The following is a 114883-nucleotide window of genomic DNA, read 5'->3' on the forward strand; positions in this document are numbered from 1 at the left end:
TTATTCCCATTTAAATTATTAAAAATTTGATGTTGTTGAAAAATTGCACTGCATTAAAAAATGAACAATAGGCGATAAACATGGTTACTATTGAACAACTAAGTGTTGGTTGAGTGTTTAGAATATAGGATGGGAATTTTAAAAAAACTATTGAAGAAATACAGCAGTGTATATGACAGGGTTCCAGTAGATATGGGTTTGGGCAATGGATGCCATGTACAGATATGCACACTAAGTAAGGTGACTGACAACCTCTCTTTCAGAGGAGCAAATGATATGCTTCTTACAAGGACAAAGGAACTACTTGTCATTCTAAATAATACCGCTGAATTATAGTAGGTGATACAGGAATTTTAAAAAGAGAGAGAGAGAAGAAATGTACACATTGTAGTGTAGATAACTACTACTAAGTTCTGGTCAGTAGCAAAATTTGGGGACCAAATGATGCAAACATATTAATGTGCTTAAGAATAACTTGAAGCTGGGCATTGTCAGCTCATACCTGCAATGTTAGCTACTAAGGAAACGGAGATCTGGAGGACTGTTATTTGAAGCCTGGGCAGAAAAGTCCATGAAACTCCATTTCCAAAATTACCACCAAAAAGCAGGACTGGAAATAAGGCTCAAACGGCAGAGTGCCAGCCATGAAGTATTGAGGCCCTGTCTCATATAGCCAAAAAATTTAACTTCATAATGCTGATGTTTCAATAGCACTAGGACCTTTACTGTTGGCAACCCAAGATTGAGTTTTTCATCAAAGGCTTCTCTGTTTCTGTTTCTGTCTTTCCCTCTCTCTCTCTCTCTCTCACACACACACACACACACATTCATACACATATATTACCATACCATCTCATAGCTCATACAAATGCAAATTATCAAACAAATGCAGCTCAGATCATTACCTGTTCTTTACTATGAAGTTTTCTGAAAAGCATCACCACTTTTTTCAACAAATCAATGGTCAAAATCAGCTCACTGCTTTCATTAAAGAACTCTCAAGGGCTGGGAAGGTGGCTCAGTGGTAGAGTGCTTGCCTTGCATGCATGAGGCTCTGGGTTCGATTCCTCAGCACCACATAAGCAAAAATTAAAAAGCCGGAAGTGGTGCTGTGGCTCAAGTGGTAGAGTGCTAGCCTTGAACTGAAGAGCTGAGGGACAGGGCCCAGGCCCAGAGTTCAGGCCCCACGACTGGACCCCCCCCCAAAAAAAAAGAACTCTCAAGATCTTTCTATGATCCCAGAACTCATGAGGCAAGATGACTGTGAATTTGAGTCAGCCTCAGCAAAAAGCAGGACATTATCTTTAATTTTTTTTTAAAAAAAAAAAGATTCTCTTTATGGGTGGCCTTCCAAGAACTTTCAGGGTTGAGGTTGAATTAGCATTGGCCCATGTTAGACACAGGGAGAAATGAGTTTACCCTAGGCCACACAGAGAATAGGTAAGTCATTTTAGGACCTTTACATTTGTCCCCAGATGGCACAGATAGTGTATTTAGCACAATAAGAAGTATGGTTGGTCCCTTTCATTCAATAACATCCCCTTTGCAGTACAACATACCTATCTATCTATCTATGCAAAGACAAAAACAGCTAAACTTTAAAGCTCAGTTGCTTCTAACCTCCTGTTACAACTCAAACAATAATAAAGTATATTTCTGCTAGGTCTGTGGTTTCAAAAGTATCCATTGTAAACATCCTGTATTCTTTCCTATTCTGTTAATTTCAGAACTTGAGATTGTAACTATGTCTATGTCAAATTATTTATTCTACAAAAAGCAGCACAAATACCATTAATTTTAGTTTCAGCACAAGTTCCTTTAACAAGAAAAAAAAGTTAAGGCCATTTAATGGAATCAGGGCCAAGTGAAGATTACCCTGCAAGGTCACACGATTGATGTAGAAGTTCTGGAAAGGAACCAGCAGTGGGTTATCTTGTGTTTCATTCCTCAGCAGCTTGAAGACAGTCTGTAGGATTCCTTAGTCTCCAACATCTCCATCTCGGTCTCCAATAAGCCAAAGGAAGTGGAAACCCATGGCTAACAATGCTGTCCCAAGCAGGTCACCTAGTGCTGTCAGGTAGGGGATGGAGAAACTGTCCGGGTCCTTCCCTTTCCTCCAGAAGTGATGGACCATCCAGTCAGCGATCCACAGCAGGGTAAAGACCTAGGAGAGACACCAGAGATGACTCAGCCATCCAACAGCCTGACCCTGTTACACATGGCTATGAGCAGAAGCAATGATCTCTCAAAGGAAAAACATGCGCTCAAGCCAGGAGCCATGCTTGAAAAGAAATATTTAATTAACAGAGAATTTTCTATTTGCAAGAAAAAATAACATGTGTTTGTAGTTCTTAACATTTTTCTTCAGCTTTTCACCTTCAGGGTCTCATTCCATCCAGCCTCCTCAACAGCCATAATGGTTCTTATATTTTAATAGCACTACAGGCTTTCCCCAAAGCACTGTGCAGCTACAGCTTTTCCTATGTGAAAGGTTTGTGATGAAGGAATAAGACCTACAAAGAAAGGACTGGAAATTAAAATGAGGAATTATTTAACAGACTCTTATTTCAGGTACATCAAAGGAAACAGGGACATGAGTTATATTCATTTACTAAAGAAAAATTAAGCATTATTTCATTAGGAAGCTGAATGCTGGAAACAAGACTTGAGGGTAGATTCACAATATCACAACTAAAAGTCAATGGATAATTCCCTAAATTGATCATGCAAAATCATCCAACAAATAAAACATGGTGATAAAATAAGAAAAACTAAAGAAGTATGGAGAAACAGTAGCTGCTGTTTTACAGGCATGTACATTTACATGCACATATCCATTTACATCTATGAAACTGCTATTCAAAAACTGAAATTGGACAAAATAGAATTGTCTACATGAGAAAATAGAGCACACACAAGGTACACACAAAGAATATTTCATAAGCCTTTTTTTTTGTTGTTAGTCATGGGGCCTGAACTCAGGGCCTGGGCGCTCTCCCTGAGCTCTTCAGCTCAAGGCTAGTGCTCTTCCACCTGAGCCACAGTGCCACTTCCAGTTTTCTGAGTGGTTTACTGGAGATAAGAGTCTCACGGACAGAAGTGGTGTTGTGGCTCAAGTGGTAGAGCGCTTGCCTTGAGCTGAAGAGCTGAGGGATGGTCCTCAGGCCCAGAGTTCAAGCCCCACGACTGACAAAAAGAAAAAGAAAAGAAAGAAAGAGTCTCACGGACTTTCCTGCCCAGGCTGGCTTTGAACCATGATCCTCAATCTCAGACTCCTGAGAAGCTGGGATTACATGTATGAGCCACTGGCACCCGGCACCTTTGTTTTTATTTATGCATATATATATATATATATACTATATTTTATAGCTATATATATATAGCTATATGCTTTAATTAAAAAGTTTTTTATTGAGTGTTATTGTCAAAATAATTTTGGAGCTAGCTGTGGTGGTGTACAGCTATAATCCCAGCATTTGGAAGGAAAAGGCAGGAGAACTGTGAGTTCAAGGCCAGCCTGGACTATATATTGAGGTTCTGTATCATAAAAACTGAAAAATCAAAAGTAAAATAAAAATAAACACTCATCCGGAAGTGGCACTGTGGCTCAAGTGATGGAGTGCTATCCGTGAGCAGAGAGGCTCAGGGACAGAGCCCAGGCCCTGAGTTCAAGCCCCAGGACCAGAAAAATAAAAAAGTTGCTCATCTATGGCAGGGTGTGAGCCGCTCACACTTGTAATCCTAAGTACTCAGGAAGCTGAGATCTGGTGATCATGGTTCAAAGACAGCCTAAGTAAGAAAGTCTGTGAGACTATTATCTCCAATTAACCATCAGAAAACTGGAAGTGGAGCTATGGCTTAAAGTGTTACCCCTGAGTGAAAAGTTCAGAGACAGTGCCTAGGCCTTGAGGTCAAGCCCCACAACCAACAACAAGAACAAAAAGTTAGTCATTTAACCAATAGCAGGTTAGGTTCCAAGATTTAATAGGTAAATTCTGGGTAGGGGAAAACTGTGTCTTGTTTTTACTTGATCCTCTGGATTCTAGAAAAATACTTACAAATGATAAACCTAAAACAGTTATTGTGAAAAAGGGTCTCTGTCTTTGAGTAACCGTGCTACAGTCAATATGAAAAAAATCTCCATGTCTGACTTTCCTCATGAGCCTTCCATACCTACCACACATGGGCTGGCTACAGCAATGGAGGGGATTGTATATGGAAAGGGCCACGCCCATGCCAGTTTCTAGTACCAGACTCACTATATTACATCAGTTACTACACTGGCTCAGAAAGTGTGTGGCCTTTATTTAAAAGGTTAACAGCACAGAAGCATGAACACTGGTTTCTAACATCAAGGGGCTCCATGACTCCTGGACCTTGGATCTTTAAAATTAATGAGTGTTTTCACAGCCTGTTTTAGCTCTAAACTAGAAAGGTAAGTGATCGTTGCCATAAACTAGAATGATCACTCTACTCAGCTTTGTTTTCCCCTTCCTCTCTCCCTCCTTTCTCCCTTCACTTTGTACATTTACATAATATGCTGCAGACTCAAGTTCCCTCCCTATACAATTCCTCTCTTAAAGCTATTATGATGACTTCAGGTTCAAGCAGGTTTGAATTTTATTTTTCAAAACGCCTTTGCAAACCTCCTTTTTCCTCAGAATGCTGTGTGTAATAAATTATTAACAATAATATCAGCTCTTTCTCAGTGGAACATACTTTGTTTCAAATTGGAACGATCATTGAAGGAATGCAGACTTTCCACTGGGACAGCCATGCATGTCAGCTATCAGACCAACGGGAGACTGCTGTGTTTTTATATTGTCTGTTTTTTTAAATTAAATATGCATAACCTCTCTAGGTAAATATTCCTCTACCATGGCAACTTTGTAACTCTGGCTAATTATGCAAGTTACAGATGTACTGCTTGGATTTAAATAAATATGTAAGCACCAGAATATATATTTGCTTTGGATGATCTTGCTTTTCTAGGCCGGCTCCTTCTCTGAGCTAGAATGAGCCTTCTCATGTATTAGCATCCTCCTAATGCTGCCATCACAGCCTGCGGGACAGAAATGCTAAGAAACATGGGACAAATAAACCCCAGAAGTATCAAGTTAGTACAGTTCTTCCCAACCCCTAACTTTACAGAGGTTGAATTCATGCCCTCAACAAATATCCACACTTGTTAAAAATCTAATATTTAAATGACTTCTAGGAATTATTTAGAATTTCCATTCCTCAGGAATTCAGTCTGCTTTCCACAGCTGCTTTGTGTGAGGTGGCAGGTGGGGGCGAGGAGGGATGAATGTTCTGCAGGGAAGCAAAGTCTTCCTAACCTTTTCCTTCCTAGACACTGTGGCAGGGTTAGCACCTCTGTCTTCTGAGCACAACATTTAGGTCACTAAGGTTAAGTGGCTTGTCCAGTTAGACCACTAGCTAAGATCTGTTTACCCCCGAAGCCCCCATGGCTTCCCCTGGTATCACTTTACTCCTGTGGAGCAGTGAAAGTATTTCTATCTGTAGATTAATATCCCCCAATAAACGCATACTTTATAAAAAATATGCACACACACACACACACACACACACACACACCATAGTCCATTTGAAGCTTCTATTTTTAGCAGCACTGCCAACAGCCTGCCCAGTGAAGACAAGTTAAAATGTTCCATATACTATAAGTAAACAAATGTCTTTAAAAAAATGCTCCACTGAGTTGCATGGAGTAAAGAAGGCTTAGAGGGAAACTGGTGTGCAGAAGGTATGGAGCACTGAAGCCCTTGGTCCTGAAGGCATCTCCAGTTAACCAGAAAGATGCTGGACCAGAGGTGCAGCTCAAGTAGGAAAATGCGAGAGCCCAAGCTCTGGTATTTGCTCTCTTTCTCTCCCTCTCCTTCTCTCTCCTTCCCTCCCCCCTCTCTGTTTGTACATTTGTCTGTCCTTCTGTCTATCTCTCTCTTTCCCCCCCCCCACCCCCCTAAAGAGTGAATTTTAAACACTGCCATCACAAATTAACCATTAGGAGATTGTATTTTATTATATGACTTAAAAACTTTTGAGCCAGACACGGTGGCTCATGCCTGTAATCCTAGCTACTCAGGAGGCTGAGATCTGAGGATCACAGTTCAAAGCCAGCTAGGGCAGGAACGTCCCTGAGACTCTTATCTCCAATTAACCACCAGAAAACCAGAAGTGGCGCTGTGGCTCAAGTGGTAGAGCGCTAGCCTTGAGCTGAAGAGCTGAGGGACAGCACCGAGGCCCAGAGCTCAAGCCCCACAACTGACAAAAAAAAGTTAGGGGTATATCTCAGTGACTGAGTGAACTTAGTCTATACAAAGCCCTGGATTTAATTTCCAGCACCAAGGAAAAAATTCCTCATTTTGAGAAGGAGCCCATAATATATTTTTTTTTAACTTAACTTTCCAAGGAGGGAAGCATGGTTCTATATAGAGTGCCTGCCTGCCTAGCAAACAGAGTCCTAAGATCAAACCTCCAATACCACCAAAAAAGAAAAAAAAGAAAAAAAAAGAAAGTGTATATAAAGGATTAATATCCAGAATACATAAAGAGCTTCAAAAATCAAACAGAAAAGAACAAATAATTCAGTTGGCAAATGAACAAATTAATGGAACAGATAGTTCTCAAAAGAAATACAAATGACGGGCTGGGAAGGTGGCTCAGTGGTAGAGAGCTTGCCTTGCATGCATGAGGCCCTGGGTTCGATTCCTCAGCACCACATAAGCAAAAAGAAAAAAGCCGGAAGTGGCATTGTGGCTCAAGTGATAGAGCGCTAGCCTTGAGCTGAAGAGCTGAGGGACAGCGCCCAGGCCCCACGACCGGACCCCCCCCCCCCAAAAAAAAGACATACAAATGACTAATATAAAAATATGAAGAAATTTGCTGGGCACTGGTGGCCCACGCCCATAATCCTAGCTACTCAGGAGGCTGAGATCTGAAGACTGTGGTTCAAAGCCAGCCTAGGCACAAAAGTCCATGAGACTCTTATCTCCAATAAACCACTCAGAAAACTGGAAGTGGTGCTGTAGCTCAAGTGGTAAAGCGCTAGCCTTGAGCTGAAGAGCTGAGGGACAATGCCCAGGCCCAGAGTTCAAGCCCCATGGCTAACAACAAAAAAGAAAAAGAAAAAAGAAAAAAAATTCAGAACCCTTTTCCATAAAGAAAATACACTGAGATTCCTTCTCATCCTAGTCAGAAAAACTAGTACTGGTGAGGATGTGGGGGTGGGGGTGGGGAAGCTTAGATACACTATTGGTAGAAAGTAAATCAGTGCAGCCCTATGGAAATCAATATGATGCTTCTCAGAAAAATGAAAAATATGATCCTGATATACCACTCTTGTTATAGTATATATCCAAAGGAGTAAATCTGAAAACAATAGAGACATATGCATTTTTTAAATTAATAAGTATTTTATTGTGAAAATACTGTACACAGGGGTTACAATTACATGAGTAAATTACATGAGTACTTTTCTTAACAAGCATTGTTGCCTGCTCCTTTGTTTCCCCTTACCATCCCTGCTCTCCCATCTATTCCCCTCGGCCCACTCAACACCACCCCCCCCAGCCAAAGTTGTAAAGTTCATTTTTCGACATAATGTCTTATACATATCATTGTTGCAATGGGTTTACTTAATCTGTTTTTTCCCTTCCCCTCCACAAATTATACTGACATCAAATACCGTGAAAACAGGGGTTATACTGTAGGGGACATGTGCATGTTTATAAGATCATTACTTGGATAGCCAGACTATGGAATCAGGCTAGATGGCCATCAACTGATGACTGGATAGAGAAAATTACACATACATACATACACACACACACACACACACACACACACACACACACACACACATATTATTTAGCCATAAAGAAATAAAATTATGTCCTTTGCAGAAAAAAAATGGAACTGGACCTTATTATATTAAGTGAAATAAGCCAGTCTCAGAGAGACAAATAGTACATGTTCTCTCCCATATATATATATATATATGTATACAGATACACATATATATGGAATATATAATCATATATAAATATACAGACATATAAACTGAAAGCCACAAATGTAAAATAGAGGGACAGTTTGGCAGTAGAAACCAGTAGGAAGAGAAATGGTGAAAAGGAGTAGGCCATGTAGAGGTGAAAACAATCAAAATACTTCATATGCTTGTATGTAATAGAAAAATAAAACCTAGCAAAATTATTTTAAATTTAAGATAAGAACCACCAGATGTTTTTTAAGCCACCAGATGGTTTAAAATTCATCCAATCAATAAACAACTTGTCTCCAAGAAGACCACCAATCCTTATTTCTGCAGTAGTCCATTAGGAACTAATCTATTCTAATAAACGTACCAATGAGGGCCACATCAACAGTGACACCCAAGTAACCATACTTACTCAGATGATACAAACGCACTTAAGCCTGAATGTCTGCCAGTTCCTGAAGTCATCTTCCCTAAATCCCTACATAAGATCAATAGTGTCTTCTGCTGTCCTGATCCTGATTAGTTTCCTTACAACAGAAAGTTAAAGCTGACATTTGTCTTTTTAAGTCAGACACCAAGCAATGGTTTCTTCATGCCGTGATATCCTTTCAATAATTGTAAAAAAAAATCTTTAAAACCTTGGTCCAAAGCTTATTAGGTTACTTTCTTATGCTGAATTAGTATGGACATTAAGCTTTAAGATTAGACATTGGTATGGGTTAGGCATTTAATTCTAAAAATAGCTGCAAATGTTTAAGTCATGAAGGTCAGTATTTTTAGAGTAAAAGACCTAAGGTCAAAATCAGCTTATTAGACTTTATTCTAATAAATATCCTGGGTATTATTTTTAATGTTTTAAGGATTATTCATGTATTTTAATAGTACAAAGTGGTTTTACTAATGCTTATGTATGTTAAACATACATTATTTGTATATATATATATATATATATATACATATATACACATATGTACTTTGATTGGATTCACCACCTTTATTACTCTTTGTTATCTCCCCTATTCCAGTCTTCTCGTTCAGAAATTTAATGGGTTTCATTATTTTATTTTCTCACATGCAAATCAAATACTTCAATTCATATTCAATTCCCTCATCACCGTTTTTTTTAAGCTCCTCCATCCCTCCAACTCTCCATCCCCAAACAGTTCCCTTTTATATAAATGACCTTTTGAGGGAGAGGGGGTCTAGATTCTGTCTAAAATAGAAAATGTATAATATTTGTCTGTCTAAAATAGAAAATGTATAATATTTGTCTGTGTCTGACTGACTTTGCTTAACAAGAAAATCTGCAGCTTAAAATTATTTTTAAATTAAGTGCTTTTACACAGCTATGTTATAATAATTTGGGGGGAAGATGATAGGGAAATTCCTCTAAAGTCATGTCTGCAGTCCTAGCATATTCAGAGGATGGACAGAGGTAGCCTACAGAACCTTTTAGCTTCTCTGACTCTCCCTTCATTTTCATCAAGCTTGGGAAGACTGAGAAGAGCTCTTTCTTTGGCCTCCCTCCACAGGGAGCTGGTTACTGTACCTCTAACAAGGCAGCTGATCTTCTGTGCATTACTGGTCTGGAGCCCACGCGTATCTACCTAAGGACTTATTCATAAATATTCAAAGTGTCTCAATGTTAAGACCCTACAAACTAAGCAATTATTGTATAATCATACTACTATATCACAAAAATGAATAAGGCTTCTAAAACAGAATCCCCAAAATCCACCTGCTTTGACTTTCTATCATAAGATAACCATATTAGTCAATTCTCAAAGTTAAAGTAGATATTTTTATGCATAAGGATTCTAAAAACTGCATGCCTTCCCTCACATCTCCTTTATCATCCTCTTTACACTTCCTCTCAACCCTCTCACACTTTGCTTGATTTGACAGAAATGAATCAAGAAACAGATAAAACAGTCACAGAAAGAATAAAGAGATCCTAACTTTACAGTTGGAATTTGGTGGATTTAAATTAGGAAGAATGCAAAAAAGAATGTCCCTTGGTTGTTCAGCTCTTTCCTTTGACATCCTATGCTCAAATAGGGTTTGAGTTAGTGTCATAATAATAATGATATGGGAGTGGATGTGGCCCAGTGGGAGAGGACTTACCTAGTACATGCAAGGCTCTGGGTTACATCTCTAGCACAGATAACATAAAGACACAATCACAAATATTGTAAGCACTATGTAAAGAGAAAGTATGAGCCTCATTTCACATGCAAGGACAATATTCCAAGGACATTTCCCAAGTCTAAGATAATTAACTCTCATCTATTGGGTGGCTATCCTGAGATCCCAATAACAGTTATGTTGTCACTGTATGGTGACATTACTCTACCCACTCCAAGGAATGCAACAGGGTACAAGAATTATTAAGACTGCTACTGTTAGCTACACAGGTCCTCACCTTTCACTTCTACCCAAAGTGACTTGTCCCAATAATCTATAGTTATCAATGATCACTATGGTGATAGTTATATTAAAATAATAGGACAATGATAGACATACATTATCTAATTTCATCCTCATCACAACCCACAGGTAGGCTTATTCTTAGCCTCCTTTTCCAAAAGTGAAAACACAGTCCCAGAGATGAGTTTGCCTAAGGTGATCCCTTTCATGAGCAAGGAAATTCCTTATTATTTTCCATAAATGCCCTGAGTGTTCTTATATACCGAACAATACTGTTTTGCTGAAATGGCATTTTCTATGGATTACATACAGCAAAATTTTATCTGCTATAAAACTCCCTCCCACAGAGAACCACTCTCACTGGTGAAGTCCCACTGCACTTTGACCTTCCCTCAGAACACTCAAGACATGTTTATACCACCTACCCCAGATTATTAATTGGCTTCTGTAGGCCTAGATTCTGTGTGAATTTGGGAAGTGAATATCCTGATGCCAAATGTCTATAAGGAAGAAATAGAAAGAGAATGAAACCCAGAGAAAAGAGACAGTTTTAAGCTTTGAAAGATGCCCTTCTAAAAATGTCCACATTAATTCTTACAAAATATAAAGTCCATCTTTCCATCTTGCTATGGGGATGTAGAGAAATCCTGTTGGTTATTTTCAACTTTACATATTAAGAATCTGTTGTCATGGGGCACTGGTGGCTCATACCTGTAATCTTAGCTACTCAGGAGTCTAAGATCTGAGGATCGTGCTTAAAGCCAGCCAGGGCAGGAAAGTCTATAAGACTCTTAACTCTAATTAACCACCAGAAAAGGAAGTGGACCTGTAGTTCAAAGTGTTAGGGCGCTAGCCTTGAACAAAAGGGGGCAGCACTCAGGTCCTGAGTTCAAGCCCCATCCTGAGAAAAAGAAATCATGAATCTGTTTTCATTTTACATTAAAGGAAACATTTTGTCCCTCCCATGTGAAAATACAAACATAGCCACGGCAAAGGTTGTTTTACAACTAAACTTTCACAAGAAATTTCTCATGGAATTTCATGCTGCTAGAATTTTAGTAAAGCCCTGAATAATCTAATTTTCTTTTGAAACAGCTTCTAAAACAGAATTAAAACATTCATCATGGATTATGAATTATATAAACAAATACTCTTGGAATTCAATGGGCATCAAGGACTAGAAAATTTTTGTTTTTTCTTTTCCCATTGAAATATTTCAGAGCAGAAAAATACTAATATGCTCCATATGTATCTATAATCATCACAATAAAAATTCAAATAGTAAAAAGGATTTTATTTTTATGTCTAATAAATTTAGTGAAATAAATAGAAGAATAAAATTAGTGAAATAAACAGAACAAAATTAGTGAAATAAATAGAAGACTTGAACAGTCATAACTAAATCACATTTAAGATCACCCATCTAATTACTTCCTTTTCCCTCTACTTTCAGATTTTCTAGGACAATTTTTTGCCTCTTCTAAGATGTCATCCAAATTTATGCTTTTGTCTTTTCACAGACAAAGGATGCATATTTAAGATTCTAACACAAGGAGAACTGGTAGATAAATTAAGTAGACAAATGAACCAGGATGTAATGCTGCTCCTCTTTGCACAAGAGACTGCCAAGTATGCTTATTTGATTGATAGTTGTCTTTGTACTTTGTCAGGTTTATTATGCCATCAAGGTATTATGTCGGCAGTAAGACAAACAAAGAGAAAGAAAACCTGAAGAAGAGTTAGATTTCCTTTGTCATATCTTAGAAGGTAAGCCAACAAAGTTCATTATAGCTTGGAATTCCAAATAATGCTTTTGATTTCACTAATTAACTGGCTTTGAGCAGTCAATGTAGCATTGTCAGGAGAAATCACTGTTTACAGAGAAACAATCATCTCTAAGTGTGTAGGAAAAAAATGCACTGTGGTCCTATGAAATAAAAAGTTGAATTGGGCTAGTCTGGGTTGGATGAAAATCTGTCCTAAAACCAACAGTTGTATCCTTAACCACAGTGAGGTAGTCTCATAAATGCTGACCAATGACCCAAAAGGTACAACAGGAATACAGGGTAGCCTGCTTCCTGTTGAAGCAAAACAAACTCAAACTACGCATGCGTACTGGTGAATCAAGTATGAATGACATTTAGCACATCACTCTAGCTTTGATATGTTCCAACCATTCTGATGGATCTTGAAAATGGACAAGAATTTGACTATAAGTTCAACCCCTCACAGCTACTCACTGATCCAATAACAGAAATACATTTGCTAGGTTCCTTCTAATTGCAAAATATGTAAGGATCCCCAAGCAATGGGAAACTGAGATATAAATGGGCTTTAAATTTTACCACATTTCAAAAAAAAAAAGCAAAACCCTGAAGCTACTGTATGTCATGGGGAAAATAAGAAGCAAGCTCTACTGTTCTAGATCGCCCAAAATATAAAACTAAATATGACTTTTTATTTTTCATTTGAGTTAAGAAAATAGCCACCTTACTCATGTAGCTGTAACTCCTCTGTACAGTATCTTCACAATAAAAAATATTTTTAAAAAGAAAATAGTTAGCTAGAGAATCAAACATGACATGCTTTGAAAAAAAATACTGTGTTAACCTCCCAAAGTTAAACATTTTAATTTTTAAAAACCTTACTATAGAAAAAATGTGCAAATATACACTAAATACACAAAAGCAGACAAAAAGTATAATTTAAGCCCAACCTCTCTCAAGAACCATCATATTCAGCTCCATATATTATCAACTATTACTAACTCAAGGTCAGTTTTACCCTTATTCTTCCTTTTCCCTAGATGTCATCATTTCCACTTGAAACACTTCAATATAACCTTACATTTTAACTAATCACTGTTAGAAGGTGAGTTTTTGTGTTTTCCATTTTGTCTCTTTTTATTTTGAATACCTATGTCAGTAAAAGAGGAAATTTATGAAAAGAAGGACATGAAAATTTAAGATTTTTTAGTTCTCGGGAATTTCTGGAACATAAATACAGTTCTCCTCCTACTGAAGGAGGAGGTAGAGCTGGCAGTCAGCTTTACAAACATTAATTAAGCACAGGAATGGGCTAGGTGCTGGGGATGCTGCAATGTATAAAACAAAGACCCGTTTTCTAGAATGGATGATAAAATGCAGAAAAGGATTGGTCAATGTTCACAGGGTATCATGGGAAACAGAAGATAAGGCCATTCAGATCATATGAGATTTTCAAGAAAGCCTTCCAGGAAGGGAGGGCATCTAAGCAAATGCAAACATGCTGCATATGATTTGTTACTCTGTGAGTAACAATTGGCAGCAGTCAATTCTGTGTCTTTAAAAAATTACTTCTTCATTATGCTCATCTTTGAACTGAATGAAGTATACTAGGAAAGGTCAAGATTTATTTTTCTTTACACTTTAAGAAGTGTGTGTAGGCAGGGAATATGGCTTAATAGTGGAGTGCTTGCCTAGCATGCATGAAGCCCTGGGTTCAATTCCCCAGTACCATATCAACAGAAAAAGCCAAAAGTGGCAGTTTGGCTCAAGTAAAGTGCTAGCCTTGAGCAAAAGAAACTTAGGAACAGTGCCCAGGTCCTAAGTTCAAGTCCCAGGACTGGCAAAAAAAGAAGTGTGCGTGTTTATGTACATATGTGTTTGTATATGTTAGTGTCAAGGACAAAGATATGATCTGAGAATTCACAGTCTCATTCCAATGGATTAATGTAAACATCAGCCTTCAAGTGCAGAGTTCTATTCTGACAGTCATCTGACTCTTGAAGAGGAATGAGGAAGGGAAGCAAAACTCTTTTTTAAAAAAATCTATAAAGGAAATATAAGAAAAATAATAACTACTATTCAACAACTGCTATAAATACTAAAGAGCAACTGAATAGCAACTGCTATTCAGAGCTCAATGACATGCCATCTATATTCCATATTTAATAACAATAATAGCTTCAGCCAAGGTTTATATAGCACCTACAATGTAAAGTAATCATTTAATCCTCAAAATAGCCTCTGAAGTAAATATCACTATGCCTTCCTTTTTCACAGAGGTATGAATAAGACATAGAGAGGCAAACAATTACTCTCTCCTTGACTCCATTTTTTTCAACCTTCACTGGTAAGGATTGGGACCAGACATTTTAAAAAGGCAAATAACTATACTGTAAATAGAGACTGGAATCTAATTTTTTAGTAAACTCAGAAAACGGCTTAGATTCTTCATTAACTTAAGTGAATTAACACATGATATTATGTCATCACAGAATCATGAATGTAAGTGGTGAATCTGTGAGACTGAAAGGCAGAATAGCAAACGTAAGCATGTCCTCCAAATGGCAAGCTTGCCAACAGAGGAATGCATCTTCTCCATAACGGAGAGAAGAGCATCAAATGTAAAGTGTAATCCACAACTACCTCACATAAAGCAACAAAAGTAGCCAGTGGTAAAAAGCTTTTGAAATAAACTTGTGTCTGCTGAACAGTGAAAAAATATTATTTCCCAAACCTTAAGAGCACTTTATATATAGGTATGCCCAGCATTTATACTATATTTTAATTATCTAGTCATGTAGTAGATTGCTCTTAGGACTACAAGACCTTGATGCTAGGGTCTTATTGCTCCTGGGACTTAACAGTTATCCCTGAATCTAATAAAAGAAAGGCTTATTGAACAAACAAATAAATTATTTGATAGGTGACTTTTAATAAAATCTAAAGATTAGAAAGCTTTCCAGGACAATTTAAAAACCTCAAATTGGAAAAGCTTGTTATTTATGAACAGGTTCTAACCTCCCTTTTCTGGCATTTACAGCCTTCCTACGCCAGCCTCAGTTTACCATAAGACCTTCTCTTCTACTTTGTCCTCTTACTTAAGTCCTGCATAGAATTCCTCTTTCTAGAAGTGGCACTGTGGCTCAAGCAGTAGAGTGCTCACCTTGAGCTGAAGAGCTGGGGGATAGTGCCCAGGCCCAGAGTTCAAGCCCCATGACCAACAAAAAAAAATCCTCTTTCTGGCACAAGCTCTATGCTGTCTCACATCTGTGTTTTAACTCAGTAATCCTACAAAATTTTAAACTTCTCTCATCATAAAGTATTTGAGCACACTTATTTAATACTATTCTAATACTTTGTTTACTAAGAAATCATAAAAATAGAAGAAAGTATATATACTTAGTAAACAAGACAAATTTTCATTACTTGTGTGTATTCTACATTGAAAAATTAAAGGGACAAATTGCTCATAGAATTTTGTAAGAATTAAGTGAAACAAAACAGTTCTGGGCACACAGAAAACCCTGCAAACACCAGCTAGCTCCATTACCATTCTTATCACCAACTTAGCTTCTTTGACTGGAAGCAGATCCACATGCCTACCTTCCAGCTTCATTTCTACTGCTTTAAAGCCAAACTCAAGTGTTATTTATTCAAAGAATTATTTGAATTCATGTTTTAAGGAATTAGAATTTTTCGCTATAAGAGGTACTAAGTCAAAAGTTTTAACAAGAAGTCTTGCCCGAATAAAGCTTAAACAGTTGGGAAAAACAATCAAGAATGGGTTTACATAAAATGATTAAAAAAAAAAAAAGGGCAAAGATGCAAGTATTAAAGCCAAGAAAAATAAAACACAGGGAAATAAAGCCCTAAGAGATTAATATGCCTGTATAATAATGTTTACAGCAACAGACTAACACAAATACTAAGAAAAGGTTGTGATACAGTTCTGTGGCAGCATTGTAACAGCCCATAAGCTCTCAATTTTTTTATACTTTTTATCAACATCAAGTTGTACAAGGGGTGACTTATTTTTCCTTTCCTGGGGCTTGGACTCAGGATTTGGGCACTGCTCCTGAGATTTTTTTGCTCAGAGTTAGTGCTCTACCATTTGAGCCAGAGCTCCATTTCCAGCTTTTTGGTAGCTAACTGGAGATAAGTGTCTCACAGACTTTCTTGTCTGGAATGGCTTCAAACCTCAATCCTTATAGCTCAGCCTCCCATAACTAGGATTACAGGCATGAGTCACTGGCACCCAACGAAGGGTGACATTTTGACACTTCCACATACATGTGCAATGTACCTTGTGTAGACTCAGTCCCCTTCAGCATTCTCCCTTATCCCCCCTTCCTCACTTCCCAAGTCAATCTCAACAAGTTTCACCGTTCCTTTTTTTTTTTTTTTTGGTTGGCCGTGGGGCTTGAACTCAGGGCTTGGGTGCTGTCCCTCAGCTCTTTAGCTCACGGTTAGTGCTCTACCACTTGAGCCACAGCGCTACTTCCAGTTTTCTGTTGGTTTACTGGAGATAAGAGTCTCACAGACTTTCCTGTCCGGGCTAGCTTTGAGCCGTGATCTTCAGATCTCTGCCTCCTGAGTAGCTAGGATTATACTGGCACCTGGCTCCACTGTTCCATTTTTTACATATATACATAAAGCATTTGGACCACCACATTAACCAGACTCCCAAACCTAGCTTAGTGACTGGGATAAGAACTTGCTAACTCTTTTTAATTTTATTTTATTGTTAAGGTGCTGTACAGTTACACGAGTACGGCAATGAGTACATTACTTGATCATTGCTACCCCTTCCCTTCCTTGTTGCTGTCTCACTATCCCTTCCCCACCACCCCCACCACCTGAAGTTGCAAAGTTTGTTTTCAACATCCTGTCCTGTGCAATGGTTCATCCTGGGTCCTTGTTTCAGATTAGACATATGTATATACAATACAAAATGCAGAGTTACAAAATCAAGTACATTGAGAACAGGGGATATGCCATAGGGGAAAGAACGTACAAAGGAAACAACAACAACAAAAAAATAAAATTACATGGTACATTTAAAACAATAACAATAAAGACAGACCTGTTGTGTCTACATCTTGGGTTTCATTTCACTTAGCATCATCTTATATGATCATTTGTACATGGTTTTTGAGCTTTTTGGCTCATCTGATATTATCCTATATGTTTACTGATTATTGCAAATAAGGGAAATTATGGGACCTAAATTTCTTTGGGACTGGGTAACTTCACTTAATATGATTTTTTCCAAATCTTTCCATTTCCTAACAAATGGGGCAGTGTCATTCTTTCTGATGGAGGCATAGAATTCCGTTATATTTACATATACCACATTTTCTTGATCCACTCATCTACTAAGGGGCATCTGAGTTGGTTCCATATCTTAGCTATGGTGAATATTCTTGCTAACTTTTTGACTACTGGCCTCTAACTGTGATCCTTCTGGTCTCTGATCTTTCCTCCTGAGTAGCTGGAATTACAGGTGTGAGCCACTGTGTCCAGCCAGGAATTTTAATTTAAAGCTTGTGGACAAGAAAGGGCACAGTGGCACTTCTGTAATCGCTGCACTATGAGGTTGTGGTAGAAAGATGGAGTTTAAAGACATCATGAGCTATAGAGTGAGATCTTGTCTCTAATCAATATAAATCAAACAAAACAGATAAATACTAGAATAGATAAAATATTTCATAGTAATAATTTATGAGAAATGAAATTGGGAAGGTAGAGCCTTAAGTATTATTTAATTTTAAAACACTCATATACATGTTATATTGATAACACATTTTTACAGTAATAGCAATTTTATTTCATTTTGAAGTTAGATTTTGAAGATTATCCTAAAAGTGGTCCTGAGTTTATTTGCTTTAAGGTCTAATCACTTGATCTTTGAAGTGATAAACTATGCATGTGCTGTTAGCTATACAGAATTGAGTTTCACACCAGTATGAACATCAAAAGAGATTTCAGGAGGCTTTAAGTCTTACCTGTAACACAGCAGCAAATAAGTACACAGCCACAAAAATTGCTGTCAGAGAAGTATGGCCACTTTTCATCAAATGGATCGTGTAGAGGAAGATCAAGTGGCCAGGAATCACCAAACCCAACAGAACTTGGGCAGACTTATTATTTACACCTAAAGCAAAAGGTAAAAGTCATTAACATAAAATTATATTTGGGTTACTAATAAGTCATTATTAAAATTTGAATAGTATTTTTAGATATAGTATCTCATAGCATCAGAAAAATAGTTCAATTGCTAAAAATGTCAATTACTTACAATTCTCTTAATTCTTTGATATTCCCACTTGGTGTTATCAGTGAGTAAATGAAAAGTGGTTGATAAAAATTTGCTATGAAGGCCATCTGCCAAACTTTAATATCTACCATAGAATCAGGGAAGAAAAGAAAACACAGGGCCCTTCAAGCATGGGAATGTTTAATTTTATGTTTTCCTTTAGAGTTCTATTACCCATATTACATGGGTGGTAATTTCTGATTTTCATTCAAAAGTCAATAATCAAGTGGTAGAGCACTTGCCTAGCAAGCATAAAGCCCTGAATTCAATCCCTAGTACCACCAAAAAGAAAAAAAAAACCAGAAAACTGTAAAAGCTAATAATCCTATTTATTTTCGTTAGAACAAAATGACAAGTCTTGTGAAGCTTAAACTTTTATAGAAAAGCAGAACAGGTACTACTGTTTCTGTCTTTTTTCTTTATAACAAATGAAGAAACATGGACTTGGGAAGAACAGATAACTTTTTTGAGGGTGCTGAGCAGAGGTCAGAACAAGCATCCAGTTCCTCTGATGTGAAGCGTGACTTTCTACCCCTCATAAAGCATCAAAACAAACTTACCAAGCAACAAAGCCAAGTGTTTAGTTTATCTAAACACATTTATTTCTACATTTATTCTGACTAAAGCTTGTGATGACAAAATTTATTTGGTAAATAGAAATCTTGCTTAGAAATGTTTTGAGTGGCCCTAAATGATTCACAAAAACATTAATCTCAAATGAGGAAACTGGGAATCAAGAGTTATAATACCTACAAAGTATAAGTTAGAAGGGGAGGGAGAAGAGGAATGAGGTTAGTATAACAACTGCAGAAATGATACAGATGACTGTGATCACTAAGATTAGCTCTCAGAAACAGGAAAGCTACACAACATTCACAAGCAAAATATATATTCAACAAATGTTGTCTGCCCCAAATCTCAGAGAGAAATCCACAAGCACATACCTGGGCCAAAAAAAGTCCTAAATGGGTAGTAACAACCTTTGGGTTCCTCAGGCAATTCTCCTGGGATGCTATGTAAGTGGAGGTAGGTAGAAATCCTGCTGGCCTGTATGGCCACCAAATTACCACCAATACCTGAAACATCAGGAAAACAAACAGCAGAGTTATCCTCACACTTTAAACAACAAAAGCAGCTCTCTTTGGGTCATATTTCCTGGCCAAGAAAACAAAACAAAGAGCTCTTCTGAAATTCAGGTTTGTTTATACTGTTGAGGTAAGCCAAAAGAATAAAAGAGTCACTGATTAGTTTTTCAAATCCATGAAAGTAGATCAGAGAAGACAATTTTTAAAAATCATTACCACTATTCAATATATAAAGCTAGGTAAAAATGTTGATCACTTAGTGAGAGGGGAAGGGAAACTCGATTTATTCAAATAAATGAGAGGGGAAGGGAAGCTAGATTTATTCAAATAGACAAGATTTGATATTTTTTTCTTTCCAGCTAAAGAAACTGATATAAAGTGCTGAAAATAATTATTCAAGAGGATCTGAGTTTTGAAGCTACCCTCAGCTACATAGGACTCTTTCAAAAGGAAAAAGAGAAGAAAACAAAAAGAAGGATGGGAAATAGGGGAAAGAGAGGAAGGAAGGAAGGAAGGAAGGAAGGAAGGAAGGAAGGAAGGAAGGAAGGAAGGAAGGAAGGAAGGAAGGAAGGAGGAAAGGAAGGAAGGAGGAAAGGAAGGAAGGAAGGAAGGAAGGAAGGAAGGAAGGAAGGAAGGAAGGAAGGAAGGAAAGGAAAGGAAGGTGGAAAGGAGGCAGGGAGGGAGGGAGTTTGTCAAGAAAGTCACCTTTTTAACTAGATTATCCTCTCATTAACTGAGGCAAATTGATGTCAAAATGGAAAATAAATTCTAAAGGACAGAATGCCCCTCTCCAAGGCAAGGCAGAACACCCACATTATTTCCACTGCAGAGTATGGAGGAAGAGAAAGCAAGTAGGAAGAAGACATATGCACATTTCAAACTCCAAGATGCTGAGTGTGTACTAGCATAGTATTGTAGAATGGCTGATTGTTCTAGACACAAAGAGGGTCCACATTCATCTTCTAGCTATTTACTATAAGCCCTTACACCAGGTGCTTTTGAGGCAGACTGAGTCTGGGCAGGAAGCCAAGCTCATTGGTACACAGGTAAGAAATCACATCAATCTCCAATATGGACATTTATTAGACAAATCCTTTCTCATGTACAGAAAAAGCTACCTGGGGAGATGGAGAAAACACTCCAGCTACCTGGTCCCAGGCAAAGACTGGTTTCACTGGAGAAATAATGTAGACTAAAATCTTCTTGCTCAAGAGAAATTGGTAGTTTGGTTGCCAGTAGAAGGGCAGGGTGAATGGAAATCCTACCTCTGGAAACCAGGTGTACAAGGACTATCCAAAATTGTGGATAGGCAAGAGAATCTCAAACCCCATCCACCCCACATATGGCATTGAGCAAGAAACATTAGCAAGTTACTACTGAAGAAGAGCAAGAATGAAGACAACTAAATCTGCCATGCTGAGCATATATGGCATTCCAGGCTTAACAATCAGAATGGGGTGATGGGAGCCCATCATTTTATCACTTGTGTGCTACCATGAAAGCAAACCATACTAACAACCAGTAGATGAAAAGAGCTTTGTGTTTCCAGGTATAAGCAATATTTATTTCAATCTCCAAGACCTTTTTTTTTTTTTTGGTCATGGGGCCTGAACTCTGGTGTGGGCACTGTCTCTCGGCTCTTCAGCTCAAGGCTAGCGCTCTACCACTTGAGCCATAATGCCACCTCCGGCTTTTTCTGCTTATGTGGTGCTGAGGAATCGAACTCAGGGCCTCATGCATGCAAGGCAAGCACTCTACCACTGAGTCACCTTCCCAGCCCTCCAAGATCTTTTATATACTATGCCAAACAAGCATTTAGCAGCAATTTACATTACAGTAAAAAAAAAGAAAAAGAAGAAAGAAAGAAAACAGATCATTGTAGGAGTTAAGAAGTCAGAAGAACCAAATACAGCAATGACTTATGTTAAAAATATTTTACAGGGGCTGGGAAGGTGGCTCAGTGGTAGAGCACTTGCCTTGCATGCATGAGGCCCTGGGTTTGATTCCTCAGCACCACAAAAGCAAGAAGAAAAAAGCCGGAAGTGGCGCTGTGGCTCATGTGGTACAGCGCTAGCCTTGGAGCGCTAGCTGAAGAGCTGAGGGACAGGGCCCAGGCCCAGAGTTCAGGCCCCACGACCGGACCAAAAAAAAAATTTTTTTTACAGAGAGATGTGGAAAGGAGTAGAACATACATTAAAATAGGAAGAAATGGGGGTAGGCACGGTGGTATGTTCCTGTTTTTTATCCAAGCTTCTTGAAAGGCAGAGATCAGAAGATCATGGCTCAAGGCCAACCTATATAAAAAGTTAGCAAAGTCCCATCTCAACACACAAGCTGATTACAAAGGTTCATGCCCAGAGTTCAAACCCTAGTACCACCAGTAACAATAATGATCATCATCATTTGAGGACCATTAGTGAAGTCAAAATATGAAAAAAGAAAAATCATGCCAATGCTAATGAAAAGAAAGCTAAAGTAGCTATAATATATTGGAGGCTGTGGAAGCATTGAAATAGAAAGTATTACTAAGAATAAAGATGGATAATGAATAATGTTTAACAAAGCCAGTTCATAAAAAAGGCCTAATAATACTAAATGTAGATGCACTTAAAAGTAAGCCTTCAACATACATAAAACTGATAAACCTACAAGGACAAAAATATAAAAATAAAGCCACCCACGTCTGTGCTTATACTTAAAAAATTTGACCAAACTAAAAAGTCAACAACTAAATGGGCTTTAAAAATACCACCAGCCAGCCAGGTGCTGGTAGCTCACGTCTGTAATCCTAGCTATTCAGGAGGCTGAGATCCAAGGGTCACGGTTCAAAGCCAGCCTGGGCAGGAAAGGCGTGAGACTCTTATCTCCAATAAACCATTAGAAAACCAGAAGTGGTGCTGTGGCTCACATGGTAGAGCACTCGCCTTGAGCTGAAGAGCGCAGGGACAGTGCCCAAGCCCCGAGTTCAAAACCCCACAACCGACAAAAAAAAAAACAACACCAGCCAACATGATGATATATGAGAATATTCACTCAATAATAGCAAAACACATTAGTTACAAATGTAAATGTGTAACAGTCATGAGAACAGGAATGATCACAAACCACTGTATAGGCTTAAAGCAAGGCTCCACAAATTTGAAATGAGTAAAATATGCAAATATGATATCATAGAAATGCTAGACATCTGAGAATTTCCTCTAATATCTGGAAAATATATAATATACTTTCTAATGACTTACAGATCAAATAAGAAATTACAGGAGGATATACAGTCAATTTATTGGAAATGAAAACACACTAAGGTATGGTGATGTAAAATATACAGTCCTTCTAAGATCACAGAATCAAATACTTATATTACCTGCATACTTATTACATGCAGTTTTCACCAAACATGGTCAATAAATATAAGCAAAAGGAAATTTCAAAAGCAAAAATGTAAAATTCCTGTGTGTATTATGTGGTTCAGTTGGGCCAGACAAGTTCCCAGTCAGTCCTGTATTATGGTCTGTTGTGTCTAAATTATTGTGTAATCTCCTGAGTATTTCCTGGTTTGAATTTTGTTAAAATGCAACATAACTTCCAAAAGCAAATGGTGCCAAAAAACCATAGTAAAAATTAATGTGCTTAATTTCAGAGATAAAGTGAAAATTATACATCTGTTGGAAAGCAATACTCTGTAGAAATTGGGTGACATGTTGGAAAAATGAATCAAGCATGAGCAGTACAGCACTGAACTCTATGCCTGCTAAGTATGTGCTGTTTGTCCTTAGCTGTAGTCTCCTTGAAATCAGATGCGGGCAGATACCAATGGACCAGTATTTGAAAAGAAAAGTCTTTTACCTACATACAGCTCATGGGAACAAATTAAATTAAAAGAAAGCAAAAATAACAATAAGTGTCAAAGCACAAATAAATGAAATAGAAAAGAAAAACAATGGAGAAAATAAAGGAAACCAGAGCCTGTTCTTTGACTAAAGCAAAAAGATAGAAGACACAAATTCCATCATCATGAAAAAAGAGAAGAGCTGGCTCACACTTGTAATCCTAGCTACTCAGGAGGCTAAGATCTAAGGATCACGGTTTGAAGCCAGCTCAGGCAGCAAAATCCATGAGACTCTTATCTCCAATTAAGCACCCCCAAAAAATCTGGAAGCAGAGCTGTAGTTCAAGTGGTAGAGAGCTAGCCTTGAGTAAAAAAGCTCAGGAACAGCTCCCAGGCCCAGAGTTCAAGACCCATGACTGCTTTTCCCACAAAAAAAAGAATGTAAGAGATGTCACCACTGTAGACCATCCAGGTCTTAGGAGAGCATATATCAATGTCATAAATACACTTCTAGAAAATTAAATCTAACAAAACATTAATACTATAACACATCACAACCAAATTGGATTTATCCTACAAATGCAATGCTAATTTAATACTTGGAAATATATTAGTAATTCAGTACATTAACAATTCAGTACATTAACAAAGAAAGGGAGAAAAAATAACATGATTGTATAAAGGGAAAAATGATCATTTGACATTTATGATTAAAAACTCTCAGAGGAATCAAGAGGATCTTGAGGTTTGGGCTCATTAAGGGAATGCAAATGTCTCTTCAAGAAACTGATTTCATTTCCTTTGAATATGCACCCAGTAGTGAGATTGTTGGTGGTCATTTTGTTTTTTATCTTTTTAGGAATCTCTATAGCATTTTCTATAATGGCTATAATAACTTACATCACCACTAATGGTGTGCAAAAATTCCTTTTCCCCACTCCCTCTCCAGTACTTAGCCCACATCTTTTTGATAACTGTCATGCTTGCTGAAGTAAAATGTTCTCTCATAATAGTTTTGATTTCCATTTCACTGGTGATTAGTGGTGCTGATGGCAACTTTGGGGTCTTTTAGAACTGTTTAAGTTTATTGCTAGAACTGGAAATTTGAAAATAAATTCATGCAGGATTTTACTCATTTTACATTAGAAATAAGGTTATGCATTGCCTAATAATAAGGATGTATCCTGAGACTGTTGGGTGGTTTTGTTGCTATGTAAATATCAGAGAGTGCAGAGTGTGCCCACAAATGAAGCTTGTCGATGTAACTGGCATTGCCTTCACAGGTGAGATCCACTGTTGACTAAACCATTATGCAGCACTTGACTGCTGGCAAGGGATATGTTAGCACAAGAACAGTAAGAGAACAATTCCAATGGGATACCTGAACAAGGTGCTGAGAGCCAAAAGCTCTGACCACACTAGACAGAACAGACAGCAAACCTTTGCCAGGGCTCTCACTATGCCCCCGAGTTTCTAGAAGACACAATGGAGTGATTTGTTCACGATAGAGTGTCTGATACCTACTGAAGCCAAATAAAGCTACTTTATTATCTGGTAAATGATATTTTAATACCTTTAAAACCACTGAATAAATAGAAAATTGGAAAATCATGAACATTTCCCTCTTCATAAAGTGAAGTGAGTGGTCTCCTTTTTGTGTCAATGCACCAAAAATACAGTACTATAAGTATTGTATTTTAAAACTAAATTTATGACTTGATTTTACACTACATGCAGCTTTACAATTTCCTCATCACTTGTCACTTGGCAAACATAAAATCCATTTAAAGCAAATGTTTGAGCCCAGTGTAGTGGTGCATGCCTATAATCCTAGTACTTACGATGCTGGAGCATCCTGAGCTGGTGATCATATCTCAAAACAAAAAACAGTAACAGTAGCACAAAACATGCTTAAGATAATTTAAAATACATTCCATCATAAATGTGTTTTAAAAACAAATCCTAGATCTTGCCTTGTACTTGTACTCCTAGCTATTCAGGAGGCTGAGATTTGAGGATCATGGTTCAAAGCCAGCCTAGGCAGAAAAGTCTGTGAGATTCTTATCTCAGATTATCCAGCAAAAAGCCAGAAGTAGAGCTGTGGCTCAAGTGTTAGAGCATCAGACTTGAGCAAAAAACCAAGTGAGAATACCAGACCTGAGTTCAAGCCCCAGAACTCTCCACAAAAGAAATTTTAAAATAAATTGAAACTGTCACTGAAACTGTCCTTTGTTTACTTGATGAGTTTTCTAATGTAACTTTTTTTAAAATCTGGATTTCCTAATTCTGAGTTCACACTCTAAAGTGAACAGTTAGCATGAAACATTGCATCAGTGGCATGAAGTGGCAGTCATCTGCTAATAGTACATAAGACAGTAACTTACTCCTCTCATAATGAGGAAATAATATAATAAGCAATTTAATATATCCTAAAGTTTGGAAGAGCTAACAGTGTTTGTACGACAGAGTACAAGTGTTTTCACACAGAGTTTCTGGGGAAATCAGTAAGGAAGAAAGCAATTTAAAATGACTTAGTGTTCACAACTTCTCAAAAAGGAGAAGAATCTGGACATTCAGACATATTTTTCACCACAAGGCATTTTGCAAAGGAATGGACAAGCTGCATTTCCTTCCTTTTCATCTTCATTTACGGTTGGATTCCTGTGGGAGTAATGTTCTGACTGGTGTCTCATTAGATAGGAAGCCTTCATGAGCATGTAAAAGGCATATACCATTAGGTCCCAGGGTCTTGAGCTGCCACTTTCCTTAGATTGAGTCTGAAATAAAAGCTATTAATGATTGCTGTAGCTCTTCTACAAATCTGCTGGCAGCGCTTTATAAGATACTTTTATCATTACTTTTCTGTTACTATGAAACAGAATACATATATGATAACAGCTTTTTAAAAATGCTCATAAAGAATCACACAACATCTTCTCTGTGTTCCTTGGCTGAAAGCAGACATAACTGATGCTACAACTGTGCCAAACTAAAACCAAAATGAACTGAGACTTTGAAAATGTACTGGTAGAGATCAGGGGAATACAAATTTACAGCAAACAACATAGTGAGGAGACTAATTAAAGGATTAACTTTTCATGGTCTCTGCATGATCACAGGTTATATTTTTAAGTTACTGCAGAATTATTACCTTGAAATATTTCTTTCATGTAAAAGAATGCTTTCTTCCTACCATTCTATTAAAAGCTTATTAATATTGCTTGTAAATTATTTAAATTTCCCAGAGACTAATTGCATTACTCAAGCCAGTGGAGAGCATCTAAAGATAGTTTCACAAAAAGGAAAAGCATTAGTTAAAATAACTGGTCCATATACTAATTAGTGAGACTCTTCAGTACTCACAGGACCTTACCTTTGGTGTTTTGGGCAAGGATAGTCTAAGTTGATCATGAAAACACTTGACATTAGGAAGAACTTATCATCAAGCTCATGTAAACACTGTTATAGAACTCAATTATGTTTTGTCAAATTTGGAAAAATATTTTTTAGTAAATGTTTAGTGCTTATATCATAGAATTCAAATTTTGTCAAGAATTTGTTGGTACATTTCCAAAAAACAAAATAAACAAGTTTATTTTCTCAAAAATAAACCCTCAGAATCCATCTCACATCAGACCTGGCACCTTCCAGGTACCCAGACGTTTTAGCCTCCTCCACCTTCCCCATCCTTTCATGTATACTCAGACGTTTTAGCCTCCTCCACCTTCCCCATCCTTTCATGTATACCCAGATGTTTTAGCCTCCTCCACCTTCCCCATCCTTCCATGAATACCCAGACGTTTTAGCCTCCTCCACCTTCCCCATCCTTTCATGTATACCCAGATGTTTTAGCCTCCCCCACCTTCCCCATCCTTTCACGTATACCCAGACGTTTTAGCCTCCTCCACCTTCCCCATCCTTTCATGTATACTCAGATGTTTTATCCTCCTCCACCTTCCCCATCCTTTCTTGTATACCCAGATGTTTTAGCCTCCTCCACCTTCCCCTATCCTTCCATGAATACCCAGACATTTTAGCCTCCTCCACCTTCCCCATCCTTCCATGAATACCCAGACGTTTTAGCCTCCTCCACCTTCCCCATCCTTTCTTGTATACCCAGATGTTTTAGCCTCCTCCACCTTCCCCATCCTTCCATGAATACCCAGACGTTTTAGCCTCCTCCACCTTCACTTATCCTTTCATGTATACTCAGATGTTTTAGCCTCCTCCACCTTCACTTATCCTTTCATGTATACTCAGATGTTTTAGCCTCCTCCACCTTCACTTATCCTTTCATGTATACTCAGATGTTTTAGCCTCCTCCACCTTCCCCTATCCTTCCATGAATACCCAGACGTTTTAGCCTCCTCCACCTTCACTTATCCTTTCACTTGCTTTTCTTTCAAGACACTGTTTTAGAACCCATAAACAATAATTTCTTCCACTTTGAAGAAATGTAAAGGGAATCGGAAACATGTCTTCCACATTTTCATATTTTTCAGAAGAAATACATAAATCTTCTCCTAGTGAGGATCCTTTCAGATAAATATGGGCAGGTACATTTAACTCACCAGCCCAGTCATCAGCTTTATCATTTCCTTCCTAATACTAATAACTTGTGCACAAGTTATCAAATGACTGATACGTGCTTTCCACATCCTTCACATATTCCTAATGAGGGCAAAAAATAGATCTTGGGAGAGAAAAAGATTTTACTTTTTTATGTATAAAGCATACATACATTATCAAGAAACATTGTATTCAAAACCTGACATGGAATTGTAATCCCTTTATACCATTATTTAATATTTTTATTATTAATTTACTTTATTGTTATTATAAAGGTGATCTACAGAAGGATTACAATTACATTTTGTACAGTGTCTCCTGTTCCTTCATTCTCTCCCAGTCCTTCCACCCATCTCTACCCATGAGTTATATAGTTCACTTTGATCAGTGTCCAGTGAGCTCCACTTCTGCATTTTTTCATCCTTTCTTCCCTCGAGTTCTGTACCCTCCCCGCAACACTTCCAAAGATATATAGTTGAATACACTATACTAATGTCTCTTGTTTCCATATCTTGGAGTTTGTCTCAGTATGTATATCATTCTATATAACTAAGAAGAGGTACTTAGGCATTGAGCTTTTGTGTTTCTCTCGTAAGAGTATCCTCTTTTGGTCTCACTATGTATGAATATCTAGAAAACTGCATAATTGATCATATCCCAGTGTATTTTAGATGCAATTGCTGCATACCGTAGAGAACACATACTGTTTGTCTCTGTGAGCTTGGCTTAATACTTTTTTCAAAGTATACACACTATACAGCATATGTGTGCATAGATAGTGAGTGAATAAGCAATGTATTTATGATGCTAATATTTCATGAGTTAGCAGATTTAGAATTATTTTAGATAGCTCTTTCAAAGCATGTTCTATGACAATGAAAATGTTTGAGAAACACTGCCCTGACTCAAAACTCCCCAGCCTGCATGTCTCCAATGGGTGACAGATATATGGAGGCTGATCACTTATGCTCTAAGCATGGCTACAAATAGCTACATTCTTCATCTTTTGCCATCAAAATACAGTTTTCTATGGCTGCCACAGGAAAAATCACCCCGGAAAAATGAATCTGCATGCTTTCTTGGGACAACTAGACTTATCAGTTGAACATCTCTTTATCTCAGTCTTTTCTCTGTCCTACACCTCTGTGTTGCCACTTATCTTTGTGCCTTGCTTCAGGCTCCTTTTCTCTCCACACCAAAGTTACATTTCTGTACCCTACTGAGCCCAATATGTTACACTAAATAATTTCTACTTCATTGCCTGGAAAACAAAAAGCAAATTGTGATCTTTGAGAAAGGGACAAGATTAGGTTTGTTAGGAAGATAACAGATAGATAAAAAGATAATTAAATTGGGCATGAAAAGAGGTAGAGGGGCAACTTTTCTGGAACTCTACCCAGGAAACAATCTTCCTTAAAATCTTGCTATGGCCAGATGACAGTGGCTCACACCTGTAAACCTAACTACTCAGGAATCTGAGATCAGAAGATCGAGGTTCAAAGCCAGCCCGGGAAGGAAAGTCTATGAGACTCATATCTCCAGTTAACCACCAAGAAAAAAAAAAAAAACAAAAAACAGAAGTGGCGTTGTGGCTTATCCCTGGAGCTGAAGAGCTCAGGGATAAGGCCTAGGCCCAGAGTTCAAGCCCCACGATGGACCCCCCCCAAAAAAAAGAGGTGAATTAAACAGTATGGAAAAGCTGAATGAGACAAAGTAAGAAAAAAGGTCAAGGGAAAGATTAGTACTTACCAATAGTGAGAGGGAAGGAAAATACCTTAATGAATTAGAAAAATATAGAAAGTATGTTTGTAAAGAGAAGAGAAAACCAAAGCCTGAGAGGCAGAACAGATGATTTAGAATGAAAAACATGAGCACATTTGTAAGCTAAAGGGAAACAATGGAGGAGGAGAAGACATGGGAGATAGATAAAAGGCTAAATTAACTGATGGACTGAGAATTCCACGGAGTGATAATGGAATGAACCAGGAACATGGAAGAAAACTTCTCTATGAATATTTTTAGAGTGGAACTTACCATAAGACAAATTCATCATGTTGCCCAACCAAGAGGTTTACCTCCTACCAGCCATGCTATGTGCCAGAGTACACATTCCCAAGGGAACACACTTCATGTAGCTCTACACTGGTTTGTTATGAATATGAATAACTGAAATAACTATAAAAACCTTCCTAATGAAAGGTTTATTACAATTGAGGCTTCTAACTAGAATAATGTTTGATATGGTTCTAAAATTAGTTTGTCAATTAATATTCACTGAAGAGAATTTGAACAGGTAGAAGGAAAATGGTACTGATATAGTGAAAATGAAGACAGTCTTGGTAGGGACACTACAAGAATATAGTAAGAATAATATGAAAAGTGGTGTGTGTCCTTTGGGAATAAAAACCAATGGCATATAAAGGGTTTTGAAAGTTAGATAAGGGAATTCATATTTGGTTTAATACACAGGGAAAATCAATGTTAAGTTAATCTTGTGATTAATATGATGAAAGCATTATTTATAGAAAACTACTCTTTTAGTGGCATTTAATTTATATTGAATAGGAGCAAGTCAGAAAGGTTACTTCCTTACTGAAACAGATGACCTCAGTGAAGACATTAGACTACAATACGGAGACCTGCTTATTATATAATAAGTGGATGAACAAGTGAATTATGTAAAAAAGTGAATAGACAATATTTGGCCATTTTCATGTCAATGAAAAGAGCAAGGTTGATTCAGATAGTTCCCAGATTTTAAGGATTGAATATGGGGGTACAGAAGCACCATAAATACGGGGAGACACTTGTAAGAGAAATTTCTTCACAGACATTTTAAAGGTGGAAAAAGTTTAATTGTTCAATAGAAATTTTAAATATGAAAACTTGCCTTTGTATAACATCATTGTAAACATTAAAAGTAATTTATATTTCCAGGCACTGGTGGCTCACACCTGTAATTCTAGCTACTAAGGAGGCTTAGATGTAAGGATCACGGCTCAAAGATAGCCCAGTTGGGAAAGTATCTGAGACTCTTATCTCCAATTTATTACCAGAAAAATCAGAAGTACAGCTGTGCCTCAAAGTGGTGGAGTGCTAGCTTTGAGTGAAAAAGCTCAGGGACAGTGCCCAGGCCCTAAGTTCAAACCTCACAACAACAACAACAATTTATATTAAATGTATAATAAATGCTGATATGTTTTTTCCCCAGGTAAAATTTTTTTAAATGATACCAGTCTAGGCTATACTGAAGTCTGACTTAATGACAGCCACATCCAAAACCAATTCAAACAAAGATCCCTGTGAATTTAAGTGTTGTAATTCCTATTTTATGGAAAAGAAAATTATTAGGCATATTTTAAAGGGATAGGCAGACTAGTAATAGATTCTAATAAACTGAATTGACTTAAAGAATAACTAAAAGCTTCCAATGTTAATTTATCCATGACAACCAACCAAAGCAGCAACAAAATAATGTAAGACAGCAGAAAAGGCCAAGGTAAAAGATAATGCAGATCTGAAGTATAATACTTAACCATACTAGCTTAAGTATAATACTTAACCACACTAACTTTAACCACACAGATATCTGACTGTCAAATTAATATCTAATGATAAAGCAGCTTTTTCCAAACTGTGATCTCCACATAAAAATCAAGGTATTTAATTTCTACTCTGCAAGAGGGAACAGTGGCTGATGCTTGTAATCCTAACTACTTGGGAGGCTGAGAACTGAGACTGTGGCTAGAGGCCATCCCTAAGCTAGCCCAAGCTAGCAAAACTGAGAAATTTTTACCTCCAAAAACCAGAAGTGAAGGTGTGATTCAAGTAGTACAGCCTTGAGTGAAAAAGCCAAGGACAAGAGACCTTGAGTCCTCAGTCCAAGCCCCAGCAGCATCACAAAAATAAATTGAAAAAAAGATTTTTATATCCTCATGAAACAGTGCATCTAATTCTTACCGTTAATAACTGGTGTGTAAACAACAATCCCAACCAAGTTCGGGTCAGATACTGTTGTGTCCAGAATAAGGCCCCCAATGCTGAAAGAAATAATATCATATAGTTTATGGAGGAAGAATGAAAAAGTAATTGAAGTCATTCTGTATCTATAAATACTTCGGCTTTGTAAAATAGAATATTCAATCATTTCGAAAATAAAGTAGAGCTGGGCGCTGATGGCTCATGCCTGTAATCCTAGCTACTCAGGAGGCTGAGATCTGAGGATCATGGTTCAAAGCCTGGGCAGGAAAGTCCGTGATACTCTTATTTCCAATAAACCACTAGAAAACTGGAAGTGGCGCTGTGGCTCAAGCAGTAGAGTGCTCGCCTTGAGCTGAAGAGCGCAGGGACATCGCCCAGGCCCAGAGTTCAAGCCCCACGACCAACCAAAAATAAAAATAAATAAATAAATAAAGTAGAAAGGAAAATATTAAAAGTAAAAAATCAATATTAACACTAAAAGGTTAGAAATTAAAACCTGGCATAAACTAAAGCTCCAAATTTCAGGACTCTGATCTCTAAGTCTTGCTGCTGGAAAAAAGAAAAAGCATATGCTTTTTAAGTGCATTTAAAGTTTAAATGCATTAAAATGTCCGGAAGGACTCATAAGAAATTACTAACCATGTCTGCTTCCAGGGAGTCAGACTGCCAGGGGACTGATGCACATTGTATATCTTCCTGTGCTTGTTATTTTTTAAACCATGTCATATATTATTCTTCTAATTTAAAAATAACTTTAAAAGACTACTTTCATATTTGAAGGAGTCAAAGCATTACAAGGATAGTTTTTATTGGGTTAAAAAATTATATATACAGGGGCAGCAGAAAAAAATGGGGGAAAGCAAAGGAAGGGGTGACATTGTCCAAAAAAAAGAAATGCACTCATTATTTGACTTATACAGTGGTAACTCCTCTTAATAATAAACCCCACCTTAATAATAACAATAAAGTTGTATTTTAAAAACTACATATAGCTGGGCACCCATAGCTCATGCCTCTAATCCTAATTATTCAGTGACTGAGATTTGAGGATCACAGTTCAAAGCTAGTCCAGAAAGTCTATGAGAGTCTTACCTCCAATTAACCAATAAAAGCCCAAAAGTGGAGTTGTGACTCTAGAAATAGAGTACTGGCCTTGAGCAAAGAAGCAAGGACAGCATCCAGGCCCTGAGTTCAAGCCTTAGGACCAGCACAAAAATAAACAAAAAGTTACATATAGGTAGGATGTAGCTTATCATTAGTAAATTCGAATAGTTAAGTTGTAGCCACAGAAAGAGCTGAACTTAAAAAGCCTACAAAATACTATAGATACTTTTAATACAGAGTTAGTGGCTCACTCTCAATATCTCAATGGAACTTGGAGAATTTAAGTTTACAAAGTGTTTATAATTGGTTAACTTTCATCTGTTTATAAAACACTGCCAGTGCCAGTTTTCCCTGGGATCCTGTTGCTTAAATCCTTCAGAAAATGCAATCACATTACAGTAAAATGAACCACATGCTGACACAGAATGGGACTGGTTGTCACAGTATCAGAACAAATGTGCTTACGACTACCTCATAGTAAACATCAGTAAATTGATAGTTCTCTCACACATTTTTAAATTCTTTTTTAAAAAGCAAAACTGAGTCAAGCTGTAAAAGTAGTTTTATTTTTATTAAATATTTTAAAAATATTATTTTATTATTGGAAAAGGAAGGGTACCACAAAGCTTATCATGAACCAGTAGTCCTTAGCCTCACTCCCAGATCCTTGTCAGTATTAAGAATTCTTTTCGGGCTGGGAAGGTGGCTCAGTGGTAAAGCGCTTGCCTTGCATGCCTGAGGCCCTTGGTTGGATTCCTCAGCATCACATAAGAAAAAAGAAAAAAGCCGGAAGTGGCGCTGTGGCTCAAGTGGTAGAGCGCTAGCCTTGAGCTGAAGAGCTGAGGGACAGCGCTCAAGCCCAGAGTTCAGGCCCCATGCCCGGACCCGCCCCCCCCCCCAAAAAAAAAAGAATTCTTTTCAACTTCTCTAGCTGTTTCTTCTGGTGTTTATTTCTATGTTTCTAAATAACATGCTTAAACTTCTATTTCTTTTTTTAATTTTAGACATTTTTCTAATGACCTCCTACTATAGTAGATGAGGTTTATCCTACTTTGGTTCCATCACAAATCCTTTCTTCCCTTATCCTGCCAATTGGGTTATACTTTATGGTGAAATATATAGGGTTGATTTTATGCATATATGAAAAGGGAACAAGGATTTTTATTGTAACAATGGAATCATTACTCACCACTTACATACACAGTATGTTAGATATTCTCACATGTACTTGTTTGTTTTGTCTTGAATTAATTTCACTTTTTAAAGTCTTTATTCCTAATTCATCAACTGTATAACTCAGTTACACAGACTCAATAAGTAATGAATCAATTCTGCATTTGTTCATTCTTAGACAGTCCTTTCCTTATGCTCATTGTCTTTCTGACAAATTTGATGGTGGTCTCTAGACCTTAGGTACAGCTGTCCTGTTGAATCTTCCCTGAATGTTGGATCTTGGTCTCTATATTACCAAATCCCAGGATCCTGTTGCCTGAATTCTCCCCCGAAAATGAACCATATGCTAGCACAAAATGGGATTCCTCGTTCCTGTGTCAGCCTCTTTCTTGATTTGGTCCTCACTGTGTGGTCACACTCTTTCTCCACTGTAAGTGAAATGGCACAGGGGAAGTAAATTCTAGGGGATCATATTTTTCTGATTTGATATTGTAACTGCAGTTAATATCCAAAATCATTTCCCCTTAGAATTTTGAAGAAATCAGTTTTGATATTGTATGAGTCTTTATTCTGATTCTCAGTCTTTTAAAGGTAACTTCTTATTTCTCTGGAAGCTCTTGTGATTTGTGATGACATGCATTCGTTTCATTTCCTCACACTTTTTTTCTTTCAGTGCAAGAGATTGAACCTAGGGCCGTACTAGTTAGCTACATACCATCCCCTTGGTCCCCTCATATACTAATTCATTACGCTGAAATGTCTTTAGTGGGCCTTTTATATCTGGAAATCCACATTCTTCTGTCCTGGAGAATTTTCTCTTATCATGTCTTTGATAATTTTCTCTGCTTATCAGTTACTTCCTATTCCCCCCCCCCCCCAATTTCTTTTTTATTCTAATGTCCAGGAAAGTTCTTCACTCTTATCTTTCAGCTTTTCTACTGTTTGGTTTTTGATATTTATATATATTTTTTAAAACTCTAATTATAATATTCTGTCCTTACAGTATGGATGCCATAGTTTCTTTGTCTGAGCACAGTGATAACAGGGCTTTGAGGTCTTTCGGGCATCCCTACCCTGTCTTCCATGTTAGAGGCCTTCCAAAGTCTGGTGATCCTGTATGTGTGCTCCACTTCAAAGAGCTCTGTGGAGCACCTGTGGGGCTCAGTGTGATCATGGGTAAAACCTATCATCAAGTGGACCAGACATCAGAGGCAGGTTGGCAGCTAGGTCACTAAAGGAGCTATAAGGTCAGCATCTGCCAGTTTTTTCTGCTGATAAGTTTCCCCAGAGACCAGCTATCTAACTTTTGCCTGGGAATCTATGCCTGACTATAAGTGTTCTATGAACAAAGAGAAGGAAGTGGGATGGGTTCTCACTATTTAGCATAGCTACCTTGATTTTCATACAATGCTTAACTCACATGCCCTTACCTGAACATGCCCATCAAGTGTTTCTGAATCATTTTTCTAAGAGAGGGGCATTCATCTGGGTGCTTAAGGTAGAGAAGGGCTGTGGAACCTAACTGCTCCTTATTCATTTTGGCTTTCAGAAAACTTTAATGTCTCTAACTTTTTGGCCTGTCTGGGTTTCTGGGGTTCAGATCAGCTTGCTTCTATAAGATAGTTGATTATTAGCTGTTCTTTCTGTTTGTTCAGTTAGCAACCATCCATCTAATTCCTACCTTTCCAATTATTTTAATCTCTCACCTGCTGTCTTCTCTGCTTCCCGTTCTGTCTTATGGTTTTATACCATTTTTATCCTTTTGCTGTCATTTTAGTAGTTTCAGGGAAGAAGATAGACATGTCTTAATTTGCCATGTTTTACAGGAAATTCATACTCTCCCTAGGTTATTTTTTTTTATCAAGAATATACTGAACATCTTTCCATAGTAATGAAGATGTTATTTTAATGTTATTTAATGTTATTTTAAATGGCTAATATTACATTTATGAGTATCCTATGACTTATTTAACCAACACTTGGTTACTGAAACTTAAAGTTGTTCTATATTTTTTCTTTCTCTTTTTTTTTTTTGTCGGTCGTGGGGGCTGAACTCTGGGCTCTTCAGCTCAAGGCTAGCGCTCTACCACTTGAGCCACAGCGCCACTTCTGACTTTTTTCTTTTTGCTTATGTGGTGCTGAGGAATTGAACCCAGGGCCTCATGCATGCAAGGTAAGCGCTCTACCACTGAGCCACCTTCCCAGCCCAAGTTGTTCTATATTTTTGTTATTGAAAACTCTACTGTAATGAGGATGCTCACAACTAGATCATGTGCATGCATCCTTAACTATAACTCAAAGCCTGTCAGAGTTCTAGGTGTGGATATTTACATTCCTCAAGTTTCTGATACTTACCTGAGCAACTTAATGGCTCTATTGAGTTAAAACACATATAGAAAGTACTTAAGCTGTTTTTGCTGAAAAGCACTCATGTTTTTGGTCAGTTGTGGGGCTTGAACTCTCAGCTCTTCAACTCAAGGCAAGCACTCTACCACTTGAGCCACAGTCCCACTTCCAGCACTCACTTTTAACTCAGGCCTACAAATTCCAAAGGATAATTAAATACAAGATAAATGCTTGATCTCCCTGTGTCCTTACCAGTGTCCTGCCAGTCACCTTGCAGCTACGTTAGAATTCAGGAAGGACAGGACTAATAGAGGAGCATCCTGTAACTGAGAGGAAGCTCTCCCAACTGCCAGGCAGCAATGACTTTCTTATTGTTGCCAGGCTCTGCCTGACCAATCCTGAGGTAAGGAGCAACTTGGGCCACTCTTCTGATAACAGACCACACCTGTGAATGGCACTGTTTAATCATTATGCATATGTCCCATATCCTGCTCCCCAATCTTCCTTTAAACCTAAAGCTCATGTAGTCGCCTGAAGATGGGCTGCAGTGCTCTCCTTTCCTCTTCCTTGTGCTGCACTAATAAGCCTCCCATGTCTGTCCTTCCCCATCACTTCATTGTTGTTATCCCCCATCTGTTTATTTGTTGTTTTGGGACAAGTAGCTGGATGTGACAGTCAAAAGAGTTTCAGGTTTTTCTGATACTTGCACATTATTATCTGAGAAGATTATAAATTGGTTCTGTACAATAGTTCATCCAAGAAATAAAATCAGGCAGCTTGTTTAAAACATGCATACCTGTAAATAGAGTGCGCATACACATTTAATACTAACCTACTTATAACCATGGCTGTTATGACAGGCTCCCAGCCTGAATGGAGGACTGTCCTTGTGGCTGGATGCTTGGCAGCTATTATAATCCAGATAGGAGTTAGAGCCAAGAAAAGGACACCGACTAGTGGAGAAACATAGTAATAGGTCTCTGAAATGCAGAAAAAGACATTTCACTCCTTTCAGAGAAGCAAATTATCAAGAATTTAATATAACAGAAGGGATGATTCAAATATATTACTTTTTTATAAACTCAAATTTAGAATTGTAGATAAGGTAAAAAGTATCTGAAAACTAAGGTATTTATTCAAAAATATTTATTATGAAACAGCTATATAGCACACATGAAAACACCAATAATAGTATAATAAGACATGTAAAAAAGTTACCATCGAACAGACTTCCAAGACTTTGTTATACTTCTCTGTGATAGATGCCTTCCTTGATCATAATTATTCCTTTCCATTCTTATTACACTTACCTGTACAGAAAGCCTTCGTGTTTCATTGACTTTGAGCTTTGCATTTGTTTTGTAAATATGATTCAGGCCTTTCTAGACAAAAATTTAAATGTGCTTCCAGAACTGGATGAGATGTGTGTATGTGTACGTGTGTGTGTGTGTGTGTGTGTGTGTGTGTGTGTGTGTGTTCACACATGAATGTGTATAAGAACAGTTTTCAGATACTAGACAGAAGGCCCTTAAAAACCATGGTTCCTGGAAAATGAGGAAAGAAGGGCAAGAAATGAGAGAACCTTAACTAACAGATTCTATTTACTTTACATAGTTCCCTTAGCTCATATGTTTTCAAGTACTTAAAGCATTCTTATAAATATAAGAAATTAAATTTATAAATAGTAACTAAAGTTTTTGTAAATATCCAATTAATATATACAATTTGATGAAATTTCTGTTTAACAATCACAACAATAAGTAAATTACTTAACTTATTCTTGGAATCAGACCCTAACATGTAACTTGGTGGGCTAAGTGACAAGTAGATAAATATCTAATGCCTTTTTAGTACAAAATTGTTAATTCCATGAATTTCATTAGAATTATTTTATGCTAAATTCCAAATCCCCTTTAGTTGGAAGCTGCAAGTTTTTTATCTAAACAGTTACATCATCCAAAGTATTTTAAGGATATTATTTATCATCAAGATTTCAAGCAGGATATTTCTGGAATCATCTTGATAATGCTAATATTTATTGAAACTAGTAAGGACTGTCAGAACTTAGAGATAGAGTTGCTCTCATGACCTTGCAGCTTCCCAACCGCAGGTTTCAGTAGAATGTTAATTCATGTTCTACTGCTTCACAGAACTCTGCAGCCAATACCCAGCATGCATGTTTGATCACAGTGCATATTGACTTAAAGATCTTCCCATATAGGACTAAGATTTTTGAACAAGATAGAAAATTATACTTTTTCAATTTTTTCCATCAGATATACACAAGCAGTTATTTAAAATAATATCAAAACAAGTCTCCCTGGGACTCCATCTGGATTTACAATCATGCATTTAAAATGGTTTTAACAAAAAAGTCATTTTGCATTTCTCTTCATTTAAAGAAAAATGACTAATGCTACAGTTACCAGATTTTATCCATTACTTTTTAGGAAAAAAAAATCTTGGCGTTGGTGGTGCATGCCTATAACCCTAGCTACTCAGGAGGCTGCGATCTGAATATCAGAGTTTGAAAGTCCATGAGACTCTTTTCTCCAATTAACTTTTTTTTAAAAATCTGGAAATGGAGCTGTGGCTCCAATGGTAGAATGCTAGCTTTGAGCAAAAAAGCTCAGGGATGGCACTTGGGCCCTGAGTTTAAGCCCCAAGACTGACAAAATAAAAAATAAATAAAAAAGATTAAAAGAACATTGATTCATTGGATGGGTGACCAGTTCTCTTTATGAACCATTAGAGAAGGATGAATAATATCCCAATGATGGAGCATCCCTACTTGTAAAACAAGAAAATTTGTCAAATGGATCTCCATAGGACCAAAGAGAACTGAGCATTGGACAAACTAAACACAAATAAAAAGAACTCTTTCGACAGATAGGCTCTTCTTAATATTTCAGTTTCAGGACCACACAGGGACACCATGCTAACCACCTTCAACATTTCATGTCCAGAAGAATATCTGAGGCTAAGAGAGTGCCCCATCCCTACCTGGATCCCAGCCTCACTGTCCTACACTTTCAAAGTGGAGGACAAATTTCTCAAGAAAAAAACTAAAATAACTGAGTGGGTAGTTGCACAAAAAGTTAAACAAAGTTACCACCTAGTGATTCTCTTCTTACATGTATGTCCAAAAGAATGGAAACCTTAAAGCCACATCAAAACTTGTACATGGGCTGGACACTGATGGCTCACAGAGGCCGGTAGCCTGTAATCCTAGCTACTTAGGAGGCTGAGATCTGAGAATTGTGTTTCAAAGCCAGCCTGGGCAGAAAAGCCCCCTTGAGACTCTTATCTCCAATTAACTACTCAAAAACCAGTAGTGGCACTGTGACTCAAATGGTAGAATGCTAGCCTTCAACACAAAGAGGCTCAGAGACAACACCCACACCCTAAGTTCAAACCCCACAACTGACAAAACAAACAAGTGTACATGAATGTGCATAGCAGTATTCTTTATAATGGTTAAACAGTGGAAGCAACCTATGGCCAGGTGCCAGTGGCTATTGCTTATAATCCCAGCTACATGGGAGGTGGAGATCAAGAAGATCACAGTTTGAGGCCATCCCAGAAAACAATCATCTAAGTCAATAAAGCCAGTTTAGTGGTACACACCTATGGTCCCAGCTACACATGATATATAGGTAGAAAGACTGTGGTCCAGATAGCTTGGATAAAAAGGCAAGATCCTGTTCAAAAAACGAAGTACAAAGGTACTGGGGACATGGTTCAAATGATGGAGTACCTGCCTAGCAAGTATGACACCCTGAGATCAACCAAAATACTGCTAAAAAAAAGGGGGTGTGTGGAAGGAGCAACCTAAGTGTCTATCAAATGATGAATAGATAAAATATACAGCCAGGTGTTGTGGCTCCTAACTACTCATGTTCAAGGCCAGCCTAAGCAAAATTTCACGAGATTCCCTCCTCTCAACTAATGGCTGGGCATTATTGCTCACAGCTGTGGTGCCAGGTATGCAGGAGGCTAAAATCAGGAGGATCTCAAATCCTGGCCAGCCTGAGTTCATGAGACTTCAGCTCATCAGAAGCTGAGTTTAATGGCATGTGCTTGTCATCCTGCTACAGTGGGAAGCATAATTAGGAGTACTGAGGTCTAGACCAGGCCAGGCAAAAAGTAAGAGCCTGCTGGGCGCCGGTGGCTCATGCTTGTAATCCTAGCTACTCAGGAGGCTGAGATCTGACGATCACGGTTCAGAGCCAGCCTGGGCAGGAAAGTCCGTGAGACTCTTATCTCCAATAAACCACTAGAAAACCAGAAGTGGCACTGTGGCTCAAGCGGTAGAGCGCTCACCTTGAGCTGAAGAGTATAGGGACAGCGCCCAAGCCCAGAGTTCAAGCCCCATGACTGACCAAAAAAAAAAAAAAAACAACAAAAACAGTGAAAGCCTATCGCAAAACCAATCACAGGATAAAGGACTGGAAGCGTGGCTCAAGTAGTAGAGCCCTTGACTATCAAAGCCCTGAGTTCAAGCCTCAGTACCATCAAAAGTTAAAATAAAATGAAACAAAAAATAGCATATCCCAAAAAGTGTGATTTAGTCACATTATGAATCCATATAACAGGGTATTATTCAGCACTTAATAAAATGCAGTCCTGAGTCATACAAATGATCATTGAAAACATTATGCTAAGTAAAAGAAGCCAGTTATAAAAGGTCACATATCACATGATTCCATTTATATGAAAAGTCCAGAACAAAACCATCTAAAGGGAGAAGAGAGCAAAGGGTAGCTGTGCAGAGCTGGGTGAGGGGTGGGGCGAGGGTTCCTGATAAAAGGTCTGGGGTTCCTTGAGGAGAGGATGAATTATTCTGAAATTAGATCGTGGTAATGGTTGCCCAATCTTTTAGGAATATAACAAAAACCACTGAATTATCCACTTTAGAAGGATTGCACAGTGTGGGACTATACACAACTTACAAAAATTCTAACAATAGAAAAAATCAAATGGGGAAGGCTAAAAGCACATGTCAAAGACAAAGAACATATTTGCACAAGGAAATGAGACAATACGAACAGTATAGGAGGTTAACACTGGGGAAGCTAAGCAGAAGGCACTTAGGGAGCACACCTGGTTTTATTTTTGCAAGTATTCTAGAAGTACAAAATGATCTGCAAAGGATGAAAATCATCACAAAGCAAAAACTTTCAAATGATTTGTTGTAAATCTGTTGTGTTTCTACTTGGTAGAAATGTCATACAATTAAAGTACTTGTAGAAAATCACTAATGACATGCATAATTAGCAAGAGAAAATAGTCTATTAAATATCATCCATGAATTTCTGTATTTATAGTTTAAAATGTAACATAATGCCTTTCTTCTACATGAGATATGTGCAAAAGAGACTGGTTAAAATAACCTTGTATTAAAAATCTCAATCTAAGCCGGGCGCCGGTGGCTCACGCCTGTATTCCTAGCTACTCAGGAGGCTGAGATTTGAGAATCACGGTTCAAAGCCAGCCCGGGCAGGAAAGACCGTGAGACTCCTATAAACCACTAGAAAACCGGAAGTGGCGCTGTAGCTCAAGTGGTAGAGCGCTCGCCTTGAGCTGAAGAGCTGAGGGACAGCACCCAGGCCCAGAGTTCAAGCCCCATGACCGACAAAAAAAAAAAAAAAAAATCTCAATCTATCATCATGGTCATTAGGGTAGGTTCAATAATGGCCCTGTTACAGAAGGCTCAACATCCAGATCCCATGAACAATGCTTTCCATGGCAAAGTGACTTGTGGGTGGGATTATGATGTAATTTTCAATGCGGATATTATCTGGATTATGCAGGGGAGCCCTAAATACAATCACAGGTGTCCTTCTAAGGGGAGAAGATGAGGCTTGGTTACAAAGGAGGCAACGTGACAGTGGAAGCAGAGATAGAAGCAGTGGGGGCAATAAGCCAAGAAACACCAGTGGCACCAGGATGGAAAGGAAGAAGCCAGCCCTCCCGCACCTTCACATTAGCCATCTGTAATCCATTTTGGACAGGTAGCCTCCATAACTGTGGGAAAAATGCATTTTCTTTGTCTTAAGCCACAAGCCTTATGGCAGTTTGCTACAGTTACAGAAAACTGTAATTGATATACATAAAACTTTGTGCTTTTGTTTGAGACAGGGTCTCACTATGTAGTTCATGCGAGCCTCAACCCTGTGAGCCTCCTGCCTTAGCCTCCTTAGTGGCAGAACTACAAGTGCTCACTACCACATCTAGCTTTTGGATTTTTAAGCCCAACACATGTCCATATATTTTAGTGTTGGAGCAATTCTGGGCTGCAAATAAGATGCATAAAATCAGCACAGCAAAAGTGGTTCAAATTGCTCTGATTGCACTGATCTCTCAAACATAATTACTTTCTTTTGTGACTCATGGCTTTCACCTTTTAAAAAATATTATCAGTGGCATTTTTACACTACTATTATATCATCTCATTAATAGCTTTTATCATTCTCATCCAAATTCTTCTGTAATCTGCAGCTGTTATGAGTGACAATTTTTATACATTAGCGACTGCTGGGTGAATAGCAAAGCAAGAGGCATCATACACTGTAAACCATTTTTTTCTATATCGCCATTACATTTTCTCAGAAAACTTCCATGCTAGAAATACTTCTAAACTAAGATGACACAGTGCTAAAAAGCCCTCAATACCGTGATGGTAAAGGTAAATTTGGATTCTGCTCACATTAGTACATCAAGTTGGAGATAATGCCCTGTGGATTGCTAGGGGTGCCCTGATAATCTCACAGGATAGAAACCACTTGTCACAGCTATTGATGCATTTATCACTCTAAGCCATCTTTTAGGATTAACCTGAAGAATGGGAAATCAAATAGTATTTCTAGATTTTTCCTACAAACAGAAAAGCTGATCATTTTTTCATCATGTAAATAAAAGAATTATATACTCACATAGTTATAAACACTTGAAAGAGAGTTTTATAAATCCTAAATTATGCAAGCAAGAAGGGACAAAGGGCATCTGTCACTGGAGGCAGGTTTTTCAACTACTGCCTCAATGTTGGAGTCTTGTTTTGTTTTTTTATTCAAACAGGATGCAGACAAGGCTGGCCTTGAACTCATGAACCTCCTGCTTTACCTTCCAGGGGGCTTGGATTTTATAGATGTATACCAGTAATTGTGCAGCAGCTCTCACAGTTAGATTCTTATAGCTTTTAAAGAGTTGTACAAGCCAGGTGCCAGTGGCTCACCCCTGTAATCCTAGGTACTCAAGAGGCTGAGATCTGAGGATCTCGGTTCAAGGCCAGCTGAGGCAGGAAAGTCCATGAGACTCTTAGTTCCAAAACCAGAAGTGGCACTGTGGCTCAAGTGACAGAGCGCTCGCCTTGAGCTGAAGAGCTCAGGGACAGCACTCAGGCCCAGAGTTCAAGCCCCTTGACTGACCAAAACAAAAACAAAAAAAAAACAAAGTGGTACATATTTAAAGAATAACTGAAGAGACATAAATATGCCTTTGTATTTCTCTGTAAAACATAGAAAAGTATATCAGAGTTTAATTATTTCCTTTACTATCTCCACTTAAAATACTTCTCTTTAGCATATGTTGCCATCTTTATTTTCTTCAGGGATACCAATTTTAAACACTTTAATCTCACATGCATAGTCTCACATTTTTTGCCTATGCAAGCTCAAAGTTCAATCCTCCTGCCTATGGCCTCTGATGCAGCTAGGATCACAATTCACATAACTTTTTGATTAGGATGGGATCTTGCTATTTTCCTCTCTGGCTTGCCTTAAACTATGATCCTCTTAACTCTGCTTCCCAAGTAACTGGAATTACAGGTGTAAGCCACCACACTTGGCAAATATCAACCCTTCTTAAACTTTAAAAAAAATGAACTAGAGGGAATATTACCAGACTCACTTTATGAGGTCATTATCTTGATACCAAAGCCAAAGACATTACAACTATAGTCCAATAGCTCTAATGAATGTTACTGTGCGTTCTTGATAAAATATAGCAAATAAAGTTATTTTTAAAAACATATCAAAAAGATTATGCACTACAACAATGTAGGATGCATGGTTGGTTTAACATATAAATCAATCATGTGATGCAGGATATTAAAGCAATAGATGCTGAAAACATATTTGAAAAGGTTTTCTTTCTGAAGAACCAAAACTTTTTATTTAAAAAATGCCTTTATTACAAATGTAAAAAAATCAGGGGAAACACTTTTTCAAGTCCAGTGATCCTTTATTCATTTTCTGCTTGAAAACTAATGGGTCTACCCTTGCTGAAAGTGGGGTACTGAAGTCTTCTACTATAACTACTATTATGACTGTTACTACTGCTATATTGTTAACTCCTCCCCTTAAATTTGTTAGTACTGGCTGTATAGTTTAGGCCCTCTGATATTAGGTATATATATATATAATTATTATATCCTCTTGATTAATAATTATTATATCCTCTTGATTAACTGATCTCATGAAACTTACCATCCAGTACTCTGAGCCATGAAATAAACAGCTTCTGTAACCAAAGCTATAGCTACCAAGAAATACTCTGTTTAAAGACTGCTAAGTATTTTCAAACTAGTTCAGAAATTAAACTTTGCTTCTATATAGGATTCTCAGCAAGAGAAATAGTCTTAGAATTTAAACATGCCTATTCTAAAGCTTTGTAGTCAGAATAAAAATATCAGGCATCCAAGTGTTGATCTTATGGGGCCCCCTAGTGCTCAGAAAGCAGATGCTTTAGAAATCTGAACACAAATGCTCAAGTAACTATGGAATCAATTAACCTATTTAAAATAAAAAAATCCCAAGCTAGGCACCAGTGGCTAATGCCTGTAATCATAGCTACTTAAGAGGTTGCGATCTAAGGATTGCATTTTGAAGGAAACCTGGGCAGGAAAGTCTGTGAGACTCTTATCTCCAATTAAATCAAGGAAAAAGCCAGAAGTAGCACTGTGGCTTAAGTGGTAGAGTGCTAGCCTTGAGCAACAGGAGCTTGGGTCAGTGCCCAGGCCCAGAATTCAAGGCCAAGGACTGGACAAAAAAAAATCCCTTTGGGAGAATTATTAACATAGATGACATGTAAAAGACCTGTTTTAGTTAACTTGAGTTACTTTGAGAAAGCTTTAAGAAGTAAAAAACTAAAAAAAAATCCTAAGTAATTTTAATAATACTGGGCTGGGAAGGTGGTTCAGTGGTAGAGTGCTTGCCTTGCATGCATGAGGCCCTGGGTTCGATTCCTCAGCACCACATAAGCAGAAAAAGCCAGAAGTGGTGCTGTGGCTCAAGTGGTAGAGTGCTAGCCTTGACCTGAAGAGCTGAAGGACAGTGCCCAGGCCCAGAGGTCAGGCCCCATGACCGGCAAAAAACAAAACAAAACAAATATTTAATAATACTATTTTTCAGAGACACAGGGGGCTGCTTGCAGATCACCAGGTACCGGATTGCAGAACAGCGGATCGCCAGGAACAGAGAAACCTACCAGCCGGGAGTCTCCAGGAGGATCCCACCCCACCCATCACTCTCCACCGGAGCGGAGAGGCTCCATCCCGCCAAAGCCACCCGGCACCAGCAGTGCCACAAAGGGACCTGTCCGCAGACCACCCGCCCAATCGCGATCGCAAGGACCCGGCGGGGGGCCGCCCAACCCAGCCCGCAACCACCCCAACTGAACTCGGACTGCAACAACAACTGACGGACTGCAACAACAACTGACGACCTACAGTGTGAGTACCCATCAGGGGACAGGGAATCCATCAAGGGAGACCAGAGCTGGAGGGAATCCCCAGACCCTGACCTAGACTCCCTACCCCAACACCCGGACCACAGGACCCACTAAAACTGGGAACTGTTCGAGAGCTCCACCAGCCGGTGGAGCACACTCTGCTGGCCAGGCCAGAGCAAGAGCGCCCCTGGAAGGGAGCTTAAATGCTCAAGCCAGGAACAGTGCCCCTGGGTCAAGACTACCAACAGTAGAAGAAATTTGAACTGTGTCCTCCAGGCTGCATAACCAAGGTGGTATACACATTAGCACAGGCCTAACGAGCGCGCTCCAGGCTGGGGCCGGAACCAGGCCAGGGGACCGGCGCCTGAACAAAGCAAAAAGGGTCAGAAGTGGGGCTGTGGCTCAAATGGTAGGGTGCCAGCCCTGAGCTGAAGAGCTGAGGGACAGCACCCAAACCTAGAGTTCAAGCCCACAACCAGCCCAAAACAAACAAACAAAAACACATCAGGAGCCCATAGCAGACTCCAGTATTTGGGAGAGTGCATCCAGAGCATCTGATCTTCCCAAGAGCACCCGCAGGAGCAAACACAAGCAGTCTAGGCTGCTCAACCCTTCCAAAGGCGGGAATTGCTACAGCAGAGAGCTGAGAATCCTAAGTGAATAGCAGCTGGAAATAGGCTCCCAACAGAATCCAGATCAGGCACAGACTCTCTCTACCAATACAGAATCAGCAACCAAGCAAAGACAGACACACCAAAACAAGATTGAAGAGCAGTCTCCTGAACCCCCATGCGAAAATCACAGAGAAAAATCACAAGGTTTACCACTACCCAGGACAGCAAGCTCACCTCAAAAGCCAGCAGCCACGCAGGGGAGAGCCCCAGTGGGAGCAAAGCAGGAATGGAAGACAAAAACTACATCCAAGGGTTGCTGGAGGCAATGACTCAAGAAATAAAGCGAGAAATGGATCAGAAATTGAAAGAGCACAAGGATGAACTATCAAAAGATATACAGGATATCAAACAAAAATTGGATGCAAAAATAGAAGCTGCACAAACCTCAGTAAGAAGTGAGATAAACGCCAAATTAGAGGTAATGCATACTGATCTCACCTCATTGAGAGGTGAGATCAGTACTCTGAGAACCAACATTGAATCCATAAAGGGATCCATTTCCACCATGCAAACCACAATAGAAGCCACGGTCAACAGAGTGAATGAAATGGAAGGTAGAGTGTCAGATACAGAAAACAGAATACACCAACTGGACCAAAAAGTGACAGATATGGAAAAATCACTCAAATTAAACCAAAGGGAAATTCAAGAGCAAGCAGATAATGCTAAAAAATTTAACCTTCGCATAATCGGAGTGGACGAAGGTGAGGAATTCCAGAGCAAGGGAATGCAACACCTATTTAACAAGATAGTCAATGAAAATTTTCCCCACCTCAAAACCGACCATCTTAACTACATCACAAAAGCTTATCGAACACCCAACAAGCAAGATCCCAGGAGAAACACTTCTAGGCACATAATAGTAACAATGATGGATCTGAATAATAAGGAAACAATCCTGCATGCAGCAAAAATGAAGAAGGAGCTATACTACAACAGGAAAAAAATCAGAATCACTGCAGATCTCTCCACACAAACAATGAATGCAAGAAAAGCCTGGGAAAGCACCATACGAGCCCTGAGAGCCAATAACTGCCAACCCAGACTGATATACCCGGCAAAGCTAGCATTCACATTCGATGGAGAACTGAAAACTTTTAATAGCAAAGAAAAACTAAATGAATACATAAACATTAAGCCAGCATTACAAAGAATTCTAAGAGGGGGGACACAACCTGAAGAAAGCAACCAGGAACTGGGACCTGCCCCAAACAGGCATTACTCAAAGTCTAACTGAGCAAGCACAGGAGGAAAGGAAAGAAGAAAAACTTAGGAAAACGGAATGGCAGGGACAACAATGCATCTCTCTATACTTTCTCTTAATATAAATGGGCTGAATTCGCCAATTAAAAGAAAACGAACTGAGGACTGGATCAGAAAACAAGACCCATCCATCTGTTGCCTTCAGGAGACCCACCTCTCAGCCAAACATACAAACAAACTCAGAGTGAAGGGGTGGAAAAGGATCTACCAATCAAATTCCCCCAATAAGAAAGCAGGTGTAGCTATCCTGATATCTGACAAAATAAACTTTTCATTAAAATCAGTACAGAAAGACAAGGACGGACACTACATATTAATAAAGGGAACAATCCAAGAGGAGGATATAACCATCATCAACTTATATGCCCCAAATATTGGTGCACCCAGATATGTTAAACAAATGCTCTCAAACTTACAGAATAAAATAGATCCCAATACGATAATACTAGGAGACTTTAACACGCCACTCTCACCAAAGGACAGGTCTACCAACCAGAGGATTGGCAAAGAAGCTACCGAATTAAGTGAGGCCATACTTCAAGCGGAATTAACTGACATCTACCGAGTATTTCACCCTAAAACAACACAGTACACATTCTTCTCAGCAGCTCATGGAACTTTCTCCAAAATAGACCATATCATAGTTCATGCAAGGAACTTAAGCAAATACAAAGGGATCGACATAATCCCCTGTATCCTATCTGACCACAGTGGAATCAAGCTAGCTCTCAATAACAAAGCATACCGCAGAAATTTCTCTAATACATGGAAATTTAACAGCACACTCCTTAACAAGGCCTGGGTAACAGAAGAGATCAGAGAAGAAATAAAGCATTTCCTAGAACTCAATGAAAATGAAAACACCTCACAAAGAAACTTGTGGGACACAGCAAAAGCAGTCCTGAGGGGCAAATTTATTGCCCTCAGTGCCCACATCAAGAGAATGGAGACAGACCAAGTAAATAATCTCATGTTGCAACTAAAACAGCTAGAAAAACAAGAAAAAATGGGACCTAAAGCTACTAGACGAAGCCAGATAACCAAATTGAGAGCAGAGATTAACCAATTAGAAAATCAGAAAACCATAACCAAAATAAACCAAACAAAAAGCTGGTTCTTTGAAAAAATAAACAAAATTGATGGCCCGTTGGCAAGATTAATTAAAAAAAGAAGAGAGGAAACCCATATTAATAGGATTAGGGATGCCACGGGAAACATCACAACACGTACCCAAGATATCCAAACAATTCTAACAGACTACTTTCAAAAGCTATACTCTCTAAAGGAAGAAAATCTGGCGGAAATGGATGCATTTTTAGAGAAATACAAGTTACCCAAACTGAGCAAAGAAGAAGTTAACCAATTAAATAAGCCAATATCCTATAATGAGATACAGGAAGCTATCAAAAGTCTTCCAACAAAAAAAAGCCCAGGACCAGATGGATTCACAGCAGAATTCTATAAGACCTTTAAAGAAGAACTAATACCCATACTCCTCAAGCTCTTCAGAGAAACAGAGAAGGAGGGAGCTATCCCAAACTCATTCTACGAAGCCAGTATCACACTCATCCCCAAACCAGGCAAAGACCCAACCAAAAAGGAGAATTACAGGCCAATCTCCTTGATGAACACAGATGCAAAGATCCTTAACAAGATTCTAGCTAACAGAATCCAGAAACACATAAAAAAAATAATACACTATGATCAGGTAGGCTTCATCCCAGAGACACAGGGATGGTTTAACATACGTAAGTCAATAAATGTAATCCAGCATATCAACAGAGCCAAGGTCAAGAATCACATGATTATCGCCACAGATGCAGAAAAGGCCTTTGATAAAATTCAACATTCATTCATGCTAAAAGCTCTGGAGAAAATAGGAATAGAAGGAACATTTCTAAAAACAATAAAAGCCATTTATGACAGACCAATAGCCAATATTATACTTAATGGGGAAAAGCTACAACCAATCCTCCTAAAAACAGGAACAAGGCAAGGATGTCCACTGTCTCCACTCCTCTTCAACATAGTCCTAGAACCCTTAGCCAGGGCAATAAGGCAAGAAAAAGACATTAAAGGGATCCGCATAGGGAAAGAAGAAGTGAAACTATCCCTTTTTGCAGACGACATGATACTATACCTCCACGATCCCAAAAACTCCATCCCCAAACTTTTAGAAATCATAAGTCACTTCGGCAAAATAGCAGGATACAAAATAAACCCACAAAAATCAGTTGCCTTCCTATACACTGATAACGCACAGGAAGAGAGGGAAATAAAGGGAGCAACCCCATTCACAATAACCTCCCAAAAAATAAAATATTTAGGAATTAACCTAACCAAAGATGTAAAAGAACTATTTAATGAGAACTATAAAAAGTTAAAGAAAGAAATTGCAGAAGACACTAGGAAATGGAAAGACCTCCCATGCTCCTGGATAGGCCGACTTAATATAGTAAAGATGGTGATACTTCCAAAACTAATATACAAATTCAATGCAATTCCTATTAAAATCCCAATGATGTACATCACTGAAATACAGAAAACAGTCCAAAAATTTATATGGAACAACAAAAGACCTAGAATAGCCAAAACAATTCTAGGGGATAAAGACAATATGGGAGGGCTATCCATGCCGAACTTCAAACTCTACTACAGAGCTATAATCACAAAGACAGCATGGTACTGGCACAAAAACAGACCCGAAGACCAATGGAACAGAATAGAAGATCCAGATATAAATCCACAGGCCTACAGCCAGCTGATATTCGACAAAGGAGCCAAAGACATACAATGGAAGAAACACAGCCTCTTCAACCGCTGGTGCTGGGAAAACTGGGCAGCCACATGCAGAAAACTAAAAGTGGACCCCAGCCTATCACCATGCACCAACATCAACTCAAAATGGATTAAAGACCTTAACATTAAACCTGAATCTCTGAAACTACTGCAGGACAGAGTAGGAGAGACACTTGAACTAATAGGCACAGGAAGGAACTTCCTGAACAGAGTCCCAGGGTCACAACAAGTTGGAGAGAGACTCGACAAATGGGACTACCTTAAAATAAAAAGCTTCTGCACAGCTAAATCTATCGCAACTAAGCTAGAAAGACAATCAACTAATTGGGAAAAAATATTTACCAGCAATATATCAGACAAGGGGTTAACATCCTGTATATACAGGGAACTCAAGAAACTAATCCCTCCCAAACCTAACAAACCAATTACTAAATGGGCAAGGGAACTAAAGAGGGACTTCTCAAATGAAGAAATAAAAATGGCAAAGAAACACATGAGGAAATGTTCATCATCCCTGGTGGTGAAGGAAATGCAAATAAAGACAACCCTGAGATACCACCTTACCCCAGTCAGAATGTCCCACATCCACAAATCAGCCAACGACAAATGCTGGAGGGGATGTGGAGAAAGAGGAACCCTATTACACTGCTGGTGGGAATGTACACTTATACAACCACTTTGGAAAGCAGTCTGGAGGGTCCTTAGAAAGCTAAAGATTGACCTCCCTTACGACCCAGTCATACCACTTCTAGGCATCTACCCTGAACAACAGGAACCAATATACAAGGACACGTGCACCTCCATGTTTATTGCAGCACTGTTCGCAATAGCTAGGATATGGAAACAACCTAGGTGCCCCACCACAGATGAATGGATCCAAAAATTGTGGTATCTATACACAATGGAATATTATGCAGCCATTAGAAATGACAAAATAATGGCATTTGCAGGGAAATGGATGGAGCTAGAAGGAATCATGTTGAGCGAGGTAAGCCAAGAACGAAGAGACAAACGGTACATGGTCTCCCTCATAAGTGGATGCTAAATCCAAAAGGTTAGGTGATACGACAAAACTAACAGGACTTAAGAAACAAAGAACTCCCGCTCATCTGGTTGAACCACTACTAAATATCCTCATGCTGCTGATCACAAATATGGTATATAACATGTGAACACTGTTATATATTACAGACTGTGGTAGACAATTTGCTCCAGGGAAGTTAGAATGAACTTGTGACTTTGAAATTATGTAATCATTTAATCACAATCAAAAAAAAAAAAAAGAACCTCGGGGAAGGGAGGGAGGGAGGGGATGGTAGGGGGAAAACAATGGAGGGGGGTAACAATGTTCAAGAGGAAGTGTACTCATAACCTCACTCATGTAACTGTAACCCTCTGTATAGTAGCTTTACAATAAAAAAAAAAAATACTATTTTTCAAAATTATCCTAACATTCCATTTTACTTTATTCCTTGATCCAGTTGAAGTATTAATATGTCACTATGTAATGCTGCAAATATTAAAAGTTTTAGACAATATATTATAATGAAGACTTTTATAAGAGTTCATCATTTATAAAACATAAAAAATAAAAATTTAAAGATCAGTCACATTTGATCTGTCTTCTGGATTTTTATAGTACACAGTCTATATCATTATAACAATTGTTATATTTATTTATAGTAACATTCTTCAGTGACATACTCTTTCTTCTTAACTACTGTGTTTTCAACTGCTAAGATGCTTTGGTATTTACCAAACAATTGAGAAATGTTTTACAAATAACTTAATAATAATTAAGTACCCAAGTCTGTAAAAAATATATAGTACTTTCTTCAATTTTAGGTACACAAGGAACTTATTCCCAAACCGCCACCAACTTTCCATTTCTTTTGTTTCCTTTTCTTTTCTTTCTTTTTTGGGGGTAATGTTACTAGAGATTGAACTCATATCCTCATATTTTCTAGGTAAGTGTGCTACCATTTAAGATATACTCTCAGCTTCTTTTGTTTTTTAGTTATTTGGGATATAGAGTTTCAATGTTTATAAACAGATAGGCTTGAATCTCACTCCTCCTGTTTATGTTTCCTGTGGAGCTGAGACCAGATGTGTGCGCCAACCAAACCAAACTTGTTTGTTGAGGATGGAGATCTCGCTAAGTTTTTGCTCTGGTGGGACTTGAATTCAAGTGTTCCACATTTCTACTTCCCAAGAAGCTGGGGTTATAGGTATAAGCTACTACACCCAGCCAGTTCCCACCTCCTACTTTAATGTTCTTTGACAGATCCACACAATTTCTGTATTTCTATTTTCTTAATAATGTTGGGGAAAACCTTTTCCTGTTCCCCTTTCTTCTTTTTAGCTCTTCCTCATAGTAGGAAAGACTTATCTAACTAGAAAGGCTAGGGAAAGCAGCAGTGAGCATGCCTGACAGGAATTCTTCTCCAGTTCAGTCCACAGCCTGTTCTTCAGTTGTCCGTCCACCTGTATGCCTTTGAGTGGTGAATGGAATAAGTATAAGAAAAGCCTCAAAGCGGCGCTGTAGCTCAAGTGGTAGAGTGCTCGCTTTGAGCTGAAGAGCTGAGGGACAGCGCTCAAGCCCAGAGTTCAAGTCCCACGACCAAAAAATAAATAAAACAAAATAAGAAAAAGCCTCATTAGCTGACTAGTCATAAGCTAATATTTCAATTCCCATAACACCTCAACATCCAAACTTAAATTATATAGTAATGTAGAGAAGGAAAAATCAGTTTATTACTCCCAAGATAAAGATTATAGCAGATTTAAGATTATCTCTTCAATAATGTAACTCTCATTTTGAGAAGGAAAAAAGGGAGTTGAGCATTAGACTGGATACTATGGTGACAAGATCCTATATTTAGGTCATTACCACTTACAGTGCTGTACTTTACCTCAAGTGAATGCATCTTTATCTTCCCAATGAGAAAAGCGTTCCCTGAACATGCACTTCAAGTCTTACTGAATAGTGTCTTTAAGTAACAAATTAAATAGTTTAAGGCAATTTTATACACTAACTAAAGCTTCCCTTGACATCTCCAAAAGTTGTAGAAAATCATGGAATTTAGGATGTCAAATAGAACCTTTTCAGATATGTTTCAGGAGCACATATTTGAGACTCTTCTTCAAACTAAGTATTCATTCCATATACCTGTATAGAACTTATAGAAATATGTAAAAATATGAATAGATGTTTGCTTTGGGCTTGGCTTGTAAACTCTGTTTTTTCCCCTGCATTACTATGGATTTGTTTTCTTTTTCTTTTTCGCCATCTAAAAAACTGAAAGCACAATCGAAATCACAATTATATTCATGTGTCATTGATAGCAGTCCCACAAAACAAATTTGCATTAAAGCAATTCATTAGACTCTATAAACACTCTATCTGTATTCATCAGGAATTATACACATAATAAGTCCAACCTCACACAGCATTCAGGATCATTTATGTGGTGTTATTTTTCCCTTTTGTTAATTGCCATGAGGCTACTTATTGGTATCAGTTTCTGGTTAGGGGAAAAAGCTCATTGGTAAATGGAATCTATAACATTGCTGCAATAATATTTATTTAAAGAGATTCTGAATAAAAAATTATAATTTAAAGCCAACTTACCAAGACATGAGTACAAACCCTGACTTATCCAAGCTAAGATGGCAAGAGTTATAAGGTCTCCAAAACTAGCAGCAATGGGTGTAGCAACATTATCCGGATTGATACCAGTCTTCTTTGAGCCAACGATAACTCCAACCATTATTATCCCTAAAAGAAATATGGTTTATTACTTTTAATGTTATGATTCAGAAAATCACTCCCCCAAAAAGTGAAATACATAGACTAAACAAAATAGCACGTCAATTCTAGTTATTCAGCTCAGAGAAGCTGATTAAGCAAACAGAACACTTTTTACTGTAATGCTTTGGCAAGATGCCCTTCCACAAAGTCCAGGTAAGAAAATGGAAGATTTGAGAAGTTCAGTGTTTCATGTATAATGTAAAAGCTACTATAAAATTACATTAAAACTAAAATTTTGAATTTAGCATATACATACTACATTAGATGCAAAGTATGAATGTATCAAGCTCAAAGATTTAAATTTTAACCTTCAGGTAAGGCATAAAAATATCAATGTAGGGGGGAGAGGGGAGGCTGGGAAGGGAGGTGAAGGATAAACAAAGGAGGAGGCTGCAATGCTTGGTAAGAAATGTATGCATTATCCTGCCCATGTAATTGTAACCCCTCTGTACAGTATGTTCTCAAATAAAATTAAATTAAATTAAAAAAATCAAAAAAAAATATCAGTGTAAGGTGAGTTATATTTATGTGCATAGTAACTGAGAAGACCAATAAAAATGTACTTGTTCACATGTGGTATAGAAATTCTTGCTTTAAGGAGGCCCTGGGTTCGATTCTTCAGCACCACGTAAGCAGGAAAAAAAAAAGTCGGAAGTGGCACTATGGCACAAGTGGTAGAGTGCTAACCTTGAGCTGAAGAGCTGAGGGACAGAGCCCAGGCCCAGAGTTCAGGCCCCATGACCAGACCCAAAAAAAAAAAAAAAAGAAAGAAATTCTTGCTTTATTTTTAAGGTGTTAAAGTATTAAGAAACAAGAAGTAACTAAATTTTGAGCACTAGAGTCCTGAACACAACAAATAGTCTTTGTGAAAGATAGTCTTTCAACCTACAATTTTCAGTCTATAAATCTGCAAGAGAAGAGAAAAATGTAATTATGTACTTAAGCTTTTGGATCCTTAATTTTTTGAGTCATACAAATAGGAGAAAATGATAATATCTACAGTCATTTTTGATATTTAATTTTTTGAATCAAATAGGAGAAAATGATAATATCTACAGTCAAACTCATAGTTAGCACATTAAAAAATTTAAATGTTTAATTCATATGCTAACTATAAGTCAACAAAATATACCTGTGAAAAAGGTCACCAGACTTTGAGAAGAAAAATTACCGTAAATTTTTTATCCCAGCATACTCAGTTTATGGATAATAAAACAGATCTTGGGGAGTAGGGTTTGAATTCTTGCTTAAAGTCACACAGTTTGTCACTCTAGACCAGTGTATTATGTTTGGTTTGGTTTTGTCCACTCTAACCAACAAAGCCAAATCTGTAAAAGATTAATTTTTCTGTTACATCAAATAATGTCCTCACATCTTGTATTCTGGAAAGTTTTTATCATTTGGCTTACTTTATTCATAGTACCATTAAAACAGAGGGGAGGGCTGGGAAGGTGGCTTAGTGATAGAGTGCTTGCCTTGCATGCATGAGGCCCTGGGTTCAATTCCTCAGCACCACATAAGCAAAAAAAAACCCGGAAGTGGTGCTGTGGCTCAAGTGTTAGAGCACTAGCCTTGAGCTGAAGAGCTGAGGGACAGTGCCCAGGCCCAGAGTTCAAGCCCCACGACCAACAAAAATAAATAAATAAATAAGACAAAGGGGAAAAAAGAAGCTAGAATGGCAGAAAAGTTTTTTAAATTCCAACAGTAATCCAACAAAATATAATTATAGAGAAATGTTATTCTCCAAATGAGTACATTTAAAGATTTATGTAGAGCTAGGTGTCAGTGGTTCACACCTGTACTTCTAGATACTCAGACAATGAAATCCAGAGGATCACGGTTTGAAGCCAGTCTAGTTAGAAAAGTTCACTAGACAATGTCTCCACTTAACAAGCAAAGAGCAGGGCTGGAAGCATAGCACCAATGATAGAGCAGCAGACAAGGAAATACCCTGAGTTTAACCCCAGTAGCAGGACCCATATAGGATGTATTCAGCTTTGCAAGGATCAAGGTCTGTTAGAAAAAGCTGTATGGGAGGAGACTTGGATTTTAGTTCTGAATCTGCTACAAACAAGCTGATGAAATTGGATATATCATCTTACTTGTTTGCATCAGTTGTCTCAGCTACAAAGCGAACATAAATTAAGATCAAGTTATCATAAAACTAGAATACACATTACTTAAAGTATGAAACTTTGGGGGCTGGGAAGGTGGCTCAGTGGTAGAGTGCTTGCCTTGCATGCCTGAGGCCCTGGGTTCGATTCCTCAGCACCACATAAGCAAAAAAAAAAAAAATTGCACAAAAGTATGAAACTTTGTCACAAATATGATATTAAGAGAAGTAAGCCTGACCAAAGAAACATAGGATGCATGATTTCCCTCATTTGTAATAATTAGAAGGTCACTATAAGGTACCAGGTAGCTGATGCCTATAATCCTAGCTACTCAGGAGGCTGAGGAAAAAGAGAGGGGGGGGGGGAGAGGGAGAGGGAGGGAAGGAGGGACAGAGGGAGGGAAAAAAGGAGGGAGGGAGGGAGGGAGGAAGGGAGGAAGGAAGGAAGGAAGGAAGGAAGGCAGGAAGGAAGATAGTCAAGTGTGGCAGCTTACATCTCTTAGCATTTAGGAGTCTTAAGGTAGAAACAGTGAGCTCAAGGCCAGCCTGGGTTTCATATTGAGCCCTGACCCAAAAAAAGAAACAGTTTTGGGAGAAGAGGAATAATCTAGCTGATAAGTTCATACAGGGGAGTGAGGAATAACCTAGCTGAGAAGTTCTAATGCAAACAGTTTTTTAAGCTTCTATTCTTTATCATTATAGCCAACAATATGCTATATTTGTAATGCCACAGAAACAAGGAAGGTATTTAACTGGTTTGATTTGAGGAAGGTTATGGTTTATTTGTTCATTAAGACTTGAGACTTTAGGGGCTAGGAAGGTGGTTCAGTGGTAGAGTGCTTGCCTTGCATGCATGAGGCCCTGGGTTTGATTCCCCAGCACCACATAAGCAGAAAAAAACCAGAAGTGGTGCTGTGACTCACGTATGTTAGAGCACTAGCCTTGAGCTGAAGAGCTGAGGAACAGTGCCCAGACCTCGAATTCAGGCCTCACGACTGGCAAAAAAAAAAAAAAAAAATCTGAAATAATAATAAAAAATTTAAAAAATTTTAAAAAATAACAAAAAATCTGAAAACTTGAGACTTTAAAATTGTTTCATAGAGAGATATTATTATTATTACACTTAGTACTCAAGTGACAAGCCAATAAGTACCCTACATGATTTCCAGGAAGAAGGGTCTGAAGGAATTTAACTTACAGTGACAAATTCCCTGATCTTATTTGGAAACTATACTTGAGTGCCTAAAGCCAGAAGCCAGTCTCAAAAAGCCTGTTTCCAGCAAGTTTTATAAATAATAAAATGAAAATGTATCTGAAATACGATTTGAAAGTTTGCAATAGCATTTTTTCCTGCCATTTTGGTCAGGAAGAAGTACCATTTAAATAGAAGTAATCATCATGTAGGGAGATCAGCCGTGAGGCATTTATTTGCTCACCCTGCAGAAGGGATGCAATGAAGGCGGTCGCCACGCTGCTGGAGCACAGAAGGATGGAGTGACTGAGGTAGTATTTCCCCTCTGGAATCCAGCCCAACACAATCGCTGCCACTGCTGCTAGGAACCCAACCACTGTTGCCTGAACCTGAAAATATTTTGACAAAATCCAAACCAATTAGTAATCTTTAAAACATATTATGCAAGCATTACATACAAGAAGTCAGGAAAAAGTACATATAGTAACTGCGTTGCATCACCCTTTTAAGAAGCTATATTTGAGGTTTAACATTACTTCAGACAGCCGACTCCCAAACTGTCCTGATTTGCTGCCGGCAAGTATGGGAAAAGATCTAGTAATATTATTTTAGTAAATACCCAACACTTCTTGTTCACAATTTTAGTAGGTAACTTCTCTGGAAGAGACTAACCTTTTCCCTGCTCCACCCACCCCTCCACCTTCTCTCCTTGCTTTTGTCCACTGGTAATGGCTCCAACCAATTACCACCTCACCAGCAGGCACCAGTGATGTCTTGAGGTTGCTGCTTGGGGCTCCCAGTTTTTATATACTCTTGTGGGAGTGAGGCAGACACAGGCACTCGACTGCAGCAGCTAGGACCAGCAAATCCCTCTCTTGTGATCATGCAGACCAACAAGGATGAGAGTATAACCAGGTAAGGGGGGGGTGCTAGGACTATTAGAAGCTGAGATGTAAATTGCTAGAATAATTTGATGGACATTTTTATACTTACAACATAGTTTTAACTATGAGTTACAATTCTCATTAAAGAGTTGAAGGTAGTTAAAGAATACAATTAAATATATTTTCAAAAATTGTATGTATCATATATAGTACTCTAGTGGGAGGAAGATTTGTCTGGTTTTAGTCTTGTCTTCTTTTGGTTTTGTGTGGTGGTGGGTATTGAACTCAGGACTATTTGCACCCTAGGCAAGTACTCTACCACTGAGCTACATCCCTAATTCAGTTATCAGATGTTTTGATGATCACCTCTACATATGTTCAAAAAAGTTTAAACTAAAAGGATACTAAGTCTTCTTTAAAATGATACTATGACCTAAAAGATGAAAATAAAGCCCAAAAAGGTCATGTAAACTGGTACAAGTTATAGAGGTGGTAATGTTGGAGCAGAGATTAGATCCTAGCCCTTGTTATTTCCAACCCCGCAATCTTAAAATCATTTGCATGGATGTATCTTTGAAATGCATTATATGATGGTATATTCCTACAACTATCTCTCAGTTTAATATCTATCTAACTTTCCCTAAGCTTATTAGGTAGGTGAGCTCTGAGGGTAGCAGCAGTGTTGAGCTTAGAGCTGGGAGAGTATGGAGGAGGGCTGAAGAGATATTCACCTGAGATCCTGAGACTAGAAAGTGACACTGATTATATAAAATTCATGGCTGGGTTCATATGTAATCAGTAACTGAATGTATTCATTTACATTAACATTAATAACTTAACAATTAAGGAAAAACAAATGGCTGGCCAAAATATATCAACCGAGCTCAGTTTAACTAAACCATATATTTAAAAAAAAAATAAGTGGGACATAGCAGTGCATTCCTATAGTTCTAGACTTGGAAGGCTTAGGCAGGAGGACCACTTAAGTCCACCTCTGTTTTAAAATAAAAAAAATCATAAAAGTAATAAGATAGCACCTAAACAAAAAGATGTTAAACAGTTGTTTGTATAAATATTAACAACAATTCTGGGTTATGTTATAGTTATGAAGCTTTGTATATATTTTTCTATATTATAGAGTGTATTTTTTCATGTTTGGAAGAATGTGACCAGTTTCTAGAAATATGGTAACTTTCCGAGGTCAGATGTATCCATTGATATCATCATTTTTTTTTTCAGTTGGTTGTGGGGCTTGCTCCAGGGCCTGGAGATGTCCCTAACCTCTTTTGCTCTACCACTATAAACCACAGTGCCACTTCTGGTTTTTGAGTGGCTAATTGGAGATAAGAGTCTCATAGGGGGGCTGGGAAGGTGGCTCAGTGGTAGAACGCTTGCCTTGCATGCATGAGGCCTTGGGATCGATTCCTCAGCACCACATAAGCAGGAAAAAAAAAGCCGGAAGTGGCGCTGTGGCTCAAGTGGCAGAGTGCTAGCCTTCAGCTGAAGAGCTGAGGGACAGCGCCCAGGCCCAGAGCTCAGGCCCCACGACTGGACCCCCCCCCCCAAAAAAAAAAGAGTCTCATAGGAACTTTTCTACCTGGGTAGGCTTTGAACTGTGATCTTCAGATCTCAGTCTCCTAAGAAGCTAGGACTATAGGCATGAGCCACTAGCACCCAGCTGATATTATCACTTTTTAAGGTATTAAATCATTATTTTCGTGTCTCTTAAAATAAGTAAATGGTAAACTTCATAGCACTAAAATTTACTCCATTCCCAGAGGAAGTACTAAGACCTATAAAGAAATACTGCATTTCTTACCTGCTTTAATGCCAAATTGCCAATTATTAGGTTCCACTTTTCAATTGGTGAGTCCATTTTCCCAATGTTTACCTGTGAAAGAGGGTATTTCCATGAATCTAGTAATCTATATTCTATCTGCTCTTTTTAAATAGGCTATGAAGTTTTAAAGTATAAAATGAGTCTTCAGTAAATCTGACAAGTGAAAATTATACTTTGAATATAATTCCTACTTTATTACCAGATTGGCATCTAATATTGAGCATGACTTTAATAGCTTTCAGGAACTAGTGGATCTGTTACCATTACCCTTATGTATGCTGAGCTGTTTTAGAACTAACATCATCAGCTATGATCCTAACATGCCAAATTTGTGTACTGAGGCCCAGTAAAAGTGATTATATAATCTTGAGCTGCTGGCACTTAATTCCATGCTATAAAATAACTAATGTAATTTGAAAAATTATTGACCAGAAAACAAGATAGAAACCAATCAGTCATTTGTACATAAATTATATTTGAATCATGACTAAAATTGTTAGCAACTAAAATACATTCAGTTCACAAATAAATTTTGATCATGTACCTCATCTATTAAATACACATTTCCACTAAAGTGAAGAATATTCTCCAAAATGAGGCTATTATTAGTCACATAATCAGTTGCTCTATGAACAACATCATATTTCTCAACTACTTTAGGATTCAAAAAGTATACATCTAAATCTGCCAAGTGTTTCTAATGCAGCCACTTGGAAAGCAATAAATGTTCATTAGTAAAAACTTTATACTGAGTTGGATTTCAATTATTCATCTATTTTACTATGGAGGATTTTCAAATGTTAGGGGGAAAAAAGCTTATAAATGAATGGGTAAAGAAGCAGATAGATAAGAATTATTATTTCTGAGTAGTTTTTTTTTTTTTTTCCATGAGCACACTATTCAATCAAGCAGGGTAAGTGGTGTGTCAACCTTTTCTCTGTCAACTTGGAAAAAAGATTCTGTTCTGCAGTCTCCAAAAAAGTATCCAATAAATGCAAATTGTGAGATTCCTCACTATCTCAAAGTAATTGTTTGTGCAGTCTTATTTATATATTTATTTTCTAAGCCTGAAAATAAATTATTGTAGCTCTAATAGCCTGGGGCTCTGCTCAAGTGAGTGATAAAGTATAAGAAATATTTGAAAACTGAACCTGCTTTAGGTTTAGAACTTAAGCAGGCACAGGAAAATTAGTGTTATTTTAAAATAACTCTTAGGAAGATGTCTATAGCTGTAGGAAACAATCTAAGATGATTCAATAAACCACTACATAAAGTATAAGAAGTCAACACTGCTGGGTGTTGGTGGCTCACACCTGTAATCCTAGCTACTCAGGAGGCTGAGATCTGATTATTACAGTTCAAAGCCAGACCAGGCAGGAAAGTCTGTGAGACTCTTATCACCAATCAACCACCAGAAAACCGGAAGTGGCACTATGGCTCAGTGGGAGAGCACTAGCCTTGAGCTGAAGAGCTGAGGGACAGCGCCCCAGGGTCAGAGTTCAAGCCCCACACCACCAACAACAACAACAAAAAAAGAAGTCAACACTCCAGAATTGCTCATGAGCAAACAGGGGTCTAGGAAGAACTCAAGGAAGGTGGGGTGGCAGAAGGAGTGAATGGTATGACATAGGGATGCTGCTGTGCCAGAATCCACTTGGTACCATCACCTCTAGCCTTTTCTAAGGCCTGGTGCTATATTCCTCAAAAGTCTGCCTCTCCAGCTAGAGGCTGCAGTCTGTCAGTGACAGAAATTTTCTTAAAAATTGGAGGACATAGATAGCAGAACTCATTGCTTGTTATAGGAAGTCAGACAGGACAGGCCTCTAGCCTCTGCTAGAGGTATACCATGTTAGGCCTCAAGCCCTGTTCCAGTGCTTCAGGTCATTTGTCTGATTCTCCAGCCACTGGTCTTGTCTTCTGCAACATCCCTCCATCTGCGTAAGCTTCATTTCCTCTACTTAATTCCATACAGTTGCAGCACATACTATGGCTCTGTTTTCTGAGCTAAACCAGACTGGCAGTATAACTTTCAACTGTTAAACCTAACTGTACTATAAATGAAGATCACATTCTCTATGTCCCTTCCATATGTAGAAGTCTCTGAATGAGCAACCTTTTAACCTAACAAAATGATTTCAAATTAAAACAATGTATAATGCAAAAGAATTTTAGGATCCAATTAAAATGTAATAATAAAGAGAAATTGACCTAAATTTTGGGGAGAGAACAAGTATTATACATTGTGCATTGAGATCGGAGTGGAGTTATGGCAACTTTTGCCTCCTGTTGTGTAAAACCTGTGCCACCTACTCTATGTCTGGTAATTTAGGATGATATGAACTCATTAGGTGTTTTCAGAATTGGAGAGGGAGAAGCATCACTACTTTTGATGTTCTATTTTTATACAATTAGTTGACCTAATGGTGCTTAGCCAGAGACACCAAGCCATTGTAAAATGATAAGATAGAAGAGGGCATGATCTGATGAAGACTTCTGTGAAGCTTGCAATAATTTAAATTAATATTAAAGTAGTAGAAAGAGGCCAATAGGTTGCAGAGACACCATGAATTTGCTCATTAAAATATTTATATAACTCTGAACATATTTTCCTTTAGTTCTTTGAACATACTTATACCAGTTGCTTAGAATGACTGTTAAACTCAACATCAGGCCCACTGGAAGTCCCTTCTCATTGGCTAGATATGATTCATGATTTTTGGTGATACTTCTTTGTTTCTTTCCATGTCTAATGTTTGTTACAAACTGACAGTGTCAATAACATGCTGTAGTGACTCTGGATACTGTCAATGTTCTTCCCCAAATTCTGAATATTCCTTCTAGCAGGCCATAGACTCTTCTTCACTCAATGAGATTCTCTTCCACAATGCAGAACAGCTCAGCTCCCCACCTGGTTCTTCTGGCTAGCAATTCTTGATTTTTAACCTAGCCCTTTGGGGCTATCTTTTGCATCAATGGAGAATTCTGCAGCTGAGAATCTATGTTCAGATTGGTGGGTTCATTCTCATGAGAGTCTCCCATAAACTTCTACCTGCTATGTTAGCTCCAAATTCTGCCATCTGAAATTTTAATAGTAAAATTTCATCTTTCTGCTACTGTAGATATGCACAGGTCGCACAGGAACTCATGTCAAAAAAGGGAACAAACATACAAATCTGAGCCAGCTAACTTCAGTCTTTCAAGTATATAAGTTTCTTTTCATACTCAGTTTACTATCATTCTTCTTTCATGTCAAAAAAGGGAACAAACATACAAATCTGAGCCAGCACTTTAGTCTTTCAAGTGTATAAGCTTCTTTTCATACTTGGCTTACTATTATTACCATGACTTGTTTCCACAATGGTGAATCCTAAAGGATGGTGATATAATGATGCCCTTCTGCATTTCTAAAACAAACTCAGAACACTGACAAAGTCAGTATTTTTAAACATGTTAAACTCTTGAACCTTTTGAGTGAGAGCTTTATGTAGCTAAAGATTTAAAAGTATAGATCCTATAATATATTCTAAATAAATAAAAAAGTATTTACAAGAATATTCATCATAAGCTAGGTGCAATGCTTGCACTCCTAGATACTTGGGAGGCTGAGACTGAAAGGATCTAGTTTGAGGCAATCAAAAGCTGGGTTCAGTGGTATATGCCTGTCATCCTACCTTTACGGAAGGCTAAGGTCAACTACAGTCAGGATGATTGTAGTTGCAGACCAGCCCAGGCCAAAAAAGAAGTTCACAACACTCTGTCTTAATGGAAGAAGCTGAGCATGTAGCTCATGCCTGGTATCTCAACTATAGCAGGGTAAGTAAAATAGAAGGACTGAAATAAAGGCATGTATCTAGGCAAAATAGAGACCCTATTTCAAAATAACAAGTATGTAAAAGGGCTAAAGGTGTGGCTCAGAATAGAGTACCTACTAGCAAGTGAGAGGCCATGAGTTCAAAATCTAGTACCGCCACCAAAAATAATAAATATATATCACATTATTGTTTGTAATAGCAAAACATTAGGGGAGAGAGAGAGAGACAGAGAGAGACAGAGAGAGACAGAGAGAGAGAGAGAGAGAGATTCAGTAATAGATAATGAATTAAAGAGGGTACTGTTATATGATATAAAAGTGCATGGCCAAAAAAAATGACATGGACCTACATTTATTGATACAGAAATGCAATCATGATATATTTGGAAGTCAGAATTACACATAATAAAAAAAGAAAATGTAGGATTCCAGTTCTTTTAGGGTACATAGTATGCATATGCATTATGACATTCTAGCTGAACATATATAAGTCCAGATAGTCAAGTACAGAAAATCTTTTTTGTTTTTGGAAGTACTGGGAGTCAAACTTGGGATCTTGCATATGCTAGGCAAGCATTCTATCATTGAGCTATATTCCCAGCCAATAAAGAAAAAAGAATAGCACATATTAATAGTATTTGTTTGTAGGTAAAGAAGCAGAGGTAGTTTTGGATTTTACTCCTTATACCTTTTCTCTCTTTTTTTTTATCGATCATGGGGCTTGAACTTTGGGCCTGGGAGCTGCCCCTCAGCTCTTCAGCTCAAGACTAGCATTGCTCTACCACTTGAGCCACAGCGCCACTTCAAGCTTTTTTTGTTTATGTGGTGCTGAGGAATCAAACCCAGGGCCTCATGCATTCAAGGCAAGCATTCTACCACTGAGCCACCTTCCCAGCCCCTTTTCTCTTTTCTTGTTTTCACAGTAAACATGTATTACATTCACATCACAAAATGTTTAAATACGATTCTACCAGCCATAGAACCAAGGAAAATCTCAGTTTCTGCCTCACCCCATATCTTAAACATGACAGTAATTGTTAGAATGCTTGGAATTAAAAGGGGCAAGTATATTACTCCCTCTGGTGATAAAGTAAAGCCTGTGAAACTCAGATTATAACCTTGAGAGCTTCAGAATGTTGTGAGTCAAACCTGCTTAACATAGCTCCCAGGTTCAGACAGAGAAAAACAAGCTCCTGACACAAGCTCTTCTGCTTAAAGAGCGACTAGTATGAGTGATATACATAAACTGAGTTAGGAGAAAACTTACTGCCGTGGATAATCTGGATGCCAATGTCATTTCCAAGTTCCCTTTGAGGCCAAGAAGAGCAGGAACTAAAATGAAAACTTCGGTTACATTTTTGAATACTTCCCAATGCTGTAAAAACATGAAAACAAAAAAGTTAGACAGTCTTTTTTTAATGCTCAAAACAAAGACATTTCTTTAAAAAAATTATTTTTCAAACTTTGCATCCATGTTTTGAAGGATTACACAAGTAACTAGTGAACATTTAGTATCATCTCAATCTCTTGATCTCTGAAGCTCTCTCTTGGCTACTCAAGAAGACTCAGTTGGAGTGACAGTTGCCATTCTACATCCACATGCTACATAAGCCTAAACTCTTTTTCTGTCATGCTGTGGATCAAATCTAGTGCCACATACATGCTAGGCAAGCACTCTGTCACTGAGCTACATCTTTAATACTTGAGGTGTTTGTGTGTGTGTGTGTGTGTGTGTGTGTGTGTGTGTGTGTGTGTGTGTGTGTGTGCCTTGAACTCAAAGCCTGGGCACTATCTCTGAGCTGCTTTTGATCACACTTAGCACTTTACCACTTCAGCTATCAATTCTACTTTTGGCTTTTTGTGATTAATGGAGATAAGGCTTTCTCAGACTTTTCTGCCTGGGCTGACTTCAAACCATGATGTTCATATCTCAGCCTCCTGGGTAGCTAGGATTATAGGCATGAGTCACCAGCACTCAACAGCACTTACTTTTTCTTTTTTTTTTTTTTTTTGAGACAGGGCCTTGCTATATAACTCAGCTGAAATTTACAATGCCCTGCCTGTGTTTCCTTAGTGCTAGGATTACAGGTAGGAACCTCCACTCCCAACTATCACTTTATAAAGGCAACAGTTAATACACCTAGTGGTTAAGAGCACAGGACCTGGAACCAAATCATCTGGATTAGAATCAGTTCCAACACTACTTACAACAATGGCATTAATATTATTACCTCATTTCCTAAATGAAGAAATAAAGATTCAGAAAGGTTAAATGACATTCCCAAAGTCAAAAGAAAGGACTTAAGGCTAGGTGGTGGTACATACCTGAATTCCAGGTACTCAGAAACCAGAGATTGGAGGATTTAAGTTCAAGGACATCTTAAGCAAAAAATTGGTGAGACTCCATCGTAACTAATCAAAAGCTGGGTATGGTGTCCTGTGCCTGTCATCCCAGCTACATGGCCCACAAAAGAGAAACTTTATCCCCAAAATAAATAAAGAATAAAGGGTGGCAGTATGGCTCAAGTGGTAGAGCACTTACCCAGCAAATGTAAGTAAGGCCCTGAATTCAAACCCCAGGACTTAGAGTTGACCTCAGGAATTCTAAATAGGCCCATGTTCTGGTTCCTATTTTAGGGCTAAGAGGGTACTGAATACAGGATAATGAAAATAACTCCAAACTGGAAATCAAATGTGTGCCTTTAGGCATAAACCTGAGCCTACCCAGCAAGGCAATCCAGCTTATCTTTCAGATCTTAATGTCCTTGTTTATAAAATGAAGATAATATCTGCCAAGTCTAGCCATCAGAGGTATAACAACGAGAGTACGCTATGAATTGAAAGAGTATAGTAATATCTTAATAACACAAATGATTTTTAACAAATGATAAGAAGAGGTGATTGTCTCAGTAAGAAATTTTATGAACATACTACCTTCATGCCAAAAAAGTAACAAGAGTATATATCTAGTCACTAACACCAAGACAGGTGAGAAAAAAAAATCTGTTTTTTCTAAAACAACTTGTTTCAAAGAAATACTTTGGAAATGCTTATCAGAACAATCTTTTTTAAAGTCTTGCTATGAAGCTGGGTGCCAGTGGCTCACACCTGTAATCCTAGCTACTCAGGAGGCTGAGATCTGAGGATCTCGGTTCAAAGACAGTCAGGGCAGGAAAGTCCATGAGACTCTTATCTCCAATAAACCACTAGAAAACTGAAGTGGTGCTGTGGCTCAATTGGTAGAATGCTTGCCTTGAGCTGAAGAGATGAGGGATAGTGCTCAGGCCCAGAGTTCAAGCCCCACACAGACCAAAAAAAAAAAATTTGTTATGGCCAGGTGCCAGTAGCTCACACCTATAATCCTAGCTACTCAGGAGGCTGAGATCTGAGGATCACTGTTCAAAGCCAGCCTGGGCAGGAAACTCTGTGAGACTCTTATCTCCAATTAACCACCAGAAAACTGGAAGTGGCACGGTGGCTCTAGTGGTAGAGTGCTGGCCTTGAGCTGAAGAGTTCAGGGACAGTGCCCAGGCCCAGAGTTCAAGCCCCAAGACTGACCAAAAAAAAAAAAAAAAAAAAAATCTTCCTATGAAGAATTCACAAAGGAAATCCCTCCAAGGTTCATCTCAACTAAGGATGTACCTTACAAGATATCTGAGAATGCCAGGCATAGTTGCCATATTTGTAATCCAGGCAACATAGAAAGTGAAGATGGAAAGATCTTGGTTAGAAGACAGCCCAATATGTAGAGATGATAGGGATGATGATGATGATGATGATGATGATGGATGCAAGTGTAATAAAAGCTAACTATCTCTAACTCTCACTCTCACTGATTGCCTTGGGCAGTTTCTTTAGATCTAGTTCAGTTAATATTCACAATGAACCTAGGAGATATGTAGTATTTTTAAAATTAAATCCCAGACATAATTCATGAAAATATTTTACCTGTTACCAGTTTAAGACACTTACATGATTCAACTTTAGAAGCATGAGCTCAGCCATGTATAATGGCTCATGACACCTGTCTTAAATGTTATAAATATGCTCTCCAAGAATCACTGGAGTCACAACAATAGACACACACACACACAAAAATTGTCTCCGCAAGGCAAAATTTACTTCTACAGAAGGGTCGCAATCAGCCAAAAATCTGGCAAGCAAGCACAAAGAGCAGGCAGGCAGGCTGCCCCTACCCATCCCCATTTATCTCTAATACAATAAGCTCTGCTCCTTTGCTCAGATTGGTTGAGCTCAGGTTCACAAAATCTACTCATGATTAGTTAGTTAGAATAGGGTAAAATAAATTTATACATACTGACTTTGAAATAAGGTTAACAGTATACAAGTAATCTTAAAATATATCCACACCCTCTGCTACTTCTTGAACAGTCTGGGGCCTGTCTTAATTCCATCTTGAAAAGAAACCAGTTTAAAACAAAACCTTGCCAGGCCGTGGCTCACACCTGTAATCCTAGCTACTCAAGAGGTTGAGATCTGAGAATCACAGTTTGAAGCCAGCCCCAGCAGGAAAGCAGGAAAGACTCATCTCCAATTAATTACAGAAAAAGCTGGAAGTGGTGCTGTGGCTCAAGTGGTAGAGCACTTGCCTTGGGCAAATGAAGCTCAGGGACAGCTGCCCAGGCCCAGAGTTCAAGCCACAGGACAAGAAAAAAATCCTTCCTTATCCCAAAGCAATTCCTCTTTTCCTAACAAGAGCTAAGCCACCAAGTCAAAGCAATATACTTCGATAGAAAAGACAGTTTTTCTCACATAAGGGATAATTTAATAATGAAAGAAACTGGAAATCTAGTGAAAAGAAAAAGCATAAACCACCACTTTACCCTCTATTCAGAAATAATAATAGTTCCTCCAGTTTGGCAAAAAATGAAAAAGATCAAGAATATCCAGTGTTAAGCTAGAGTGTTAAGCTAGGTGCCAGTAGTTCAAGCCTGTAATCCTAGCTACTCAGGAGGCTGAGATCTGGGGATCAGAGTTAGAAACAAGCTTGGACAGGACATTCAGGAGACTCTTATTTCTAACTAACCAGCAAAAGCCTAGAGAGGGAGTTACGGTTTAAGTAGTAGAGCTCAATCCTTGAGCAAAGAAGCTAAGGGACATCACCCAGATCCTGAATTCAAACTCCAATACTGGAAATAAATATTCATATTCTAATGCCCAGACATTTCATGTTTTTAATCTATGAAACTGTGAAAATAACAGTTAAATATATAAAGCTATGCTTAAAAGGATATCTATTAGAACACCAATGAGAATAATGAATTTTGGTATATACATACAATGTAGTATCAAACACTCATTTTAAATTCTAAAAACCTTTACAGAACTGGAGATGTAGCTCAGTGGCCGAACACTTGTTTAACATGCACCAAGCCTGGAGTCTAGACCTGACTCCACAAAAATAAAAAATGTTTGGGATTCAAAACCTCTATAAAGCATTTTGATCAGAAATGAAATGATAAAAAGACAGTGCAGTTAAAGGTATAAACTCACCTGAACTATATCCAAAACCATGCCAGCCGAAACTGTGCCAAAACCAGCTAGCAAAAATGGCACAAGAATCTGCAATGCCATGATGCCACTGGATTCCTTTGGCAATTTGGGAGTTGTTTCCACAATGACATCTTCACCACCCTCACTAGACAGATCTTCCTCCTGTAACATGGCAGTACTTTCAGAAGCCTCCCTTCCATCACAGTAATTGTAGTTGGCATAGTCGTCATACTTCTGGTTACAGCTTGAAGGTGTATGCCCATTATTGCCATGGTAAGACTGCTCAGAGAAACTGTGATACTCCATGTGCTGCTCAGATCTGTTACTCAAAGTTGGTGCTGCATTTGATAATCCATCTTGCCAAATGCCATTTGTTCTTTTGTGCCTATCTTCCTGGTTTTTCTGGTAAATTACTGGGACCATACTCAACACTAAGTTTAAGAACTTATCAGACTGAATTGTATTTAAGTTTAAAGTCCAATCTACCAAACTTCCTCCGCTACTTGGACCATCACTTGTTTTATTAGTAATAGATTTTCCTTTGCTATTAGTCATATTGTCATCACTGAAATCCCCGTATTATCAGATCTCAAGCTTCGTGAACCATTGCAGATGAGTCAGAACCATGCAAACACTTGCTTAAATAAAGTTGTTGACTTCATTGTACAGAAAATGACTCCACTACTAAAAGATGTTTATAAGCTCCACAGATGGATTGGATCTGTAAAAAATAAATTAATTAATTAAAATTTTAAACTCAGACTAAGTGGACTGGGAATTTAGCTCAATAGTAGAACATTGGCCTGGCATGTACAAGGCCCTTCTGAGCCAGCACACACACACACAAATCAGATTGACCATCACTATACTTAGATTTTCATTGCTAAAAGTACAAACTGTGCTTAAAACTAACCCTAAGGTAGCATTATAGACACTATATTATGTGGCCTTGAAGCTGAACTGTTTTGTGCCATGCAACTATTATGGGTGCAGAATTTTTTTGTGTGTGTGATCAATCTTGTACAAAAGTGTTTATCATATTTGCAAACTTTAATATGCACTTAAGATCTTCTGAAATAAGAATTTATGAAATAAAATGATGGCTTCTATCAGCATAAAGGGGACTCAGAATCAAACTGTACCCTTCATTTATATATGTCACTAAGCAACAAAATCCAGTAAAGCAGGCTCTGTGACATGTTAATTGAAACTTCTTTGTATAACTATTTTTCAAATTAGACAAGTTGATATATTAGGGATATATCAATTCATACAACTAAATTTATACAACTACTTAAAGATAATTGTGTTTGGGGTTTTTTGTTTGTGTTTTTTGGTATGTCAGTGATGGGGCTTGAACTCTGGGCCTGAGCACTATCCCTCAGCTATTCAGCTCAAGGCTAGTGTTCTACCACTTGAGTAACAGCACAACTTCCAATTTTCTGATGGTTTATTGGAGACAAGAGCCTCACAGACTTTCCTGCCCTGGCTGGCTTTGAACCCCAATCCTCAGATCTCAGCCTCCTGAGTAGCTAGGATTACAGATGTGAGCCACTGGCGCCTGTCTTCAAGATATTTTTAAGTGAGTGCCAGTAGAGATATTTATGCTACTCTTCAGTTACTTGGGAGGTTATAGTAGTCTAATATTCCCATTAAGAACCAGTGTCTTCAAAACTTCAATATAATGGCTTGTATTTAAATTCTGAACTTCATCAGTCATAATGCTTCTTACCTGTAATCCCAACAGTCAAGAGGCTGGGTCAGGTAAGATTATAAATTCAAGGCCAGACTTGGCCCCCCGACACACACACAATTCTGAACTCTGTATAAATTATAATAAATCTTTAGGGAAAAGGAGCTCATTACTTTTTTCATTAAGGGCCAGTATTTGCATATGATTGAAAGATTTTTTGTGTTTTTTTTAAAGAATGTTAACAGGTATGGGACATACAAAGGCTAAAATCATGGCTAGTGAGTTCATCTACCCTCTAGTTTATTCCAGCAGTACTCACAATAGACAAGATATGCAAGCAACATAAATGTTTTCCAGTAGAGATGGATGGGTAAAGAAAATATGGCCTTCTGGGCACTGTTGGCTTACACCTGTAATCCTAGCTACTCAGGAGGCTGAGATCTGAGAATCATAGTTTAAAGACAGTGAGGGTAAAAAAGTCCATGAGACTCATCTCCAATTAACCAACAGAAAACTGGAAGTGGCCTTGTGACACAAAGTGGTAGAATGCCAGCCTTGAGCAAAAAAGTTCAAGGGAAGTACCCAGGCCCTGAGTTCAAACCCCATGCCCATCCCATGATCAACAGTGACAAAGAGAGAGAGAGAGAGAGAGAGAGAGGGAGGGAGGGAGGGAGGGAGGGAGGGAGGGAGGGAGGGAGGGAGGGAGGAAGGAAGGAAGGAAGGAAGGAAGGAAGGAAGGAAGGAAGGAAGGAAGGAAGGAAGAGAGAAAGAGGAAAGCAAGAAGGAAGGGAGGGAAAACGGAAAGAAAATTTGGCCTATGTATACATTGGAATAGTATTTCAATGCCCATCAAAGAATAAAATCCTCCCATCCTCCCATTCAGGATGAACCATCATCCTGAGTTGTTAGGATTATAGGCATGCGCCACTGCATCTAACCAAATAAAACTCTGTAGACACTGTGTAAATGGTTTTCTTGCTTTATTAAAAATTGTAAGTTATTTTGGATAATTCACAATAAATATTCAATTGTATAATAGGTTCATAAAGATGAGGATTATACCAAAGTAATTTGCAATTACGGTTCTCAACAGCAGGATGGCTCTGTGGCTGCTTCATTTTCTTCAACTACTTTCATTTAAAAATAAAAATGAGTACCTCCTGCTCTTGCCTTCTTATCTCCTCCTTTCCTCCTTCCTCCCTTTCTTTCTTTCTTTCTTTCTTTCTTTCTTTCTTTCTTTCTTTCTTTCTTTCTTTCTTTTCTTCCCTTTTCTGTTTTCTCTCCCTCCCTCCCTCCCTCCCTCCCTTCCTTCCTTCCTTGCTTTCCTTCCTTCCTTCCTTCTTTTTTGTGTTGTACTGGGGATCAACCCCAGGACCTATACCTTCTACAGAAGTATCTACCTCTGAACTATATCCCCCACCCCTTTATTTCCATCAACTCTCTTTTATAACTTTCCTGTTTCTACACTTTCTAACATACTGTTCGTAATCACCTCACTGAAATATCAGAGCAAATCTATGCCACTTAAAAAAAATCTACCCATATTAATGAAGAACTAAGAATACAGGAAGGAATAGCCAAAATTATATAACCAAACAGTCAATAACTGTCTTATTTTCAATTTAAAATAAATAACTGTCTTATTTTCAATTTAAAATATAGCTTTCAAGTTAAAAGTATGTAGTTTGTCTCCTACTGCCAATTCATGTGCAATAGAGATGATCACATGAAATGTGATATTTAATTTATCTCTGGCTCTCAAAAATTAAAACTCAAGATGGGGTCTAGCCATGGTGCCACACACCTGAAATCCCAACTACTGGAGAGGCTGAGGTAAGAGAATTAAGAGTTCAAGGCCAGCTTGAGCAATTCTGTGAGATTTCCTAAAATTAAAAAAAAATGTATGTTTGTATTAAATACACACACACACACACCATATGGAAACATAAAAGAAGTCTCCAGCATTCAAAATGTACCATAGTTGTTTCACTGAGGTGTTAGAAATGACTACTGGAGGTAGGGGTGCATAGATCTCTTTTGCTTCCCCAAAACAAAGATCCATGCCCAAGCAACAATTCTAAGAAATAGGATGAGCTCAGTAAGAGTAGTGTGGATTTTATAAGGTATAAGGATGAATATAAGCAGGGGAGTATAGTGATTTATATATGTTTGCAATTTTATCATAGTTTAGCTATTTAAAGTACTTGGAAATTGAAATATAAGAAATATTACTCCACAGGGCTGGGAATGTGGCTCAGTGGTAGAGTGCTTGCCTTGCATGCATGAGGTCCTGGGTTCGATTCCTCAGCACCACATAAGCAAAAAGGAAAAAGCCAGAAGTGGCACTGTGGCTCAAGTGGTAGAGCCCTAGCCTTGAGCTGAAGAGCTGAGGGACAGCGCCCAGGCCCAGAGTTCAGGCCCCACAACCGGACCCCCCCCCCCCAAAAAAAAGAAAGAAATATTACTCCACAAACACTTGGTTAAACGTTTACTTCTAAAGTAGACGATAAATATCTTCCTTTGGAGGGAAAGGGGCTGAACAGAGTTAGTTTTCTAAGAAAAATGTTGACTTTGTTGGCTGAAACTGACAATTTCCTACCTAAACTGAGTCCAGGAACTCAAAGCTTTAAGTTTCACTTAAATAGCAATTAGTGATACCTGACTTTATTGAGAAGTTGGAGCAAATTCTCTAAGAGTAAGAAGCCAGCTAGCCATCATATGAGACTAAATTGCCATAAAACTGGTGTTCTGGGCATTCTCTACAGAAAAACAGAAACTTGAGAACCCACAGGCGTGGTTTGGCTACTCATAATGGAAAGCTAGCTACTGCCATAAAACAATCATTCGTTTCCAAGGTTGCATGTTGTAAACTGTCATAAAATTGATCAACCCTAAGGTTTATGTATAGCTAAAGAGATAGGCTAACATTTATAAATAATTCATTTAAGCCTAAAAAATAATGATAACGATAATAATTTTTGTATATCTTCACTATATCTCATAAATTTTCAAATGACAAAAGACTTAGAGCAACTGATTTTGTTCTCAGAAGCACAACTTCCAATCCCCACCTCAGCAAAAATTAGCAAGATATTTTTTAAAGAAGCTTTATTTGGAAGAAAGATACATCCAAAAGAACCTAAAGCCCTATAGTCAAAGCTACTCAGGAAGCTAAGACAGGAAGATTTCTTAAGTCTAGGAGTTTAAAACCAGCCTGAACTATCTCAGACACAAAAAATTCCTAACATTCAGGAGGTTGAAGTAGGAAGATGTGGGTTTGAGGACAATCTTAACAATAATGTGAGTGAGTCCAAGGCCAGACTGGGCTATTATATAATAAAACCCTGCTTTAAAAAAAAAAGAGGGCTGGAACATATTTATATGATGATTTCTTCGTTGCTTTGTATGTACCTCCTCCAGGGTATAAGCCCTGCTTTCACTGTATTTGTTGTTGATATATTTGTGGAGAGAAAGGGAAAAAACAAACTATTTAAATAGGGTTACAGGTGGACCCATTACAACAAGGAGATGTACAAGACATTTTGTCAAAAAACAAACTTTACAACTTTGGCAGGATGGGAGGTGGGAGGGGGTGGGAGGGTGGGGGAGTGGGAAGGTGGAGAGGAGAGGGGATGGTATGGAGAAACAAAGGAGGAGGCAACAACGATTGATAAGGAATGTACTCACTATTTTACCCATGTAATTGTAACCCCTCTGTATGGTATTTTCACGATAATAAAAAAATAAAAATAAACATTTTTTTTAAAAAATTAAAAAAAAAAAAAAAAAAAAAGAGGGCTGGGAATGTGGCTTAGTAGTAGAGTGCTTGCCTAGCATGCATGGGTTCAATTCCTCAGCAGCACATAAACAGAAAAAGCCAGAAGTGGAGCTGTGGCTCAAGTGGTAAACTGCTAGTTTTGAGTACAAGAAGCTGGAGGACAGTTCCTAGACCCTGAGTTCAAGCCTCAGGACTGGAAGAAAAAAAAAAAGAGTACAAAGTAATGAAGGCAATAGAGCAACTAAATTAACTGGTAGACCAACTCTATTGACTAAGAAAATGCTGACAGAATAAATGTGTGTCCAAAGAGCTATGTAGATTGCATAAACAGAGTACAATGTATCATCAACTAGATTATATCTACCCCGTATCAAAACCAGCCACCGAAGAGTGAAAAATAATTCAACTAGAAGTTTTTGTTAGAGTCATAATACAGAAGCAGTTTTTATAATATAAGAGGCAAGCAGCTGGGCTTGGTGGTGCATACCTATAATCCCAGATACTTAGGAGGCTGAGACAGGGGGATGAGAGATGCAGGCTAACCAGACTCTACTCAGAAATAAAAAATATGAAACAAAAGTGTTGATGGGTGTGGCTCAAATGAAAATACATATCCCGGAGGCCCTAGGTCTAATCCCAGGTTTTAAAAAAATCAATTACCAAGGCATCTATTTGAAACAAGATAATGAGTAATCCATAACACGTTGAATCAGAGAACTGTTTTAAAATTGGGAAACTGTTTTTTTAAACATGAAGAAAAGATACATTTACTCTATCTTAAACTTTTTTTTTTGCCGGTCATGGGTCTTGAACTGAGCCTGGACACTGTCCCTCAGCTCTTCAGCTCACTTCCAGTTTTCTGGTTAAGGTTAATTGGATATAAGAGTCTCATGGACTTTCTTGGCTTTGAACCATGATCCTCAGATCTCAGCCTCTTGAGTAGCTAGGATTACATGTGTGAGACACCAGAGCCTGGCTAATCTTAAACATTTCTTACATGTAATTTATTTTAAATAAAACTGCCAAATACTCTTTTGAACCAGACATATTTTAATTAATTAACTTCCTGCTATTTCAGAAAGCATTACTTCAGTCATAAGTACAACCTCCCAGACTGGGAAGTAGGCTCAGTGATAGAGTGTTTGCCTCACATGCATGAGGCCCTAGGTTCAATTCCTCAGTACCACATAAGCTGAAAAAAGCCTGAAGCGGTGCTGTGGCTCAAGTGGTAGAGTGCTAGCCTTGAGCTGAAGAGCTCAGGGACAGTGCCCAAGCCCAGAGTTCAGCTCCCACGACTGGCAAAAAACAAAAAAAGTACAACCTCCTCTATATACATTCACATGAAATTTTATTCAGAAATTATAACTACATAGAAACCTACTTTTCTTTCATAAAAATTGAGACACCTAGGTTTTTTTCCCTTCAGGTGCAAGGAAACTTACAGCTGCACTGAAATCCAAAGCTGTTCGTGAATTTATTTATCTAGTATTATGTTCCTATACCTTTATTTGCTCTAGTATTGATTTAATATTCCATTTCTGGTAAGCCAATACTTTTTTGTTGGTGTTTTATAAGCTGACAAAATATTGTGTAAGGAGACAAAGTTAAGAATGAAACACAAATAAATACATTTCCTTGTTTCTCTACCACTTAAAATCTAAAATAATATAGAAACTAAGTAACAACTAGTTTATCAACATTTCAAATGAGCATAAATTGTTATTTACAACTCATACAAAGGTATACTTTCATATTTCATCTTTCTAACACATTCTAGTTCAATTTTTTAAGTGCAAACTCACTTCTGGGGCCAACTTAAAACATACATTTGACTCCCCGTATAATTAAACTGAAAGTTAAAAATAAAAGCTTCCAGAAATTTAAGTGCAGAAAAGATGCCACCGCTCAAAAGAGAAAAAGTGGTGGAGGGCAAAGAAGTCAATATGCTAAACTTTCTTTTTTTTTTCTTTTTCTTGTCGGTCGTGGGCTCTGAACTCTAAACGCTGTCCTTTAGCTTTCGGCTGTAGACTAGCGCTCTACCACGTGAGCCTCAGCCCCACTTCCGGCTTTTTCTGTTTATGTGGTGCTGAGGAATGGAACCCAGAGCCTCATGAATGCAAGGCAAGCACTCTACCACTGAGCCACCTTCCCAGCCCCAAACATTTTTTTTTTTTTAAGAATTATTTGGCACATCCAAGGTTACTTTTTTCTCTACACTTTTAAGATCTACAGTGTCCCATAATGCTCATGGCTATCACATTTCAAATATTTACTCAGAACATTTTTCCTAGTCAGCCAAGAGAACTCTTCTGTATCCCCAGGGTAAAGCAACAGACACCCTCCACCTCTACCCTTGAGGCTGGCTGCAACAAATAAAGTACCTCACCTTCTACATAGGTGGTAAAACAAGCAGGGCTGGGCAGCTCCCACACTCAGTGCTCTTCCAGCAGAGGCTTCCTCTGCAGGGGAAGAAGCCAGACCTACCTTCCCCACACACTGTGCTTTCCCTACACCAGCCACAAAGGCACTGAAAGCGTGTCTACTTGCTGATTAGGTAAGCTACAGGTACACAGTGTCAGGTTACCTGATTGTATTGGCATCAGATTGAAATGATGACCTAACTTGCACTATCTTCACTCCTTTCAATCAAGTCTCTCCTCTACCCTTTGGTCAGAGCTGAGCACTTTTTTTAAATTCAATGCCAGTAGAAAAACAACACAAAATAAAAATAAAGAGCCTTTCCTTGGAGGGAGGCCAGTTCAACTCAAAGTTCAAAGTTCAAGATCAAACTATTCCAATGATACCCAATCAACTTAGCTAGCACTCGAGTTGCCTTTTCCTCCCAAGTAATTAACATGCATGCAGTGTGAAAACAGGGAAAAGGCTGGGCAATCAACAAAATCTGCTTGTCCTGGAAGTCTATTATCCAAAGAAAACCATGGTTCGTTTATGGTGCTACTGTAGTCTGGTTGTTAGACTCAGAAATGGTAGAAATGAGGTCATACTTAGAAGAATAGAGGTAAGACTTTATTAAGACATCTGCTTGGGCTAGGTAGGAACTGTATCACTAATTAGAGGCTGGCCAGTAGCTCCACAAACAAAGAGAAAGGGGCAGTTCATATAGAAAGAATCCCTATCTAAATGTTCCTATCCAGATCCTTCATGAAAATAGGAATTCAAACTTAAGAGTCTAGTCTTGACTGGTTAGTGCCTGAGCCAAGTTGTAGGCAGCTCATTGGCAACTTTCCTAACTAGGGTAAGGCAGGTTTTTTGTTTTTTCTTTTTTCAGGAGGCTGGCCTCTGCTTCTATCTGTGTTTGTAGGATGTGTTTGTAGCTAGGTCTGTTTGTTGGGGATTTTTTTGTTGTTGTTTTGTTTTTTGGTGGGTCCTGGGGCTTGAACTCTGGGCCTGGATGCTGTCCCTGAGCTCTTCAGCTCAAGGCCAGTGCTCTACCACTTGAGCCACAGCATCACTTCTGGTTTTCTGGTGGTTAATTGGAGATAAGAGTCTCATGAATTTTCCTACCCCAGCTGGCTTTGAACCATAATAATCAGATCTCAGTCTCCTGAATAGGCTAGGATTACAGGCGTGAACCACCAGCACCTGGCTTGGGTTTGTTTTTTATATTGGTTTTTTACTTCAAGGGCTGTGTGGGAGATCTGAGTCTCCTTTCTTGGTTTTTCTTTGAAAACTCCAGACAGACTAGTTAACCCCTGTAGGGCATCCATTCCAGTATCTGTACATTCTATCATTTTTGTGGTAGTCCAAGACTATTCTACCAGTATATATAATGTTAAATATGTTTTTAAAATAAAAATAAGTTTATTAGGGGCTGTGAAGGTGGCTCAGTGGTAGAGCACTTGCCTTGCATGCCTGAGGCCCTGGGTTCGATTCCTCAGCACCACATAAGCAAAAAGAAAAAAGCCGGAAGTGGCGCTGTGGCTCAAGTGGTAGAGCGCTAGCCTTGAGCTGAAGAGCTGAGGGACAGTGCCCAGGCCCAGAGTTCAGGCCCCACAACCGGACCCAAAAAAATAATAATAATAATAAAAATAAGTTTATTATATGTGTACAGCATACATTTTATACTCTGCTTTTTGAATTTTATAAACTCCCTAATCAATATTATTCTATAGTGTGTGTGTGTGTGTGTGTGTGTGTGTGTGTGTGTGTGTGTGTGTGTTTGAGTGATAATGGAATGTGAACTCAGGGCCTCCTGGTTGATAGGGAGGCATGCTACCCTATTAGCTACTTACAATTTCCTTTATTTCTAAGTTCCCAGAAACTCAATACTTTCTTCTATTTTCTTTTCTCCTCTCCCTCCACACATTCTGCATAAGAACAGCATATTTAAGGAACAACAACCTTCATTCAATAAAAACAGGCATCCGAAACACTTTTCTGGCAACCCAAAAGCTTACTACCCACTGCCCAGAGCCAATATTTCATTTTTGTCTTCTATCTATTAGATGGATGTGCAAAATAACTTCTTATCCCAGCAAACCTTAATTCAGGGCCAAAACTCTGTGCATTTCCCCCTGGCCTATCACATGAAACTCAAAACGAAAATAATCAAACAAACAAATGTCACAAGAAGCCAATTTGCCCTGTAACTACGTCGCGCGCGTGCGCGCGCGCGCGTGCGCGCGTGTGTGTGTGTGTGTGTGTGTGTGTGTGTGTGTGTGTGTGTGTGTGTCAGGGGGAGGGGGAGGTCCTCAAACTCATGGCCTGGGCTCTGTCCCTGAACTTTTTTGCTCAAGGCTAGCACTGTACCATTGAGCCACAGCTTCACTTCCAGCTTTCTGTGATTAGTCAGAGATAAGAGTCTCACAGAGTTTCCTACCTGGGCTGACTTCAAACCACAATCCTCAGATCTCAGCCTCCAGAGTAGCTAGGATTACAGGCAAGGGCCACTGGTGCCCAGCTATGTATGGAAGCTCATAATCTGAATTTAAACTCCAATTACTCTCTAGAACAAAATCCGGTTCCTTTCTCAACTCCTTGGGGAAGTATTCAAGAGGCAGTCCAGGCCCATATTTGGGTATTATTGAGTACAGAGAGAGAGAGAGAGAGGAGAGAGAGAAAAAGAGAGAGAGAGAGAGAGAATATCAAATAATGCAGTGTCTTTTTTTTTTCTTTTTTTTTGCCAGTCCTGGCACTTGAACTCAGGGTCTGGGCTCTGTTCCTGAGCTTCACTATGCTCAAGGCTAGAGTTCGACCACTTGAGCCACAATGTCACTTCCAACTTTTTCTGTTTATGTGGTACTGAGGAATCAAACCCAGGGTTTTATGCATGCTTGGCAAGCACTCTACCACTAAGCCACACTCCTAGTCCTACAGGTAGTGGGCTAGGTGTCAGAGACTCATACCTGTAGTCCTAGCTACTCAGGAGGCTGAGATCTGAGGATCAGATCAAAGCCAGCCGGGAAAGTAAAATCCATGAGACTCTTATCTCCAATAAATCACTCAAAAACCAGAAGTGGCACTGTGGCTCAAAGTGGTAGAGCATTAGCCTTGAGTGAAAGAGCTCAGGGACAGCACAGACCCTGAGTTCAACCCCAAGACTGAAAAAATAATAATAATAAACAACTTCCATACATGCCTGAGTTTATAGATTTGAGGCAGACACACTTTTTTAAATGGAGAGAAGTAACTATTTGTAACTGTACTACTCACATGGAATCTTCATGGCAAATGATGTCTACTATGTTTGAAAGTGTCATTTACTGACCTATTTCTAATATATTTGTCAGATGAGAAAGTAGGAGTTGTTAAAACAAAGAACAGCTCTGGTTGTTTCTTGTTTGTTGTTCTGTAGGACTTTGGAGGTTGAATCTAGGATCTCATGCATGCTAAGTACATGTCTGCCACTTTAATCTACATACCTCTAGTTCTTATTTAACTAGTATGTTAAAAGCAAAAAAAAAAAAGTGTAGTAGAAAGTAGTCCTAATGTTTCAAAGACTGAATATTTTCTTTAATTTGAAAATAAAACCTAAATGACAGTTTTATAATTTACAAATAAATAGGCTCTCTCACAGTAGACAGGTAATTCTGGGGCAGAGAACCAAGTCTGCTTAAGCAGAATTCATGAAGTATTAGAAAGGGAATTCTACTCTGAAATTTGTCTAGGATCATTTTGAAAGCCTACTAAGCCAGAAATGCTTCAGTTTAGAGATTTCTGACTTTTTTCAATTAAAAATTTTACCACAGAAATTCCTTTCTTTTTTCTGAGACAGAATTACAATATTTAGCTTGAGCAGACCTTGAATTAGGAACTTCACCACATATTCAATACTTTACATTTCAAGAAACAGAATTTCAAGGAGATTAAGAAATGTACCCCATTACAAATTAGTAAAATAAAGACACAAGGATTCAGTTACCTTCAGTAACTGAAGAGAGGACTGTGGTTAGAGGCAAGACTAGGCAAAAAGTGAGACAGACCTCCATCTAAACCAATAAGCCAGGTATGATATTAGATTATCTGTGATCCCAGCTATACACAGTAAACACACTAGGTAGGAGGATCTGCATCCAGACAGCCCTGGGAAAAAATTGCCAGACCTTATCTGAAAGATAAATGGCTTGGAATATGGCTCCAGTGATTGATGTTTGCTTACGAAGTACAAGGTCCTGAATTAAAAACAGGGTACAGGACTTGAATGCAGGACTTTCTGCCTACCTAGTTGATAAAAAGGCAACCATGCCTGTATCTCTGTATCAAGATCATAGTGCACAAGTGTATGTGGCTAAAGGTTCAATGATTTATCTCTGATTCATATGTGAATTCTCTCTGTGTGAACTTCTATTACTCAATTAATAAATCATCAGCTGGGTCACAATCCTACACACTTCTGATCCTAGCCAGAGGATCTCAAGTTTGAGGCAAGCCTGAACTACACAGTAAGACTCTGTCTCAAAGCTAACATTGGTGGGAGGCAGAGGCTCATGCCTTTAAGCCTAGCTACTCAGGAGGCTGAGATCTGAGAATTATAGTTTGAAGCCAGCCCAGGCAGGAAAGTCCATGAGACTCTTATCTCCAATAAACAACTAGAAAACCAGAAGTGGTGCTGTGGCTCACATGGTAGAGTGCTTGTCTTATCTCCAATTAACTACTACCCCCAAAAAAATCCAGAACTGGAGCATGGCTCAAAAGGTAGAGCACTAGCCTTAAACAAAAGAATCTCAGGGACAGTGCCCAGGCCCTGAGTCAAGCTTCAGGACCAGCACAATAAATAAATATCTTTCCAAAGACCTAAAAAGATAACTGCCTTGTTTTCAAGTGTCACATAAAACAGTGGAGAAGTACTTGCTCCCATAGTGCTCTGCTTTCTAGTGTATCACTGCACTACTGCTTGTCAAGCACTCAGATGTGTCCATAAAATATGTATTCAGAGGAGTGACTAAAATGTTGAGCAGAGCATAACAGGGAAAGTAAGATTTAGAGAGATAGGGAAAACCAAGAAGGGAGATGCAGCCCAACCAAGTGAATGGCTACCCAGAGAAAAACAGAAGAGGAAACGGAAAGATCCCAGTGGCCATTTATAGAACCTGGCAACAAGTGGTCATGTGGGAAGACATACCTGGAAGTCCTCTATCTATACCTGGAAAGGTCTTATTTGTTCAACTAGGCCAGCTGTCCTAAACACTTTTATTTGTTTAATGCAGAGCAACACTTGGCTTCCATCAAGCTCTGTGTGAAATCCCAGTATCCAAAACTGCTCTGTTGGAGCCTTGCTTCCCATCTATGAGTCACCATCTCATCCAATTGGGAACACTAAAGCCATGCTCAGAATTGGAAACCCTTGGATTAGAAAGAGGTAGCAAGGAACTGACACCAAAGTGGTGAAAGCATTTGCCTCTGGGGACTGAGATGTTCTAGGTGGGGACAGGGAAGCATAAGGAAGGACATTGTATCTCTTCAGACAGGCTGCATGTTTTGATGCAGAACATTTTTGAATCTGAATTACACTGCATTGAAAACAAATGGTTTGGTATATGAGCCTTCCCATGTTTAGAATTACTTCTTTTAGATAAATTTATACAAGTTAACAGTTTCAATTTAGTTCTGTGGTGCACTGCTTAAAATAGGCTTCCTAGGGACACAGAAATATAAAATTCAGTGAGTATTTTTAAAGTCATCTTACATTAGCAACATTTGATTCCAGCATTCTAGTTACACACACACACACGCACACACACACACACACACACACACACACACACACACACACACACATTTACTAAAAAGCTAACAAAATTTCCACCTCAAAAACACACTAAGGGAAATCTGGATCCAACTGAAACCTCTCTACCTTTCATGAATTCTCTGTAAGTTCTCTCTCCACTTATCAGAACTGTGTACTTGAAGATTTTTTTCCTACATGGCTGGATTCCACAATGTAATTCTGTGAAGTCATAGGACTGTGACAGAAGAAACATTCTGGCAACAAACTTTTAGATTCTTATTTGTAAACACAAGGGACATAGGGCATTCTATTTTTAAGAGCAACAATCCAATTTCTGTGAACTCTCGTGATGGATACATTTTCAACAGCATCTTTCTAGCACTGTCTCTGATGAGTACTCAGAGAATGCCTGTATGTTCAATCAAATATCAGTGAAGGCTAGGTTGCCCACTCCTGTGAATAAACATGCCCTTTCCAAGACATCTGGAAAGTTTACTGTTTTTTTTCTTATCTCTATTTCCAATTTAATATAACATCAAAGTACCTTTTGTTAAATAATCTTCTGAATATGTGAATGTCATCCATCACTAACATGATTTCAACTGAGAAAAAATTAGAATAAACACTTCCTTAGCTGAGCATGATGGCTCACCCTTGTAATCCCATGTACTCAGATGGTGGAGATTGGGAGAATCACAGTTCAAGTCAGCCCATGAAAAAAGGTTCATCAACAAAAGCTGAGCATGATGCCACCCATCTGTTATGACAGCTCTTCAGGCAGGATAAAAGGCTGGCCTAGGCATAAACAAGACCTTGTCTGAAAATTACGAAAGTAAAAATGGCTTAGGTGGTAGAGAGTATTTGTCTAGCAAGCACGAGGCCCTGATTTCAAACCCCAATATCACCAAAAAGAAAAAGAAAAAAACATTTTCTTTGTCCAAAAGCAAGTCTTACTAGTAACAACAAAGACATGCTTCTTCTACTCATGGTATGTAGTCAGGCTCCATTAGCAAAAACTTGCTTAGTTTCTATGGTGTACCAGGTAGTTCATCTGTTTGCCAGATTCAACATGAAAAGACAGAGAAAGATCCTTCCTCAGACAGCTCTGTCTTGCTACAAAGGCAAACAAGGAACCTTTTACAAACTGGGAGATTCTAATAACAAAAAACAATGGAAAGACTGGAGTAGATTGGAAGCAGAGTTTGAAATACCTGTAACGCTTAGCCAAGGAGTTTGAACTTTATATTTGAGTTGAAAGGAAAGGCACCCAAAGAGACTTTCAGAAAATATAAATCTAATAGGCTGTGATTAAATGCAATGGCATCTCATTCTTCTAAGATAAATTCAAATTCTTTAATAACGTTAGCTAAACGCTGCATAAACAACTGTACTTTCACTCACAATCTAATACCTTTGTATTGTGACATGCTCTTTGTTCCCCCTTTGTGCTGGGGACTGAACCAGAGTCTTGTGAGTACTAGATTAAAGGCTCTGCCATGGAGTTACATCTCCAGAATTTATGACACACTCTTATTCCTGTTTTACTTCTTTTTTAAAGCATGCTGGTCACATAAACCACTAAAGTAATTTCATTATCTACTAATAGGCAATTTGAAAAGTACCATTTTAATGTACCATACTCTTAGTTCCAGGCTTGTTAGTGGTTTTTATTATTGTTTGCTCATTTTTTTTTTAGAGACAGGATCTCACTATGTATCCCAGGCTGGCCTTGAACTTTCAAACATCCTACCTCAGCCTCATAAGTGTGAGATTACAGGCTTATGCTACCACATCTAGGTTCTCTTTTTTTTTTGGGGGGGGGGGGGGTCCAGTCGTGGGGCCTGAACTCTGGGCTTGGGCGCTGTCCCTCAGCTCTTCAGCTCAAGGCTAGCGCTCTACCACTTGAGCCACAGCACCACTTCTGGCTTTTTTCTTTTTGCTTATGTGGTACTGAGGAATCGAACCCAGGGCCTCAGGCATGCAAGGCAAGCACTCTACCACTGAGCCACCTTCCCAGCCCTCTAGGTTCTCTTAAAGCACTTGTCCATCCTTTCCCCAATACCTTTGATTGTAATCACAATCTGAGATCCTGAACACTATTTTTTCCTGGCCTTCTTGTTTTTTTTAATACTTTTTTATTGTAAAAATAGTGTATAGAGGGGTTACAGTTACATGAGTAGGTAATGAGTACATTTCCAATCAAGCACTGTTACCTCCTCTTTCCTGGCCTTCTTTTTTTTGAGGGGAGGGGTCCGGTCGTGGGGCCTGAACTCTGGGCCTGGGCGCTGTCCCTCAGCTCTTCAGCCCAAGGTTAGCACTCTACCACTTGAGCCACAGCGCCACTTCCAACTTTTTTCTTTTTGTTTATGTGGTGCTGAGGAATCAAACCTAGAGCCTCAGGCATGCAAGGCAAGCACTCTACCACTGAGCCACCTTCCCAGCCCCTCTTTCCTGGCCTTCTAAGCTAGTGCTCCTTCCTTGGTGGCCCCAAAGTCCTCTGTACTTCTACAACTGTCTTTTTAGGCTATCCATGCCCAGGAAGCAAAGGGTCCATTTGCCTCGTTACTGAATCTTGAGAGCCTAGCCTGGTGCCTGTTACACATTAGACATTAAATAAATATTTGAAGAATAAAACAAGTAAGGAAATGGACTTGAATAATCTATGTACCTAACTGCAGTGAAAGGATCGCCCACTTGCAAATGTTTAAGAAGTCTAGCTATTTCCACGGAAAATATATGGTCAGTTCCATTTATAAATGGTGATTAAATTCTGAGGCCAGGTACAAAACTCTACTACCCACACACACACACTTAATTTGGGAAACAAGGGCTGCTTATCCCTCTGCTATGGCAAAGTGCTTTTCACACTTTAAGTGGGAAAAAGAGAATGAACGGAACATTTCTTTTTTTCTATCCCCTCCAGCAGGATAACATCCACCACACAGGCCAAATACAGCCCATGAAATTATCTGGTCTCGCCCTACCTAGGCAACCACAGGCAAGACCCAAAATTCAATAATCAGGAGCTTTTATCAAAGTGAATTTCAGTAAATTTAGGTCCTGAAATAATGTTATAATAGCCAAATAATCCTTGGCACAGAAATGGTTCCCACCCTATCCTACAGGAAATTAACTACTTGCTAAGACAGTGACAATAGTCATTATTACAGATAGCTATACCAGAGCCCACTAGGTCTCTTCATGCTCTAAGGAAGAGAAAGGTTTCCTTTCCTGCAACTCCAACCAGATAAGCTCCTCAGGACAGGCCTTTCCTTCCTGCACTGTTTCATGCTACAGTTATGACTCTAACCTAAGTTCCCCAATCCTGATTTAGAATACTGTTCATTGTAATGTTATTTATTATAATAGTATCCTAAATCTCATTTGACTTCTAGAATCTGATTTCAATGTTTTTTCAGTTTTTCCTTGGTCCTGGGGTTAGGAACTCTGGGCCTGGGTGCTGTCCTTGAGCTTTTTTACTCAAAGCTAGTGCTCTACCATTTGAGACACAGCTCCACTTCTGCTTTTTGTGATTTAAAAAAAGTCTGAAGAGTCTCAGGGACTTTCCAGCTTGGGTTAACTTCTAACCTAGATCCTCAGATCTCAGCCTCTTGGATAGGTAGCATTACAGATGTGAGCCACTGGTACCTGGATGATTTCGATTTTTTTAGATGGGATCTAGCTCTGTTGTGCAGGCTAGTCTTGAACTACATCAGCCTCCCAAGTAATTGGAATTTTAGGTGAGGGCTACCACCCTTGATCTCAGTTTTGAAGGGGGATAATGAGCACACTGGTGAAAGCTTGAACAGGAACTACACTAATCCCAGCCTTATTTCTACAAAAGTTGGGAAGAAGGAGCAAGCTGTGGCCAGAGAGAAGAAAAATGGAACAGAAGAAAGGTTTCTTCTACTTTTCATACTTACACCTTTTTCCTAGAGAAAAAAAAATGTCTTAGTTGAACCTATCCAATATCTTTATTCCTGCTTTTCTTTCTTCTTTTAGTTGTACTGGAGACTGAACTCAGTGCTCCATATTTGAGTGCCCTGCCACTTGAGCTATGTCCCTAGTTACTGCTTTTAGTTGTTTCTCTCTCTCTGTCTCTCTCTGTCTCTCTGTCTGTCTCTGGGTCTCTGTCTGTCTGTCTGTCTCTCTGTCTCTATGTCTGTCTGTCTTTCTGTCTGTCTGTCTCTCTCTATGTCTCTGTCTGTCTCTCTCTCTCTCTGTATAGTCTTATGCTTTGCCTCAGCTAGCCTCAGTGATCATCCTACCTCCCCTACCCAAGTAGTTAGGATTATAGGTGCACAGCACCAAACCAACCATTCTTGCTTTTCTATCTTCCAGATACCTCACACTGTCCAAAGACCTCCATTTTCAACACCTACACCTTTTGAAATACAGGTTTGCCCACATCTTTAAAACAAAGTTTGATACCATACATATGCCTCTTCTATTTCCCCTTCAGTAAAAAGACCCACTTCCTTAGCTGATAAGGAAGAAAGTAACCTAATTAAATCCATTCACATTAAAATAGAGTAAGTAACTAACAATTCTATTTTCACATATATATAAACGTACATATATGTGTATATATTTTTATATATGTTGTATGTATATATACATATACATATATGTGGAAAGCTACATATTTTTAAGCTAAGCAAACCTAACTGCAGTAATTTCAGAGAGAGGATGAGGTGTCCCTAGAACCCCAAAATAAGGAGACACATCAGTCAGCTCTGGTCATCGACTAGGGATCGTGTCCCCAAACTATTCCCAGTTTTTACTGCCCCTTTCTTTTGACTTTCTAAAGTGTTACTAAAAGCTTCAGGAGGGCTGGGAAGGTGGCTCAGTGATAGAGTGCTTGCCTTGCATTCATGAGGCCCTGGGTTCAATGCCTCAGCACCACATAAGCAGAAAAAGCCGGAAGTGGTGCTCTGACTCAAGTGGTCGAGCACTAGCCTTGAGCTGAAAAGCTGAGGGACAGTGCCCAGGCCCAGAGTTCAGGCCCCACAACCAACAAAAAAATAAATTAATTAATTAAAAATTAAAAGCTTCAGGATAGCCCATTTTGCCAATATCTTCCGCTACTCACGAGGCTGGAATCTAAGGATCAAAGTTCAAAGCTAAACCAAACAGACAAATATGCCACATGAGAATGTTATTGCCAATGAACCAGCAAGAAGCTGTAAGTAGAGGTATGGCTCAAGTGGTAGACCACCAGCTAAAAGCAAAAAAGCCAAGAGAGAAGTGTGGGGCCTTGAGTTAAAACCCCAGTACTTACTTACACACACACACACACACACACACACACACACACACACACACACACACACAATGAGCCATTAGTACTAGACTTTCACTTCACACTTTTCAGTTGAATAGCTATTATTTCCATTTGAAAATCTTTATTTTCTATAAAGTTTCTGGCATTTAGCACTTTTTTTTTTTTTTTTTTTGGGTCTGGTCGTGGGCCTGGGCGCTGTCCCTCAGCTCTTCAGCTCAAGGCTAGCGCTCTACCACTTGAGCCCCAGCATCACTTCCAGCTTTTTTCTTTTTGCTTATGTGGTGCTGAGGAATCGAACCCAGGGCCTCAGGTATGCAAGGCAAGCGCTCCACAACTGAGCCACCTTCCCAGCCCCAAGCATTTAGCACTTTTAAACACTGACCAATTTTAGTCATGCCCATGTGTGCACGTCCTTGTAAAATTGAGTTTTAGCAAAGAATGCCGTCAAAACCAATTTAGCCTGGTCATCACACCAGGCTCTGCCTCCTCCACCATTCCTAAGATGATGTCTGATGACCTTGGCCCATTTCCAGCAAGAATCCTGTTATGTTGACTTGGACAGAATTCCCTTAACCTCTAGTGTTTCCTCTAGTATATTTCTATCCAACAACCTCATACTTTTCTTGGCCATAATTAACTACTCTCTCATGTAGTATTTAGAGTTCAGTCAAATCTCTCCCCCAAATGCCAAATCCTATTGCTCGGTTCCTGTACTACTCTGATGGTCCTGAATAAAGTCTTCCTAGACATGCCTTAAAAAGTATTATTAAGGGGCTGGGAAGGTGGCTCAGTGGTAGAGCGCTTGCCTTGCATGCTTGAGGCCCTGGGTTCGATTCCTCAGCACCACATAAGCAAAAAGAAAAAAGCCGGAAGTGGCGCTGTGGCTCAAGTTGTAGAGTGCTAGCCTTGAGCTGAAGAGCTGAGGGACAGCACCCAGGCCCAGAGTTCAGGCCCCACGACTGGACCCAAAAAAAAAAAAAAAGTATTATTAAATCTTTTCTTTATTTTTCTTTTTCCTTTTTTTTTTTTTTTTGGCAGGGGGTGAGACAGGGTCTGGCTTTGAAGCCCAGGCTCACCTCAAGTTTCTGGTCCTTCTGCCTTAGCTTCCAGAATACTGAGATTACCAGCACATACCATTATGCCTGGCTTCAGTTTGTTTCTTTAGTGACATTTATATTAAACCAGAGGGGGAAAAAGAGCTTGAATTCCAAGGAGAAAGTGTCATGGTTTTTAAAATAATATTTGCTGTGAAAGATCAGAGGCTGAATTTGTGTGCACTCAGAAAGTAAAACTGCAATAAGCATCTCAACGTTCATTCAGCTATAAATGGCTTAACATTAGCACCATCAAAACTATTTACCACCTACATATAAATATAATTGTAATAAAAACCATATAAACAAGAGAAAATAAGATCTTCAACTGCCCTGAGAAGATAAATGTAGGACATTTTAATCGATAACTTATGCTTGCCAATTCATTATTAGTTTAGCTAGTCACTAATGTAAATTATTTGTAATTGAAGTGATTAGCACTGAATATATGAAAAAGGCAACTATGAATGGGCTCTCTTGACTCTGGTCAGGGCCACATCTTCTGTAGCTTTTCTCAAGATGCTGGAATAGGGGAGGGAAAGATGGCTCAGTGGTAGAGTGCTTGTCTTGCATGCCTGAGGCCCTGGGTTCGATTCCTCAGCACCACATAAGCAAAAAGAAAAAAGCCGGAAGTGGCGCTGTGGCTCAAGTGGTAGAGTGCTAGCCTTGAGCTGAAGAGCTGAGGGACAGCGCCCAGGCCCAGAGTTCAGGCCCCATGACCAGACCCCCCCCCCAAAAAAAATGCCAGAATATAGAAAGGGCCGATACAATGCCCGAAAGTTAACAGGTAGGTATTCTGAAAAACTTAAATAGCACCCAACTTTTACCCAAGAACCTATATAAGCATTCCAGTTTTTTGGTACATTTGTTGGTTTTATTTTTAGTCTGTGCCAGTCCTCAAAATTAAATATTTTTCTCTATATGGACACAATATAACTCAAAAGTAAAAAGTCATACAACCCAGCCAGCTTGTTGGCATATACCTATAATGTCACCACTGAAGAAGCTGAGGCAGAATGCTTGCAAATTCAAGATCGGACCCGACTACATATGCTGATTCAAAAATAACCAATAAATAAATAAGGTAATAGAAGTATGGGAAAATGATTTGAATATTTTTCAGCATACATAAATGGCCACGAAGCTTATTAAAAGACACTCAATTCCATCCTTAGAGAAATGAAAACTGAAACTACAAAGAGGTAACAGTTGTACCTACTACTAAAATGGCTACAAAATAACACAGATTAGTACTGAGTTCAAATCCCAGTACAAGAAAGGAAGGAAGAGAAAGAGGGAAGAAGGGGGAAGAGGGGAGGAGGAGAAGGGGAGGAGAGAAGCTTGAGAAGAGAAGAAAGAGAGGGAGGGAGAGAGGGAAGAAGGGGGAGGGAAAGGAAAATAAGAGAAGGGGAAGGGAAGAGAATGCGAGACGGGAGGAAAGAAAGAGGAAGGGGGAAGGAGAGGGAGTGGAAAAGTGGAGGAAAATTAAACCCTCTTTCACAGCTTGGTGGGATGTACAATGGTGCACCTGCTTTGGAAAAGTCTAGACGTTTTTCAAAAAGTCAAACTTCACAGCGGTCTTATATCCAATGGCCAAGAAGTGAAAAACAATCCAGTGCCTATGAATGAATGGAAGGACAGACAGACACATCGTGCTGCCGTGGTACCCACATGTCATTGAGTTGCACTAAAATAAAGTACTGATTCGACATTGAATGAAGCCTGAAAATATTCAGCTTCGTGAAAGAAGTCAGCGACTTCTATATACAGGATTCCCTGTATATAAAACGTGCACAGTAGGCAAACTCAGAGAAGCCGAAAGCAGTGGTTGCCAGGGGGTGGGGGTCAGGGGACAGGAGCAGGGACCAGTAACGGGAACAGGCTTTCGTTTCCTGGCGATGAAAATGCTCCGGGTGGCGGTGATAGTTGCAAAACTTCATGAATAAACTAAAAGCCACACTTGGGAGGGTGCCTAATTAAAAAAAAAAAAAAACCATGTGCAAAGAGATGCCCTGGGTGCGATCCACACATAAACGGAATGTCTAGGTAACCCCTGAGACGCTACGCCGTGGCCACCTCCATCCGGAAACCAACCCTGGGCGGTTTGGAGGTTCAGACTGCACATCCCACAAAGCCAAGGATGGCAGCCCACGGTGGCGGTGGCCGGGCAATGCGGACGCCCCGAGCAGGAATCCGGGGTGGCCGAGCCTGTCCCGCCTGGTCCGCATCCGAGCTCACCTTCCACCCATCACCCGGCCACGGCGCGAGGCGTGGCCAAGCTCCATCGCACCCGCTCGGTCCAGGCTCGGGGGCGGCGGGTCCGCGGCGGCTGGCGTGGGTCCCGGCGTGAGGCCGCCCGCGCTGGGCCGGCGCTGCGCCCCCGCCCCGGGCCTGGGGACTCGGGCGAACCCCATCCACCACGCGGACGACCCCGCGACCTCCCCGCCCACCCCCCACCCCTCGCCTCCCGCGCCCGGCGCTCCCCGCCTCACCCTCTCCTTCCCCCCCGCCCTCCCCGCCCGAGACCTGGGATGCGCCGGCACCCCGCGCCGCGGCCGCAGCCCACACTTTCCCTCAGCGACCACTTGCCCGGAAGGAGCGCGGGCGGCGGCCCGGGGTGAGGGAGGACCGAAAGGGCTGGGAGGGGCATTCACCTAGTCTCCGCACCCTGCGGCGGGACTGGCGGCCGCTCCAGCCGGGGACTGCGTCCGGCTCGGGCGCCTCCTCGCTGCAGCCGCCCTGAGCTGACAGCCGGCCGGCGCCTCAGGCCGCTCGCCCGGGTCCCGCCCCGCCCCGCCCCCCAGCGCACGCGCCCCGCCCCTTTCGCGCACGCGCTCAGCCCCGCCCCCGCGCGCAGGCGCACACGAGGGAGTTCCTCGCTACCGCGGTGAGCCAGCACTGATGATGTGGCTGGCCCCGCGGCGACCCGGGTCCCCGGTGCCGCCCCGCGGGGACCCGAGGCCGCGCCCGGGCAGATGTCTCTGCCGGGAACTGGCGGGTTGGCCAGGGGCGGCACCGCGCTGCCCAGGAGAGGAGGATTGGGGCCTTCTCGGGGAGCCCTGATGCGCACCCACCCACCCAGCCCATCCGCCTCGCCCGTTCCAGCATCCGAGCCCGGTTCTCCGTGACTCACGGTTCTGCTGCGAGGCCGAGGGGCCCCTACCTCGCAGGGGTTCGGGTTTCCCGTAGACTGTCATTAAAACCCAGACGCTTGTGACTCCGGGCGTGCTCTTCCGCCTGGCTGCGTGGAGCGTGGTCTGTGCACGTGCTGAAATCCCCGACCGAAACGGATGAGAGTTAGGTCATCCCCTGGCGCCCTCCGGGTGGGAAGATAGGGGTGGGATCAGCCGGGCCCCCGAGGTGGCCTGAAGGCCAAAGCCTTTAGATTTGCCCACGCTTGCTTTTTTTTTTTTTTTTTTAATCTAGGTAAAAATGACCTAACGTTTGTCCTGTGAAACCGAGGGCTCATTTAATTACTATTTATTGAGCATTTAGATGTGATTCACAACCATTTATTGAGCTCCCTGTGTGTTATTTGAGAAATGGGATACGCCCCTGGTTAGTCCAGCGAACAAAACAAAAGTGTTAGTCCTCAGGCCCTTAACTCTGAGAAACTCACGTTTAAAATCACACTGCTGGAGGGCCTGGATATTGCAAGCTTGTCATCAAATTCCTAGGGAGGCTGAGGCTGGAGGACCGTGATCTGGAGGCCAGCCTGGGATACACAGCAAAACCATATCTTTAAAGGATAATAACATAAATTACACTTCTGACTATATACACTCTTTGCCTGACATCAGAGCTTCCACCGATTCTAAGTTACACCAGTGGCTTAGTTGCGGCTTTTTGCGTGGTGAAGGACAGCAGCATATGTTTAAACTCCAACTTGTTGCCTTCTGTTTACCACGAGTCTTCGAGCTTTCACCTTCTGGATAAGTGGAGCTTTTGGAGTGATATGCATGTGTGTGTGCCCCTTCTGGGGCTTGAACTCTGGGCCTGGGTGCCCTCTCTGAGCTTTTGTGCCCAAGGCCAGTGCTCTACCATTTGAGTCACAGGCCCACTTCTGGCTTTTTGGTGATTAATTGGAAATAAGAGTCTCCCCGGGCTGGGAATGTAGCTTAATGGTAGAGTGCTTGCCTAGCATACATGAAGCCCTGGGTTCCGTTCCTCACAAATACTACATAAACAGAAAAGGCTGGAAGTGGCACTATGGCTCAAGCTAACCTTGAGCAAAAGCAGCTCAGGGACAGTGCTCAAGTCCTGAGTTCAGGCCCCTAGAAAAAAAACAAAAACAAAAAAAACTCTCAGACTTTCCTGCCCAGGCTGGCTTAGATCCATGATCCTCAGATCTCACCCTCCTCAGTAGTTAGGATTACAAGCAAGAGCCACCCACACTTGGCCACAGTAATATTTTTTTAATAATAGCATAGTCTGTTTGTTCGTTTTGACTATTTGGGGCAGTATTTAGAACTGAACTCTGTCTTTCTCTTACACCTTAGTCATTTCCTCAGTCTGTCTGCTTTTAGGTTATTTACCAGAGAGGTCTTTTCCCTTCCACATAATCCTCCTACGTCTGTCTCTGGAGTAGCTAGCACCACAGGCTGGCACTACTGCACCACTATATCAGGATTGCTTTTGAGGTAGGGTCTTCTGCTTTTGCCATACCTGACCTAGAGTTAGAATCCTCCTTTACTGTCCAAGTAGCTGGTGTTATAGGTATGAACCACTATGCCTGACCACTGTTGTTTTACAGAATACTTTTTAAAAGATTTTAAAACACCTTCAGGAATGAAAGCATTGTTTGGGACATGTTCCTGGGCTAGGCCACCCAGCTGGCTAAAAATCAAAATGGAGTAAATCATACTAAAATTTTATGACATCAAGCCGAAACAAATTTGTTCATTTACTCCCACCAGAAATGGGTTAGTTTCAATTGTCATGATTATAAAGTAACTTCTGTCTTAGTCCTTAAAACAACTTGATGTTGATTGAGCTATTATTTTTATATTTTTCAATCTCCCTGTCTAGCTTGCAAGGCAAGTCATTTTGAAACAAGCTTTTAGTTCCTTATTTCTATAAGAGACTGTCTATAAGAGAATGTCTATAAGACAACCCTTTTATGTCTATAAGAGAATGCTCCTCTGAGGGACTCATTCAAACACTCATTCTGTTTTGTGAAGTATTGGCCAATACTTCACAATAAAAAAGTAAAGCCTGTTAAAATTGATGTAATTTTGCCCTTTGACATAGGGAAGCAATGTTCACTGCATTTCCAGATAATCTTTGTTTTTTACTATTGTTTTGAATTACACATAACTAGAAAGTAATTAGTAATTCAATAGATAAGCATCCCTCCCGGAGCCATGTAGTCTTTCAGGATTTCTTTTTTTTTTGGGTCCGGTCGTGGGGCCTGAACTCTGGGCCTGGGCACTGTCCCTCAGCTCTTCAGCTCAAGGCTAGCGCTCTACCACTTGAGCCACAGCGCCACTTCCGGCTTTTTTTCTTTTTGCTTATGTGGTGCTGAGGAATCGAACCCAGGGCCTCGAGCATGCAAGGCAAGCGCTCTACCACTGAGCTACCTTCCCAGCCCGTCTTTCAGGATTTCTATACAAAGCACACACAGGGTAAGTAAACCTCTGTGGGTTTCTACCATTTTTTTTCTGACATTGCTGATAGTTCCAACTGCCTTTCATTTCAATAAATCTAGATGTAACAACTTTCTACTTTATACCTCATGTATGTATTTCTGAGATAGGTTGAGCTTAAAGTGGGAACTCAAACTTAAAGTGGGAACTTCAGCCCTGAAAAATAACTCAAGTTGGAATCAAGTAAAGGAAGATCCTCCTCTGAACACTTCAGTCCTGATATGTGTAGGAGACAACAATCACATCACAACTCCATCTTCTGCTTGTCAGCTGTCAATTTCAAATATGAAACAAGTGGCATAGAACTGAGGATTACTACACATTGTCATTGTGGTGATTGAGGGGGGAAAATGCCTGGGAAGTATGAATGCTTGTAACAAAGAGACCTGTGTGCTCTGGGATGAGAAAGATCTCCTTGAGGAAGTGACATTTAATCTGAGCCTCGATGAACAAGGGGTTGGACAAGCAACAAAAGAAGGGGGAGTACCTTGGCTTCAGAAACTAGTTCCAAGGCCTTTTGGAAGAGAGGGTTTCTGCCTGTCAAGGCCTTGGGTAAAAGCCATTGAGGTTAGGCTGAATGGCTAGCTCTGAAAGGGATAAGGGACAAGGGACAGGATGATCCTGGGAGGGAGGGGGAGGAGGTGGTTCATACTGAGGACTTTTTGAACTTACTTTTAAAGACAAGAAGAAGCCACTGAAAAGTTGGTGAGGACTCAGCACAATCACTGTCACACTTGTAGGGGATAATTGTTTGTAATGTAGAAAATGGATGAAGAAGAGGAGGGGAGCTGGGAAGGTGGCTCAGTGGTAGAGTGCTTGCCTTGCATGCATGAGGCCCTGAGTTCGATTCCTCAGCACCACATAAGCAGAAAAAGCCAGAAGTGGTGCTGTGGCTCAAGTTGTAGAGGGCTAGCCTTGAGCTAAAGAGCTGAAGGACAGCGTTCAGGCCCTATGACCAACAAAAAAAAAAGAAAAGAAAGAAAGAAAATGGATGAGGAGGGCCCAGCAGGGGTATATGATGACCATTTTGCAGGTGATGGAGATGAGATGCTGGTCATAGATGGAACAGCAATAGAGAGCTTGAATGTGTGTGAATGGTAAAGGGAAAACTGTGTCAGAATGACTCCTGAGTGTCTCACTTCAGTGTATGCCACTCTCTGACTTTGAAGGGAATTAAGATAATATTTATTTTGAGCCAAATATGATTGGCCCATAGCTTAGGGAACAGAGATTCAAGTTACCCTTATTGACATGTTGCACCATGGGTAAAAGTCAAATGAACTTTTATACTCACAGAGTAGAAGTCATAAATCAATACATTTACCAGTGGCATTTGTGGGGACATCAGATATGCAGGCTCTAGCGAGGTGCAGAAATTTTTCTGAAATGGTATTCTTGGCTTGGTGGAAGCAAGAGGTCTGGTAAACTTAGAGATACATTCTGAGAACCTTCCCAGGAAAATGTGAGGTCAGTTACAAAGGCTAAGGTAATTGAGTATTAAATGGCCTTAAATAGCCCATGATAATTTTGGCCTCTGACCTACCACATTCCATCTCTCCACAATCAAAGTGTTCAACACAGCCAAGGTCAAGTAGCCTGCAGATTCTTCAATACTGATGAAACTTTGTCAGAGAACCTCATTTCACAAGGAAGAGGTCAGAAGGGGCCAATTTTGAGTTTATTATGTGTGTGCCAGTACTGGAGCTTGAACTCAGGGCCTGGTCATTACCCCTTAGCTCTTTTACTCAAAGCTAGCATTCTACCACTTGAGTTACACCTGCACTTCTGGCTTTTTGGTGGTTAACTGGAGATAAGAGTCTCATGAACTTTTCTGCCAGGGCGGATTTCGAGCTTCAGTCCTTAGATCTCAGCCTCCTGATTAGCTAGGATTACACATGAGAGCCCCAGGTGCCCAGCTGGGGTTGCTTTCGATATACTGCATTCAATGTCATTCAAATAGAATTCTGTGTGTGTGTGTTGTGTGTGTGTGTGTGTGTGTGTGTGTGTGTGTGTGTGTGTGCTGGCTCTGGTTCTTAAAATCAGGGTTGGAGCTGGGCACTGTCCCTGAACTTTTTTGCTCAAGGCTAGTATTTTATCACTTAAGACACAACTTTTTTTTTTCTTGGTGGCTATTTGGAGCTTACAGACTTTCCTGTCTGGGCTGGCTTTGAACTTTGATCATCCAATCTCAGCCTCCTGATTAGGTAGGATTACAGATATGAGCCATCGCTACTTGCTCTGACTATATGTATGTATAGAACATAAATATGGGAATAAAAGTAAACATTTAGATTAAGATTATATGTTGTGTGTGTGTGTGTGTGTGTGTGTGTGTGTGTGTGTGTGTGTGTGTATTTTGCTGGGAATCAAACCGAGAGTCTCATGTATGCTAGGCATACTCTCTGTTACTGAGTTAGCTATGCCTTTAGCTAAGAGATTTAGACTGAGATAAAATCAAAACTAAATTTTATGAGAACAAGTAATAAGAGAATAAAAGTAACAATACTTATTTGTAAGGACATAAGCTCTCATCTTCTTTTTTTTTTTTTTTTGTCAGTAGTGGGTCTTGAACTCTGGGCCTGGGCATTGTCTCTCAGCTCTTCAGCTCAAGGTTAAGCGTTCTACCACTTGAGACACAGTGCCATTTCCAGTTTTCTGGTGGTTAATTGGAGATAAGTGTCTCATGGACTTTCTTGCCCGGGCTGACTTTGAACCATGATCCTCAGATCTTAGCCTCCTGAGTATCCAGGATTTCAGGCATGAGCCACCAGTACCCAGCTTCTCTGAGCTTTAAGAGTACTATTTCCTGTGTGATATACTTTACAAAGATTACTTAATCATTACACACTATGAAGATGGTATTAAAACTCCAGTTTTCATATGCAGGAACCAAGAGTCAAATTTCAGCCAGCCATGGTGAACTTCTGTAATATCAGCACTCAAGAGACAAAGAGAGGGGCTGGGAAGGTGGCTCAGTGGTAGAGCGCTTGCCTTGCATGCCTGAGGCCCTGGATTCGATTCCTCAGCACCACATAAGAAAAAAGAAAAAAGCCGGAAGTGGCATTGTGGCTCAAGTGGTAGAGCGCTAGCCTTGAGCTGAAGAGCTGAGGGACAGTGCCCAGGTCCAGAGTTCAGGCCCCACAACTGGACCCTCCTCCCCCCAAAAAAAGAGACAAAGAGAGAAGAGTGTAAGTTCAAAGCCAGCCTGAGCCTTGAACAGAGACATACAAAAAGTCAAATACCCAAGCCTCCCCTCAGACCAGTAAATAAGGATCTTTGTGAATGCTTCTGGTATTCACTGAGGCTCATACACCACGGTATAAACTACTTAAAAGTAAATAAAATCTCCTAATGTGCTCCCCTTTCAAGCATTAAAAAAAGCTATCATTCAGAAGACATACAGGCCTGAGGACAAATGTTCTACATATATCCTAGTTTCTGTCCCCACCCCCACCATCAGTATCCTTCCTGAAAGCATCTAGAACATTTATTTGTACATTCAGGAAGTAACTCCTGTGTGCCAAATATATGTCATCATTCATTTGCTTACAAATACTTATTGAGCACTTAATTGTTATTCTCCCAGTCTCTGTTCTGGCAATACAGTAGAGATCAAAATAAACATCTGCCTTGCAGAATCCTGTTGAAGTGAGGAAAGACAATAAGCAAGTAAAAAGTATTGTATAGCCATATGGTGATAACTACTACAGAAAGAAATAAAGCAGAGTTAGGGAGGTGGAGAGTTTGTGGGGCAGGAGTAGGGAGACTGAGAAGTCTGTTTTATTTGGAGTAATCTAAGGACACTGAGTTTGAGCAGAAGGAGCAAGAGAGCAGTGGAAAGAATACAACGAACACCAAGGTCCTAAGACAGAAGTCTTTGTATTCTGTTCTGGAAACTGAAAATAGGCTTGGGGGAATAGTTTAGTGGTAGAGTATTTGCCTAGCATACAAGAAGTTCTGGGTTCAATTACCAGCTGGAGGAAGAAGAGAAGGAAGGGAGGGAGAGAGGAACAGGGCATATGAGAGGGGGGGGGGAGGGAGGGAGAGAGAGAGAGAGAGAGAGAACACAAGCTTAATGAGTCCTGTTTGTAGTGAGATGGTAGCAAGTGCATCAGAAAAGTGACTGATAGGCCATAGTAAAGCTTTTGGCTTTGATTCTGAGATAGAGACACTGAAAGGATCTGAGTGAATGTGGCCAACTCTGCTTAGAGGTCAATGAAAGCCCTGTGGAAAGCTGACAATTCAGGTAATGGGATGGTGGCCCAGAACAGAGTGGCAACATAGGAAATAGTAAGAAGCTGGATTCACCTGTTTGAGGATAGACGTAAAAAAGGCAGGATCGGCTAAAATGCTCAATGTAGGGTATGAGAGAAGGACAGACATTATGGATGCTCTGAGGGGTTTTGGTTCAGCTGTAAGAAGGATGGGGTTGCTTGGCTACAACAGGAGCCATCCAGTGAGGGCTCACTGCTCTGCACCTGAACCCAGTCCTCACAACAGCTTTCTACCTTAGGTACGATTATGTCCCCTATTTGACTGGTGAAGAATTGATATTTTTCCTGACAGTGTGCCTAACATTCCATATCAGTGAAATGAAGATAATCAGAAAGGGAAGAAAGAGCACGCCAGGCAGAAGGAACTACTTGGAGAAATTTTGGCTAATTGAAATCAATTCAGTGTGACGTTTGTATCTCTTATAGCTCTCAGTTGATAGGTCCCTACTGAGTTTTTCCACTAATACAGGTAATGCTGCTAACAAGCCCTATTCCTAGTAGGAAGTAGCTTTGAGAACCCAGAAGTCTGCTGATCTTGCTTGCTCAATGGGTCTCCATCAACCCTGCCCAGAAGTTACTGACTCTAGACTTTGCACTTACTGTCTTCTTTTAACTAGGATAACTCCCTTCTGTTCTTTCTATAACAGCCATTGGATAAAATGAGCATAATACTTAGAATACCAAAGCATGCTGGGCACTGGTGACTCCTGCCTGTAATCTGCAGGTTGAGAGCTGAGGATAATGGTTAAAAGCCAGCTGCTGCAGAAAAGTCAGTGAGACGCTTATCTCCAATTAACCAGCAAGAAGCCAGAAGTAGAAGTGCGGATCAAGTGTTAGAACACCAGCCTTGAGTGGTGCTGAGTTTAAGCCCAGTACCAGCATGGAAAAGGAGGAAGAGGAAATAAAGGAAGAAGGGGAGATTCACATGCATTAGCATGTGTAACCCTTGAAAACATTTTAAGTGGTATAAGCCCACCACTTAAACATATAAACCGACTTATATGGCACAGTCAAATTCATGGAGAGCAGAATGACTGTTCCCAGGGTTGAGGGAGGGAGAAATTGAGAGATGTTTAGGTACAGTTTCCTGTTTTGAAGAAGATTTAATATTTTTCGTGCCAGGCAACAAACCAGGGTCTCCTGAATGCTAAGCTTACTCTATACCACCGAGCAACAACACCCTAGCCCAGAATTCCAATTTTGCAAAATGAAGTGGTCTAGAGACCTGTTGCACACCGAGGCTTTTAAACAGTCAATACTATTGTGATGAGTGTCAGAGTGATGGCGAATGTGCCTTTATTCATTCTGCAAGCTGAGGCTAGCCGGTGCTACAGGGTAACATCATGAAACCTTGAATCACCAAAGAATGACAAGGAGGGCGTTTGACTTAAAAAAAATAATTTTTTAGTTAAATCAAGCCTGGCAAACTTTTTCTAATGAAAATACCTCAGGAGTCTCAACCGCTTTCCAGATAAGACCCACAACAGTAAACACAGGTGTACTAGCAAAGCGTCCTTCCCGGGCTGGGTGTGGCCCTCTCCAGCCACGCCCCCGCCTCGCTAGCCACGCCCCATCGTAGCTAGCCGCGCCCCTCGCCCCCCAACCAGCTCCGCCCCTCTCCACGCCCCTTCCCCATTTTTCTCCAATAGCTGATTTGCCTCCGCCCTCTGACGGAACCGCGGTCCTTGCATCCGGGCGCTTTGCTGCACGCTGTCGGGAAGCATGGAGGTCCACACCGAGCTCGTGGCCGGCGGGAGCTCTTCGCCATCCACTCAAGGTTGCTCGAGGGCGTCAGTGTCCAAAGAGCTGTTGACGGCGGGGAGCGAAGGCGGAGGAGGTGAGGGCCGTCTGGCGGCGGCGGCGGCGGCGGCCGTGGCCGTGGGGCGCGCATGCGCGGCGGGGCGGCTCCTGGTTGGGGGCCCGGTGCCCCGCCCCCACTGTGGAGGGGACCCCCCCCTCCTGTACACCCCCTGGACGGGAGCACCCACGCGGTGGAGCCCCGCGGACGGGTACTTCCCGTGAGCGAGGCGCTGGGGCCGCCGTGGGGTCGCGGGCCGGGGATTCTTGGCGGGTGGCGGGGAAGCGGAGGATCGCGGTGCCTGATACCCCGGCCCCCTTCCCAGCACCCAGACCCCGCCTTCAGGCTCCCCTGCCGCTCCTCAGTTCGAATCCCGGCGCCACTCCTCTCTCACAGAGGCCGTAGAACGTGTGTGAGGAGAAGTGCTTGAGCCCGGGAGGGCCCCGCGTCCGCTGCACGCTCCGGCGGCGGCGTCGCGAGCGCCCACGCTGGGAGCGCGTGCTGGGCCCCGGAGGGAGCGGATCCAGTCCTCTGTTCTCTCTGCGTTGTGAAGAAGGGAAACGGAGGCTGGGTGTGTGACAGACAGACAGGCGGCTTTCTGGAGCTCTTGTGGTTGGCTGGGAAGTGGCAAAACTTGAATTTGGTGCTAAGCCTTCTGGCTTCAAAGTCTGCGTCTAATTCTAATCCATTCCTGAATTGAATAGGTGATTCCTCAGCTGTCGTTGATGAACAGGATTTCTGGGCCTTTCTGGGCTTTTCTGGACCTTAAGACACGTGCAAAGTCTTGAGTTTTGTAAATCCTGTCTTCAGAAATCCCATGGACTGGAGAAAGGGGAGATGGATGTACCCGAACCACCAAATGTTGCACTGCAACTTGGAGTGCCTTTTTTTTTTTTGTTTTAACATCTTGTGGGATAGGGGATAGTCAAGACTTACAGGTCTTGGGATGTTTGTTGGCCGACCTCCCTCCCCCTCCTTTGTGGTACTGGGGATAAAACCCAAGGCCCTACTCTTTCTAGACAAGGACTCTACCACTGAATTACAGCTCCAGCCCAGCACCCTTATTTTTTTGTGCAATAGTAAATTAAGTGTATGTGTGTTTGCAGGTATATTGAACAGGCTACTCATCAACTCAAAGCCTGACCCCAGAAAGACCTCTACTCTTAAGACAGTTCGTATAGAGAGAAGTCCATGTAAGTATCTTGTGCTCACTGATGCTTAGATTTGGCTCATCAAGCTGTTACTTGATGGAATAGTCTCTGCCTTTGTGGTCAGAATTGGAATCCAGTGGAACAAAAGTCATATGTTGTAAAAGTTAGTGCCTAAGAATAAAATGGTTTAGATTGTTCCCCTGTCTTAGCATAAATTTTCCTAAAAGGCTGTTTAAGATGAGTCTTTAGAAGTAAAAAATAATTATTATTGATACTGGGTATGGTGACACACACCGGTCACAGCTGATGCTGGAAGATCACTGGAGTCCAGTAGTTAGAGACCCGTCTGGGCAATGTAGAATGACTATTTTAACAATAACAACAACAACAAAACAACTATTGTTAGTCTCCATGAGAAATTTTTTTAGATGTTACTGAGTCCCAAATTCAATATACATTTATGGAAAACACCACTATATCCATTGAATTGGACAGTTCTTTAGATGGTAATGGTTAACAGTGACACAACAGGGCCAGTTCTCTTCATTAGCTCTTCTCTCATCTTGCTGTACAGATACTCCTGTGATTTGTTCAAATGGCTTTCACGTAAGACTCAATGTGGGATTTTGTTTTTGAGATAGGGTCTGGTATTAGCCCAAGCTGGCTTCCAACTTGTGATGCTTTTGCCTCTACCTTAAGAGTGCTAGAATTACAGGGACATGCCACTACTCCTGGCTCAAGATTTTCTCCTTTTATTATTTCCTTAATTCATTTGATGATGATGTGTTCTATAGTTTTTGTGATTTTTTTGTTTATTGAAGATAAGAGTCTCATGGACTTTTCTGCCCCCGCTGGCTGTGAAGCACAATCCTCAGATCTCTACCTCCTTAGTAGCTAGGATTATAGGTGTGAACCACTGGCTCCCAGCTAGTTTTTATGATTCTTGAGTTAGAGTTTATTTGGATCTCTGGGTTTATATGTTTTACCAAATTTGAGAATTTTTCAGCTATTATTTTTTCAGAGGGTTTTTTTTTCTGTCCCTCTTTTTCTCTCACCTTTCCTGAAGGGAATCAGATTATATATAAATTTTCCAGTTAAAGTCCCAGAGCCCACTAATAAATGTTTGATGTTTTCTAGTTTTTCTGTTTTATTTTAGATAGTGTCTTTTGTTGTGTTTTAAATTCACTGATATTTTGCAGTGTCTAATCCATTGAGTCAGATATATCAGATATATTTTCTTTTCTTTTCTTTTGGGGGTGGGGGGTCCAGTCAAGGGGACTAAACTCTGGGCCTGGGCGCTGTCCCTCAGCTCTTCAGCTCAAGGCTAGCGTTCTACCACTTGAGCCACAGCACCACTTCTGGCTTTTTTTTCTTTTTGCTTATGTGGTGCTGAGGAATCGAACCCAGGGCCTCATGCATGCAAGGCAAGTGCTCTACCATTGAGCCACCTTCCCAGCCCAAGTCAGATATATTTTCTTTCTCCAGATGTTCAGTTTGAGACCTTTTTATTTTTTGTTTTGTTTTGCTAGTCCTGGGGCTTAAACTCTGTGCTTGGGCACTGTCCCTGAACTCCTTTTTGCCCCAAGGTAGCACTCCGCCACTCCAGCCACAGTGCCACTTCTAGCTTTTTCCATGATTAATTGGAGATAAGAATGTCATAGACTTTACTGTCAGGCTGGCTTCAAACCGTGATCCTCAGATCTCAGCTTCCTGAATAGCTAGAATTGGAGGTGTGAGCTACTGCCACTGACTTATTTTTGTTTTTTGTTTTTTTTTTTTTTTTGTCCTTTGTGGGGCCTGAACTCTGAGCCTGGGCGCTGTCCCTCAGCTCTTCAGCTCAAGGCTAGTGCTCTACCACTTGAGCCACAGCGCCACTTACGGCTTTTTTCTTTTTGCTTATGTGGTGCTGAGGAATTGAACCCATGAACCTCATGCATGCTGAGCCATCTTCCCAGCCCCTGTGGTAACAGATGTGAACCTGCAGACCCAGAAATACTTTATTCATTATTTTTTTTATCTGTATTTTCCTCCTTTGTGTATCTGAAGAAGAATGAGAACTAATAGTCACTCATTAATATGTGCCAGACATGGGGCTTTATAGCACTTCGTGATCTCATGGGAGTCCTCTGAGCAGTACTTCACAATTAAAGCTCATACTTGGCCTTTTTCTTCCACATTCTGGGCATTTTAGTCAGCTGTTATATAGCCATAGCATTGGCCTGATAAGCTTTGTGAGCCCATTATGTGCATGGTTGTGTGCTAGGCCTCTTGACAGATAAAGCAACTGAATGTCCCTTGTTTGTTGGCTTTTGTATATATAGCAGAACACCTGGCAATTATCAGCGTCTTTCATAGGTAGTTTAGAGTGATGAACTCACATGCCTTCCCTAGACTCTTAATTGAAGTGACTGGAGCTCAGCTCAGATTGCTTGAAGAAAAGAAAAAGGAGACAACTATATTGGCTCATTTAAATGGAAATAGAGAGCCAAGATGCAGTAATGGCAAGGGCACCTCCATGCAGGTACTTACCAAAATCCAAGGTGGCAGCTCCATGTGTCGCAGCTCTGCTTTCCTAGATAGTGGCTTCCTCCAGAGCCGTCTCTCCCCAAAGCCACTTTGTCAGAAGCTCCAGGCTTATCTTCCAACAGCATATTCAGTCACTCATTCTCTGACAAAGAGGAGTTTTCAACAATTTAATTAAAAGTCTCAGACTGATGACTTACTGGCCTGATGAGAACATTGTGACCCTGTATTCCATCAAATTGGATCAAATTCTAGTGAGACATGCTGTGGAAGATATAAACAGGTATGCAATTAGGAACAAGAGTCACCCAAGCTTGAAAGGAAGCTCATTGCAAGGGGGGATGCACTTCCATAATCCCAGCACTTGGGAGGCTGAAACAGAGCTTGATCTTGGAAAGGAGCCTGGGCTACATAGCCAGACCCTCACTGAGATTATGTTTTCAGAAGGAAGGGAATAGATGTTGGGCTGGCAAAAACAAACATTACTTAATTAACTTGCTTAAAGGAACTTAGTAAGAGATGGGAATGGGATTTAATAACCTTGTATTAATAACCTCACCAAGGAAGAGAGGAAGAGGCAGGGACTATAAGGAGGGAGAATAATACTTGTTCAAAGTATACTGTATATATGGAAGTGTGCTATGATTCAAGTGGTAGAGCACTAGTCTATTTTTTTTTTTTTTGGTCCGGTAATGGGGCCTGAACTCTGGGCCTGGGCTCTATCCCTCAGCTCTTCAGCTCAAGGCTAGCGCTCTACCACTTGAGCCACAGCGCCACTTCTGGTATTTTTCTTTTTGCTTATGTGGTGCTGAGGAATCGAACCCAGGGCCTCAGGCATGCGAGGCAAGCGCTCTACCACTGAGCCACCTTCCCAGCCCCTTGAAATGTAATTGTTGAATTGTGGAGTCTTGTTGCTGTAGGAGTGCTGAAGAGAGTCTGGGGTTGTAGCTCAGTGGTCAAGCGCTTGCCTAGCATGTGGTGGCTTCTTACCACCAACCCCCCCCCCCCCCAAAAAAAAAAAAATCATCCAAGGGTGGAGATTCAAATGGTCAAATGGAAAAGAGCTGAAAAGACTTTTAGTGTTCCCACTACTCAGTTTAGAAGTGTTTTCAGAGAAGTCTGGATTGTACAGTTTACTAACATAAATGTTGATCTCCTATATTTTTCTCCATAGTATTAGACCAAGTACAGACCTTTCTCCCACAGATGGCCCAGGCAAATGAAAAGTTACAGAAAGAAATGGCAGTTGCTCCACCTGGCCGTTTCAACATTGAAAATATTGATGGGACTCTTGAAAATGTTATACAAATGGTAAATAACTGTGCTTGATTTTCATTTTGATTTCTTGAGGTTGTCAGTGTGTCTTGACACCTAACGAGTGGGTAGAAGGGGGGGGGGGGGGGGGAATCTAAAAAAGAAAACCAAAACCCAGCAGTAAGAAATAAAAGCAAAAAGAACAAGAGCCTTTCCACTTTGTTTCCAAGCATTAGTTTCCTTTGTAGAGTTCATGTTTCCAGAACTTACTGGTCCAGAAGCTTCTCTGGCACACTCTAGGGCTTTAATCATAGGAAGCCAGAGGAGAGCTTTTTCAAAGTCAGATATTAAATTTGTTATCCTGAAAACATTCATTTACTAAATGTCCTATATAGATTTTTTTTCCCCATCCAAGCCCCCAAAGAATTGGAATTATCATCTGATTCATTGAATATGAGTGCAAACTGGTTCCATAAGCTTCCTGTGAAATGAGTCTCATTTTATACTCATTTTCCTTCTTCAGTACCATTCCTTTTACACATATCTGGGCCTTGCTGACACCAAGGTTAATAATACTTTATTCATCAGTAAATCTGGGCATCTGCCTTTGGAATCTATCCTCAATCCAACCACTTTGGATAACTTCTGAAGTTCCCTCTCTAGTCTCTCTCCTGGACTATTGCAATAATTTCTAACAGGTTTCCCACTTCCACCCTCTCCTTGGAGTCTATTCTTTTTTTTTTTTTTTTTTTTTTTGTGAAAATACTGTACAGAGGGGTTACAATTACATGGGCAAGATAGTGAGTACATTTCTTTTTTTTTTTTTTTTGGTCTGGTCGTGGGGCCTGAACTCTGGGCCTGGGCACTGTCCCTCAGCTCTTCAGCTCAAGGCTAGCGCTCTACCACTTGAGCCACAGCGCCACTTCCAGCTTTTTTCTTTTTGCTTATGTGGTGCTGAGGAATCGAACCCAGGGCCTCATGCATGCAAGGCAAGCACTCTACCACTGAGCCACCTTCCCAGCCCTACTCTTTTCTTTAGCCCTTGAAAATACAGAAAACATTCTTAGTTTGTTGCTGAACAAAAGCGGGTAGCAGATGTGATGTGGCCTGCAGATTATACATTTGCTAAACCTTGCTTGTGTAAACTTTATGAATGGAAGGCAGAATTTTGTTCTGATTTTTCTTTTTCTTTTGGTGCCAGTCCATTAGGGCCTGGATGTTGTCCCCGAGTTTTTGTGTTCAAGGCTAGTGCTCTACCACATTGAGCCAGCTCCATTTTTAGCTCTTTCGTACTTAATTGGAGATAAGAGTCTCACAGGACTTTTTTGCCCCAGCTCACTTTGAACCTCCATCTTTAGATCTCAGCATCCTAAGTAGCTAGGATTATAGGTGTGAGCCACTAGCACCTGGCTTGATCTGATGTTTTTGTTGTTAAGTCTGTTACACCTAAGCCGAGTATGTTGCCTGACTCATGCTAATGTTTTTTTGAATGAAAGTTGATGGAAGTATACAGATTATAAAATTAGGCTGCAGCAGACTGTTTTTAGACTTTAGCAAATGGAAATCATCCAAACCAAAGCTGGCTATGTGATTATGATAGATCCTGATAACTAAAAGCATGGAAATGCCATTTGTATTAAAAACATTTTTCAACCTCTGTACTTTAATATTTATCCTGAATCGTTAGTTGTTTCACTGTAGCTTTTTTTTTTTTTTTTTTTTTTTGGTCATGGGGCTTGAACTCTGGGCATGGGTGCTGTCCCTCAGCTCTTCAGCTCAAGGCAAGCGCTCTTCCACTTGAGCCACAGCGCCACTTCCAGTTTTCTGGTGATTAGTTGGAGATTAGTCTCACGGAGTTTCCTGACTGGGCTGGGCGATCCTCAGATCTCAGCCACCTGAGTAGTTAGGCGTGAGCCACTGGCACCTGGTCTCACTGTAGCATTTTAGAGAACTGTTCTGAAATAGATTTCTCACCTTGTACCTTTTACAGGATGTGGCGTTATTTGAGATGAATCAGTCAGATTCAAAAGAAGAGGATAGTTCAGAAGAGAGTTCAGAGGACACTTCTGAGGACAGTTCGGAGTCCGAGGATGAAGAGAACAGTGCCCCCTGTGAAGTCACCATAGATACCATTAAGCTTCCGAATTCAGGAGGTGGAATAGGCAAGATTGAAGTTTTGGACAGTCTGGCAAGTGATGAAAAGAAAGAAATTATTTGAAAATCAGGTGCTTGTTCTATGAAAAAAGCAGCGATTCACTGGCTGTTTGGTGTCCCTGTGGGCTTCTGTGTTCAAGAAAACTTTAAACAAATTGAGTTTAATAGAGGATATTTGAGCAAAGATGAACTCATGGATCTGGCAGCACCCTTAATGGAAAGGAGTTCAGGGAGCTTTACTGCATTGAGGACAGCGTGCCCTTCTAGCCAAAAAGGAAATAAAGTATTGGTAATGGCCAGACCCTTGCTTTATTTGGACATGGTGGATGAGTTGTCAGTTACTGCCGTAGTTCAGCTATATGTGTTGGGCTGAAACCCAGCTATTTGTTATAAAAATTCACTCTTAATTTAGGTTTCAAGTTTGTTTTTATATTGAGGTGGGTTGCAGGGTTTTTTACATAGGAACCAAAAGTACTGGAGACAACTTCAGGATAATAGCCTTTTACTTATTTAACTTAACATGTAATATTGATATGTTTTATTTCTCAGAGAAACTAGAGGCAGTGTGGTATGGGCCTCCTCTTCCTTCCTCTCTTCTTCCCTTTACTCTTACCCCTCTTCTTTTTTCTTTCTTTTTTTGTTTCTTCGAGACAGTCTTACTATATATAGCCCAGGCTGGCCTTGAATTCATGTTCTTCCTGCCTCAGACTGCTGTGTGCTAGGATTACAGGAGTGTACCACCATGCTCAAAACTTTTTAATACTTTTTGTAAAGAAGAGTTATATAGTATATGTGTTACATAAAGTATATAGTATATGTAATATATACCTTTGTAGTTTGAGCTGGAAAAATGATGCTCTGTGGTAAATTCACATTGCCATTGGCAGCAGCTATATGATGCATAAACATGGACTGAATAGAAAAATGGATTTTTCTTTTTTTCTTTATAGAGGTACTGGGGATTGAACTCAGGACCGTACACATGCTAGACAAGCACTCTACCATTTGCTTTTTCTTTTTTTTTTTTGGTCGGTCATGGTGCTTGAATTCTGTGCCTAGGTGCTGTCCCTCAGCTCTTCAGCTCAAGGCAAGCGCTCTACCACTTGAGCCACAGTGCTACTTCCAGGTTTCTAGTGGTTTATTGGAGATAAGAGTCTCATGGACTTTCCTGCCGGAGCTGGCTTTGAACCATGATCCTCAGATCTCAGCCTCCTGAGTAGCTAGGATTACAGGCATGAGCCAGCAGCACCCGGCTTACCATTTGCTTCTAATTGCTTTTAAAATTAGGTCTCAGATATTTTCCCAGGCTGGCCTCAGACTGATCTGCGTATCTGTGCTTTAGGTTCCTTTTCATGTCCATCTAACTCCTGGTCAAAACTTTTTGACTTGGCTACTAAAAATCCTCCATCCAGTTGCCTACTATATGAATGAAGCCTGTCAAATGTTGAAAACAGGACTACTGTTTACTAGACTGATCTTCCTGCCTCAGCCTCTTGAGTGCTGGGATTGCAAGTATATATCACCATGCCCAGTATACATATTTATAGAAGATTTATTGTGACATATAGAGTAGCATACAATTCTGAATGTCCAACAGTAGAAAAGAAGCTGAATTGAAATCATGGGAGTATACAAAAATGTGTCCGTTGACATAGATGCTCATGATATAATGTTAATTTAAAAAGCAGATAACAAGCCAGGTGCTTGTGGCTCACACTTGTAATCATAGCTACTCAGGTGCTTGAGATATCAGGATCTCAGTTTGAAGCCAGCCCAGGCAGGAAAGGAAGAGTCTTATCTCTACTTAACCACCATAAGACCAGAAGTAGAGCTGTGGCTCGTAGTGGCAGAGCAATAGCCTTGAGCAAAAAAAGTTCAAGGATAGTTCCCAGGGCCTGAGTTCAAGCCTCAAGAAGGCTTCTACTGGGGGTGGGAATGTGCCTTAATGGTAAAGTGCTTGCCTAGCATGCATGAAGCCCTGGATTCAGTTCCTCAGGGCCATATAAACAGAAAAGGCCAGAAGTGGTGCTGTGGCTCAAGTGGTAGAATACTAGCTTTGTGTAAAAGAAGCTCAGGGACAGTGCCCAGGGCCTGAGTTCAAGCCCTAGGACTGGCAAAAATAAAAAAGGCCTCTACCGAGGGCAAAAGGAGTGTGGCACAGGAATAGAGGAAGGGTGAGCAAATGCAGTCATGTATTCGGTGTACATAATGTAAAAACTGAACCTCATAACTTGATGATATAGAGGGGAGGGGGAAATAGGGAAGAACGATGGAAGCATGACATTGAGATGCACTGTACTGATGATAACCTGGTTTATGGAATTGTAATCCCTTTGTACACTATTTAATTAAAAAATCCTCTTGGATATAATAATCCCTTTTAGCACACCACGTCATGTTTTATCCAGCAACTTAATTAATTAATTAAATTTGTGAGTCGTAGGACTTGAACTATGGGCCTGAGCTCCTTTGGCTCAAGGCTAGTGCTCTACCACTTGAGTCACAGCACCACTTCTGGCTTTTTCTGTGATTAACTGGAGATAAGAATCTCATGGACTTTCCTGCTCAGGTTGGCTTCGAACCACAATCCTCGGATCTCAGCCTCCTGAGTAGCTAGGATTACAAGTATGAGCCACCAGCACTTGGCTATTTGTTTTTAAGACAGTGTCTTGTTATATATCTAGGCTGGCCTGAAAATCAGTCTTCCTGCCTTAGCGCCCCTGAATGGCATCACCTTTTGTTTCTTCTAACCCATTTACCTTGACAACTTTATTTTCTTGGAACCTAGCTACAGACAGGCTGATGCGGTTCCTCATTCTGCCTCTAGCCGCTGCCACAAAAAGCTCTTGAAAACAATACTGGTTGTTTTTTCTGTATGTGAAATACTAGATGTTTAGTGGCCAGGCTCTGATTTAGACATTGGGAATAAAAATTATTCAACTTCATTGCTTGGATACTTGGTAGCAGCATGATTTGGTCAAGTTACTTAACCTCTCCACTAGACAACAAATATACTTAATTGTGCATCTCCAACGTATTAGACACACTTATTCACAAAGCTAGTCTTCTAATGGAGATTTGTGATAGTAAATACATGCTAGGTAGCAAAACTGCTCTGAAGCTGATGTAGGATGAGAGATAAAGAATGACACAGCAGAGACCAGAGAGTCAGCTAGTGAAGAAAGCTGCCCAGGCTGGCTTTGAACCTTGATCCTAGGATTATGAGCATTTGTACCCACCTCTGACATATTGTTGTCTGCCATTCTGTATTAAAATAATTTAATAAAATGATATCCCAAATCATGAATGAGTTAAAACACTTTGTTTAAAAGTAGTTACTTGGCTGATTGCAGGTGGTTCACACCTTTAATCCTAGCTACTCAGCTGGCTGACATCCTTAGATCTGAGGATTATTTCAAAAGTCAGCCAAGGCAGGCAAATCTGTGAGACTTATCTCCAATTAAACACCAAAAGCAGGAACTAGAGCTTTGGCTCAAATGGTAGAACACTATCCTTGAGCACAAAAGCTCAGGGACAGTGCTCAGTCCCTAAGTTTGAGTCCCTGCGCATGTGCATGTTGGCATGTTGGCATGTGTGCACACGCACACACAGTGGTTACTTGGACAACAATGCAAGCAGTTTTAGAAGCAGCTCCAGTACAAAGGATAGACTTCAGCAGTAATGAGATATTTAGTAATAGAAGTCAGAGTAGACCCTGGGGAAGTAATCAAGATAGAAGGCACAAGGGTTGGAAATGCAAACCCAGTGATACCTTTGGACTAGAACTCACAAATCTTCAAAGGGTGGTATCAGAAATACAGAAGGATGGGGGTAAGGATTCTGGCAGGAAAAGATCTATAGCAGGGCATTTGGTTCATCAAGCAAAAAAGATATTTAAGAAGTGAAAGAGATTGAAAATGAGACAAGAAAGATGAAAGGTGTTAGTGGAAGCTGCCAAGATTTTTTTAGTCTTGCAGCAAAAGATTTCTTGGTGAGTAAAAGGATAACCTTTCATAGTAATGAGGAAGCTGCTTTTAAGAAGTACGTCTTCAGGCTGGGAAATAGCTCAGTGGTAGAGTGCTTGCGTTGCATGCTAGAGGCCCTGGGTTCGATTCCTCAGCACCACATAAGCAGAAAAGGCCAGAAGTGGTGCTGTAGCTCAAGTGGTAGAGTGCTAGCCTTGAGCTGAAGCCCAGAGTTCAGGCCCCACTACTGACAGAGTCCCTGTGAGACTATTTCCAGTTAACCACTCAAAAACCACAAAGTGGCACTGTGGCTTCAGTGGTAGAGCAGTAGTAGCCTTGAGCACAAAGACTCAGGGACAGTGCTCTCAGGCCCTGAGTTTAAGCCCCACAACTGGCAAAAAAAAGCATCTTCTAACAACTCTTCTTGGGAAATGTAGACTGCCAAAAAACAAATAAAAGTAGATTGTTTACGAGGCCTTTGTCATTTTATTTAAATGCACACTATCATTTTGAGCCCAATATTCATTCCAACTTAGCACTTCTGATAAAAAATTAATGCTACTGTAATTTTTAAAAATGCTTATAATGAGAAGGGGTGGGTTAGGAGCAATGGGTGACAATGCTATGACACTTTGTATTCATATACTGTTTTGTAGAATGGGAACTTCTTTGTACAACCACTTAATAAAAAAAAATTCAAAAAAGAAAAAATGCTTATAAGGCAAAGTTTGTCTGTGAAACCAGTTCGATCCATCCAGGATCAAACTTGGTTTTTGTTTTCTTTTTCTTTTGAAAGTGTTTTTGATTTTGTTGTTGCTGTTTATTGATTCTGTGTTCCCTTCATCTCATCTCCAAAGTAAATATTCCTTGGGGGCTTCTTCACAGCTAAAGAACTAAAAATGCTCACTGAAATTCTGCTTCAAAGGGAAGACTGATGTAAGTTACTCTGGGCATTTTCTGAAGGCTTCTGTGATTCAGGAAGTCATTTTTACATATTATTGGAAACTATGTGAGCATCACAGGGCAGGACAGTTATAATTTCTTAAGTCCTGACTCTGGTCCTTGTTAGGTACATCAGGTTCATTTTCTCATTAAATCCTGAAAATGCTCGATAAGGGGGATTCTTGTCTCCCTTTTATAGACAACACACTAGACTTTTGAGATACCAGGTAACTAACTTGCTCAACATCACACAGCCAGAGAACAGCAGAACCTATGGGTAAGAAATAGAAAGCAAGATGTGCTGTGAAAGACGAAAAAAGTGGCCTCTTTCCTAGTGCCATTGCCATTTTGTATTGCTCGGCATTTTCAGTATTCTGCCATGTTAGGCACTGTGTTACAACCAGGTGAAATGCCATCTAAACTGATGATTACAGAAAAGGGTGTGAGGAATTAACTCCTCTAGTTAATAAAGCCATCTAAATACAGTTTTAAAAATAGTGATAGGAGAAAAGAATTAAATTTTGAATATTTACCATGAGCAAAATACAAGGCAAGGCACTTTTCATACATTATTATTGCATTGAAGACTCATAATAAGAACCTGAGGAAGGCATTGGTAGCCCTATTTTATGCAAAAGGAAGCCAGGGCTCAGAGATGTTGCATTTGTATCCCAAATCATGACATAGTGTGAAACAAACCAAAATCAGCCATGAAAGGCTATTTTCTATGTGAGCTCATAAATTTCGCTTTCAAGGCTATTTACTAGAATTTAAAGTTATGTGAGCTAAAGAGCATGTCATTAACTTTTTATACCCGCCAATATAATATAGTACCTTGTAACCAGTAGGTAGATGCTCAGAAATGGTCATGAGCTCATCACCAATCGTAGTGGGTGG

At 39.9% G+C, this 114883-nt stretch overlaps 2 protein-coding genes across 2 annotated transcripts; one reads left to right on the top strand and one right to left on the bottom strand.

Annotated features, from left to right (window-relative positions):
- Positions 1-1242: 1242 nt before the first annotated feature.
- On the bottom strand, positions 1243-93035 carry Slc41a2 (solute carrier family 41 member 2). The gene is made up of 11 exons (XM_042693343.1): positions 92935-93035; positions 70244-70964; positions 65997-66104; positions 60898-60969; positions 58439-58583; positions 54710-54856; positions 37446-37593; positions 31970-32049; positions 19471-19602; positions 18216-18364; positions 1243-2164 (listed from the first exon to the last, which is right to left on the bottom strand). Exons 2-11 carry the CDS (start codon positions 70796-70798, stop codon positions 1979-1981), a joined length of 1722 nt encoding a protein of 573 aa, XP_042549277.1. The 5' UTR covers positions 70799-70964; positions 92935-93035; the 3' UTR covers positions 1243-1978.
- An 8839-nt stretch (positions 93036-101874) lies between these two features.
- Positions 101875-109149, top strand: Nopchap1 (NOP protein chaperone 1). The gene is made up of 4 exons (XM_042693195.1): positions 101875-102036; positions 103104-103190; positions 106846-106982; positions 108916-109149. The coding sequence occupies exons 1-4, from the start codon at positions 101922-101924 to the stop codon at positions 109141-109143; spliced, it is 567 nt and encodes a 188-aa protein (XP_042549129.1). The 5' UTR covers positions 101875-101921; the 3' UTR covers positions 109144-109149.
- Positions 109150-114883: the final 5734 nt, after the last annotated feature.

This window comes from Dipodomys spectabilis, unplaced genomic scaffold, assembly GCF_019054845.1.
Source record: "Dipodomys spectabilis isolate Male_0828 unplaced genomic scaffold, ASM1905484v1 ptg000163l, whole genome shotgun sequence".
Lineage (NCBI taxonomy): Eukaryota > Metazoa > Chordata > Mammalia > Rodentia > Heteromyidae > Dipodomys > Dipodomys spectabilis.

Bases quoted from the DNA above. Each gene is read 5' to 3' on its own strand.
- Nopchap1 (XM_042693195.1), top strand. From the start codon at position 101,922: ATGGAGGTCCACACCGAGCTCGTGGCCGGCGGGAGCTCTTCGCCATCC. The intron at 102,037-103,103 runs GTGAGGGCCGTC...GTGTGTTTGCAG, and splicing joins GGGGAGCGAAGGCGGAGGAG to GTATATTGAACAGGCTACTC. The intron at 103,191-106,845 runs GTAAGTATCTTG...TTTTCTCCATAG, and splicing joins TCGTATAGAGAGAAGTCCAT to TATTAGACCAAGTACAGACC.
- Slc41a2 (XM_042693343.1), bottom strand. From the start codon at position 70,798: ATGACTAATAGCAAAGGAAAATCTATTACTAATAAAACAAGTGATGGT. The intron at 66,105-70,243 runs GTGAGTTTATAC...ATGTTTTTACAG, and splicing joins TGGTTTTGGATATAGTTCAG to CATTGGGAAGTATTCAAAAA. The intron at 37,594-54,709 runs GTAAGTTGGCTT...TCTGCATTTCAG, and splicing joins GGGTTTGTACTCATGTCTTG to AGACCTATTACTATGTTTCT.